At 35.1% G+C, this 120,558-nt stretch overlaps 18 protein-coding genes and 1 long non-coding RNA gene across 28 annotated transcripts; 10 read left to right on the top strand and 9 right to left on the bottom strand.

The window, feature by feature from the left end:
- LOC18607534 (aspartic proteinase CDR1) lies at positions 12,009–13,235 on the top strand. The gene is made up of 4 exons (XM_018114835.1): positions 12,009–12,028; positions 12,456–12,755; positions 12,863–13,020; positions 13,087–13,235. Exons 1-4 carry the CDS (start codon positions 12,009–12,011, stop codon positions 13,233–13,235), a joined length of 627 nt encoding a protein of 208 aa, XP_017970324.1.
- Positions 14,485–17,344, bottom strand: LOC18607535. Its single transcript, XM_018116568.1, has 2 exons — positions 16,860–17,344; positions 14,485–15,475 (listed from the first exon to the last, which is right to left on the bottom strand). Exons 1-2 carry the CDS (start codon positions 17,172–17,174, stop codon positions 14,636–14,638), a joined length of 1,155 nt encoding a protein of 384 aa, XP_017972057.1. The 5' UTR covers positions 17,175–17,344; the 3' UTR covers positions 14,485–14,635.
- LOC18607536 (glycerate dehydrogenase) lies at positions 19,704–22,866 on the top strand. The gene is made up of 13 exons (XM_007041748.2): positions 19,704–19,912; positions 20,007–20,090; positions 20,198–20,338; positions 20,608–20,729; positions 20,859–20,940; positions 21,337–21,409; positions 21,490–21,581; positions 21,674–21,748; positions 21,839–21,946; positions 22,042–22,119; positions 22,199–22,243; positions 22,374–22,488; positions 22,590–22,866. The coding sequence occupies exons 1-13, from the start codon at positions 19,790–19,792 to the stop codon at positions 22,610–22,612; spliced, it is 1,161 nt and encodes a 386-aa protein (XP_007041810.1). The 5' UTR covers positions 19,704–19,789; the 3' UTR covers positions 22,613–22,866.
- Positions 24,575–25,807, top strand: LOC18607537 (SKP1-like protein 1A). The gene is made up of 2 exons (XM_007041751.2): positions 24,575–24,999; positions 25,414–25,807. Exons 1-2 carry the CDS (start codon positions 24,703–24,705, stop codon positions 25,585–25,587), a joined length of 471 nt encoding a protein of 156 aa, XP_007041813.1. The 5' UTR covers positions 24,575–24,702; the 3' UTR covers positions 25,588–25,807.
- LOC18607540 lies at positions 30,836–32,542 on the top strand. The gene is made up of 5 exons (XM_018114836.1): positions 30,836–30,856; positions 31,083–31,149; positions 31,260–31,417; positions 31,794–32,032; positions 32,299–32,542. The coding sequence occupies exons 1-5, from the start codon at positions 30,836–30,838 to the stop codon at positions 32,300–32,302; spliced, it is 489 nt and encodes a 162-aa protein (XP_017970325.1). The 3' UTR covers positions 32,303–32,542.
- LOC18607541 lies at positions 33,484–36,271 on the top strand. The gene is made up of 3 exons (XM_007041755.2): positions 33,484–33,564; positions 34,283–34,604; positions 34,695–36,271. The coding sequence occupies exons 1-3, from the start codon at positions 33,484–33,486 to the stop codon at positions 35,546–35,548; spliced, it is 1,257 nt and encodes a 418-aa protein (XP_007041817.2). The 3' UTR covers positions 35,549–36,271.
- Positions 36,481–39,531, bottom strand: LOC18607542 (CDP-diacylglycerol--inositol 3-phosphatidyltransferase 1). Of its 2 annotated transcripts, none has more exons than XM_007041756.2 (11): positions 39,301–39,531; positions 38,949–39,039; positions 38,724–38,808; positions 38,585–38,634; positions 38,310–38,349; positions 38,117–38,161; positions 37,962–38,027; positions 37,750–37,864; positions 37,608–37,664; positions 37,394–37,492; positions 36,481–36,895 (listed from the first exon to the last, which is right to left on the bottom strand). In XM_007041756.2, the coding sequence occupies exons 2-11, from the start codon at positions 39,013–39,015 to the stop codon at positions 36,836–36,838; spliced, it is 684 nt and encodes a 227-aa protein (XP_007041818.1). In that variant the 5' UTR covers positions 39,016–39,039; positions 39,301–39,531; the 3' UTR covers positions 36,481–36,835. The 2 variants fall into 2 exon arrangements, with proteins under 2 accessions (XP_007041818.1, XP_017972090.1); XM_018116601.1 differs by having other exon boundaries at positions 39,194–39,531.
- On the bottom strand, positions 40,967–42,635 carry LOC18607543 (probable BOI-related E3 ubiquitin-protein ligase 2). Its single transcript, XM_007041759.2, has 2 exons — positions 42,015–42,635; positions 40,967–41,913 (listed from the first exon to the last, which is right to left on the bottom strand). Exons 1-2 carry the CDS (start codon positions 42,369–42,371, stop codon positions 41,347–41,349), a joined length of 924 nt encoding a protein of 307 aa, XP_007041821.1. The 5' UTR covers positions 42,372–42,635; the 3' UTR covers positions 40,967–41,346.
- On the top strand, positions 51,272–52,951 carry LOC18607545 (heavy metal-associated isoprenylated plant protein 26). The gene is made up of 2 exons (XM_007041761.2): positions 51,272–51,577; positions 52,356–52,951. Exons 1-2 carry the CDS (start codon positions 51,497–51,499, stop codon positions 52,737–52,739), a joined length of 465 nt encoding a protein of 154 aa, XP_007041823.1. The 5' UTR covers positions 51,272–51,496; the 3' UTR covers positions 52,740–52,951.
- Positions 54,972–57,892, top strand: LOC18607546 (WD-40 repeat-containing protein MSI2). Its single transcript, XM_007041763.2, has 6 exons — positions 54,972–55,389; positions 55,792–56,115; positions 56,202–56,345; positions 56,454–56,578; positions 57,076–57,171; positions 57,490–57,892. The coding sequence occupies exons 1-6, from the start codon at positions 55,078–55,080 to the stop codon at positions 57,713–57,715; spliced, it is 1,227 nt and encodes a 408-aa protein (XP_007041825.2). The 5' UTR covers positions 54,972–55,077; the 3' UTR covers positions 57,716–57,892.
- Positions 58,484–61,625, bottom strand: LOC18607547 (basic leucine zipper 23). Of its 3 annotated transcripts, XR_001926733.1 has the most exons (4): positions 61,198–61,493; positions 60,087–60,984; positions 59,414–59,531; positions 58,484–58,966 (listed from the first exon to the last, which is right to left on the bottom strand). XR_001926733.1 is itself a non-coding variant. In XM_018115911.1 (3 exons), exons 2-3 carry the CDS (start codon positions 60,859–60,861, stop codon positions 59,506–59,508), a joined length of 801 nt encoding a protein of 266 aa, XP_017971400.1. In that variant the 5' UTR covers positions 60,862–60,984; positions 61,524–61,625; the 3' UTR covers positions 59,113–59,505. The 3 variants fall into 3 exon arrangements, 2 of the variants coding, with proteins under 2 accessions (XP_017971400.1, XP_007041832.2); XM_018115911.1 differs by lacking the exons at positions 58,484–58,966; positions 61,198–61,493 and adding an exon at positions 61,524–61,625 and having other exon boundaries at positions 59,113–59,531; XM_007041770.2 differs by lacking the exon at positions 58,484–58,966 and having other exon boundaries at positions 59,113–59,531.
- LOC18607548 lies at positions 66,566–69,244 on the top strand. Of its 2 annotated transcripts, none has more exons than XM_018115908.1 (3): positions 66,566–66,909; positions 67,627–67,957; positions 68,047–69,244. In XM_018115908.1, exons 1-3 carry the CDS (start codon positions 66,829–66,831, stop codon positions 68,898–68,900), a joined length of 1,266 nt encoding a protein of 421 aa, XP_017971397.1. In that variant the 5' UTR covers positions 66,566–66,828; the 3' UTR covers positions 68,901–69,244. The 2 variants fall into 2 exon arrangements, with proteins under 2 accessions (XP_017971397.1, XP_017971398.1); XM_018115909.1 differs by lacking the exon at positions 66,566–66,909 and adding an exon at positions 67,402–67,517.
- On the bottom strand, positions 69,510–73,345 carry LOC18607549 (probable receptor-like serine/threonine-protein kinase At5g57670). Of its 3 annotated transcripts, none has more exons than XM_007041774.2 (11): positions 72,963–73,345; positions 72,416–72,692; positions 72,248–72,321; positions 72,031–72,149; positions 71,824–71,939; positions 71,163–71,729; positions 70,826–71,074; positions 70,577–70,740; positions 70,268–70,495; positions 70,039–70,188; positions 69,510–69,957 (listed from the first exon to the last, which is right to left on the bottom strand). In XM_007041774.2, exons 2-11 carry the CDS (start codon positions 72,549–72,551, stop codon positions 69,709–69,711), a joined length of 2,052 nt encoding a protein of 683 aa, XP_007041836.2. In that variant the 5' UTR covers positions 72,552–72,692; positions 72,963–73,345; the 3' UTR covers positions 69,510–69,708. The 3 variants fall into 3 exon arrangements, with proteins under 3 accessions (XP_007041836.2, XP_017971037.1, XP_007041834.2); XM_018115548.1 differs by having other exon boundaries at positions 72,416–72,822; positions 72,963–73,094; XM_007041772.2 differs by having other exon boundaries at positions 72,416–73,099.
- Positions 78,028–79,691, bottom strand: LOC18607551 (ubiquitin-conjugating enzyme E2 10). The gene is made up of 5 exons (XM_018115549.1): positions 79,323–79,691; positions 79,106–79,233; positions 78,847–78,951; positions 78,542–78,690; positions 78,028–78,433 (listed from the first exon to the last, which is right to left on the bottom strand). Exons 1-4 carry the CDS (start codon positions 79,390–79,392, stop codon positions 78,547–78,549), a joined length of 447 nt encoding a protein of 148 aa, XP_017971038.1. The 5' UTR covers positions 79,393–79,691; the 3' UTR covers positions 78,028–78,433; positions 78,542–78,546.
- On the bottom strand, positions 80,486–84,757 carry LOC18607552 (rac-like GTP-binding protein 5). Its single transcript, XM_007041782.2, has 7 exons — positions 84,307–84,757; positions 83,313–83,400; positions 83,115–83,224; positions 82,949–83,012; positions 81,293–81,357; positions 81,062–81,127; positions 80,486–80,968 (listed from the first exon to the last, which is right to left on the bottom strand). Exons 1-7 carry the CDS (start codon positions 84,403–84,405, stop codon positions 80,864–80,866), a joined length of 597 nt encoding a protein of 198 aa, XP_007041844.1. The 5' UTR covers positions 84,406–84,757; the 3' UTR covers positions 80,486–80,863.
- LOC18607553 (protein MCM10 homolog) lies at positions 88,032–91,630 on the bottom strand. Of its 2 annotated transcripts, none has more exons than XM_007041783.2 (11): positions 91,418–91,630; positions 90,933–91,110; positions 90,679–90,753; positions 90,238–90,475; positions 90,034–90,158; positions 89,220–89,253; positions 89,070–89,116; positions 88,837–88,977; positions 88,666–88,730; positions 88,513–88,585; positions 88,032–88,430 (listed from the first exon to the last, which is right to left on the bottom strand). In XM_007041783.2, the coding sequence occupies exons 1-11, from the start codon at positions 91,518–91,520 to the stop codon at positions 88,316–88,318; spliced, it is 1,194 nt and encodes a 397-aa protein (XP_007041845.2). In that variant the 5' UTR covers positions 91,521–91,630; the 3' UTR covers positions 88,032–88,315. The 2 variants fall into 2 exon arrangements, with proteins under 2 accessions (XP_007041845.2, XP_017970260.1); XM_018114771.1 differs by having other exon boundaries at positions 90,679–90,777.
- Positions 92,475–97,090, top strand: LOC18607554 (beta-galactosidase 13). Its single transcript, XM_007041785.2, has 18 exons — positions 92,475–92,857; positions 92,961–93,169; positions 93,270–93,336; positions 93,416–93,508; positions 93,610–93,753; positions 93,927–94,021; positions 94,121–94,226; positions 94,321–94,405; positions 94,496–94,614; positions 94,708–94,875; positions 94,966–95,141; positions 95,274–95,383; positions 95,499–95,608; positions 95,696–95,803; positions 95,892–95,993; positions 96,117–96,262; positions 96,371–96,716; positions 96,804–97,090. Exons 1-18 carry the CDS (start codon positions 92,636–92,638, stop codon positions 96,927–96,929), a joined length of 2,532 nt encoding a protein of 843 aa, XP_007041847.2. The 5' UTR covers positions 92,475–92,635; the 3' UTR covers positions 96,930–97,090.
- Positions 98,671–108,051, bottom strand: LOC18607555 (E3 ubiquitin-protein ligase UPL3). Of its 3 annotated transcripts, none has more exons than XM_018115570.1 (19): positions 108,022–108,051; positions 106,843–107,849; positions 106,296–106,406; positions 106,068–106,184; positions 105,814–105,984; positions 105,569–105,730; positions 104,987–105,235; positions 104,782–104,903; positions 103,265–104,696; positions 102,823–102,918; positions 101,164–102,723; positions 100,799–101,023; positions 100,607–100,711; positions 100,383–100,463; positions 100,214–100,282; positions 99,982–100,110; positions 99,363–99,485; positions 98,964–99,252; positions 98,671–98,870 (listed from the first exon to the last, which is right to left on the bottom strand). In XM_018115570.1, the coding sequence occupies exons 2-18, from the start codon at positions 107,743–107,745 to the stop codon at positions 99,187–99,189; spliced, it is 5,721 nt and encodes a 1,906-aa protein (XP_017971059.1). In that variant the 5' UTR covers positions 107,746–107,849; positions 108,022–108,051; the 3' UTR covers positions 98,671–98,870; positions 98,964–99,186. The 3 variants fall into 3 exon arrangements, with proteins under 3 accessions (XP_017971059.1, XP_017971061.1, XP_017971060.1); XM_018115572.1 differs by having other exon boundaries at positions 98,964–99,035; positions 99,158–99,252; positions 106,843–108,049; XM_018115571.1 differs by having other exon boundaries at positions 98,964–99,035; positions 99,132–99,252; positions 106,843–108,049.
- LOC108660880 lies at positions 114,338–116,004 on the top strand. The gene is made up of 3 exons (XR_001926579.1): positions 114,338–114,376; positions 115,047–115,129; positions 115,964–116,004. It is a non-coding gene; the product is annotated as an uncharacterized LOC108660880 (long non-coding RNA).

Below are 120,558 nucleotides of genomic sequence, written 5' to 3' on the forward strand. Positions count from 1 at the left end.
TCGCAACAACAACTTCTGAACTGGAGCGTAGATATCTTCGGCCTCATTTTCTATGGGTATAGGAGTTTTGACGGAATGTGGACGGAAAAGGGAAGAGAGTTTTGAGAGGGAAAAGGTTTATGACGTATGAAAGCTATATGGAAGAAGCTGAAAAATTATATTTATTTAGCAAAGTGTTTATAAGAGAAAGTCCATTGCCACAACTAATATTTATATTGAATGTAGTATTTTTTTACGTTTTCTGTTGACTAGTTACCTTAGTTACTTTCATTTACTAAGGATAGTTAAAAGTTAGTTGCTACTTGTTAGAGCTGTTTTCTTATTGGTCATTAGATTGATTATAAATATGGATGTAATAACTACTTATTAGTCATTAGGTATTCCCTATCCATTCCTATTTTTTTTGTTTCCTTGTTTGCCCCCTAATTCATTATGGGTCCATGGTTGGGACAAATGGGTAGAGAAAGTCTAGAAGAATTCCACTTATGTGACTGTTCTTAACAATGCCGAAGTCCTTGACATGAACATCAGAGTTTGGGAAGAGAAATAGATGGTAATGTTATACAAAGAGGTCTGATAGATATGATCGATTTCCTACCTTCCACTATACAAAGTGTTGGTGGAGATAAGGTGAATGACATTACGGGAGTCAGTGATGGTGATGTGGATCCTGCTACTAGAGTTGGTGGTGATGATGTGAATGTTGCTACTGGAGTTGGTGATGACAATGTGGGTGCTACTACTGGATTTGGTGATGATGATGTGAATGCCATTAACCAAAATGATCAGAGTGTTCTTGGGTTTGGCTTTGAACATTTCAACATAACAATGCAAATATCATTGCCAGGGGAACCTTTGGAGTTACTCGCAATATTTAGAACAACTTTGGAATCTATGCTACTCTTAGTGCTACTCACAACATTTTTTCTTTCGAGGGTGTTCCGAATGTTAGTCACGATGCTTCTTCTCCTAAGGGTGTTCTAAATACTATTTGCAATGGTTCTTCTTTTGGGGGTGTTTCGGATTCTACTCACAATTCTTCCTCTTCTCTTAAAGGTATTTAGAATAACTCAAATATAATTTGTTTGAATATTGTTATGCCTTTTTCTTACTGCTTACTATATGCCATTCTTTTTTTTCAATGGTAGAATGTAGAAATGATGCTTTTAACACTCATTTAGAAGACTTTCGTGGCATTATAGTCATGCCACAACACTTGCAGCTATTCGAGCATGTCTATAAAGTAGAAGGTGAATTTTGGCATTTTAAACACGAATTCTTGAATAAAGGCATCATGGATAGCTTGGGTACTGCTTTAGAAATTGCTTCTTTCCCATAGGCAAATATTTCTCTCGAAGAATTACAAAAGATTGTGGGTCTTATGGAAGATGTTCTTCTATCTGGTTGTCACATTAAATGCCTTGACTCTTACATGGCTAACGCCAAAGGATACATTATGACAAAGGTTGACAGACTTAACATAGAGGCTGAGATAAAATAGCTTGACGCAAGGAATATTAGATAGCCTCTCCAGTTTTGAGAATGATAAATCCTCTTGCCTTTTGAATTTCATACTTAACTAGCTTTTACTTGTTCTTCTTTTTCTAATATTGTAAACTTGTTCTCTAAAGTGAACATTTACTTTGCTTTCTTCATGGTTTTATTGAGCTGTTTCGTTCCGTATTTCATTCTTTGTGATCATATGAGTGTTTCACAAGTATTATTGTGTGCAGCCAAAAGGGATTCTCAACTTCATATTAGGGAGAGTAATCCTCAACCTAAAAAGAAGGAGAATGACATATTACATGAACGTTTAATGCTGCGGCGTTTTTTGTGAATAGCAAACCATGACCAAGAAGTGAGAGATAAAACTTGAGGCCAATTTGTGAATAACAAACTATGGCCAAGAAGTGAGTGATAAAGCTTGCGGCTAATATGTGAACAGCAAACTATGGTCAAGAAGTGAGCAATAAAGCTTGCAGCCAATGTGTAAATAGCAAACTATGGCCAAGAAGTGAGTAGTAAAGCTTGCAACCAATAACATAATATTATTACAGTCAGATTATGAGCGTTAAAGCTTGCGGCTGAAATATGAATTATATGGTGAAAGATTTGAGCATAACATTCTCGACCAAGTGAAATAAGAACATTACAACCAAAATAAGAGTGATAAAGCTTGCGATTGAAAATGAATTTACTTTAACATATCATAAGACAACCAAAATGAAAGCGATAAAGCTACAGTTGATAATGCATTAAAAGTAAAAGAAATACCAGGCAATTGGAGCATTTTCATGAGCTCTTGGACATAGGTGGGAATTGTAATTTCTTGATTGTTGGGAGAACTCTCCATATCTTCAGATAGAAAACTTTAGCTAATATTCACTTACTGCAATCATGATAATTCTATTTTATAGAATTATTTTATTTCAATTTTGTTATTAAATATTAGCCAAGTCCACAATTTTCATTTATAATTTATTTATTTTTAGTTGTTTTTATAATTAGTTTATTTTTAAGTGAGTTATTTTAATTTTATGTTATTCTTTTTAATTTGGTTATTATTTATTAGTTTTTATATTTTTTGTAGGAACTAAAAGAAATTAAGTTTAATTTTGAAAAGTGAGATGTTGAAAGACTCGAAAGTCTACTTGCATATGCTTCAGTATTTTGGCCATAACTCATGCTACAGAACTCCAAATGACACGATTCTTAGGCTATTGTAAAGCTAAGAGATAGAGCTACAAATTTCATTGATCACTTTGCCTAGTTCTACATTGAAGATAAAGAAAATCACATTGAAAAATGACTGGATGTACTGCGCCGAGAATGAAAATTTGTAAAAATTCACAATTGATTTTTGGACCTCTCATTACACTTTTAAGCCCAATTAAACCCTAAGTCAACTTAAGGAAGTATAGGTTAAGTTATTATTATAAATAGGATAGTTTGAAGAACATTAGGGAAGACAACTTTTGGGAGATTCAAGAAGCTAGAAGTTGAGGCTGAACTTGAAGATCAAGGCGGCAAATATTGTTTTGTTTTCTTCCTTGGCTTTTATTGTTCTTGTTACTCTTAATGGTTGAATTATATACAATGTTATTTATTTTTGCAATCATGAGTAGCTAATTTTCTTTTTCTAGGATTGTACTTGAACTCACATGTAATCTAAAATTTTAATCTCTTTCTTGTTTATCTTTAATGAGATTTGAATTGTTTATTCCAATTTGTTCTTAATGCTTTTAATTGTCTGATCACTAATTAAATTGATTTAAAAACCTAAACAAATTTGGGAAAGGGAGTTTAGAGTAGATTAAAATTGGGATAGCATATGATCATATTAATTGATTTGTGTATAGGATAGAGATATACCTATAGGCCATATATAGCCAGATTAGAATCTGAACTTAATGAGTTTGTTTTAATTTCAATTCACAAAGGGATATAGTATTGTGGTTAAAATAGATATTTTTATAAGATGAGTCGGGAGACCCTTATAAATAATTTAGGACTCTAGGTTAACAATTCAACCCATTGAAATAAGTGAAGGAAGAGAGGTAAGATTTAGATAAAATGTAAGAGATATTGCAATTCTAGGCTTGTTTGATTGGATATTTTCTCAAGTTATTATTATTTTGATTTTTCTTGTTGGTTTAAATTTTAGTTAATTAGTTTTAGTTAATCAATTAATTTTGAGTGTTTGGATAAGATTAATTTATTCTAATTTTAGTACTTAGTAAAATTTTAGATTAATTCCTTGTGAGATTGATACTCTGCTTGTTTATATACTATCTATTCGATACGTATACTTGTGTAGTGGGATTTTAATTGACAAATCACTCTTCTCCAATAGAGTCGCCAAAATGTAAAGGGTTCTTTTGGTTAGGGAGAGAGGACGTGTTGCAATGAGTGAATTGGGATGCGTTAAAGGCGACAAAGAGGAAGACTAGAGTAGTCCTTGAAGCGTAAGTGCTTTGGGTGGTAGGTGGTGAGGAATGAGAAAAAGTGGAAGAGGCGACGGATAACAACGAATGAGAAAGGCAGAATGGAAAGAATGCTTGGAAGAGTTTTGAAAGAGTTTTTTAGTATAATCTCTATTGGCCTTCTAATGGTTTTTTCCCTTTCTTTCGAATCTCTAAGGCTCTCATATTTATATTAATAAGGAGCACATTCTTAGGAGAAGTTGAGAGAACACGTTCAATTATGGGAGAACATGCTTGTCATGGAAAAGTAGTTAAAGAACAGTTTATGAGATATTAAGAAAATGGCAATGTAGTTGATTAGTGGGCATAAGTTTTGGGTAATGAAATAGTGACATTTGATAATGCATCACGTGTACTTTTAAAAAAGAAAGAAAAATGGGTAAAGCACATATACTTCAATGAAAGGTTAAGCGAAAGTCCTCTTAACTATATCCATATCTAAGCCACCAAGCCAAGCTCTCTAGAACATCTCAATTGTGAAGGTAACTCATGAACTCTCCCATTTGTTCTGAGTTACTTTCACTTCCCTGTACAAATAGTCGTTCCATTCTTGTTTTGGGGTGTTTTTGTGCTTGTAACGCTCCTTCGGTGCTTCTAAGCTTAGAACACCCCTGAGCACTTTTGTGCTTGGAACGCCCCTAGGTGCTTTTATGCTTGGAATGCCCTTGGCGCTTTCACGCTTGGAACATTCTGATGTAATTTTCCTGTAAACAGTATTTTAAAAATAATAGTTAACCAAAATTGGACATCTACAGCTATTCCTCCAAAATAGTTAAAATTCAAACTTAACTAAACCCAAGTCTCCCTATAGTATTTGCTATACCTTGATTGGGGAAATAGTTTTCAAATTTAATAAGATTAAAATATCCCTTTTAAATATTAAAAATTACAATCCTAAAACATATAAATAATTTCTTTCTCTTCTCACATTTTTGCTTCTCTTTCTCTCTCTAACCTCCACTCACCATCGTAGGCGATGATGATGTGGACAGGTGATTTTTTATCCAAAAAAAATTATTTTTATACTATTATAAATAAATGTAAAAACTAAGTTAAATAAATTTAAAATTTTGGCTTCTTATATTATTTTATTTTAACATAATGCAAGTTATTTATCTAAATTTAACTTTAGTATGATTTTTTTTTAAATTTTATTTATAGAAGAAAAATTCAAACTTAATTTTTGGAAAGAAAATGAATTAATATACATATTCTATAATCAAATAATCAAGTAAAAAAATATTTATATATATTTTTAACACCATAAATATTTTACACTTAAATATTTGATTTATTAATAAGTATATCTATCATCTGCTTAAATATTTGTATTCTTAAATATTTTTTTAATTTAATCTCTTAACATCTCAATTTTATTCAATTAATCCCTATACTATATATTTTTGTTCATTTTAATTCTTATGACATGACACAAATTTTTTTTGAATATTTTTTTATCTGTCACGTGGCACTGATACATCAGCATGTTAATACCACCTCAGCCTGAATCGACCATCGTACCCCTTAAATATTCAATTTCTTTCATGATTTAAATATCATTTGTCATATATTTCTACATGAATCAGGACACAGCAGGAAGCTCTTTGGAGAGCTTGTCATAAGCAGGTAGTGGCTTTGAAGCAATCTGGCAGCAACCACTTAGGAGACTAACCAAAGATCTTGCGATATGTATGTGAAGTTCAATCTTCCACTAGGCCAATGTAATTGCATTTCATGTGCACTAAGTATGGGGCTTTTCTAATGGGGCAGTGATTAGTAAATTCAGCCATGTTAAATGAGACAAAAGGTAGTATGAGGCATACATTACACAGTGGGAGATGTACAAGTGCAACGTCGGGGAGAGGGGGGTTTGGTTTGATCAAATTTCAGTGAAAACTAAGATAGACTTCGCTCTCATTGAAGACAAACTTGTTGAATCGGGCTCATATGTCTCTTGTTAGTCTAAGAGAACGTGAACTTGACAGACATCCATGGCTAACATGTTCTTGATTAAAACACATTATCACCCAAACAGTAGGGCAAATCAACTATTATTCTTTGATAACATTTTCTTAAATGCCTGTCTGATGTCAACAAATATGGGTGGGTAAAATATGAAACATGAAAACATTTTCCTTCCCACAAGAATTTCTCTCGAGCTTCACTGGTTTTCCGCAGGGCTCTACCATTCCCTCTCCCAAAATGTCAACCTCTGAACAATCTATATATTTGCAAAGCTGAAATACATGTATAGAGCTCATGCATAAGGCCCTCCATAAATATTTGCAGGAACCAAATGCATAATTATTCGGGCCTTCCCTATTTTATAAATTTTGTTCCCAATTGAAAACAAAATATTTAATAAATAACGACGTTCAATTTTAGGATTTCTCCTTAGAGTCCAGTCCTGTACTGATATAGTAATTTTTCAATTTTTTTAATTTTTATTATAAAGATCTGAAGAATGAAAATTAAATTTTTTGACCTTAGCTCTTTCAGAATACAGGATATTAATTAAACTCTAAGAGGATATAAATTTTTTGACCTAATTTTTTGTCCTCTCCAATTAAACGATGTTTAAGAGCTCAAAATAAATATTTCGCAAAACTAATTTTAATTTGACATATATAAAATATTTAGCAAAATTAATTTTTTTCTTTTATAATTGGGGAAGGGAGATTTGAATTTTACTCTTTAAATAAGAAATCATGCACCAATCAATAAGCCAAATACTTGAATGCTTAGCAACATTAATTTGAGATAGTTTTTCCTTTGGATGTAGGGTTTGTTAATTTGTTTGTTTCATTCCCTTGTTTACTATTTAAAAAATTGAAAAACTATTATTTAAATTTATCGAAGAATTAACATAAACCACAATTTTATGTTTCTAGTGAAATTTGTGAAGCTAGCAAATATCTTGAGAATAAAGAGATTGGTAGTTTGAATTAAACATTAGCGAAAAGAGTAATATTGTTCTTTTTTTTTTTTATGGATTGATGACATTAATTACTGCATGGTTTTACAAATTAGGTAAAAATAATTGTGAAGCATAATAAATTTGAAATCTCCATGCATACCAGTATCAATTGCATTGAATTTCATATTTATGAAGTATTAAGGTATATCATATAATTGTCATATCTTAATTATGAATAAGTCAAAAAATTAAAGACCCCTCATCCAATTCAATTTTATAAGGGGAGAAGTAGGTCTCTAAACAAATGTTAAAATATAAATAATTAATTATGATAAAAATAATGAAACCTACAAAATCTAAGTGACAATAGAATTATTATATAAATAATAATAACACAAACAAATATAAAATGCAAACAAATTGTTGGAAAAACATTGTTCTTGTTTTATCTTTATTATAAGTATGGCTCACCAACACATTGGCATTTTATCTTTTCAGGATTTGAGGTATAGTAGAATTGATCTTCTCTTGATTTTGGGGTCAGTGCTTTTTCAGCAAGCCAAGGGCTGTTAAAGTGATTGGATTATGATTTGCGTGGATCTTTCCTTTCCTATTGGATAACGACTTTTGATTTCAGTGTTATACTTTTACTCTAATACCCTAAACCCTCTAATAAACACTGAGAAAGAGGAAACAACCCTAAGCTATTCTCCCAGTTTCTTGTTGGAGGGTGTGAAACAATGGCGAATCAGGAGAGCAGCGTAATGCAAATCGAAGAAATTCATGGGATTGAGAGGTACATGTTCTGGTTCGAGCGGCTAGCCATTATACCACTGGTTCTTATATTTCCCTATTCCAAACTAGTTCTTATATTTCCCTATTCCAATCTTCCATGGTCTGCCACGGTGCTCAAACTTCCATTGTTTTGTGCTGCCGTGCTGCTTCTCATCACCAATGTGGTTTACTTAGCGCTCTCCATCGAACGGCAATTCATCCGTCGTTTCTTTTTCGTAAGAATTAATATTGTAAAATTTTCTTTATTTTTTTATTATAAAGATTCTAGGAATGAAAATTAATTAGATTTACGTACAAGCAATGTAAAAGTATCGATTAAACAGAATTGAATAACTTCATATATTTATTTTTATATCTCTTTTTAATATATTGTTTCGGGTGTGTTTGAATTTGTTCCAGGAACCTGATATAATGTTTTATATCGAGCGACCGGCGATTTTTGCAATCATTCTGCCTTATGTTCTTCCTGATGGACCTATCATGCTTGCACTCATTCCGGCACTCATAGGTTTGTGTGTCTTGATACTGACAAACCATACGATGATTCATTCTTACCTCGAAAGGACAGAAGAAGAACAGCAATCGAGCATGAATAGCAGCCTTTCGTCTAAAACCAACACCCCTAATGCAAAAGTAAGTACTTGAAACATATATTGTGTCTTTGATTGGAGGATACATATTCAAAGGAAAGATTCTTAAATTTGACTACTGTTTTCTAGCAAACTAGCAAAATCGAAACATTCTTAAAAGTACTTCTAATGTAAAGAAAATTAATGTTTTCTAGGAAACTAGCCAGAATATTGATCAGGAAGTGGAGGCTAGCTTTGCACGGGATTCTATTACCAGTGACAGTGACTTTGAATGCTTACCGAGATTGGTAACTGAAAATGGAGATGAGAAAGCTTTACGAATGAATAGCAGTCCTATTTTCCGAACCAACAGCCCCAGTGTGGTGAGTGCTTAAATATTCTTTTTTTTTTTTTGTTTTCATGTTTGAGTTTCCTTTATTTGCTTCTTGTTTTCCATGCATAATGTGTGGTTAATAGAATGACATCCTACTCAAAAGAAGCTTCAATTTGGTTTCCTATATTATGTTGGCATAATTCAAAGATTATTGTTCATGAATTTTGAAAATTTTAGGCTTTGCATAAACTTAATCATGGTCTAATTTCTTCTTTTGGAAAGTAACGAAATTGCTATCCCCTGTCAATTTCTAATGCCAAAGGTAATGTTGTGTAGGAAGCTAGTAAGAATGGGAAAATACTGAAGAAAAAGGAAGCTATGGTCGAATATGAGAGCCTGAAAGAGATATCTTCTATAACCAGAAACTTTAAGCAACGTCCTACAGGGTTACATAAATGGTTCATTGATGGCTTATCAGAATGGGACACTATGTTAAGTTCACATATAGACTTCAAAAAGGAAGATGCAGGCCATGGACAGAAGCTTAAGATAACAGAAGATAGAAATAACAAAAACAATAGTAGTGAGGATTCAGAGGCAGCGGAGGATGTTCAAGACTTCGAGAAGATTGAGGATGATCATCTGAAGGAAGAGAAAGTTGCATGCAATGAAGGACTGAAAGAAATTAGGAAGATAGAGGATGATGATCAAAATGACGTAAACGATAAAGCTGGAATTGCAAACGACTGTAATGGTGTTAACCACAGTTGGGAAAACGTATTCAGAGAAACGTTTTTTGATGAAACTGAACCTTATTTCAATCAAAAGATAACAGATGAAGTTATAGGCAACTATAAAAGTGATGGTGAGAGCAGTTGGGAAGAGGTGCACAGCATTCTTGATGGAAAGTTTTGTGCTGAAATTGCATCTCTAGAAGGAGCAGAAGATCAAGACGCTACAAGTAACTATGACAGTGATAAAAGAAGTTGGGAAGAAGAACAAAGCAACCAGTCTTGTGCTTCCGATTCAATGTCAGAGTTAATGTCTGACTATGAAGGAAAGTCAATTTCATCGTCCGATTCAATGCCAGAGTTAGTGCCTGACTACGAGCCAGAGAAACAATCATCCGATTCAATACCAGAGTTGGCGTCACTTTCATCGTCCGATTCAATGTCAAATTCAATGCCAGAGTTAGTGCCTGACTACGAGCGAGAGGAAAAATCGTCCGATTTAACGCCAGCGTTAGTGTCTGATTATGAAAGAAAGTCAATTGCATCGTCCGATTCAATGCCAGAGTTAGTGGCTAACTACGAGCGAGAGAAAAAAGACTTGACCAAAAAACTTGAGGTTGCAACTAAACTTTGTAAGCTCTTATCAGAGAATGAACTTGAAAGGGAGTGGGATGCAAAACTTGATGTCGTTTCTAAGAACTTGGAGCATTACCAAGTCATCGAAGAAGAACCCCTCAACTGGAATGAGGAAAAGGAATATCTCCGTACAAGGTTGGATGCCGCAGTTGAGTCTTTGGAAGAAGAGCGTGTCAAGTGGGAAGATGAGAAAGGTGAACTTTGTGAAAAGCTTGATGTTGCTACGCAGTCTCTTCAATACTACAAAGCCATTGAAAAAGGTTTTGCTGAAGAGCGTCAGAAATGGGATGAGGAAAAAAATGCTCTGAATGCAATCATTATTCATGCTGATGAAAATGTTCAGTATTGCCAGACTCTCGTAAATACTTATGCTGAGCGTTACCGTCTGCTCGAGTTGCAGGTAATTGAGTACCATTCCCAGTGTCAGAGCTTCATCGACAAGTGGATAGCAGACACAAATGATATACATTCTAAGCTGAATGCTGCAATCCCATCTATTGAATCTTACAAAGCCTGGTGCAGTCGATCTGATCAGTTTTACAAAGCCTGTTTTGAAGAATATGAAGAAAAATGTCGCAAGTTAATGCAGGAGAATCTTGATCTCTCTACAAAGCTTTCCACCGAATCTTCATTTGCGGAACGTTACATTAGGCTTGTTTACGAGCTTGAAGAAAAATGCCACAGGTTGGAGGAAGAGAAATCTGATCTTACTGGCAAACTCTCTGTGGCAAAGGCAGCATCTGAGCTTTATCGAACTTGCTTGCATGACTTGGTTTCTTAGGCTTGCTTGCATGACTTAGTTTCTTAGGCTTGGCTTATCTTTCTATATTTCTTGGTTTTTTTTTTAGGACTATTTCTCTTTAATAGCATTAGACTTTATATCCCTTCATTTTTTTAAGACTGTTACTTTAACAGCATTAGATTATTTTTTTCCATTTGGTACTATGGTGGGTTTAGAAAATTATTATCTTGCTGCCATGATTGCTATGGTTAATTTACATGTTGAAGAAATTACAAGCAGGGGCAGCAGAAATAATTGGACTGTCAATCTCAGCCTGAAAATTACTTGATAAATTTCAAAATAATTCACATTACAGATATTTACAACATATGCAATCAAATGTCAATTTTTATGGGAAACAATGTACATGAAGAGGGATAAACATTAGATCCATCCATCCAGCATTGAGAGCCTTTGCTTTTCCAACATTTACTCTGGAATTTGAGAGCCAACCGCTAAAACCTCTGGAATTTGAGAGCTAACCACTAAAACCCCATCTTCCACCCAAGCTGGATCTCTAAATTCTAGTTTTGATGAATAGATAGGATGCAAAAATTAATTAAAATCCACCTCTTTGTTCTGTACCTTAAATGCTGCATTAAAGAATCAAAGTAAATTTACCAAAGTCAATTCAGCAAATCATAATGGTCTAAGAACTTGTAAATGTCATATTAATATAATGTTTATATCTATATAAACATATTATATCATGAAAATTATATCCATACATAATTTAAGATAAATTTGACCTTTTAATTTTAAATTAATTTGAATGTTAATTAAACAATGGCAGGCTTAATTAAAGATCCGTATACCGAAAGATTGACTCTGGCATAACTGAAATAAGCTTAGGCAAGTTGACAAAAACAAACAGCAAGGGTGGCAAAGACTGCAATTCTTCAATTGAATTGTTAATCAGGCTTAGTAAGATAATGAAGATAAACATGTATAAAAAATATTGGCATACGGCTCATGAACCAATACAAGATCAATATCAACAAAGATAAGTTCCTAAAACTAAGAGTTGATGATTTGAATTCCACTTGTCATCATTATGATCATCATGCTTTTGACAATTGTCACCACAAGATGTTCATCATCATGTTTATGCCACTTCTAAGGTTATTCATCCAAATTTGAGTGCAAGACAAAAGGGATTAATATGGACCTAGATTGGTTAATATGTAGTGTATAATTCAACTATATATCCCACTTAACTTTGAGAAACAAGCCATGATGATCGTGGTTTTGTTGCTGTAGGTATGGAGAAAAGACAAGACAGGTGACAAATGACGGACGCGTTTCTGTTCATATAAATAAATGCTAAATGCATGGTGACAACAAAGTGCTATTCATGTACTTTGTTCGCAATTCTGGTAGTTCCCAAAGCTTGCGAAGTCCTCCATATCTTCTGCATCACAGTAACTGTGCCATTAAGCAACTTTCACATGATTAACCTGAACAATGGCATTGAAAAATGGCATAATCATGGCTCATCAGACACCTCTGACGATCTGCCAGTCCTCATCTGAGGACCCTTTTGTATGCAAGCCTTAAAGGCTCTGCTTTTTGTAGTCTCTATGCGAGACTTATCAATAAATTCAATGCCTTTAAAAAAAAAAAAGCATGGCCATCACAGTTGTCATCCAGAGCTTGCAAAGTCCTCCATATCTTCTGCACTGAGATTCCATTCATTCCCCTTATAACAGGAGTGAAGATTTCACAACCGATATTCATGCTTACCTTGATCCTAACCATAACCTTTTTCTAGTAAATTTTTTTATAGGCCAACCACCTATTCCTCAATTAGCAGTAATGGATACCGGAAGCAGCCTTCTATGGGTTCAATGTCTCCTTTGCCTCCCCAATGCTCCAAGCGGTATGGTGCCATATATAATTCTACAAACTCCTCAACATATACTAGATTGCCACGCAATTCTTAGTGTTGTATCTTTCCCCAACGTGTTAAGTCCTTGTGCATCTCGTCCGATCCATGTTTATACCACCAGGCATATGTTTACGGTGTTGATTCAATAGGAAACCTGGTCACAGAGAAACTTAGTTAGAATATCAAATGATGGCTTCACTGTCGTGGCTGATGTGATATTTGGTGCAGTTTCTTGAATGGAGACCTCCAGCCAGATAAGCTCATCAGCGGAGGATTTGGACTTGGCTGCGGACGCACATCATTGGCAACTCGACTGGGTAAGTTCTCATATTGTATTGGCAATGTTTTAGATCCTAACTATAATCCTAACAAATTGGTTATGGGATGTTTTAGATCCTAACTATAATCATAACAAAATGGTTAGGGGTGATGGAGCTTGGGTTGATGGAGAGTAACACCTTTGGAAGTGATCGATGGCAACTATCATGTTCTTCTTGAAGGCATTAGTGTTGGAGAGAAAAAGCTTCCAATAGATCCTAATATATTTAGAAGGAAAGGGGAGAACAGATCACTGATTCTTGTTCGGTTTCTACTTGGCTAGTAAAGCAAGGGTATAATGCACTTCTCAACAAAGTCCAAAGTCTACTAAATACGATGACACAAAGTGTTAAGAAAGAAGGTATTGTGTGCTAAAGAGAGCAATAAATCTAGACCTCAAGGGATTTCCAACAGTGAATTTTCACTTCGTTGGAGAAGCTGATTTGGTGCCAGATGGGCTTAATAGCCAAAATTTAGTGTTATTACTTCTGCGAGTTCATGAGCACAAAACTTACAGGTCGACAATGATGATACCAACATTGAGACCGAGTGGCCTGGGACTTAAGATCTTGCGATATGTAATGTGAAGTTCAATCCTTCACATGTTTGAAGGAGCAGAACTGGCATCGACTAACCATAGATTTCCGGAGATCTTTTTGTTTATAGACACAGGGTTCCCTAGTATGCGAGTTGCTGGACTTAACGCAGGCTTTTTGTTATTTTATATAATGGGAATAATATTTTGTGCCTAGCTCATTTCCGCCTCTTCCATTAAGCCAATGTAATTGTATATTGTAAATCCAACAGGCATCGGAAGTACAAGTGCAATGTCATCGGAAGTTCATGGTTAAGTATATAGTGACAACAGGGAACCTATAATAGTTAGCTACTGCGGCTGAGATGGCTCGTTGCATATGGGGGCAGGGTTTGGTTGATCAAATTGCAGTGAAAACTAAGATAAAGAATTCGCCCCCAATCAAGGGAAAAATGGGAGACAAACTTTTAGAATCGGGTCCATGGGCTCAATTGCTTGATCAAATTACTTGATGTCTCTTGTTAGTGTAAGAGAACGTGAACTTGACACAGACATCCAGCTAACCAGGCTGGTGGAGGTGCATTAGAATCATTTGTCATGATTTTCAGCTTAAGAGGATTACTCCTTACTCCTTATAAGAGTAGAAACGTAAAATTTGGATTGTACAATCGTCCAGAGTATATATGCACAGCCCGAGTACAGCAGTCTGTACACTTTTTTTTTTATTTTCCAAAAATAATGGCACTAGAGTGTACTTAAGCTGAGCCAGTTTGCGCAGCCACAGCTGATACATGACCATAAGAAATGCATCATAATTGATGGGAAGCAAGTATTTAATGCTGGCTTTAAACTCAATTTCTCCAGCATGCTTAGTATGTGCCCTTAATGCTGTGCTGCAAATTAGTTTGATGTAAACTTGCGTCAAGCAATTCAAGCAAAAATAGCCAGCTTATGGCTTAACAAACATGAAATTCTTTAAGGTTTTACTAGTAAAATAAACAAAATAAGGTAAAGATAATGAATTCTCATTGAGACAAAGATACTGCGCAGATGAAATTTTGCTGTAAACAAATCTGAATATCCTTTCTAACATCATCACTAATGATAAAGGAAGCTCGAGTGCATATCTTGATGCTGGGTCAGATGGATCAATAGAGACTATATCCAAAAAATTGGCTTACGAGAATGGCAATTCCAAGAGCAATTGCTACAAGGGAAGAAGCCCAAGTAAGTTTTTCAGTAATTCTGGGCACCCTATCCTTTAATGCTTGACTGCATGAGCCTATAAATACTGTATAGCATCCCATTGCAACTACAGTTCCAAGCAAGAACATAATAAGGAATGCAGCACCAGCCAAGCGAGATGGCAAAGCAAGTGCTGGCAAAACCATCATTAGTGCATCTGGCTGCAACCCATGAATGATCCCTGTGGCAAAAGTAGCAAAGCCAAGCTTCTTTTTCCCGACCGCTGGGTTTTCAAGTGTCTCATACACGCTAACATCACACTCAACATTTTCCAAGGCAACACAAGGGGCAGGAACTTCTGAAGCTTCCCTTATACCCATAGCCCCAATAGCAAGTAATGTTAAGCCCACCACTCTTGTACCCCAAGTTCGGATAACTTCAATGTGGAGGCGGTCCTTTAGTAGCAGGAATAGTAAGCCAAAGATAACCTGACCAGCATCATGGCCACAGCCCCAAAGAGCTCCAACAACAGCACTTTCCATTCGAGTACGACCAATTGATAGTGGAGCCAAAGCAGCAAGGTGGTCAGGCCCTGACAAGGTGTGTAAGCAACCAGCAAAGAAACCAGTCCATGCGCTACTTAGTAATTCCCCACGCATTACTCTGCCACCAACTGCAGCAGCTGCAGTTCCACTGGTTTTAGCAGCAGTTTGTAAGGTTGCAAAAGCTGCTGGTGCAAAAATTGGTTGGATTAAGAACATGACAATGGCAGAGAGAGCTATAAATGTCCCAGCTGTAATTGCCTGAAACGTGTGTCAAATACAAAAATATTTTTAGGCTTTGTCAATAAAGAGGACTACACTACCTTCAATTTCCAAAGAGAATTTTATTCCTAATAAACTGTAAACACTATGTTGACTGCAATACAATGCATAACAAAGCATATCACTACAGCACTGCCATGGGATGCCTGATATTACAGGGATGTCCACAGCAAATGACATCTATTCAGAATTTATCCCAGACTTCCTTTATCTATCCAGATCTCAGAATCACCACTAATCAGCAATAATGGAGAATTAAAAAATTCCAAATGCATGAGTTCTTTCGGTTCTACTTATGTTAAAAGGTTTTGCTTTCAACCTCTAACAATATCAGTAATTGCAACACTAACAACAATAAAATGTTAATCAGAGAGTCACCCAAGAGTCTTTAGTGTGGAAGAAGATGGTGGAAGTGTTTCCATGACAAATATAATTAGGTCATAGTATGATAAGCCTTGAGACAAATAACATAGATGTACTCTTTTTTTATCTCCCATATGCAAGTATATGCATGCAAAGCATGAATTATACTTTCACTCATACAAAGTTTGGCGAGACATCACTTATATAGCAGAAAAGTGTGAAAAGAGTAGACTCTTCATTAAAGCTAGTTTCACTCCAATTTCCTATTCTATTTAACTGATTGGACCTAAATTGCAAATGTGTACATAAATAGTCATGTCAAATTTGGAATTCATGTCTGCACCAACAAAAACCAAAAATGAACTAATAGAATCTCCATATCCAGTTCCCCCTGATAATTTTAGATTCTTCACATTGTACATTGCTTAGTTAAGCATGCAAATGAAATGATACACCAAAAAGTGCAATAACACATTAAAATTCAGATGGAATGACGATTGATAAGTAACTCTGCTAAATTGCCTTTTACCCCTTGCTCCCTTGCTGCTAGGTATCCCTCTCAACCATTCTTCAAAAGAGAGCTACAAAAAGAATGGGAAACAACGAAGTCCTACAAGTATTGGAGACAAAATTCCATTTACCCATAGTTTAATTTATTGGATACAATATTTCTTCACCCTCTAACCAGAAATCCTTAATTAAATACTGACCAAGTCAACCCTTTAACGTTTAAGTATAAAGCTTTATAAATTAAAATTAAACACCAAGGAAATTCCAATTTACCACAATTAAGCTCAAATTATCAAATCAATCTTTTCTTAGAAACAAATTAGGAGACAATTATAGTCAACTTTAAACGGAAAAAAAAAAACCCTGAAAAGCCTCAAATGTTTCTTTTCTTTCCCTCCTTTTTTTTCCCACATCAATACTGCTAAGGAAAGAAATCAATTACAATGAAATTTAAAAAAAAAAGTAGTAAAAAATTGTATAAACATCATACCTTTCTTTGTGCAGAAGCTCCAATTGCAATAAGCTTGAGAAAATTGAAACTGGGTGTTGACCCATTTGCAGAGTCGAGTCGGGGAGAAAGGAGTGAAGGCAATTCATTGCTTGGATTCGATTGAGGAGAAGAAAACTGAGATGGGTTATCGGTCTTGCATGAAATTGAGATGACTCGCCTGAGCTGCGGTTGAGTGAGCGAAGGAAGGAAGTTGACTTTAGGAGAGTCGAATCGGCCAAGTCGAGAGAGAAAAGGAGAGGGCCTTGGAGAGATTTTCAAAGCGGTTGGAGAAGACGAATATAGAAGCCTTTCCATGGCTTCCTTTATCTCTCTCCGAAAGAAATAGTTTCAAAAGGTTGAGACAGTAGCAGAGAGAGAGAGAGGTGAGTTTTGTTGAAGATAAAGTTTTGGCAGAGAGGAACAAAATGGGTTAACAGAAAATTGAAAATGGGGATTATATTATTTGCTTAAAATTTTTTTCGGGATTCTCGAACTAATTTTTGACTAAACCCTTGCTTTATGCACTCAAGAGTAAATCCTTTGGTCCGTTGCTGTAACTCTGTAAGAGTCAATATTGGTGAAATTGGAAATGGTTTTGGTAAGAAAGAAAATGGTGTTTGCTTATAGTTGAAAGTAATAAGTTAAGGATTATTATTATTATTATTTTATATGCCTATGGTAAAATCTTTAATCATACGGAAGGATTTTTTAATTAGAAAAAGAAAATTTTGATTTCAATTTTTATTAAAAATAATGTATCAAATATTAAATCAAACATCTAAAATAATTTAAAGGTGTTAAAATTTGTCAAATTATTTCCCTACATGGTTGTTATAGTGTTCCAACACGTAAATAAATAAAATCTTATTGCAGTGTTCGAACTTAATCAAATAAAAAATTTCATAAATATGTAAAATTTAAAATCACGAATATTATTTTTAAAAATTTTTTAATAAAATGATCATATTTGATTTAATAATATATATTAATAATATTAAATATAAATTTAATTAGTGAATATTACTGCTTACTTATCCGTAACCATTTTAAAATATAATACTGTTGCTATGCCTGACTACTTATCCCTAGTTTTAGTGCCCACTCAGCATTGTGCAGTTTGTGGCGTTGTCCATGGTTTGACTGCTCCCCATCAACATATGGCCTCATTATCTCCAGAACAGCTGCTTAAGCTAACGAGTGAGTGGTCTTCAAGTCTTCCGTCCACTCCACTCCACTCAACTTTTCCTAGGCCTTTCCTTTTGAGTTCTAGGAAGCAACTATTTCCAAGGAAATTGAAGGGATTAAGGTATGAACCATAAAAGAGAGCAAATCTGAAATCTCCTACAGGGGGAGGAAATGTTGAAAAGAGAGTAATCATGTGCGGTGGTTGAGGGATTAAGCCGGCTGAGGGAACAAAGTTGGTGAAGTTGGCAGCATATGGGGGACTGGGAGTTGGAGTTGGAGTTGGCTTGGATTTTGAAATTTGGACTTATTCAAACTATTGGACAATATCATTATCATTAGATAAAGCTATCCTTCAATTTTAATGAAAGAAAAGTGCTTGTTTCCAATTTTTGAATGAAGTCCACAACTTGACACTTCAAAGGCCACGTGTAGAGCCAACCACGGCTCCACCCCACCCTGACACATACGCTCCCCGCGCTAGCCTCTGCCCGGCACACTCGATCACCTGCGCCCGTTGTTGCGGGCCGCTCGTCATTTGGGTCTTGAATCAAAGTGGCTTCAGCTGGTTGAGGCAGAGGGACCTTGGATTTTAGCCAACTCAGCCTCTGGGCTCATGGCTAGAGACCCTCTCGAATTTCCCTCACAACCTCATCGGACCGCCTCGGCCCAGTCCTTAGTCCTTACCTTAGACATCAATGAATCGGGCTTCGATTCTCATGGTCCAAACCCAACTTGCAGTTAGTCCACGATTCAGTCTTTCTTGTTCTTATTTTTTTCCTTAAAGATGTCCATTCATAAGATATTATTATTTTTAAAGTAACTTAACTCAAATTTTATTATTTAATAAGATATTCGAATTTTATAAATATTTGATTAAATTTTTTATTTTTTATATAAATTTTTATCAAAATATCTTAGACATTGTTGAATATGGAACAAAAATAAATTTAAAATTAATTTTTTATATACTATTAATGAAAATAAAATTAACAAATTAAAATTAATTCATAAAATCAAATTAAAATTTAAGCTCATATTTAGTGTAATTAATAAATTTATATAAGTATTATATTAATTATAAATAATTTATTCATAAAAAATAATATATAAAACTAAAATTTAATGTTAAAAAATATTATTTATAATTATGTAATGAGTGTCTTAAAATCACTACTTGAACTTGTGACCTATAATAATATTTTTTATCAAATTTTACCTGAATCCGATTTTAGGACAATTAAATAATATAAAATACTCTATTATAAGGTATCAAATCACGTCCTTGTTTTCTCACTCTCGCAGACAACTTAGGGTCTCATTTTGTCCACTTAAAGAAAGGGTATATCCGTCATTGAAAAAAAGGATAAAGGTTCCCCTTACGTGTCATCCATAAAAGAAGGCCATGTCATCATTTATCTTATACCACAAAACCGAAGCTCTACCCCAAATTCACCTCAGCCCTTGACCAGACCACCCTCTATCCTAAAGGATCATAATCACCTGTTCAACCAAACGGTCGTGTTATCTTGCACCACTAGATTATCACCAAAAGTCAATGATTTAGAGTCAACGATCCTCTGGCTTTGGCAATCTATAAAGTGAAGACCATTTTAAAGTAGTGTTCCATACCACACCATACCATTGCTATAAAAACCAGAAGCCAAGTAACTGCAATTTAAAAAGCTCCGTTTTTGCTCTGCTTTTGTTCAGCTTAGAAAAATATACTCTGTTCTTCAGTAGTTTCAATGGCAAAGCCAGTGTCAATTGAAGTGTGGAACCCAAGTGGGAAATACCGAGTTGTTAGCACTAAATCCATGCCTGGAACTCGCTGGATTAACCTCTTAATCGAGCAAGATTGCCGCCTCGAAGTAATCATATTTTTTCTCTTCTCTAAACCCTTTGTCTTCTTTTTTTTTTGGGTGAAATCTTTTATATCGAGTTTTTGTTCATTTCCATATTCAGATATGTACGGAGAAGAAAACAATTTTGTCTGTTGAGGATATCGTTGCTTTGATTGGCGATAAGTGCGATGGCGTGATTGGACAGGTATTCCCTTCATGAGTTTTAGTTTTTTAGTTAAAAATATGGGCTCGTTTTTCTTTTTTATTTTTTACCCTTATCTTGGATTCTGAAGTTTGGGATTTGTGTTATAGTTAACTGAAGACTGGGGGGAGACTTTGTTTGCGGCCTTAAGCAGAGCAGGAGGCACAGCCTTTAGCAACATGGCTGTTGGTTACAACAATGTTGATGTTAATGCTGCCAACAAGTATGGTGTTGCAGTTGGTAATACTCCTGTAAGTTCACTCTTCCACTAGTTGGCCTTAAGCAAAATTTGTTTCTAAAAGTTTTGATTTCCAAGTCTTCTTATTGATGGACAGACTACATGAGTCTCTCCTTGTTGTTAACCGCACCGCGCATGCACCAGTTTATCTATATGCAAGTATCTTCCATGTAATGGATGTGAATGTTTGTTCAGTGTGAAGAAAATGGTTACAAATTAAGCTGGTTCGGTATATATTTTGAGATAGAAATGCTGAGCTAATTGCAGTGCTAATTTGGTTAGGGCGTACTCACAGAAACGACAGCAGAGCTAGCCGCTTCTCTTTCTTTAGCAGCTGCTCGAAGAATTGTCGAAGCGGATGAGTTCATGAGGGCAGGCTTATATGATGGATGGCTCCCTCATCTGTATGTCCACCAAATATACCAGATCTTTCCTCTTATATTTGTTTGTCCTTATTTTTTTGCTGTGCATAGATGATAAACCCCAATTAACATACATTACAATTGTGCCATTCCACTTTTCTTCTCTTGCAGGTTTGTGGGAAACTTGCTTAAAGGGCAGACAGTTGGTGTAATTGGAGCTGGTCGTATTGGATCTGCATATGCCAGAATGATGGTAATCTCTTACAAACTAAATTGCACATCGGATTCATAAACCTAGGCTAGAATTTTTAGGTTATTCATTTGATATTGTTGGACAATAATGTGCTAGGTTTTTATGAGGATACTAACGAGATTAGCTTGAAAAATGTTTGCAACACATTGAACTTAGTGGCTTTACATGTAAAGAAGAAATGATTGTTTGGATTTGTGAGGTGAGGTTTCTGTTGCTTTATATGAAACTGAAGCATATATTGATGTTATGCAAAATCCTAACTCCTAAGATATGCAACATACGACACAATATTGCTATGAAAACCATCTTTATTTTATGTTATTTGAAGCATCCTCTACTCCCAGGTCTATGTTGCTGCGTTAATGAGAGTGATTTTGTTTGCCTATCTTATAACAGGTTGAAGGGTTCAAAATGAACTTAATTTACTATGACCTCTACCAAGCTACACGGCTAGAGAAGTTTGTCACAGGTATGTCTTGAAACATTCAGTTCAAGTTGCTTAGCAGTTGAATCTTCTTTTTTTTAGGCTTATATGTTTCCCCATTGCAGCTTATGGTGAGTTCTTGAAAGCCAATGGAGAGAAACCTGTTTATTGGAAAAGAGCATCAACAATGGATGAGGTGCTCCGGGAGGCAGATGTGGTAGGAACTTCTTTGCTGAGAACTTTTAATATGGTATTTAAAGCCAATTTTCAATTATGTTGGCAAATAAAAGGAACTGATGCTTTTTGTAGATAAGTCTTCACCCGATCTTGGATAAAACAACCTACCATCTGGTTAACAAGGAAAGACTTGCAATGATGAAGAAGGTGACTAAGAACTTCTCTGTTGTCCTTAACGAGTAACTTTTGAAAGTAGGCCTTGCTTAAGGAAATATCATTTGCATTTTGTGTTTGCAGGAAGCAATCCTTGTAAACTGTAGCAGGGGACCTGTGATAGATGAAGTAGCTGTCGTTGAACATCTGAAGCAAAATCCTATGTTCCGAGTTGGTCTTGATGTCTTTGAGGTGACTTGACAAATTTTTACTTTCAAATTCAATCAACCACATGAAAACTACCCTCAAGTTAGTACATGATTGTTCATTAATGGTGATTGAAATAGGATGAACCTTACATGAAACCTGGGCTTGCTGATATGAAGAATGCTGTCATCGTACCACACATTGCTTCTGCTTCCAAGGTAATATCATTTACTAGTATTCACCCATCAGGTTGGAGTCACCTATCAGATTCTAACTGTTTTCCTCATTCTTATGCAGTGGACTCGTGAGGGAATGGCAACATTAGCTGCTCTCAATGTCTTGGTACTAAATTGCTTCACGACTTTCTCTAGGGAAAGGATAAAACAAATGAAAAAATTTATTTATTCTGTTTTGGGGTTTGTGATAGCCAACCGTTCTAAGCACTGCCACCCTTTCTCCATCCATATTACAGGGCAAGATCAAGCGATACCCAGTATGGGGCGATCCAAATCGAGTAGGACCCTTCTTGAATGAGAACGTTCCACCTCCTGCTGCATGTCCAAGCATCGTCAATTCAAAAGCATTAGGTAATATTCATATATTTCAACTATTATCACACTTGTTCTTACATTTGCTTTGAAGTATGACTTAATGACTTCGATAAATCTGTGTGTTTTTTTTCCCTCAGGTTTACCCGTTTCCAAGCTATAAGAACAGATGGCTGGTCCTATTCGCAGTTGGAGTAGTGTGTCTTAGTGGATGTGAGAGAACATGGGGCTCTTAGTTAGCTTGGCAATGGCAGCCGTGTATATTTTGCCTATGAAGAGTACTCTTTGTATGCACTGCATATTGCTGTCTTGTAAGAACAGCTTTATCATTTCATCAAATATATATATATCACTTTGAAGTTTGAACGCATGGATTTGATCAGTTTTTATCATACAATTTAAACTCATATTCATAAACTAGAACTTGCGTTGATCATCCTAATAGTTTCTCTAGCTTACCATTTGTTCATTTTTCACTCCAAAATGGCGCATATATAAAAGCTTAAATCTTCAACCGTAAATCTTAATACAAGAAATTTACGTGTTACTGCACGTAACACAAAGGCTTTGTTTCACCTAACAAGGAGGGTTGAAATGAGGGTAAAAGAATTTTAGAATTTTGTTCCAATCTGTGCCCTAAGACCTTACATTAAGTTGAAACAATTGAAAAACCTTTGAAATGTTTATTTATCTGAAAATTTCGAAATAATTGAAAATTTTTTGAAATGTTTATTTATTTGAAGATTTCGTCGTAAAATTATTTTTTATGTTATATTTTAAATTAAAAGAAAATGAGGATAACGCTTAGCTTTATTATATATCAAACCCCATTTAAGTATTAAAACAAGAATTTAAGATAATTAATGATGTTTAATACTTTAATTTCATAAAAAAGAAGAAGAAGAAGAAGAAGATTTCACAAAGCCATGTGGTAATCAGTAGTAAATGCCAAATTAATTCAGGATTAAAATTACATTAAAATGATTAAATGTTAGAGGATCAAAGGCATTATTAAATTATTGCCTTAAATGTCTTATGATATCAAATTTTCACGCCAAGGTAGAACTACTGGCTGAAGGGAAATGTAAAAAGTGAAACACGGATTCTAATAGTAAAATTAAAAAAGTGAAGGAAAAAAAATAAAAATCTAGAACCCTGGTCCATTTATTAATTAAAAAAATGACTTGTTGAGAAAAAATTGCTCTATAAAATATTTTATAAAAAAATTTAATATTTTTTATTATTTGAATAAAATGTTGAAATCAATTTCAATTATTTAGATCATCTTATGAAAAATATTTTTTATCATTGATGGAGTTATCTGAATGTTAAAAGATGATCAATATGAGTTAATTGCAAAAAAATGATAACATTTAGTTTTCACTAATTTGAGATTAAAATTAAAAATGAAAATAAAAATAAGTAAATTAAATAATAATATTTTTCAAAGCAATATTAAGCATTAATTTTCAAAAAAAAATTTCATGTCATCATTTTTTTAGTTTAAAGCTATAAACATATCAATATTTTTATCCATTGTGAGAGACATCCAAAACTTATACTTATAAATATGTATTCATTAAATAACAATGTTAAAATATTTTTTATTATAATTATTAATAAGCGATATTCAATTTATAAATAAAAATTTAATTAAATTAAATGATTTTATTAAAAATTGTTTTTATTTTAATAATATTAAATAATTTAAATATTAATATTTTAAGTTAAATTTTTTAAAAGTTAAATGTTAATAATATTTTTTAATTTTTTAACATTTTAACTTAAATAGTAACATTTATTCAAACCAATATTTTTTCTTTCTGTTTTTTGAAAAACATCTTACGTCCTTAAAATGTTTTATATCTAAAATATATATTTTTATCTTTCTAATAAGCATAAATTCTAAAACAATTATTTCAAAAAATATTTTACTTAAAACAAATTAAAACAAACTGGACTTCTTGTTTTACTAGATTTTCATGTATATACTCTCATTAGGATTTTCTGACCACTACTACTATTTGGTACCAAAAATCCAAATCTCACTAAAAGTAGGTTTGAAACGACGACGTTGAATTGTACCTTAAATCCTTCTATAAATACCCAGGTATTAGTGCCCACTTTTCCCCATTCAATCAGAGCAATTTAATAATGTTTTATTGAGAATTTCTCTCTCTCTCGCTCGCTCTTTTCTCTCTCGCTTTATCGATTAGGGTTTGTGTTGCCGGTTAGAGAATCTTAGAAATCACAATGGCGTCGACTTCGAAGAAGATAATGTTAAGGAGCTCCGACGGAGAGGCGTTCGAGGTGGAGGAAGCGGTGGCGGTTGAGTCGCAGACGATCAAGCACATGATCGAAGACGATTGCGCCGACAACGAGATCCCTGTCCCCAACGTCACCAGCAAGATCTTGGCCAAGGTCCTCGAGTACTGCAAGAAGCACGTCGATGCAGCCGCCGACAAGGAAAAGATCCCCGAGGATGATCTCAAGGTGTGGGATGCTGATTTTGTCAAGGTTGACCAAAATACCCTCTTTGACCTGATCTTGGTTAGTTCTTCCTTCCTTTGCCCTTCTTTTCTTTCCATATTTACGCTTTTTTCTTGATTTTCTCATAATGTATTTGCTTTTCACAATGCTGTTATTTTCCTGGCTGGGGTTTTCGTTTCAATAAAAGTTTTTGTTTTTTTTAATGATTTAATCTCTTGTTTCTGTTGGGTTTAATTTAAATACTCTGTTTATCTGTTGATGTATCTTATTAATGTGTTAATAAAACGATTTAATCTAGTAAATTTTCTGACTTAGTTTCCCAAGAAAAGGGAAAGGGAGAAATTATGGTTTTCGTTTTCTGGGAAGATTTATTGTATTCTAAAAAGGGTTATATGGTTTACAGTAGCTTACTCTATTTTGGCTTACCTTCGATGCTAATACTAAACTTCTTAATGTTTTGAAATTTGTTTGCAGGCTGCGAACTATTTGAACATCAAGAGTTTGTTGGACTTGACTTGCCAAACTGTTGCTGAAATGATCAAGGGGAAGACACCCGAGGAGATTCGCAAGACCTTCAACATTAAGAATGATTTTACCCCAGAGGAAGAAGAGGAGGTTAGGAGGGAGAACCAGTGGGCATTTGAGTGATTGGGAAGCGTCAAATCAAGTGTTCATATTATGATAGCAATGTCGATATTATCATAGGTTCTGCTGTTCTTGGGTTTTACCGGTAGGTTGTTAAGATGGGGAAAGTTTAAACATTGGATTTTTCTTTTAGTTATTTTGTTTTATGTTTTAGTTCTTGGTTCTAGAGGATTTTATATAAACCTCCATTATCATAATATATGAAAAGTTTCATATTTCCATGTCTTTGCCCACTGCCTTTTTACTTTTCCATTACATGAATGCCTTGGTTATTCTTTAGTTGTTTTGCTTGATGGTTGTGATTGTTTGTTAATGTCATGATTAATGTGTAGTTACTTGTATATGGGATTGGTGACAGAGGCTCTTCACTGTGATAAATGGTCTATTTTCTACACGTATCAATGACCATACTAGGGTGATGGTGAATCCATCTTTTGACTTTGGCCCTTTCTCACGTCTCTTTGTTATTTCGAATTCCAATCCTTGTTGAAATCTCTATATCTGCCCTGTTGCATCTTTGCCACCCATTCATTTTGTCTCTATTGCTCTCTGTAGATATTGAGCACTGTTGCTGCTTCTTCACCGACCCATCTTATTGCCTATTTGCTCTCAGTTGATATTGATGTTGTATTGGTTCATGAGTCGGATGCCAATATTTTTTATACATGTTTATCTTCATTATCGTGCTAAGCCTGATTAACAATTCAATTGAAGAATTGCAGTCTCTGCCACCCTTGCTGTCTTTCGGTATAAGGATCTCTAATGAAGCCTACCACAATTATCTTTGTTTTGCTTCTATGTTTAGGATAATTAACAGTCTAATTAATTTAAAATCAAAGGGTCCAATTTATGTTAAATTATGTATAAATATAATTTTCATGATATAATATAAACATTGTATCAATATAACATTTACAAGTTCTTGGACCATTATGATTTGTTGAATCGACTTTCGTAATTGTACTTTCGATTCTTCAATGCAGTGTTTAAGTTACAGAACAAAGAGGTGGATTTTAATTTATTTTTGCATCCTATCTATGCATCAAAACTAGAGATAGAATTTAGAGATCTCAGCTTGGGTGGAAGATGGGGTTTCGTGGTTAGCTCTCGAATTCCAGAGTAAATGTCGGAAAAGCAAAGGCTCTCAATGCTGGATGGATCTAATGGTTATCCCTCTTTCTTTTTCAGCAACACATCCTTCATTACGGAGCTCTCTTTCTTCCTTTCCTGATTAATTTTCTTGCTTATATCCTAGAAAACGTCAATTTTCTCTCGTAAAGATAAACCAACTCAAATTCAAGAATCTTTTTCAAATACTTATTTTTGCAATCTTTTTCGAGCACTTACTTTTGCATTAAGGGTATTGGTTTTGGAGGAAAGAATGCTATTTATGTATAATTTTGATAATTTTGAATATAATACGAGGAGATATAAAGGTAAACAGATTTAAATTTAATTTTATTGTGTTTCGTGTCTTAATCGTGTCTATACGGTTAATACATTTAATTAATTGTGTTATCGTGTTTAAATTTATATAAATGTTTAATGTTAATGATGGGTTTTATTTATATGATAATAAATTTTATGTATGTTATTTATGTTAAATTTTATTATATTTGATATTATTATTATTTTATTATAATTATTAATTTTAAATTTAAATAATAAAGTTATATTTAATTATAAATATTTTAAGTTAATTGTGTTAAAAAAATTATTTAATCCTTAAATAGTATGATATAAAAAATTCTGACATAGTTAATAAATGTATTAATCATGTCATAGTACAAGATTATTAAATATATTTATTTACATATTTCACATTTTAACACGAATAATTATTCGTTATTCTATTCATGCATTCTCTCCTTACGAGATAGGATCAATCATCGCATAGTTTGTTAGTGTCATGTCAAGACAATACAAATCAACGGAAGTTTGAGCAGCATGGCAGCCCAAAACAATCGAAGTTTGAGGCTTTGAGCAGCATGACAGACCCATTGACAATAGAAGTTTGGAAAAGGGGAATATAAGAATTAGTAGTAAAATGGGTAGCCGCTCGAACCAGAAGTACCTCTCAATCCCATGAATTTCTTCGATTGCTATGTCTTCGATTTGCATTGTGCTGCTTTCCTCCTGATTCGTCATTGTTTCACACCCTCTAACAAGAAACTGAGAAAACAACTTAAACTTTTAGTAGGTTTTTCGTTAGGGTATTAATTAGAGTGAAAGCATCGCACTGGAATCAAAAGGTTTTTTTGTAAGAAGAGAATCAAAAGCTGTTATCCAATAGGAAAGGAAGGATCCTCGCAAATCATAATCCAATCACTGGCTTGGTGAAAAAGTAACCCTACAATCAAGAGAAGATCAACTCTATCATACTTCGAATCATGAAAAAGATAAATGCCGATGATGATTATGTAAAAATATTGAAATAATGTTTTTCCAACAAATGTTTGTTTGTGTTATTGTTTTATATAATTATTCTATCATTGTTCTTTTATCATGATTTTTGTATCTTCACTGTTTCATCTTTCATGTCAAGTGTGATATCATTTACTATGAAATTAATTAAAGCATTCCTTTTTTGTGGATTATAAGTGTTGTGTGTTCTTCAAGTAAGTTATTAAGTATAATAATCTCATAATTTATTAGCTAGAAAGCCAAATTTATACGTGGTTACTATATTTCTGCATTTCAATTAGACAAGAAGAAACAGGACCAATCGCACATTATATGTCACACAACAAAAGGGATATAATATTTTCAGCACCAATCAATCAGCAAAATTTAGCTGCATGGGTTGAACTTCTCCAGGTGTGGGACTTTTCCGGTAGCATTAATCATACCGTTGCTCAGAATGTCGAGCTCTGTGTCATTCTGCCAAGCACTAACAACCTCGTAATGGAGACAGCCCGCCCAGAATCCTAGTGTATACCCGCAACATAAGCCAGTGTATTCATGTTTCAAAGCCAAATTTATGTCCCTGAATTTACATTGTGTTTGACGGCATCAAATTTGAAGAGCATATGTAATACCAAAGTTGGTGTTACCTATTCTTAGGGTCAAATCTTGCAGCGGCAAAGAGCAAATGGCTGGCATTCTTTGAGGGAGAGGGAGGGACATCCTTGTGTGGGATATATCCATCACCGACTCCAATTCTACACACAACTCGACAAGATGTTGAACTCCTACATTAGCCTTCAAGCCAATTTCATGGCAAGTCACGAAAAAATGATCAGCACCTAAAGTCCTATTCCAGGAGGGGACGGTTCCTGTCATGTTCTCATAACAGACTCTCTACAAATCAGCAACGCTGTGAGGCCCAAGGAAACGGAATCTTGGAAGAAATCCAGTATAAATAAACTGACAGACATAATGTCGAAGCAAGGCATGACATCAAATCTTAAAATCGGAAGTAACAGTGTTACCTTGCCTCTCAACAGATTAGTTATTTCAGGACCGGAAAAACTCAGCTTCCAACGTCTCTCCATACAGATCCACTGAACCGTCGGAATATTCCCCTCCAAATCCAGCGGCATATTCCCCCCGAAAACCAGCGGAGGGTAAACAATAGAATCATTTCCAAAGATCTGATTTGACTTTGACTTGAACCTCTCAAAGTTCACCAACAAAATTGAAAAAAAAAATGCAAATAAAGTAGAAGAAAGTGACGAGAGAGAAGATGATTACTTGATGAAAGGTCTCAAAATTCCCCTCGAAGACCATCGGAGGGTAAACGATAGAATCATTTGGAAAGATCTGCTTCGACTTTAGAAGCGAAGCAAAGTTAGTCAAAAAACTTGAAAGAAAATATGCCAAGTCGACATTAGGATTGCACCAACGAGTTAACCGGTAAGGAGTCCCACAATAAAGACTCGAAGAGCCAAACACATCCTTTTCTTGGAAAAAATGAGTTTTCTTCGGCAGAAGAGGTAAAGCGTTTCTAACAGATTTTAGACGAGAGAATGGTTTTCTTTGGCGGAGGAGGTAAAGGGTTTCTAACAGGTTTTAGAGGTTTTCTTTGGCAGAGATAAAGGGTTTCTAATAGGTTTTAGACGAGAGAATGTGAGCTATTTACTGCTTTTAATTTTGAGTTATAAAGTAGTAGAATTCACCCAAAAACAAGGTTTTGAATTTTGAATTTTTTTTGGCATAATATTTTTAAAAGTTTTTAAATTGATCAAAAATATTAAAATAAATTCCTATAATTTTATTAAGTTCAATTAAACACTTATAATTTTATTTTAAATCAAATAAATTTTATTTTGAGTTAAATTAATCTTTATATAAATGACTGATGACGATAATATAATTATGTAATATATTAATATAAAATAATAAATGATATTTGAATTAAAAAAATATAAAAAAAAAGGTAGAGAGAGAAAAGAAGGAAAAAATGAAAAAAAATACTTTTATAGTTAATTTTTTAGAATGTAAGGAGAGATGTAGTTTTGGGTGGAAAAAAAAAGATAAGAAACAAAAGCAAGAAATAATTAAAATCAAGAGTTTAGGAGTGGTGGTAAGGACTTCACATTTTGGAGAAAGAAGAAAGCAACATGGCAGCCTCTTGACATGCCATGTCAACTTCTCAAACCTTCCTCACAGGTCACATTAGCATTTAATGTCACATAAACGTTGACATCAAAATCATAATAGTTAATTTTGATGAAAAATATTAAAAAGATTAAATTGAAATAATTTTTAAAATTAAGAGATTAAATTATAGCGATTTTGAGTAGATGGATTAAATTTAAAAAAATGTATAAATATAGGGACTAAAGGGATACTTTGATTATTAATTTATCTTTTTACAAAAATTAAATTTGACTTCCTCTTTTATAAAAAAAAATCAATATGTGATAAAGTTATTTTTATAAATATAATACTGATGAAATATTTCTTTCCTTCTAAGTATTTAACTTAAATTTAATTATAACGTAAACAAAATATTCAATATGACAAAGATGAGTCTGACTTGGCATTTCTATGACACATGACGGATTAGCATTGGCCCTTTAGCCAATCTGCTTTACCCAATAGAGGTTGGAGTACCTAAGTGTAATTTTCTTTTCTTCAAATACCAAATGAACAATTTCATAGAAGTTTTGGTGCTAAATTTATAATTAACCCAAACAAACATGTTGTTGGTGATATATGAACAATAGAGAAGGAATATCGTGATCAGTACTAAAACAATTTAGCAATAGGAATAATCAAATTGGACTTCTCGTAGAATTCTAAAGAAATGAAGGTGCAAATGTTGCAGGTAAAATATTCAAATAGTCCCAGTACTCGTACATTTTCATTAATTTAATCTTGATACTCAAAATCTAGTCAATTTTTTTTTTGTTTTGCTAATTACAATTCCCTGCTTTTTAATTGAATACTAGACTGATTATTTTTATCTGTGCTCGGGTTGTACCTGGACATTATATGTAAACTTTTCTGGCAATCTTTCTTTGTTTTCTATCTATTTCCTGTCATCAACCCAGCTGCTCCTTCTTTTCGCAGTAATTGACTTTGACAACACTGATGTTGCCTGGAAAAAATATGATTCAAGTAAGGATTTACAGTAGTAGAATCCAGCATTGAATAATTAGGTGTTACTTCTATTAAATGAATCAAAGATGAACTTTTTCAAGTACCTTATTCAGAGGCTTAACTGGTAGTTACTGCAAGGGAGCCGTTTAAACAGTTTGGATGCTCGGAGAGGCTCTATCAGGGTGTTTTTGGTCCATTACTTCGAGTGGGTTTGTTTGCTCCAGAGGAGCTATGTAGTGCTGCAGCTTCTCAAGGGGTGCTATATTATTTAATTCTTGCCCACCAGGTTTGATTGTTTAAATTCTTCTCTAGAAATATTTTGACCTCTGCGAAGGAATTTAATAACTATATCAATGTGTGTTTAATCAAGGAAATCTATAAAAAACAGTGACAGATGAGGCTTACTGGACCCTTAAGCTACATAGTATTTTCACCAAAACTCCCGTTCCTGTCACACGTAGTTGAAAATATTTCCTGATCTTTGCTGAGATTCATATTTTCGTGTTCTAATTTATGTCAAATTCTCGGCCCTGATTCATATCTTCTGTCCCTCACTTAACCCTCTGAAAATATCTCCCTTCCCTTTGCATTGTCATTCTGATATTTTATCTGCTATTTACTCAAATTGACTCTGTAAAGTTTTATTTCATGGATGGTTACAGAAACATTTCGATGTAGTATTTTGTCGTGGGACCGCTAGAGAGAAGATTTTTGAGCCATGGGTGGAGTCTCCGAAGGCTAAAGGTTGTGAGATGCTGGAGGATAAGAAGGTGACTGATATCATCTTCAATGACGAAACAGGCTGCATAACTGAAGTAGTTTGTGGTAAGGAGACTGACAGTGCTGATACAGTTATCTTGGCTGTTGGGATTGCCACACTTCAAGAAATTATCAAGAAAAGGTTTGCTGTTCTGGACTTTCATTACATAGGTATTATTTTCCACTAATATATGCTCCAAATATGAAACTGAAACTCCTAGTTTGAGTTTAATTTAGCTTTTAAATTAAGTTGAAAGAAAGCTCAGTGTCCTAATTTTTTAGTTTTTACGTTAACCAGATGGTCATCTAGGCTTTTGAATTAACTAGACTAGGTTCTGCTCTAAACCTTTAGTAGAGTTTTAGAGCTTCAGTTGACCTTTGTTTTCTGCGATCCTGTTTAACTGGCAGTTGAGTACTGTTTAGTGCAGCATTATGTACGCGGGGAGAGTTTCTGAAAGTTTTAAACTTGGCTGGCATAGATGTGGTTACTGTCAAGCTGCAGCTGGATAAGAAGGTGCGGTGCATGCACAGATCTTGTTGTCCTTATTCTTTTGTCTTTATTCCCTTATCTTTCTTTCCCACATTTGTTCATCATCCAATTGCCTAAAATTCTTTGTGAAAGAGAATGAAACTGAGTTTTATAACAGCTATATCGGTGCATTTTCTTTAGTGAATTTCCTTTTTTTGGTCTGATTATTTTCACTTAAAACTGTTTGTCTGCTAAGATTGTATATCCATCTATGCACTTATCTGATATGTGCTTGCAATATGTTATCATAGATTCGATAAATTGAAACCCCAGAACATAAGAGGCGCTTTTTTTATTAAAAAAGAAAAATTAAAGACTAATGACAGAGAAGAGTAGTAATAAGAGAGTGAATATTGCTGAAAAGGTCAATGAAAATGGTAAATTTTATGGCATTTTGAAGATTCCCAAAATGGACGTACCAGAAGCAAAGAAAGAAAAGGAGTGGCCGCTTTGGCTTTGCAGAGAGATTCCTGTTTCTCCCTTTTCCTCTACAGTTACAATCCACAAACAAAGGAAGCCCTCATTTCTTTCAATTTATAGGTATTTGAGGGGCTTGGCTGTAAATTAAAAAATATTATTACATTCCTCCTCTTGAGATGCTACGGTGTATTGTTGCGCATGAGAATAGTAAGATGGTAAATATTGAGAAGAAGAGGATTAAAGAGGTAAAATAAAAACGACACGCGGGAAATTCATGAGCTATGGAAGTATCACGCTAGGACTCTTCACTGGTTCTTGGAAGCTGCCCTTTCACCCTTCTCCTCAAGTATTAATATCATAGTGCGCCAGAATTTTCTGTTAATCCCTATCACATTCAAACTGTCGCTCTTTAGAGTTTAATATATGCTTAGTCTCTTTTAATTACTAATAACTAAGAAAGATTTAAATATCAATTAATCAAAAGCTCTCCAGGATCAAGATAAACTTCGAAAGACACGCAGATAACTGCTATTAGAAACGATCTCTCTGTTCTATCGTTTTCATTTTTTTTTTCCGGCGAAACTTTGTTTTCTGCATTTAAATCACTTACCTCGTTATTGGGTATTTGGGTTTTTGTTCCGAGAATGTCACGGTGCTTACCGTTTCCCCCGCCGGGGTACGTGCGGAATGGAGTGAGTGGGGAGGCTCTTTTGGAGCAGATTAAGGTTCGTTTTGAGCAAGCTTTTCTGCTCCCTTTGGATCTTGATCAGAAGTTTCTAATTCTAGAGTGCATTTAAGTTTATGAGTACCTCTTTTCTTTCATTTAATGATTCTGAAGTTCGATTTCCCTCTCTTTTGAGGATTAGACCGACATTGATCAAAAATAGAAAACACATAATCAGTGGAAATCTCAACAAGGCTTTGATAGACTGTAGAGTGGTTTTTAGTCTTCATGCTTTCGAGTGAAGAAATCATAGGGAAAAAATATTAAGTTAATTAATGAACTACTGAGTCAAGAAATGGCTATTAGCATTTAATTTGCTTCAGAATACTTGATTAATTATTGAATTTTAGTATTCATTTCCCTGGCTTTCTTGAATTGTCCACCACCTCTGCATTAATAGCACTTAGTCGGTTGTCTTCTATATTGTGGGGCTTTTAAAGAATTTCTTCATAACTTGAATACTTGGTATCAATCATGCTACTGATCTGTCAAGCCTAGAGGGGATGTGACTGGTTTAAGACATTAGCAAGCTTGGTGAATAAAGAGGAATACCGTTAGTTAAAAGATTTTCAGGATAAACTGGACGGTGATTGAATGTGTCTCCACAAAGTAAAACATTGATTCATCTTAAGTTTATACAAATTAATTTTATAAACTTACATCCCATTTTGTGAAATTTTATTACATAGTGTGTGTTACATTTTTCTCTGGCCGTGCAGGTTCAAAGAGAAAGAGTGATGGCTGAAAGGGAAAAGAAGAAGGAGAAATGGATGAGCAAGAAAGAGAAGAGGAAAGAAAGGGAGCAAGGAGAGATTTGCGACCAAAAACCAGGTCATCATGAAAGGCATAAGCGTTTGAGGAGCAATGAAGGTGGAGGAAGAAGTGAAAATCAAGATAAAACTGAATATGGAACCCAGGAGATGGGGTCGAGCGGCCTCACTGAAGAGCTTAAGCAGCCTATTTCTGACAGCTTTTATGAGTCTTCAGACAACAGCCAAAGCATTCATAAGAAAAGAAACAGCGGATCCCGCAATGAATGTGGTTAGTGAATATTTGTTCTTTATTATCTAGTTGTCCAGTTATCTTCTGAATTTTTGACATTTTTATTCTCTCTTCGTGATTTGACTGTAGGAAATATTGTTCAGATTGATGTCCAGCTGCAAAAGCACAAGACTCCTGAAGCCCTATCCCGCAAACCAGACTGCTCTACCATAATGATGGATTCTGTAGTGCAGAATAAGCTTGAATTACCTGTTGAGGAGCACTTTTCTTCGGCCTCTGGTGTGCCAGCTACTGATGTCCAAGAGTTTGTTCCACCACCTCTAAGAGAGCTCTCACATTCCACTCAGACAGCTAGGATCTATAAGGATGAGAAATCCAAAATGACTCTGAAAGAAAAATTCAGAGAGTTGGAGGAGAAGAAGTGGCTTCTCCGTCCCCTGCAGATTGAGCAATTTGATGTTGGTGATCAAGAGGGGCTCTTGGGGAGGAAGCCACCCAGAGGCGACATTTGCGAGACATCCAATGCTAGCAGTGTTGTCCTGTATCATGGTTACTCTACTGCATGTCCCTATGATCAGCATTTACTCCACTCACTTTTAATGCTGGATTCTGGAGTCCAAAAGAAGCTTGAATTGGATCCTACACCTGTCCAAGAGCAACTTTCATCTGATTGTGTGCCTGCTACTGATGAGAAGTGTGAAATGGCTCCAACATCCAGCTGCTCTGAAATTAGCTTGCTGCAGATAGAATCACAATTCAGAGAGTTAGTCGCGAACTGGCTTCCCCCTTCCTTGCAGTCTGAGCACTTCGACATTGGAGACCAAGACTGGCTCTTCGAGACGAAGCAACCCAGGAGCGACATAAGAGACGCATCTAAAGCTAGTTATGATGTTTTACATCAAGGAGACTTCACTCGGTATCCACGTGCCCAATACTTGCCCCAGGCTAACATACATGCCTTGCCATATGCAGTACCATACTAAAACTGTTAAGAGGAAAACGACTGTGGTGTAAGATTTTTTTTTAATCTATTGGTTGTCGTCTGCCCTTTTTTGTCTATAAACAGTTTGAGAATAGACATACATGGTCATGTATCAGCCGCGGCTGTGCCGTCATGTTACCAAGTACTGAATGACTTACTAGAAGATTTGAAGAAACTGGCTCAGCTTAGTATACTCTAGTGCCTTTATTTTTAGAAAAGAAAAAAACGTGTTCAAACGCCTGCAGCACTCTAGATGATTATACAATCCAAATTTTACATTTCTAGCTTTGATGTTCTCGTTATAAGGAGTAAGGAGTTATCCTCTTAAGCTGAAAAATCATGACAAATTATTCTAATGCACCTCCACCAGCCTGTTTAGCTGGATGTCCATGTCAAGTTCACGTGCTCTTGTAGTAATTTGATTCAACAAGTTTGTCTTCCATTCATGCAACGAACCACCTCAGCCGCAAGTACTTAACCATCATAGGTTCCCTGTGGTCACTATGTACGTTAACGGTGGTGGCGTTAGGGAACGGATAATAAAGTTAGACTAATTGGCTCCCATTTACAGCACGACAGAATGTCATCAGTATAGCGACGCATCGTCAACATATATACCCTCCAATGAGAGAGCTCAGAAGCTTGTGGGATTACATGCTTGTGGTAGGATTGTGGGTAACGGAGCCATTGTCTATTTCTAGCTTGATAAATGGATTCCAGAGAATGAGACGGTTTGCTCCAAATTTCCTCAACTTTTCTCATTAGCAGTTGACGAGGAAACACGGGTGCTTGACATTTGGAACACAATTGCAATTGGTTTATTTCATTTAGGCTAAAATAGGACCTCATTTCTCCCTTTGCTTACAAAATTTCCAGGAAATTATCAATCAGTATCATCATTGCTTAGGTTTACAACGCTGTAGGAAATTCAAGTTGAGCAAAACAGTATTCATACACCCGCAGTCAGTAGACAAAACACATTTAAGCCCCAGAGCCACATGTTAAAAACATCATCATCATCGTCAACACCAAGCTGTTGATCAGGCAAAAGCACACAAGCCATGTGATCAGTTGCATGATTGCATCCATGTTTTGAAAAACAGAAAATGTCAAGATACTGTGTCACCCCAAACAATTTCTATTATTGCAATTGCACCTTCCACTCTCCATATGGACATCAGAGAAGTGATTCGAGTTACCAGTCTCAACATCTATACCTTACTGTCAAATATTAAGCACTCGAGGCCAGAAACAAAACTCTGCTCTTGACATAAAAAATTGAAATCAATCAGGGCTTCTGTTTTTTTTCAGTGTCGTAAAGCACACACGCATCTGCTGCTGTCTTCATCTGGAACCACCAAATAAACTCCATTAACATCCAAATCATGCAACAGTTTAATTGGCGTGATGCTTAAGCAAAATAAATAAACCACTCAACCATTTCATTGATTAACTAGGATTAACCAATATAATTTTAGAACCTTTTCTGTTTCAATCAGAATGGTACATCTACCAGAAGAACTTGTGTTTTATTTTTATAGCTGATCTATGAAGTTCAGCACAAGATCATACCCAAGTACAATTCAAAATGCCAGCATCTCATTACAGCACATTTTTTATTTCACACTGAATATTAAGTATTCATACATCCATCTAAAGTATAGCATCAGTTAAATTCACTATTTTATATAATAAGTTAGACCATCTGAAGAAACAAACAATTACTAACCTTCACACATCGAAATTGCCATTACATCGATTTAACAGGAAAATGAGATTTAATAATTAAATTTCTTGAAAAAAAATAGATGCAACTTTGATCATGTTATAAGGCACACGTGCCTACCTGTATAAAATTGATGACCTGCTTGATTGAGCACCCAAGTAAACTTAAAGCAACTAGAAAAGAAAGAGGCGAGCCCTGTTTCAGGGTAGTCACTATAACCTGAAAAAAAAAATAACAAAAGAAAATAGAGAAAGAATACAATTTAGAAATCAAGGTGCAAAGGAATCGGCTAATTAAATTGGAAAGGCAACAGAATACAAGAAACCGGACTTACAGCCATCAAATTCTCAGTATGGTTCTTTGCGATAAGAAATAAGGTTATGTAAAGAACCTACAAAGTCAAGATGGTTTAATAGAAAAGTGCCGAAAACATAGCAAAGTAAAAAGATGGAACAGAGTTATCAACATATAATTACCTCACAAGCCACACAACAAAAACCCATAAACATCCGATTTCCATAGTAGAGCTTGAAAAGCCAACTGGAGCTGTCTTTCACATCTTTATGACTAGCCTTACCCACTAGGAATGTACTGCAATCCAATTATTCAGAGTTAACAAGAAAAGACAGATCCTAGAAAAGAAACAATACTATGGCATGAAATATGTATTTCAAGGAAAAAGAGCTACCTGTACATCTGCAGCCAATGGCTAGCAATATCTAAGGCTAGCAATGACAAGAAAACCAAGCTAGGCCTGCATAAAAATGTGAGTGATATAGCAGGACACAAGCATGTCAATTTTGGCAACATAAATAAACATGAAAGACTGAAAGAAAAACTTACCTATACACTTGAGAAAGTATAACCAGTAGACAAGCAGTGCTAATCCTGAATTGCAGAATCAAGCAAACTCAATATGGAGACCACAGCGTAATTCAAATTTACTATTGATATCTTTAAATAAAGATCATACTAAAAGATGTATTAAGACAGCCTTAAAAGTTAATGTCTGTCTCAAATCGAAAGGATAGTTTACCTATCCGTTACCATGTCCAAAACAGCTCCAAATGTTGAAGCTGAAGCAAGGAGAAAAAAAAAATGAATCAGATTCTGCATCTTACGTAAGCCGCTTTTGTATGACACGCATTCCTTTCAAACTTCAACATCCCGCAATTTAAGGATTAAATTTCTCAATTTACTATACTTGATCCTAAATTCATGCATTCTGCCCATATGCACACATTCCACCTTTCCATCAATGCTCTTAACAACTTCTATAACTTTGAAGATAAATAAGAGTACTAATCATACCCTGGTTGAATTTGCGAGCACACCAACCATCCAAAGCATCACAAACAAAGCTGCACGTCCAAATTTAATCACATTTAAGTCTATCAAGTAAATCAATCTCAAAGCAGAGAAAGCATAATATTTTAGCCAAAATTCTCACCTTAGGAAATAAAGAACAGCAAAAAGTCTTTTGCTGGAAAAGCATCGAGCAAAAGCATAGCAATTCAAGAGAATTCTTATATAACCTACAATCACAAAAATTGAAAGACGTAAACTCAAAGAACCCAAGATGGAGATGTTCATGCATAACTGCAAAGAGCTTATCTATAAAATTTCAACTGAAAAAAAAAATAAGAATTCAAACAAAAAAAAAGGAGGAACCAACCAATAATATTTGGAATGTAAAGGTAAACAGACAGTTGCCGTGATCTTGGTTTAGGCTTGTTGGCCATCGAAACTTACTTGTAAACTCAAACCTGCAAGAAAACAAATGGGGTTTAAAGGAATTCAAAAAAACAAGCTGATGCTACATAAACAAGATAGAAATTAGAAGAAAAAAAATAGAATTAGTTCTTCGAGGAAATGAAGAAAATTGGGTCAAAGGGTAAGTAATTGGATACGGGATACGACCTGGAGGAGCCAATAGTCGAAGTGCTGGTGGGTAGAGTGTGGGTTTTCTAAGAAGAACCAAACGGATTGAACCGAAAGAGAAATGCGAGAATTGGTAAAGGCTTTACCTTCGCAGCTTTGCTTTGCATAAGCTCTTTTCCACCGGCTTTGAACTGATTCCTTGGGTACAGCTAAAGATTTTGTTTAATCACAATTTGGGGAAAACAATAATAATATTAATTAACAATTAATACGAATGATAGTAATCGATAAAGCTTAAACTCAAAAAAAGAGGTTCTTCGATCTTATCTGGCTCACTTGCGGAAGATTATTCTTTGAGTAAATTGCCCAAATAGTCCTTCATTCATACTACTATAATTATTCAATTTTATTATTTCTTTTTTCAATAAGATAATGGAGGATTCTAACAGTTGTAACATTTAATTGTGGAAAAGTCCACTTGAATTTTGTACCAATCCCCACGTAAATCTTGTATTCATTAAATAATACTCTTTCTATTCCATTTTGCTATTTTTAATTTGATTTAAAAAAATCAATGTATTATATATTAAAATTTTAAATTTTTTAATAAAATAAATAAAAATACAGAAGAATTTACCGTTAAAAAATATAATTTTGAGACATTTAAAAAATAAAAAAACAAGGCAACAAATAATTCTAATTCACTAAAAAAATCCTTTTTCAACTACTTTTCGTAAAAAAAAATAAGATTTCGTCAATAATGTGATTTACGGGTGGAATTGTAACTTAATAGTGGAAAATTATTGACAAAGTTTATAGAAAATTCATACGAATTTCATTGAAAATTCAAAACGATTTCATTAGAAATGGCAATCAATTTTTTATTAAAAAACTTTATATTTCATCAGAAAAACTCTAATTAAAAATCATGTACCGCTAATTCAAAAGTTAAACTCAAATATTCTCTAATCATCAATTATGAATTCTATTTATAGAACACTAATGACAAAATATTATCAAAAAATAATTGATCGAAACTGATCCTAATTTCTTAAAATGGGAGACAATTCACCTTATTTTTTTCCTTCAAAATCTCATCTTACATGTCACATGCTTAATTGTTGAACCCCAAGTCCATCAATGTACGGAATTGGAAATGGCTAGAACCGCAGCGATAGGAATCGGGGGAGATATCTTTGGGCGGAAGTGACGTGGGAAGACCCAATAATAGTCAACGTACACGTCAGATGCAACCTCTCCGAACCCCCCCACCCCCCCCCCCCCCCCCCCTCCCTGCCCCCATAAAAATTTAAAGAAAAAAAGGTAAAAGATTTGATCAGAGTCAGTCACCCCACTCTCCCAAAGGGCAAAAACCCGTACGGATAGTAAAATATGGCGGGTAATAAGGAGGGCCCACAGTGCAATAAGTGTTCCATAATCACAAAATTCCCCCTCTTTTTTTTTGTCCACTTTCTAAAGCATGATTTTGATTTAAATGGAAAGGGACCTAATTGCAAATCTGGCTTTTCTCCTAATTAAAGAAGCTGTTTCAATTTGCAAATTTGCTTTTATTTTCCTGGGTTCTGAGTATGGCAGGATTGCTTTTCATTTCCTTTTCAAACAGAAAATGGAGAATCAAGAAAGTCCAATTAAGACTTGAATGAATGATGGGGGGGAGCGTACTGGTATGGAAAATAATGGAATTAGCTTTCCAATTTAGTGAGGTGAGAAAGCAGGGGCTGAGGGTGGGTTAGGTTGGAAATCTGACATAGCTTTCAATCTCTCTCTCCTGTCACTGCCAAAGCCAAAAAATAATTGCCATCATATCTGATATGAATAATCAAATCAATCTGCCAGAATATATGTGCTTACTACTACCTAAAATAGGGTCAGGCACTAACTTCAGGAACGGCAAAAAAGATGCTCTGTCCTATTCCTGCGGTAATTTCTGTTCAATTGATTCATTTTTTTTTTTTGGTTGCTTAAGTACAAGTTTAATCTAAAGCCCAGAGTACCTAAAAAGGGGAAAAAACCAAAAAAATTAAGCAAAAATAAAAGACCTAGTGAGAATTCAATCCTAGAAGCCACATGGGTTATATTCAGCCATCATCATCTGTTTTTCTGTCTTTATCTTCTTTTTCTTTTTCTGGGGTTTTTTCCGTTCACATTTCCCCTGAAATTTTTGGTCCTGCCTAAGGAATCAGGGCCTCTATGCTAGCTTTCTTTGCCGTTCTACAAACGGGGCAAGAATCAAGAAAAGCTGCACAATCCTTGCATGAAGAAAGGTGTCTGCAAGGGAGGAACAAAACGCACGAATTTCGAGAATTGCAGCATTTGCAAACCATAATCGTCGGGGTTCTTGTTCTTTCTTCTTCGGCTTCTTCTTGTCCACGATCCACAACAAGTCCTGCGAAACCTCTGTTTTCCGCTGCTTCTATTCCTTCTCCGTTCACTTCACAGCATGACTCTGCATCGTCTACCCCATTAAAACAACAAGACGCTTGTTCTCGTAGTTGTTCGAGACTGTTGTTTAGCGCCGCCACCATTACTTCATTTTCCTGTGCCACTCTTTGCCATGCTTGGCTCTCCATCTCTAGTTTCTTCAACAAATTTTGTAACTCCATTGTTTTACTTGTTGCTTTTGCTATCTCTTCATCCTTTTGTCTAAGCAAAAGGAAAGCTTTTGATTCTATTCTTTTTACCAAAGCTGCAACTTGTTGTTTCCTTTGCTCTTGCAGTAACAATATCAATCGCTCATTCTAAATAAAAGGAATAGAACAAAAATTATCAGGAAACCAATTAAGAAAAGAGAAAGAACTTAAAAGAGAAAACCCAATAAATATTGCTTTTTCGTTCTAACCTGTGATCTGATAAACTGATCAATCTCATGTCTTTGCTTCTCAACCTGAGAATCCATGCTTTGGCAATACATCATTGATTCACGATTGTTGTTGTTGGTGGTGGTGGTATTGATGTTCTTGATAGAGGAGGCAAGAAGACTGTTGTCAAAATAAAGACTTTGATTCCTTCGCTGCTGACTCTGAAGCTGCTGCAACTGTTGCTGCTGTTGTTGTAGTTGTTGTTGTTGCAGCTGTGATTTCTGTAGAAGACCGAAACAGAATTGATTAACCCCGCCACAACCATTATCAATCCAATCCTGGGAGCCGCACAATGGAAACCCAATATTATCCGAATACAGCTGCGCTTGAATTGCCATTCTTTTCTTGTTTTTTTCTTTCAAAGCAGCCAACAACCCTCAAAAGAACCAAAACAAAAAGAAGAAAGAAAGCAACACCCTTTTCCTTCAAATATTTTCCTTTTCCCACAAGATCAGATCAAAAACTAAAATGGGTTTTTCTCCTTTGGATCATAGAAAGCCTAAAGAACTCTCTACCACCCCTTCTTCTTTGATATTCAAGGAACATATAGAAAACAAAAGGGGGTGGAGGGTGGTGGTGTATATTTATAAGAGAGAGAGAGAGAGAGAGAGAGGAGGGTGAGGATGTGAATTAAGTAACTGAAAAAACTTGAAAAGGAAAGAGAGAGAGAGAGAGAGCCTAGGATACTATTTTCTGCTTTTTGTTTTCTCTAATAATAATAATATAAACCCAATCGTCCGAAGCATTANTTGTCTTCTTTTTTTATTTTTATAATAATAATAATAATATAAACCCAATCGTCCGAAGCATTAAAGAGAGGGAGAGAGAGAGAGAGCTGTATAGGACGAGCCGACGGGGTAAGCAACAACGTATACATGCAGATTTTGTGACTAAACCATCGGGTCAGAGATTTCAGAGGCGTTTGTTTTCCCCTTGGAATAAAAAGAAAATTCAATTCCAAAGTGGATTCACTCATTTATTGGGTAAAGACTTTAGAGAAAGAAAGAGACTCTGAATTGGTCAGTTTTTATTTTTGGGGGAGAGAGAGATGAAGGATCAGAGATGTGTCAGTTTAGTCATTTGGAAAAGCCTGAAGAATAGGATTCTTATAATAATTTTGCTCTCGTTTCTTTCTCGGATTTCTACATTTCTCTTAATTTTTTGGGAATACAAATTTCTAGTATTTTATCTTATTTTTGGGAACATAAATTTATTAATTCTTTTAATTAATTTTTTGTCCATTGATATGGTCTACCTTAATTAAGCACTCCAATATGGTATATGTGTGGTTAACCTCTTAAATTTGCCAAGTCAGCGTTAAGCAATTTAACACTCACAAAAAATAGAAAGACTATCTGGAATTCAGTGGAAAATCACAGAGTGATTTAATTAAATTGCCAAAATAACCGAGAAATTATCTGGCTGGTTTGGTTTGGATTTTCTTTCCTTGTCTGCCTGTAATCCCCTCCTACAAGTTAGATTTGGAATTTGTATTGTAATCTGGTATATAATTTTGCTGGATAATCTACACCAGTTTGCTTCAGGATAAACTCATAGAAATTGTACAAGATTTCTTGAAACAATAGAAAAGCAAATTTGTAGGGCTTACAGCAAAAGCATACCTACAAAGTTTGAATTTTCTTCCAATGGTCTTCTTTTAATTAAAGAATAAGTTTAAGAGTATTTAATAATGCTGAAAAGTTATCTCAATGAAACTATACTATTAACGTATTTATTAAATTATTAAACTATACCTACGAATTACGCAAATTCATTTTCGCTATTTAAATTCGAAATCCTTGAAAGACAAAAAAAAAAAAAACCCCCTTTGCACATGTTTATAAATTCGAACTGATCTTAACTGGGGTAACCCTTTTTCCTATATTTATCTAAACTTTTTCATCGGTTTCTTGCTGGCTGGAATTTAAAATTCACATGAATGCATTTTGAACTTGAGCACGTTATTGTTGTTTAAAGAGCAGCCAAGCTTTAAAGAAAGAAAATTACTAATGTTATTAATTTGGAAGTAACTGAAAGTCTTATCGAACTTGGCTGGTACAGCCAACAAGCTAAAGGATGAATTTCCTTTGAGAAAAATGAGGCAGAATTGGGAGAAATTCAAAGCCGGTGGGAGGTTGCCCGAAACCCACAAGAAGCCATGGAGATAAGAGTCACTAGGCACTCCGAAAACAACTGCCCTTCCACCCATGGGTGTCTTATCTGACATTGGTTTTTTCCAAGCCAAAAACCAGGACTTCTATATTTAAATTCTTCCCCCATGTGTCACACCCAAGGTTAAAGATAATGATGTCTTTGTGTCTCTCATAATTGAGTCCCAATTGGAATAATCCAAAATTTTCCCTTTTCCATACTGTACGTAACACCTTTGTACACTTCAATTATTTGCTATATGTGAAACTCTTTTTTACTAAGCGGTATCAGTTCATGTATCTTCTCAACTGGATGCTCCTTACTTTCATGGAAAGAATCCAATTAATTACTGTTAGAAATTAAATTAAACTACTTTTTCGAGAACCCAAAATGTATTTGGGTTTGGGTTTGGATTGTGAGTCTAATCGATCAAAGGATCATAGATATAATTTCAAAGTATAACTCAATTATCTAACCAAACTAAATTGAACTTTCTCTTTGAAAAAGAAAGTTGTGATCAATATCATCTGTTGTGTTTAGTCGGGGCTTGTACTCATCAGTGTATTGACAAAGATAGAATGGTCTAATCTCATGCAGAACTCTTATCAAATTCCCACTAGGCATTGAGAATCCAGAACTCTTATCTGGGAAGATGATCTGTCTCTCTGGTACTCCACATGCACGAACTTGCCAATGCATAATCAACACCTCCATGACTAGGAAAGACCCCACATATTTGAACTGGTTATTGCTAAGTTACAATGGATCCTAAATCACGGAAAATTTGTCCAATGTCAGCAAGATTCTAGAGGTCCAACATGCAGAGATAAAAAGTCCATGGAAAAATCCTGGTTACAATGGAAACACAGTTCCCTAGACCTTTTTATTTTTCTCAAATACTGTTATATTTACATGATATATATCGAATGCGGGGAAAAAAGGGTGGCTATCTTTATTTTGAAAGCGTTGTTTCCGTTCGCATTCGAGAAGGAAGCAGAGAGGAAACATGGTGAGAGCTAGCCATGGCACAATATGGGAAAGGGTGGCCCCCATGTGCTGCCCACCATGAGTCCTATTCCCCTCTACATGTTCATGATCCTTTTGCTGCCCGGCTCCTTCTGCATCGACGGTGCAGACCATGTGAAATTGTGAAAACACCAAGATCAACCCCAGGACCCTGGCTAGCACACTCCACTTCACTTCATTGACCAGCTGTAATTAAAAAAAAAAAAGGAATGAAAGAAAAAGTTGGAATTTTGTTTATTTATTTGGGTTTTTTCGGTGTCTGCAAAAATCCAAAGCCCATTCTCGTATTTGGTGCGAAGTGTAGCTGCAGCTTCCCAACTACTTACTTCTGTTTGTTTTCTTTTGCTTTTGGCAAAGTGATTCTGAAGTCGACCCAATCTTGGGGTTTTTACTCCTCACTTCCCATAATAGAGGCCCGTCCCCACTTCAAAAGTACAGTGTGTGAAATGTGAATGATGATGGATCTTTGGCCAAAACTATGAGGCATGGAAAAAGAGCCACAGCCATTCCAGTTTCTCCATCATGTTTTCAAAATGATAATAATGATTTGACCCTTTTCTTTTTGCGTGTTGGAAACACGGTGATTGCTTAATCAATGGTGGAGATATAGACATAGACAAACAACCTAATGGAAAAAGAGTGGTGATTGTAGTACTGATCCATTAACGCGGAGGTGAAACTTCGACGATGCATGTCAAGCATGTACTTGTTAAGCATTTTGTTTTCTACGTGGCTTAGTAAGCATGCATTGACACAAGGACCCTGAATTAAGGGCCTTTGATTTCCATCATTAGCTAAAAACATGAATTGGTGAATGATTAGAATCTGTCATTTTCCTTGCTCATTTCAAACACCATCTCAAATTCTCAACGTAATTGTTCAAAACAAATTCGACCGCTGACCAAACCCAAATTTTTGAACTTACTATAACACACGGGAACCGAAGATCTTGACAATTCAAGATCATATTCATATATGTAGGTCAAGATAAGCTTTCTTTACTAAGGAATATGCCAGTTTTTTCTTTCTATCTTTCTTTCTTTCTCTTTTTTTTTTTTTTTGATGGAAGAAAAATGGGACTATCAAAGCTTTTGCCAATTGATCAGTTGCTTTATTAATGGGCATAGACTTTGAAAGAGACGAGACGGTGACTCGAGGAGTTGTTGTTAGACCACCGAGGCTGCACCTAGCCGAGGGGTAAGGTCCCATCCTCATGCATGTGACCCACCAATACAAATATTTAAAGTCGTATCTTTGTGATGAGTGAGACTTTCTATGCCCACAATTTCAGACTTGCCAATGGCCAAGACCCTTCGCTGCAAACGGTCTTTAAAGGACCACCCCTCAATGCCTCTCTCATGACATTTTGGAAAAAGAAAACAAAAAAGTTTTTAAATACAATCATAACTGCTGGAATTGTTCAAATGACACAAGCATGATCCAGGCATGAAAACTGAATGACTGTAAACATTTTAGCAATACACGGCGCAGAAGCACCGAATGAAGGTTCAGGTTATCTGTATGCCTTTTTGACTATGTAAAAAATTGGATTATTGGGGTGTTAAATTACAGTAAGAAAATTAATATTCAAATCCAATAACCGTAAGTAACGTTCGAGTCTCGAGAGACAAATTATGGTGGGGGGGCAGGCAAAGGTTTGATTGTCGATCAGCATCTTGACTGGGACTGTTGAGTATTGAAGGTGATATGGTCTGGTGTCCACAGCAAACCTGCTTTATTTGTCTGTGTTTGTGCAGCAGCCATACATGCATGCTTGGAACAATTAACCATTAGTATAATACAAAAAAAAAAAGCCACTGTTACATGTGGAAGTGGATGGAATTGGTGGACTGGAAACATTTGGAGAGATACATTCAATCATCCATATCAAAGTCTGCATGATAAATAATAATTGCCAAGACTAGATCCACTGTATATGCAGTCTGCAGCCAGGGATGCTTTGCACACAAAAATTATTATTGGAAGGTTATGATTAAATATTTGACTCCCCTACCATTCTTTAGTCTCACTCAAATCCAATTTATCAAACCAGAAAATGTCATTCGAGATGTACAATACTATACAAGTTTCAAGAGTGGCATTGAAGCTGCAGAATTGATGTAAATTAAGGGTGAGAAAAAGAGGTAGTGATTAATTTCTTTTTGAAAGTTGAATTAACTAAAGATTCTCTTCTGGGCTATGACAATTGAGAACTGAGTAGCATTACTCCTTGTAAACTTAACAACCCATGGCAGCTGAACTTGCGCCTTGCATTGCGAGTCTTGGTTGTATAAACATGGAGATCTGATATCACAAGTAAAAACCAGTAAATGGAGATGCCCAGTACAATTAAAGCAATGACTTGTTCAAAACGAAAAGGAAAGCAGGTACATGCGACAGGAAAAAACCCTTGAAAACATTTAATAGTATGTTTAGACTTCTCCATTCCAACAGGTATCTACAGGGAATATAGAATATATCAGCATGAAAGCATGATGAAAGAAGCCAATGACTTGTAATCATTACTTATGTTAAGTTAAAATCAGAAGCTGGAAGAACCGTTTTGATTATTTTGTAAAACAGAGGATTATAAAGGCTGAACAATTTGGGATAAAATATATTTCTCCATTCCTACAAAAGGAAATTGCAGTTGGCAAATCCGAAGTAGTGATCAACTTCATCCTTTTCTTTCTGGTTTTTAGGTTCTTGGGCCCATATTGCACATCTCATGAGGGCAATTAAAATAGTACCCAGTACTACAAATACAAGGGTTCTTCCCATTTTGCTCCATGTTTGCTCTCTTGGGATGTTCATAGCAGAAAAAAAATAAATAAATAAATAAAAAGAAAGAGTTGGTTAATGTGACCCATGCAATATGTCAGGTGATTTCACATTTCTACATTGGAGACCGACACACGCAAGTCATGTGCAGTGTGGTGCCTTTGGTGGAGTCCCATGCCTTTCTTTAATTCTGGTCTTTTTTTCAATGCTGCTCTCACAAAAGGTAAACAAGAAAAAAAAAAAGAAAAGGAAGAAAACTTGCTTTAAGTGCTTCCCGTGCAACCTTGACTGCATATTTTTGTTCTTTGCTGCCATCACCAATCTGTACGTGGATGACTTGAAGTGGCACTCTCTCTCTCTCTCTCTCTCTCTCAGTGTAGAAACATTGAACCATTACTCGTATCCTTTTTGTTTGAATCTCGGTATGGTTCGTAACGTTTCTTTAAAGCAAGCAAAATCAACGGGATCTTCTTTTTCTAAATTTGACTTACTCTGTTTTCCAAGAAACTCACTCCCACCATAACTAGCCACGAACACAGCATTGACCCTGACCCTTTTTCTTTTTCCAGTCCTGAGAAACAGGGGGTCTGTCTTGTTCCTCTTTTTGACGTCTGAAAACCAAACTCGAAAATCATATATATAGCTACAATAAAGTCGTGCATATCCATATCTGCCTATGTAGCTTTGTTCTTTAACTTTTAAAAGGATTGTAAGTTTCCATTAACAAAAAGCACTAACTAAGCTTCACCCTTCTTGGCCTTTTCTCTGTAACCTTATATTGAAAGGAAGGGCTTATTAAGGGAAAACAAGCTCAAGCGGGATTGTTGTAATATTGAATCTTTGGGGCTTAAATCTTGGTTTAATTATTGACTTTGTGGTCACAGCAAGAAAAGAAGCACAGATGAAAGTGCTTCCTAATTAACTGGTTGCGTGGTCTTTTTTTAAAAAAATTTTGGGTGGAAAAGAAAAAACAGTCTACAATGTGAATCAACAGTCAAAATTTGAAACGAATTCCAACATCTTGACTTGGAAATGATGCGTTTATTCTATTCTAGAAAGATGAAGAAAATAATTAATCTGTTCTTCTTCTTTTGGGATGCCAAGGCCATGGTCTACTTATATGAAAATTAATCCGCGGAACAACTTTGTTCAGTCAATCTACCAAACTTCAATGAAAGTAGAGACCAATGTGAATCTTGGGGAGCCAGTCTTGTTTCTTTTTCTGTCAAAAATAATTCATCTCTACTAGAATGTCTTTCCCCAAGAGCCACAGTACTACTGGATAAAATCTGTGTAAAGATATCAATAACTTCATGGCTTGCATCTAAGTTTTACCGCTAATAGTAAATATGTGTAGCCCAAAAAAAAAAAGATATTGCAACTTAAAGAACTTTTAAGCAAGTTTAAACAACAATTAAAGAAAGGAATGGTGCTTCCCATGAGGGTACTCAAGTGGGCTTGAACTTTTGTCATTTCTACAGAAATGGGGCCTGCAAATGCTACTCCAACACTTATCGCAATCTCAGTTTTTGGCATTGAATTTTGATCACGGGACCCAACGTATTCCACCGCTCCATTCAAGGAAAAGGAACTCACCTCAAAACATGATTAGGCCCATGAGGCCATGACCAATCTATTCCATGGCAGATTAACAATTGGCAGTCACACCTCTCACGCCTGGCTTGTGCAACCAATATCAATAACACCCTCTCACCTTGCGCCCCATGGTTAAGGCGATGATAGATGAAACCATGCCTACAATTTTTGCTTACAAATCCATGGAGGGATAACGTATTTATCAAGGCCATTAGCAAATTTCTGAATCCAACAGCCCCTTGGGAATTGGGTCAAGTGGACTTAGATTCAAACTGGTATGTTTTCGAAATTAGGCTCTTTGGTTGAGCATGCAAAGCTGCTTCCTAAAGGACCCAAGCTCCTTCCCCCACCTTTTCAACAACAATCACTACATGATATTGCCTTGCTTACTTTTAATGTAAAACACTTGATCATTAATAAAAACAATTAAGAATTATTGAATTACGATTGGATTTTAATTTCCTGGTTGATGAAAGGTATGATTTCATTGCTATATAAAACTATTACCAATTTACTATTGAATAATTATAACATTGTAATTCTCTCCAAAAAAAAAGAATTATAACATTGTAATCATTTTTTTTATTTTTTATTTTTAATTATTTATCTTTATAACATATTTTTGATAAAGGGTTTGATTAACGTGTACCTGTAAGTACTTGTTTAAAATAGTTAAAATATCATTTTAAAAAAGCTTTTTTGCATTTAATACATTATTTTTAACAAATTCAATTGGAAATAATACATTGTTGATTTTTTTTATTATTTTAATATCAACTTAGCCGGTGCTGGTTAACATCTCACTTTAATAAATTAAGTTAAAAAAAACAAAAAAATGTTACAATCAAACAAATTATTGAGTGAAATATTGAGATGACTATCTAAAGGACCTAAAGTTGATTTGATTGAGGATAAAGAAATGAATGAAAAGGGTATATCTTGTTGTGCCATTCCCATTTGACAAGGATAAAGTAGAAGACAACTACAACAACTATGATCTAAATTGCAGACGAATATCATTCAAACAACATTATTATGTAGCTGAACATATAATTCAATGATATTTAAGGGATTTTGTTTGAATCTCTTTTCCAATCAAACAAGAAGAAAGAAACATAAGGTTACTGTGTTTCTTGATGAACTGATCTAAATTTAGATATGGTACCAATTAAACTATTGGGCTTTTCTTGTATTTTATGGGCTTGGATTGAAATATTATTCTCTAAATAAAAAAGGCAGAACTCATGGGGCCCATTGTACCAAAAATTCAAAAGGACCCACCCACCATTTATTCTTACAGCACCCAACTCATGGTCATGGGGACCCAACATAAGAGCCAAGGTTCCCAACCTCAACATCATTCATAACAACACTAACTATGGCTGGATGCTGAGGGGTCCACAGTTGGACCACAGCCAGCGCCAACCCTAAGAGCGTGGATTCATCCTCTGATCCCGCGCCAAACAAGGAAATAAGTGGACCCCCCAAAACACATACACACATACTGTCAGGAGTCGGTGTTACCTACATGGATAGCCTCGTCCAAAAACTCATCGATTCTCTACAATTACTATCGAGTACAACCGAGACACGTGGCGCAAAACTGGCTGAACACAAGAATCCAATGACATAGATTTCTATGAAGGCAGACACCAGAGCAAAAAACTTCTCCTATATAAAGTGGAGGAATGCCTAGCTGTGTGACTATCATACTATCATTATCACTCTTTGGTCGGGGAACGCTTCCGGAAGGATATTTTGGTGGCCCGCATTCTTATCTTGTATATACTGAGAAATTCTTCTACTGTTACTTTAAGCAGCTTCTCCTTTTTCTTTTTGGTACTCTAATTATCAAAAGAGAGAAAAAAACAGGGAAGGAAAAAAAAACAGAGAGAGAAATAAACAAAAAATGGGTGCTCTGGATCATGTTTCTGATCTGTTTGACTGTTCTCGTAGCAGTTCCAAGCTCAAGAAACGTAAGCAGTTGCAGGTACATCTCTTAAAGCAAAATCCTTTTAATTTCTGGGTATTTAGTTTTAAGGCTTTAAGCTTGTAGAAAAACTCTTAATCCTTTTAATAGTAGATCAACTAGTTAAGGAAGCTATTTTCTTTCTTTAAAAAAAATAGAAAATTGGGTTTTCTCTTTTGGTTCTTGGATCATTAGATTTTTCTGGTTTAGTGTTCGGATCTGCTAATCAGCATGTTCAATTTTTTCTGTGTGATGGTTTTTCCTTTGTTAATCTAGACAAATCTGAAGTTTAACTTGAGTGGTAAAGAGAAGAAATATAATTTTACTTGAAGAAAAAGAAAATTATAGATGTCAATTTCTTGGTTTGTTTTAATGCCAATTGACTCTATCTATTAAAATAGAAGTCAGAAATTGCTTTACAGATTGTATTCTGCTTCATACATTCTTGTTTCTGTTTCTTACCAATCAATCAGTATCCGTTTCCTCTTTGGAGAGTCTCTGTTCTTTCATTTATTAGTGTTAGTAAGACTACTTTTACCATAAACACAGAATTCCAGAATTCAATCTTACTAAATAAAGAAAAATGAGGCAATTAGATAAAGCAAAAGCGGAAAATTTAGTGTAAAAAGCAGCCAAACCATTGGAAGGTTATTTTGGTAAATTCACTTTAAATATCAGCCAAAACGACAGGATGATCTTTTCCTTCCGGGGAGATACCTCTATGGTTAGCCGTTTTGGTCAGTGCCCCGGACATGGGGTCTGTTGTCTGCATTCTAAAGCTGTTTTTACCTGCTCACAGACGGTGGAGATCAAGGTGAAAATGGACTGCGAAGGATGCGAACGCAAAGTGAAAAAATCAGTGGAAGGAATGAAGGGTGTAACCCAAGTGGACGTGGAACGCAAGGCCAACAAGCTAACCGTCGTTGGATACGTTGACCCAGCAAAGGTCGTCGCACGCGTGGCACATCGGACGGGGAAGAAGGTCGAGCTGTGGCCCTACGTGCCTTACGACGTGGTTGCCCACCCTTACGCTCCTGGGGTGTACGACAAGAAGGCCCCAGCTGGGTACGTGCGCAATGCCGAGGACCCACAGGTGTCGCAACTGGCTCGTGCTAGCTCCACCGAAGTTCGATACACCACAGCTTTTAGCGACGAGAACCCTGCAGCTTGTTCTGTTATGTGATTTTATTCCAGATTAAAAAGAAGAAAGAAAACAGTTAGTGGTATCAAATGTTTATGGTGGTAGTGAATTAATTTTGTGTGTTCGAAATTTGTGTTAGTTTGATGATTTGGTTGTAAATTCGTGCTGTTGGATCTTTTCTATCAGTGTATTAATATTTGGTCTGTTGTATCAAATTTAGTTAATGAGTATTAAATGGATAAATATTGGTATAATATTTTAAAAAATAATAATAACGATGATGATGATGAATTCCATCGTACTCTTGTTTCAGACATTTGAAGGGGTGGGAAGGTAGGAGGATGGGAAGAAAGGGAACAGTGATGCCAAAGGACAGTTTTAAGTGATGATGGTTCCCAAGTCATTTTCATGTTCAGTAGGATGTGAAGTGGGAACATTCGGATCATCGAAAGAATGGTAGAATCTTAATGCTTGGGGGGGTCCACACTCCACAGCTTTTACCACCACAATGAAGCCTGCAGGGGCAGGGAGGGGGAGGGTTTCCAGGCTTATTTCTCATCTGCTAAACATCCAGTAAGATCGTAGAGCGAAAGCAGACCATTTGAGTTTACATTCATTGAATTTACACTCCCTGCTCCAAAGTTTCAACGCAACTCCCAACAATGGATAAAATTCAAGAAAGTGATGGTTTCTAAATGATTTTGTGGACGAAATTGGTGATAAAAAAAAACAAAGATGATAAGACATTAACAGTCAATGCAACGGTTTCACATTTGAAGCGTTGTGTAGTAAACGACAAAGATGAATCAAAATGGCATTGAAATCGTCTGGTGAAACGGATAGAGAATAGTTTTATCTTTTCCACCGCCCAACAAATCTAGAACAGCAAAAGGGTGTTTCTGGGAAACTCGCAACTGCCAGCAGTGCAGGCAGATGTGGTCCGAGACTCTTTGTCTCAAGTAACGGCTGCACGGATTTTCCTTGATCCGAAATCTGTTTGTTTTGCGGTTGAGACGAGATTCCCAAGTTTCAAATATTCCTGGGTAGACACCTGTACCAATTACAAACACTGTATTGGTCAACCAGGCAAGTTACGATGGCTTCCATTTTTGCTTTGGATTGCCAGTGCTTTAGTTGGTGGAAGTTGAATACACTATTTGAAATTCATAAAGGTGACGTTGTAATACGATATTTGTTTATCAAGCTAGGAAAAGATACTCCTAAATAAATATCTTCTTTTTATATAGTTTCATTCATTTCAATACAACCACAAAAGGTTAAAAACTTATTATTAATATATCTTGCAATAAGGTAATGCCAGTGCGTTGACACCTAATTGATTTAACTTTTAAAGAGATATATTAATGTCATTCTCATTTGAATTTATGATATGATTGGTTGGAGGTAATGAGTATTTCATTTCTCTTTATATTTATGAATCGGTTCACGGAATGATTATTTCAAGAGAAGTTAGAAAAATTATTATCTATGTTCTCCATAATAATTATTCTATATGTCATGAAATGGGTTAAAAAAATTCTAACAAAAATATCATTAATTATTTTACAAAATCATTGCTCTTCATATAATAAAACCTTTTTTATTTTCTTTTTCATTCTCTCTTTGCCTCATCTACGCATCTCTCCTCTCGCTACATTTTTCCCATGATCGGAGGAGTAGTGAAAGGAGGTGACGGCCAACCGGCACCTCCACGGCCAGATTTATATTTGACATCTTAAAGCTCCAAAACTCATTTTAATTTTCAATTATATCACTTTAACTTCCTTTTTTTTTTTTATTTGAAGAGTTTAAACTATACTTAACTTTTTTTAAAAAAAAGAAAGATTTATATTCCAATCAATCACGATAAAAAAACACTTAATACATTAGATAAAAGTAAGTTTGTAAACTCCAAAAGTGGATTATTATAAATTAAACAAGAATATTCAACTTTTTTTAATGTAAACTCCATTCAAATGTTAATATTAATAAAAAAATTGCATTCTTATTCAAATTTAATTAAAAAAATCAAAACATTAAAATTTCTTACAAGAATATATTAATTATTAAAAAAATTAATCAGCCCATTCAATAATAAAAAGGCCATGCCACTGAGGGCAGGATTTCACCCCATCGAAGCCTCTGGTCAGGGTATTAGGGCTGTCATGTTCTCTTGGGCCTCAGGCCCTTAGCACAGCCCAAACCCTTGTTTAACTGAATTTTTTTTTGAGAAATATTTAACTGACCTTTAATTTCCCAAAAATATGCAAATAAAAGAAACCGAAAACCCTCGCTCGGCTCCCTTACATTGCATTCATTTTGGCGGGAAGCTAGAAAAGGCTGCGAAGAATCCAATCCAATCCCCCCGAGGCGAGAGGCCATGGCAGACGATTCGGAGATGAACCCTGACCAGGTAGAGGAAGAGTTCACCGTATGGAAGAAGAACACCCCGTTCCTATACGATCTCGTCATTTCTCACCCTCTGGAGTGGCCTTCTTTGACTGTCCACTGGGTCCCGTCTTCGCCGAGCCCATATGGAGCGGACCCGTCTTTTTCCGTCCACAAACTCGTCCTCGGGACGCACACCAGCGGTGGCGCCTCGGACTTTCTCATGATTGCCGACGCAGTCCTCCCGACCCTCGCTGCAGAATCCGATTTTGGCGCCAAAAATGATGACCCGGTTTTCCCTAAGGTTTGTTGAGTTTTTAGTTTTTGACACGCTTTGTTTTGTGGGTACCAAGTGTTCGATGAAATTACTGGATGGAAGCGTTGAAATTATTGATCCCATTATTAGTATTTGTATTTTCGTTTTCCATTTTGACCACGAGGACTGTGATTTGGGTACTAAAATGCTTGATGAAATTACTGATTTTTAAAAATGCTAGATTAAGGTTTTTTTTTTTTTAGAATATTTGTTCGTCAAGAAAGATATAAGCTAGAATATTGCTCAAATAGTTGCCGGATGAAAATATTACCTTCATTTGTTTTTTTTTTTTGATGAATTTAACAACTATAAAACTGGTCTTGCTTTTGATGTTAAACTGATTGAGTTATTCCGTTGAACTACTTGCTGAAGTTGTGTGGTTGTTGATAGGTGGAGATAACACAGAGGATGCTTGTTGATGGGGAAGTGAACAGGGCAAGGTGTATGCCACAGAATCCGGTTATTATTGGTGCAAAGACCAGTGGCTCTGAGGTTTTCGTGTTTGATTACACCAAGCAGGCAGAGAAGGATAAGGGAGGTGAATGTGATCCTGATTTGAGGCTGAGGGGTCATGACAAGGAAGGGTATGGATTATCTTGGAGTCCACTTAAGGAGGGTTATCTTGTGAGTGGTTCACAAGACCATAAGATATGCCTGTGGGACTTGTCTGCTTGGCCTCAAGCGAAGGTTCTTAATGCAATGCATGTTTATGAGGTATTTATTGGACTTCTAGGAATTGCTAGGATTTTAAACCTTAGTGATTTGTTATTTGATTATGAGATCTGTGAATGTCCTTGTAGGCTCATGAAAGTGTGGTTGAAGATGTGTCATGGCATTTGAAGAATGAGAATATATTTGGTTCTTCAGGTGATGATTGTCAGTTGATGATCTGGGACTTGCGCACCAACCAAACTCAACATCACGTTAAAGCCCATGATAGAGAGGTGAATTAAGCTTCTTATTATAGTCTTTTTTGGTTTTATGATTCTTTGTCCTGATATATTTTCATGTCCTTTTGATAATCTGATAGGAAAAATTATTTTTTCTCTCAGATCAATTATTTGTCTTTCAATCCTTATAATGAGTGGATTCTGGCTACAGCATCTTCTGACTCTACTGTTGGTTTGTTTGATATGCGGAAGCTGAATGTACCTTTGCATGTTTTAAGCAGTCACACGTAAGTCTGCCATCTTTCAGATTGGTTCTGGGAATTTAGTAGCTAAAGCAAATTACATGTTGACTCTACCTTTCAGTACATGTGGTACTTTAATTTTAAACCTAATTGATCTCTGGTTCTAGCTACACCTAACTCCATGCTGTTCATTGACTTCATTTTGGCCCTAAAAATTACCAAGAGTTCCATTAGTAAGTAATTTTAGCATTATATAAAGGAGTACTTGACTTTTCTTGCAATGAAAGTAATTAGAAATATTTCATATTAATTGATAAACTTTTGTTAAGGAATTTTGGATTCTACTTTCTGTCTGCCTCAAGGCTCAAGGTGTACATAAGCATTTGCATACTATTAAATTTTCATTCTTTTCGATTTCCTGAACCTTGTTTTCTAGTTAGGTTAACAATTTTGTGTCAGCTACTCTACAAACCATTTACTACCCAAAATGGTGCATGAAATCATTGAAATAGGACTTCTCACCTTGGATTTGTCTTTTTCAGTGGAGAGGTCTTCCAGGTAGAATGGGATCCTAATCATGAGACGGTGCTGGCATCTTCTGGTGATGATAGAAGATTGATGGTTTGGGACCTTAACAGGTAGTTCACATTTGGATGATACTAGGAATGTGTTCAATATTATTTGTTCTACCTATCATGATATCAAATACTATGCTTTGCCTTTTCTTTTTGGTTTCAAGTTTTATTTGACCATCCTAATATTAGCAATAAAATCTTTTCCTCCAATTTGAACCTCCTGAAGTTAGGAGCAATATCAGCAATGAGCATTGCACAAATTATATTGCTGTTTTATTCTTATGGAATTTCTCACCACTTTTAACATTGTTTCGTTCAGAAATTATTTATCTCTCTTGTCCTTTTTCATGACCCAACCACTGGTGTATTGTTGATCTGCAGAATTGGGGAAGAGCAATTAGAAATTGAGCTAGATGCTGATGATGGTCCTCCCGAGCTGCTTTTTTCTCATGGAGGGCATAAAGCCAAGATATCAGATTTCTCATGGAACAAAAATGAGCCATGGGTGATTTCAAGTGTAGCTGAGGATAACACTCTTCAGGTCTGGCAATTGGCAGAGAGTATATATCGCGATGATGACACCCAAACAGCTGAGGACTATCCATAGATATTCGGGTTAAAGTTTAAGGATGCTTTTTCTTATGAATTAAAATCATGTTTTCTGTGTGAACAACTTGAGTAGTCCTTAACATGTCTTGATTTATATCCAAACCTTTTGTCTCTTGTTGGTGTTTTTGAGGATGGTTTACTGTTGAATTAAATATGCTGTAAAGCCTGGAAGGTATGGAGTACGGACTAGAGGGGACATTGGTTACACTGAACCTGGTGTGTGGGGCTAATCGTTTGTGACTCAAAGAACAAGAGCATCGAGTAATTAGTGGTTAGTTTGCTGAGTCTTATTTTTTTAAATACACGAACCAAACATCAAAACCATTTTAATACCGAAGCCTAGAGGCGAAGAGGCTTTAAAAGATCGTATGCCTATGAGATTAATGGGGGAAACAAAGTAAAATGTTTAACCGTTTAAGGCATTTCTTTTGATCCAATGACAGAAATCCTTTGCCCGCAAGTCATTTCCTTTTAAAAAAAAAAAATATAGTTTGCTTCGCCTTCCAGGATCACACCAAGCTCTTACACGGCCCCTAATACGGTTTTACCGCATATAACTTGATCAAGAGTATGAAACTGTTGCAGAGAAGGCATTTGTAAAATTTCCCATTGCTAATCCTCATTCCTTAATACTCCCCGTCTCCCAAAAGTGCATATGGCTCCTATGATTTTCAATATATTTTCTTCTACAACAAAAGTACCAAAAATTGAGTAAAGAAAAGGCCCCTCTATCTAAAGAAATAAATGAGAACTGCAATGAACAAGATTTCTAAAGGAAAGTGAAGATTATTTGCCATCCTCAAAATTCAACGTTTTTTTTCCAAATTTCAAAGGCACATTTCTCTTTCCATTTTGTTTCAATTGTAGGCTTGTAGCAAGCCAGACTGCAGCTAATACTCTCAGGGACAATTATCAGTTACATAAAAAATTGTAATGTTTGACTACCCCATCTTTGACAACTATGAGTTTCCATCACACGACCGTTGATCAAAACCTCAGTTTGAACAACAGCTTCCCGCTTGAGTAGGCATCTTGCAACCTTCCCAAACAGAATGCTATGGCAAAAGCAAACTTCATGTGCCTAGTTGATGTCATGCAAAACCGGAATAGGAATTGCTGAAAGCTATGCAAGCTAATTTGTAGCTTCCAAGTGAATCACAAGCTACGACTGCGGGGAGTGAAACTTGTAACTCACCTACAAAGGGTTCACAGTATTGAAACATCAAAGATATTCCACCTTCCCTAAAATCTGTAATTCAGCAATAAAAAGAACTCATATAGCTTAGAAAGAGAGAACTAGAACTCAACCCAGGAGGCAAAAGGTAAAAAGAAAAAACACTACTCCACACAAGCACATAAATTTTCAAGAAAATCAGCAAAGCATCGCATCACTGATAGTAATAACTGATGGATCTATACATTGTTGTAAGCAGTACAAAGATGGGATAAGGCATTTTATTAAGTTGAGTTTAGCTTGGTAACAAAACAGACTGTCTGCCGATGCTCATAAATGCTACAAGCTACAAATCCATAAGTTTCAGCTTTACAAGTTGTAGGCTTTAAACCACAAACTAAGAAGACCACTAATAGCATCAAATCCAAGCCACGCCACCCCTAAAAACCCATTAAGTAGGGTAAAAATAGAAAACACAAAGAACTGAAAATGACAAAAAAAAAAAAAAAGAAGCAATGCAACCTGAGGGATGGCAATGCAGCCCAAGAAAACTGCTTGTTGGAAGACAAATATGTACCCTGCAGAATATGGATAATGCTGACCTCAAAAGTTCTTCAACCTGCTGTAGCTGCATGAGCACCTTCAAAGAAAATAACTATCAGTATCAAAGCCATCCTCTCTAATTTTCCCAAAAAAAAAATCCAAGCCACCTTAAAAATTTTAATGATTTATGTGATTATCAAACATCTAAATATTCAAATAACATCCAACCACCCATGATCCTTATTTCACATGTAAGTCTTCTGTTATTCCTCTAATAATCATTCTGAACATAGTTAATGTTGTTATCAACCAGAATTACAGAATGGTTGATATGTTTAGAACAATAATAAACTCTGTAGCTGCAGCAAGTCAAAAACTGTAATACTTTCTCCATAGACACACAAAAGAAAACCACTTCGGAAGTCCTGACAGAAGACAAGAAGCATAACCTGACCAAAACACTTTCTCTAAAAAATTAAAATCTTGGATTGGAAGTTTCAAGCCTTTTAGTTAAGCAAAAATCTACAACCAACACACCAGTTACAGATGGTGATAAAATAAAGTTTTCAAATAAATCATATCAGAAATTCACTTTCTAATATCCATCATAAATTAAATGAAGAAATTAAGAGAAAGAATTCCCAAATTTTACCTTTCCTCCTTTTTGTGCCAGAAGAATTGCCATTGGACCCTGCACTTCCAACCCCATATGTAGAAAGCTCCTTTTCTCCTGAGTTCTGATTTGCCAAACACGGAAGATTGTCAAACTCACACCCATTAAATCCTTGTCCATTCAGCTCTGCTGCTTCTCCTGTTTTACCTTCGGCCCCAGGGTGAAGGCAATACATTTGATCATTGCATTGCACGTTGCAGGGATTCATCACATAAGCACCAGGCAAATTCATCATGTTAACATTAGTTGTTGATTTCTGATAAGGAAACGATCCAATCTCCCCTTCAATTCTTCCTCGAATATCCACAAGCAAACATTTGAGCCTTGCAATCTCAGCTTCCAATGCAGCCTGACCTTGCAATCTCTTCAACAGCTGCTGGTTCAGTGCCCTCAATCTCACAACCTCATCCTCCAACGAGGCTGCTCGTGCCTTAACCTTTTCCCGATACTTCCTAACAGCTTCCCGATTACCCAATGGACGTTTCTTTGATTTCTTCTCCCTAGACTCCGCAGTGTCATCAATAGCAGCCTTATCTTCAGTTGGGGCAGGCACAATTTTGGTATGAACATGGAAACAGGTGTGTGTATGAGAGTTATCGGGGCCGGGTGGATTGCAAGTGTGTGTATGGGTACAAGCATGAGAATCGTTGAGTAATTCATCGAAAAAACTGTCCATGGAGCAACTGCTTGGAATATCAGCCATGTTGCCCGAAAACACTTCTTGGTTCGAAAAATCAAGCTCCCCGTCGTCCATTTACAATTAGCAAACCCCAGGAGAATCAAAGAGAAACAGTAGACTCCACTGACGGAGAGATAAATTTACGATTTGACCCTGACCCAGATTACAAATCGTGCCCAATTAGCGGTCTTGATAGATCTTAACAACACCAAGAAGAAAAAGTCAGAATATGTAGCAATGCTAATAATTCCATTCCTTTCTTTTATTAAAAAAACCTAATTAAAGCAATACATTTACACTCCAGAATTTATTCAAAGCAACCATTACGATATTAAAAAAAAAAAAAAGATTTTCAACTGAAATCGAATCACACAAGTATCATCAACAAAAAGAAGACAAAAAGAGCCTTACTCCGAAAAAAAAAATAACACGCAGCAAGTTGAATAACCTCGGATGAGCCGAACAATTCGGTACAATAAAGGTTCAACAGGAAACCAAAAGAACAAAGAATCGATGAAGGAGCATCGTTATCCTAGATTCGACAAACTGAAACCCTAGAAAATAAGCGGCGCCCTTTTTTATTAAAAATAAAAAGGAAAAAAAAAAAAGCTTAAAGACTAATGACAGAGAAGAAGTGTAAAAGGAAGCAAAATTATAATTTACTAGTGATATTGCTGATAGGGTCAATGAAAATGGTAAATTTTATGGCATTTTGAAGATTCCCAAAATGGACGTACCAGAAACAAAGAAAGAACAAGAGTGGCCGCTTGGGATTTGCAGAGAGATTCCTATGTCTTTCTTTCCTCTACAGTCAGAATTCAGACACAAAGGAGCCCTCATTTCTTTCAATTTATAGGTACTCGAGGGCCTTAGCTGTAAATTAAGAAAAAATTATTGCATTCCTCTTCTTGAGATGCTATGGTGTATTGTTATTTACGAACTAAAAGGTGTATCCCATAAGGCTTTGCCGTTGGATGTGAAGAGTGGTAGCCACCAGGATGATGGGTCAAGATCATGGGTCTGATGTGGATGAGTCCTATTGGAAGGTTTATAGATTTGAGAAGAGTGAAGCAGAGTGAAAGCACGAAGATTCAAAAGAGGTTTTTGGGTCAAATTTGTTCGGTAAGAGAAATCAAATTCAAGTTTGTGGAAAGTTCGTGGATTTTGGGTCAATATGGAAATGAAAGGATGGGTTGGGCCCTAACTAGGAAGAAAATTACGTCATTGGGCCCACATTACAAGTTAGAATTAAAATTCAAAGTCCAACCACTTGACGTTGATTTCTTTATTGCTTTTACTACTTATTTTTATTTTTGTTTCGTAACGGCATTTGATAGAAAATTATAATAAACATAATACTTATAAAAAGCTTTTTGAATTATTTAAAAAAATTAAATTAATTTAATCACTTTGGATCAATTTTTTATATTTTAATTAAAATTAAATAAATATTATTAATTAGAATGTTACGTATTATTGACTTGATATATTGAAATGTTAATAATGATATAACATGTAAAATAAAAATAGAAAAACTTAATTATACATAATACAAGATTAATGACTTATTTATTTCTTTTAAATAATTTAAATACTTTTTCAAACATTATCTCATTATTGTATAAACTTTCAAGTCTTAGGTTTTCCATTTGCTTGGCCAAAAAGAAAACCAATAGATAGCTTTCACTGATTACATCAATACAGTGCCACTTGGCCCAGTTGAGCTTCTTGGATTAGTTTTTTGTGTGTATAAGAACTTGATTCTGCTTAAAATATGTTTCATGATTAAAATCATACATTAACACCGTTTTGCAATATCATTTTATTTATTGTGGGTTAGAGAAATATATAATAATGAGTTTTTATTTAATATATTATCAGTGTATAAATTTTATATAGTTTCATTGAAATAAAACGCTGACATTTTGTTAATAAGTAAATTTAAAAGTTAGAAATTTAAAAATTATTTTATTTTGAAATATTTTTTTAATTTTTATTTTTGTATGTGGATGATCTTACATTTTACAATTAAATGATAGTATATAAATACTATTATATTAATAATGCATCAAATAATAAGCCTAAGAACAATTGTTATTTTGCAAAGACATTCAAATGTTTCCATGGAATTAGGAATATGGCAAAATATAGTGAGTAAGGGCTCATTTGGTAACCAAAAAATAACTTACTGGAGAAAATTTTTTCAATATAAAATATTTTATATAAAAATTTAATTTTTTGGTTGTGAGAATAAACTGTCAAATATATTTTCTATCGTTTAAATCGTGGAAAATATTTTCTTCCATCACTAGTTAAGTTGTTTTGGTGTTAGAATGATAAATAGGAGTTAATTACAAAGCAATAATGTTATTTGATTTTTACTAATTTGATATCAAAATAAAAAATGTACATGAAAATGAGTAAAATTAATAATAATAATTTTCAAAATATTTAACTACATATCTATAGCTATATAAAAGAAAGTCAATCTCTTATCTTTGCGTCACGTGGAATGATAGTTTTGCACTTAGGGATAGTAAAGGGTACCTTGTGATAGAGTTTCTGTGGATACCTGATCCAATTATATAGGTTATGGTACTCTATAATCGGATTCAGGTAATAAATTTACTATTTATACCAGGTTGGGGTAGAATTCGGGTACTACCCTAGAGTACCCAATACCTGAATCTAGGAGCGGAGCCTCCTTATGTGATGGGCTCCCAAAACTTTTAAAATTTTTTTATAACATATATATTTTTTATATTTTTATATATTTTTTAATGACCCCTTCAAAATAAATTTTTATATTAATAATTAAAATAAATAAAAAATAATAAAATGATTTCACTTATCTCTCTCAATTTTAAATTTTTTAATTTATATTTGTTTATTTTTTTCATTTCTATTATATTCATTCATATGTTGTAAATTTTTATAAATTTTTTTCTCAAATTTCTACAAATAATTAACCATATTCTTTTTTTTTATTATGTAATATATGGTATTTACCTTTTACTTATCATGTTTTTCTTTTTTATGTTACGTAGATTTTATTTTTTATAATTTTAATCTTTAAAAATTAATAAATTTATTATATAGTGCTCAAATATAAGTTGTAGTATTACATTATTATTTAAAATTTCATCAATGTATCATTTTTTTATTAATCCTGATTATGCTAAAGGAAATTAACTTAAGTATATTGTTTTTATACGTTTTACGTTTTATATTTAGTTGAAATAAAGCTATTTTGAATATATAGTATTTAAATAATTTTGGTTATATAAAAAGAAATTATTAATCTTATATATGGTTTTTAACTATTTATATGTTACAAATTATAGTTTTATATTTAGTTTCTTATTTTTATTATCAATATTTTTAATGTTGATTGAATTTAACATATTAGTTTTTTAAAATTTTTAATTCTTATTTTTCTGTGTTTGGCCCCCTAACAAAATTTGACTAGCTCCATCCTTGCTCGAACCTCATTATGTTTTTTTTTAATTTTATGTAATTAAAGAAAAACTTATATTGTTAATCAAATTAATTTATGAAATTATGATTATTAATTAACTTGTAATATTTTTTAATACATATACTCTATAAATTGTGTTAATTTATAAAAAATATAATTACTATTATATATATACTTTAAATATATAAATATATTTATTTTCTATTTTAACATTACAAAAATTATGACTTATAATATATATACCTTTATTTATATAAATTTATAAAATATATACTTAAAAAGAAGTTATAAGATTAGAATAGTTTTGAAATATAACTATTTTTTTAATTTCATGCAATTAATAACAAATTTATATAGTTAATTAAACTTGTAATGTTGTTTAAGTTGTTGTTTGGATATTTGTTTTTAGTTATTTAAATTATATTTGAGATATTTATTTTTGATTATTTAAATTTAAATTTAATTATTAGTAAATTATATAGAATATGGATAAAAATATTATTGTATATAAATACGGGTCTAGATTCAGGTTTAAGTAATTAGGTACCCATTAAAAACATTTTAATAATTTTTTTTACATAATTGAGTTTTTAAACAAATATCGGATAATTATTGAGTAATGGATATGTATTAAGGTTCTGGTTAGAGTAGTAAATTTTAAAAATATTTAGGTAATTATAAGGTTTTGGTATCCCATTTACTAATCAGGTTCGGGTTTGGGTTTGAACACCTCAAAATTAACAGATACCCTACCTGTTTACATCTTTATTTGTGCTGTGTGGATCTCCAGTTGATTGAATTTGGAGGCTTTCAGGTATGGGTTTTTGGACTTTTAGGAATTTCGCTCTAAATGTGTGGGCTTGAATTTTCCCACATTTGTATTTTTCATTTTTTGAATTATTCTATTTCTTAGTATGATCTCCTTTATCAATTCTTCTATCTCATTTAGGTTTATAAATTTTTTTATCAATTCTATTACATTATGAGGTTTTATAGATTTTTGCTTTTTGCCTTGGTTAGACTTTTTGTAACTTGTTAAATCATATTTGCTAGGTTATAAGTTTTAAGGTATGGGCTATCCATTGTTGTTGACCCGATTGAAATAGTGGAAGCTAAATGGATGCATGGTTTGTCAACTTGATAGTAAATCTTGCTAATTGGCTTACACTTTTTTTGCATCCATGTGGATGTGGACCGTTTTTGCTCCTCTGTTGCTAGTAATACTTTCATCATTTGCTCTGAATAGCACCTAATACTTTCCTTGAGGAAAGTATATTCCTTTGCATGAAAAATAGTTTAAAGCAATTAACGGGTTTGGATTCGGTTAACGGTGTTTATAGATACTAGTTAAATATGTTCGTATTTAAGTATTTTATTTAATAATTAATGCACTATAATTATTCATGTCATCCTTAACTTTTATATAATGTTACTTTATAATTAAAGTCTAACTTTCAAAAAAAATTTATTTTATCACTTTTTCCCATGATAAAAATATCAATATTTATTAATTGTGTAAGACATTCAAAACCTATGTTTATATGTACTCACTACAAAAATATTAATATTTATCAATTATGTAAGATATCAAAAACTTATATTCATGTGTATTTATTATAAAAATATTAATATTTATCAATTATGTAAAACATTCAAAACCTATAATTATATATATTCATCAAATAGCGAGCATTGAAATATTTTTTACTATAATTATTAGTAAGATTTATTCAATTTATAAATAAAAAATTTAATTATATTGAATTTTGTCATTAAAATATATTTTTTAATTTTAATAATATTAAATAATTTAAAATATTAATAATTTAAATTAATAAAATGAAGTTAATTATTAATGTATTTTTAATTTTTTTTAATATTTCAAGTTAAATATTAATATTTATTATATCAATATTCCTAAACTTAGTATAAAAATTATTTTTTTCTCTAGAAATTGTCTTCCGTCCCTCAGACATTTTTCAGTATTAGTGACTTTTTTTTCATTGACTGATAAAATATTTTACATTTGAAATAAATTTTTTATCTTTTAAAGAAGCATAAATCATGAAAACATTTTCTGAAAATTTTTTTAATAAAAACAAACGGATCCTAGAAAAGAAAAAGAATACTAAGATGGTTAAAATTAAAAAGAAGAGGGTTAAAAAGGTAAAATAAAAACGACATGCGGGAAATCCACGAGCTACGGAAGTATCAGGCGAGGACTCTTCACTGGTTCTTGGAAGCTGCCCGTACACGGTTCTCTTCAAGGATTAATATCAAAATCCATCAGATTTTTCTGTTAATCCCTATCACATTCAAACTCTTGCTTTTTGGAGTTTAATTTATTCTTAGTCTCTTTTAATTACTAATAACTAAGAAAGATTTAAATATCAATTAATCAAAAGCTCTCCAGGATCAAGACAAACTTCGAAAGACACCCAGATAACTGCTATTAGAAGCAATCTCTCTGTTCTATCGATTTGATTTTTTTTTCCCGCGAAACTTTGTTCTCTGCATTTAAATCACTTACCTCGTGATTGGGTATTTGGGTTTTTGTTCCGAAAATGTCACGGTGCTTACCGTTTCCCCCGCCGGAGTACGTGCGGAATGGAGTGAGTGGGGAGGCTCTTTTGGAGCTTATTAAGGTTCGTTTTGAGCAAGATTTTCTGCTTCCTTTGGATCTTGATCAGAAGTTTCTAATACTAGAGTGCATTTAAGTTTACTAGTACCTCTTTTTCTTCATTTAATGATTCTGAAGTTTGATTTCCCTCTCTTTTGAGGATTAGACCGACATTGATAAAAAATGGAAAACAAATAATCAGTGGAAATCTCAACAAGGGTTTGATCGACTGTAGAGTGGTTTTTAGTCTTCATGCTTTTGAGTGAAGAAATCACAGGGAAAAAATATTAAGTTAATTAATGAACTACTGAGTCAAGAAATGGCTATTAGAATTAAATTTGCTTCAGAATACTTGATGAACTATTGAATTTTACTATTCATTTCCCTGGCTTTCTTGCATGTTCCACCGCCTCTGCATCGATAGCACTTAGTCGGTTGTCTTCTATATTGTGGGGCTTTTAAAGAATTTCTTCATAACATGAATAATTGGTATCAATCATGCTACTGATCTGTCAAGCCTAGAGGGGATGTGACTGGTTTAAGACATTTGCCAGCTTGGTGAATAAAGAGGAATACTGTTAGTTAAAAGATTTTCAGGATAAACCGGACGGTGATTGAATGTGTCTCCACAAAGTAAAACATTGATTCATCTTAAGTTTATACAAATTAATTTTATAAAATTACATCCCATTTGTGAAATTTTATTACATAGCGTGTGTTACATTTTTCTCTGGCCGTACAGGTTCAGAGAGAAAGAGTGAAGGCTGAAGGGGAAAAGAAGAAGGAGAAAAGGAGGCGCAAGAAAGAGAAGAGGAAAGAAAGGGAGCAAGGAGAGATTTGCCAGAAAAAACCAGGTCATCATGAAAGGCATAAGCGTTTGAAGAGCAATGAAGGTGGAGGAAGAAGTGAAAATCAGGGTAAAACTGCATATGGAACCCAGGAGATGGAGTTGAGCAGCCTCACTGAAGAGCTTATGCAGCCTATATCTGACAGCTTTTACGAGTCTTCAGACAACAGCCAAAGCATTCATAAGAAAAGAAACAGCAGATCCCGCAATGAATGCCATAATGATGGTTAGTGAATATTTGTTCTTTATTTTCTAGTTGTTCAGCCATCTCTGAATTTTTGACATTGATATTCTCTCTTCATGTTTTTACTGTAGGAAATATTGTTCAGATGGATATCCAGCAGCAAAAGCACAAGACTCCTGAAGCCCTATCCCGCAAACCAGACTGCTCTACCATAATGATGGATTCTGTAGTCCAGAAAAAGCTTGAATTACCTGTTGACGAACAGTTTTCTTCAGCTTCTGGTGTGCCAGCTACTGATGTCCACGTGTTTGTTCCACCACCTCTAAGAAAGCTCTATCATTCCTCTCAGACAACTAGGATCTATATGGATGAGGAATCCAAAATGACTCTGACAGAACAATTCAGAGAGTTAGTGGAGAGCTGGCTTCCCTGTCCCCTGCAGATTGAGCAATTTGATGTTGGTGATCAAGAGGGGCTCTTTGAGAGGAAGTCCCCCAGAGGCGACATTTGCGAGACATCCAATGCTAGCAATGATGTCCTGTATCATGGATACTCTAATTCATGTCCCTATGGTCAGTGTTTGCTCCACTCCCTTTTAATACTGGATTCTGGAGTCCAAAAGAAGCTTGAATTGGATCCTACACCTGTCAAAGTGCAACTTTCATCTGATTGTGGTGTGCCTGCTACTGATGAGAAGTCTGAAATGGCTCCAACATCCAGCTGCTCTGAAATTAGCTTGCTGCAGATAGAATCACAATTCAGAGAGTTAGTCGCAAACTGGCTTCCCCCTTCCTTGCAGGCTGAGCACTTTGACATTGGAGATCAAGACTGGCTCTTCGAGACGAAGCAACCCAGGAGCGACATAAATGACACATCTAATGCTAGTTATGATGTTTTACATCAAGGAGACTTCACTCAGTACCCATGTGCCCAAATCTTGCCCCAGGCTAACATATATGCCTTGCCATATACGGTACCATACTAAAAATGTTAAGAGGAAAATGACTGTGGTGTAAGATTTTTTTTTTTAATCTATTAGATTGTCTGCTGCCCTTTTTTGTCTATAAACAGTTTGAGAATAGACATATACCTGAAGTAGAATTGTTGGTTGTGTAACCTGTAGCATGGTAAAGAATCTGGCAAGATGAAGCCATCTTTCTTGTACTCCTGGTGTTACTGTTTATCAATACATGTAAAAGTGCTGATATTCTGCATGCGATTGTCACTTATTATTTGATATTTCCAGTTACAAATTAGAACATAGTTGCTGTCGGCTCCATGTGTACAATCTCTTGCCATATTTTGTTTATGTATTTATTGTACCTTGGCTTAGTGATGACCACATAGATGGTTTTAAGTACTTTTGTTATTCATGTCTTCCAAATCTTGCACATATCAAGGCTGTTATCTAGTTAAAAGATTTTGAGGTTCAAGACCATTTTTTGTTCTTAAATCAATCTCTGTTTCTTTTCTTTTCGAGATTCATTTTATCTCTTAGAGCAGATTTCATTTAACAACTAATGTCTATCGAGTGCCCCTTTTATTCCATTTTGCATAACATTCTTCTACTTTGTCCATGCTTCACTGCAAAATCTTTTGACAAATTTAAGAAGGTTCAATCATATATATCATTATTTGCAAGAATCTACATCTGCAAATCACACCTCAACAATGGGTGCTGCTTCTCTCTCTTTTTCTCTCGACTGTACAGGTACAAACATAATCGAAAATGGGGTCTGAAGCAAACTTTGCTGTAAAACACCTTGAGTATGCCAAAAAGAGTAAAAGGGAATCTAATTGAAGCTTGATGATCGGCTCCATCTTTCTTTTAAATATTCCTCCATAGAAAGATTACTGCTTTGCTCCATGCTACTAAAAGATGTCGAGTCATCATCAATATCAAGCATTGCGAGACTTAAATGTAACTCTGCACTTGAATTTGGATAAACTTCATCATCATTATGATCTTGGCTTTCTGTGTTGTCATGTCGTGTCTCTGCCCATTTTTCAACACCTTCGTCCCCTTTTAAGAGCTCCAGTATCTGGAAAGAGGAGGGCAAAATGTAAACGAAATTTCACCCTGTTCTTAAACGTTTTAGCAAGATACTAGAAAACTTTATTACCTCGCTCATCTTAGGACGCAGTCTAGCTGACCGTGTGATGCAGAGGGTTGCTGCTAGAACCATTCTCTTCATCTGAGTCTCGTTGATATTTCCATTCAAATTAGGATCCAGTATGCCTTTCACATCCCCATTCTCTACTATTGGCTTGGCCTGAAATTGAAGTACTTAAAAGGATAATTGATGCACAGTTACAACAAGTGGAAGAACTTATGTTTCAGAAAAGACTTACCCACATGACCAAGCTCTGCTGGCCCCTGGGAGTCTCAAAGCCTATTGGCCTTTTTCCTGATAAAAGTTCAAGTAGAACAACACCAAAAGCGTAGACATCAATCTTGTCGCTAAGTTTCCCATACATGAAATATTCAGGAGCTAAATACCCAAATGTTCCAACAACATCAGCTTGAGTCAGAAATGATGAATCAGTTGGTCCCCATATTGCTAGCCCAAAGTCAGATAACTGTCACATTGAAAAAACAAAGGCCATGTGATCGATTTGATGACATATTTCATTTTCAACTAACATTCTTTCAGTAATTACCTTTGGCTCAAACCCATCTGAAAGAAGAATATTTGAAGACTTGACATCTCTATGAATAACAGGTCGAGGATGCTCATTATGTAGGTAATTTAGGCCTTCCGCAATCCCAACAGCCACGTTATATCTCACTTCCCATGACAAGGCATGTTTTTCTTTGTTCTTACCTGCAAAATTTGTTACCTTGCATCAGTAAGTTTATGACATCTTTTACCAAGCAAAGAAAAAACACAGATCCCATTGAAGCCATACCATGCAGAATTTCTTCCAAGCTTCCCTTAGAAGAAAAATCATAGACAGATACTAGATCATTATCTTTAATGCAGACACCAATTAGAGGCATGATGTGTTTATGATTCAGTGAGGAGATAATTTCAATTTCGTTTGCAAAATCCTTGCATGCCTCTTTTGATGACTTCAGAATCTTGACAGCAACTGCCTTGCCATCTGGAAGGATCCCTTTATAAACACGGTTGCTCCCTCCTTTTCCAATTAGATTCTCTGCCATAAAACAGAGTTTTAGCAAGAAAACAAGCATAAAAAGCAAAAAAAACACACAGTGGTTGCAAGGCACGTTAGGGATAAGAACCTGAGGTGAACTGAGCAGTTGAAGCTTTTAGATCTTTGTAACTGAACCATTGACAAGCAGATGAATTTGTTTTTAGGAGTGCCTCCAAGCATTTTTGCAACTCACATTGCATAGATGAATTGGTCCTATTAATCTCAACTTCACTGCCACTTTCAATTTCCAATGGGTTTTCTTTAATGGTTGAGCATCGAGGAGTATGATGCGGGGAACGACTTGGTAAGTTCATTACCCATTTGACTACTGACATACTCCTGGCGTGCTTTGCTTGTGGTGTTGCTGAACTAGCCCTCAGGAGGAGGGGCCAACCGGGCTTATAGTCCATAACGTCTCCCGCAAAAAGAGAAATTGACCGCGAAGAAATTTTCTTGCCTTCATAAATCACACTCAATATCTCACTCTTTGAATCTTCACTACTGGTTCTTGAATCATCTTTGGAGCTTTGGATCCCTTCCAAACTGGATATCTCAGACCCTACTTCAGAATCACCATATTCTGATTGGCATTCCCTTGCAGCAGGGTTTTCAATCAGATAAACACTTGGTCTTGGATCACCTTTAACTGTAAGACCTGACATAATCAAAAGTAGATCTATTACTTTTGAAGTCTGCAGTAGAAACTAGAATTCATCTCATTCTTATTCATAGGACAGGAAAAATCAAACCTGGTAGTTGATTTTTGTTGGACCTTCTGAAAATAATTTTCCCATTGCTGATGGCCAGAACATTGGTAGTAGTTGGCAACCGCTTTGCACAATATCTAGCCGTGGAAGTCCAACCCCTGAAAACGATATCTGTTTTTAGAGTAATCAGAAAAAGAATCACAAAAAGTTAACAACCAACAGAGATTTGAGTCTTTAGCTGCTCCTTACCCAAGAGCACTATGCTTGCTTATACCCACAACTAGAGCTACAGCTTCATAGTTCCTTGCTTCTCTAATCAAAACCTTTCTCGTTGAACTTCCTTTAAAAATCTGGCCTTTAAGATCAACCTGAAACCCAAACATGAAAAATCTAGCAATGATCAATCATCTTTTCATTCTTTGAAGTGAACATATCTAAGTGCCGAGTTTGCTGATAATAAACCCACCTGCTTTACAGAACACAGGCCTTCGTATACGTCTAAATAACCTTCTAACAACAACTTCTCCCTTAAAGCATGATCTTCATTGAAAATTTCAAATTAGAACATGAAATTGTTATCAGGAAACCTTGCACAATATAAAAACTTCTGTGGAAAGTAATGGAAAGGCCTTACCAGAACTCCGGGAAACATGAACTGCAACAACACAATCACCAGGTTCTGCAACTTTTACAAGAGCCCAGCTAAGCAAATCCCTACTTTGGCTATCTATTCGAATCCCAACCAACACATATTTCTTCTCAGTAGGCATTTTCTTTCTCTTCTTTGCTCAGTTACTACCTCAAATTCAAAGCATATAAGAATTCTTCTATCTTCCAATGAATTTGCAGAGTCTCTGCATATCTATCCCTTCTAAGAACCTTATCAGCTTCTTAACTTTTCATTTCAAACTCTGCATTAAAAAAGAAACCACCATCGCCATGGCCACTCAAGTTAAAGAATAACAATAACCCCACAACACTAGGTACTTTACAAGCCAACACTCTGTAATCATAAATGATAACCCATTAACACATTTCCATCTGAAAATCCAAAAAAAAAAAAAAACCCAGATAGGAAGTGATAGAGTTAGCCATAAGCTATTCTTTATAGGTGACAAAAATCTACCAAAATCTTTGAATCAAAGAGTAAAGATAAACAAAAGAAGACAATTGAATTGTACCTAAATTATGTACCAATACATTCTTTGTATCCAAAATGTTTTTAAAATTACATTGCCGCCAAATAACATCACCCCTCCACCTGCTGCAACCAATTTCAATACTCTTTATATATAAATATCAAAAAAAGAAATTATAAGAAGAACTAAAAATTAAAAGAAAAAGTTGGGGTGATGATAAAGATATTCAAGCTACTGTTTTTTTTTTCTTTTTTTTATTTTTAAAATGTAATTTTAAATTACAAAAAAGGGTGATAAGTGAGGGAATCCTTGAGATAAAAGTGTCGGCAAAGCAAGAAATAAAAAACGGAAAGAAAGAAAGAAGGAATTCCCGCGAAGAGTGGGCAACGAATTTCAGTGTTGAATCAAAAGAGAGCAAAAATAGGGAATTATTTTATTTTTATTTTATTTTAAGTTCGTTAAAAGAACCGGCAAATTTCGCGCAAAACCCATGGCGTCAGGTCGTTTTAAGGACCATTGAAGTGACACAAGCGAAACTTTTACCGGCTACCGCGGGTTGACAAGCACTTCCCTGTGGACTCCGCTTTGGCTGTTGACTGTTGTTTTTTTCTACATTCCAGTGCCAAAGGTAATTTCCATTTTATTTTTTTAGTTTTTAGTCCATTTTTTGATGAAAATAAATAACATTTTTCTTAAAGTAAAATTCTTGTCTAATTAAAAAGTTTGTTCTTTGTTTCATGAAATCAAAAAGTGAAAAATTATAGCATTATTTTAAAGATTTAAAGGACTAATTTAACCATTTGTAAATGACCAAAAAGTCCTTTATCAGTATTATGCAATTTTTTTACAAAAAAATAAAATATTATTCTATTTCTTAATTAAATTATAAGTGTGTGAGTACACGTGATTTCTCAACTACTAATTTCATAGAATATTTTTTCATCAAATAAACGTGGTTATACAAACTTAAGATTTGGAAAATCTCTAAGATTAGATTGGTTAATTAATTTACGAAATACTTTATTTAATTTTTTTTGGGTGAGATATAAGTTTGCCATATTCTTATTCAAATTGGTAGAACATTTAATAGTGTTAGACGGACCTAACATGATATTGAAATTAATGAATTATGAGATACAGTCTATTTTTCTAATGAAATAATTAGAATTTATGTATTATTTTATTAAATTTGAAATCATAAGCCGAAAATTTGTTTCATAAAAAGAGGTTTTGATTAAGTCACAATTTAAAAACATCAGTTACTATAAAAAAAATAAAAATAAAAAAATCAAACAAGTTCTTTCATTTTTCATGTATTTTCAAGGATGGCATCATTTTTTGGTAATGTAGCAATATTAGAGATATACATACATCAATCACAATAAAAAGAAAAACATGGTCCAATTTATTTTCTCCTTATGAATTCTGTCTGAGAATGGTCCCATTCAAGGCCCCAATCTATAATTTTCTAGCTTAAAAATAAAGGGAGCCACAAGTTAGCTGTTGGGACAGTATCAACAATCACACACAAATTTAAAATACCAATAAAATTCATAAAATAATAATAATAATAAAACCCAAGAGAGTTATCAAGGTCTTTAAACTTTTACGGGAGAATTATTCAATCCTACCCCTTTAAATTCTAATTTTTACTAAACTTAGATTCTTAATATATCCCTTGTGATTTTAATTTTTTTTCTACTAAACATCTTATGTTTTCATTTTTCTTACTTAAACCTTTGTGGTTAAGTTTTTTTCTCAAAAGAGATTACACTATTAATTTTTTTAATAAAAATATAAAAATATCTTTAAATGTTAATAAATAGATTAACTTTTAAATTGATATTTTGATAATTTTATTGAATGAATTTAATGGTATAATATTTTTTAAAATAAAATTTATCCACGAGAAGATAAACGGGAAAGAAGAAATCATAAAATGTTATGTAAAAAAAATTTAAAATCATAAAAAACGTAAATAAAATTTTTGTGAATTATATATTATGAATTCATCAATCTTATAATCGAATCAATTTCAATCTATTCTAGGTATAACTTACAATAGTGGAGGTATAGTTTTTTACTATTTTGATGATTGAATCTAATGCACTTAGCTGATTTGCATTAGAGCCATCATGATCGACCGAAATGACAAATTTTTTTCCCTTAATAATTCAATTAATTCAAAGTAGTGAAAAGGAGTTGCTAGGGTGCTTTGTTTATTGTCAATGTAATCGTGATTCCCATGTTTACAAGCAGGTTCCATCTTCTAGCCAAAAATTGATGATCACTTGGCCTGCTCGATGACAACAAATTATCAAGTGCTTTCAAGTGTTCACAACCCTTTTTTTTTTCCAGTCCGTACGCCATGGAAATCATTCCTTATCTAGAAAAGAAAAGCAATAGTGATTATAATTAATAAAAAAAGATGACCCTTTCTTTTGGTGGGTCAATTTGTTCATGATCAAAATTTCCTTTATCGTGGAACATGCCATGCAAATCCCGAGTCTAGTTGCTATTAATCTCTCATAAAAGCAAATGGTCTCCCCTAATGCTATTGCTGTTTTCTTGATTCCTAATTTTCCTGGCATGCATGGTCCCAACAAAAAGGAAAGGCATGACCAATCTTTTTTCGAGCCGAAAGGTCCTAACCTTGGAGCTCAATCAATTGTCACGAGTCTGAATTTTAATAGAATTGAATCCACGTGTCGTAAAACAATGACGTAACGAACTAGCTAACCAATTGATTAATTAAGTTGACAATGGTAAAGGCAAGAAATAAAACTGTTTTAAGCATGTGGCAAACCTAACCTAAGTAAAGCATTTAATTAGTTTTTGGGTACACCTAAGTATATGTACGACCTACAAAAGAATTTAATTTCTTGCGAAGCTTTAAATGGTGTAATAAATAGTATTAAAATTAATTAAATGCGAAGAAAGAAAGAGAAAAACAAAAGATGACCAACAATTGAAAGGGTAGTGCCAACCGCTTTGTACGTAAGCATATTTTTGGTCTAAATTCCCATTCACTTACTTTATTAATTTCCGAAAGAAAGTATGATTGGACAGTAATACCATTTGGCATTTCCCACCTTAATTAATAGTTCAGATGTCTAATCACACGTGTATTCTGTGTCAGCACATCCACCGACGAAAACCCTACAATATGCCACCTGTACATTATGATACCAGTCAATGCTTGAGAAGTCTGCTCATGCACCAGTCAATGCTTGGGATATGCCAAAAAAAAAATTCCAAAGCAGCCGCCATGACAGCAGTAGTTATAATTAATTATCAGTGATTATTAATTCAATTGGTTACTCTTACAAATGAATCCCAAATCAATGATAATTGGGGTTAGTTTGTGTGGATTAGCACTAATGATAATTAATTATAGAAGAAATATTCTTGTAAATATTTAACTATATCTAAATCATATTGAGAAGGAAAGATTGATGTTGCTAGCGTCCATGGTATTTTCTCAATGCTTGATCTCATTTTTTTGTGATGAAAAACAGAATGGAAAGTGCCTTCACAACAATGCTATTGTAGCCATGGTGGTCAAAAGCAACGACCATGGTTCTCAAAGAAATAGCTTGTGGATTACATGAAATCTTTGATATGATTACATATAATAATCATGCCAGTAATTCTTAAATGCATAAAGAGAAAAGTCATGGCCGACCATGGTGGATGCAAAGAAGGAAACGAAAGGAATGTGACTACTTTTCCCATGTTAACAAAAATGATCGGGCATCATGATATTCTTTTCATAATTATACGATGAATATTTATTAAATTTTTCACATTAAAATTTAAAATTTTAAAGTTTTTGATTGATAATATAAAACTTATAATCTAAAATTATAACAAGAGATCGAGGATTTTTATTTGTTTATTAAATGTGCATATGATTTAAATTTAAATTAAAATTTAAAAAAATTAGTAAATTTTCGGAATCAATAATGAATAAATTTTTACCTATTTTATATTTTATATTCTGAGTACCGTAATTAACAAATTTTGTACCAATCCCATGTTGCTTAACCATAATTATATCCAGGTAGATGTTTAATATGAATGCTATTTGGTAGTTCCCACATTCCTGTAAAGTAGAACATAAATTGCATTAATTTAATCAACAAGTTGCTGATAGAATTGAAATAAGATTCAACCAATCATCTTGTACAATTATAGCATCTACCATATATATGATATGAGTTTTTGGTTTATGTATTTGAACTTGATGGACCAACTACTACGATATGGTAGGTACCTGATTAGGCAAAAGTATCCAGAATTAGGAGGGAAATGATTCTCATTTTCTGAGACTGACAAAGACGGCAAAAATGGTGGTGGTGTTAAAGTTCATTAAGGGGGGACAACGACAGACAAAAGCCTGTAATAATATTGAGTGGTCGTTTGCATTCAAAGAGTAAGAAACAATCATAATGCAAACAAGAGAAAAGAGGTACACTTCTCACCGGTTTCTGATTGATGGGAAACTCCCACCCCTTGTAACTTGGTCCCTAGACTTACAAAAATGGCTGCAGAGTCTAATTCCAAGACCCATCTACAAGCTTTACAACGATGTAATTAAGACCATGAATTTTGTTTCCCAGAGCTATATACGGTACGTGCAACATTTTACTTTAGGAAGTAGATGGTTCTGAACATGGAAAACATTCTTCAAAACCTTGGGGTCTGAGTCTAACACGTTCACAAAACGACATGCTTGTCTCGATCAAGATCTGGATTACAAGTATAGGATTGGAATTGACTCGTGGCAGCTAGACAACGTGGAGGCAAGTGAGAAAAAAAGAACTGGGTTAGGGCAGGCAGTTGTTCATTACCTAAGATTCATAGTAAGTCAACAATTAGAACGTTCTGAAAATGATGTTTGGAAAGAGTCAAATTAGGAGGCGGATATGACATTTCTTTTCTGCGCAAATCCTTCACAGCTCGAGGTTCAGTAAATGGGAGCCGTGTTTTGAATGATTACCTACTACTTTCGTTCATGTTGATTACGTTAATAGCTTGCAGGATCATAGCATGATGGTATGTGCATGTGTTATTTTGGCAGCAAACATCACAAAAAATCTAAGAATTAACTGTTGAAATATGATTTTGTTGATTAAGTTTATGCATAATTTAAAGTTAATCAACAGAACTAAACCTGTACCAAAGGCAACGTGAGTTTATATGGTTCTTGTCATACCAGTCTTTCTAGGCAAAGCAGAAACTTAACTGATCTATTCATTTAGAGGTTTGCCTCGGAATTTGACCTTACCCCATTGTTTTGAATGAGCAGAAAGTTGAAATTAGTTCATCTCATCTCTTTCAATCATTCAATTATTTATAAGCTGAGCTTAATAAACAAGACCTTGCAAGTTGCGACCAAGGAGCCAGATAAGAGAACCGCATTAGGAACTTAAGCAAAGAGGCACTTATATCAGAACTTACAGCCTCAGAACTTTCTTTATTAATAAACTTCATTTGGTTTGATAGTATACCTGGAATAATGAAACTTAAGTAAGCTACCTTCGACAAAGTAGTAAAATGATGGAAAACTTTACTAAATATAGAGCAGGTGAAAGAGGAAGGATGTGCAGGTATGGCACCTAGTTCAGCCCATGGCATACTTCTGGGTCCAGCTCCGAGCTGTGGATTCGTACTTGAATTTGTCGGCTTTGCACATATGAGCAATCTCGGGAACAAGAGGATCCTCAGGGTTTGGGTCCGTTAGCAGTGAACATATGGAGAGTAAAACCTGCAGGTAGACCAGATAGCATGAGTTCATTTTCAGATTTTCAAGATTCGTTGTTGTTCTTTCGTTTTTTTTTCCCCCTAGTCTTTTATCAATAATTCTTCTGTTACGATGGATCGATCCTTACATGAAGTCCTCAGATATGGTAGTAGTCACTACCTTAGATATGGTGAGGGCGGGACTCCATTGTTCTTTGAGTATGTCCAAGCAGATATTGCCATTGCTATTTATGTTTGGATGGAAAACCCTGGTCCTGAAGGCAACCTGAAAATGATTTTCCATTGGTAAGATTGGGCTGATTCTATGTACATGTTTTCATTGCACACAGAGAATGAATTTAGTTAGGCTAGAGATTAGCCTCAGATGTGGAAATTAAAATTGATGTGAAAGAGAGTTTTGATTTTCTTTGCTTTAAAACCTTGGGGGGTTTAAATGGATAATCAGGTGGGAAATGAATAGTCACAAGGAAAACACCACCAGCGTAGGGACTATCATTTGGACCCATGATGGTTGCTTGCCAGTGGAACATGTCCTCAGCCACAGGACCTAAAGTGCAGCATAAGTAGTCAGTTCCCTTACAAACAAGAATGAATTAGCCGTTATGGCTAGGCTCAGGGAGACTTTGATCACTCTACCTGCACTGCATGAAGTTGGGGGATCTCTCTGCAAGTCCTTGAGCTCCTTCAATATTCTTTTCGACGCCATTGAGAAAATTTCAGACGCAGAAGAAGGTTTATATAGTTCAGAAATGGGGATTCAGACTATAGGGGAAGAATGAAAGATGTGAATGATGGAAAGCTACTTTATGGACGACCTCCCAAGGGAAGATAGAGTATTTAACAGAGGAATTTCAGGCGTTGGGAAAGAAAGTGTGTGACGGACAGAGGTCCACCAATTCTTTTCATACTGATGAAAGTGGGCGCAGTATAAATTCCAGAGATAAAGTTAGCAAGTGCAGCATCAAGAGATTTAGAAAATGAGAAAAACTTTGGAGATATTGTGCCATAGGATTGATATTTTTGGCCCATTGAAACGAAGTAATTATCACTTGATTAAACATATTTCTGTTTACAATTTGACATTCTGTTACTGCAGGAAGATGCACCTCGAATTCATCTTTCTCAGTAACCAATAAGGTCAATAAGACATGTTTGTTTCCAAGTTCGTTTAAACTTTCTTAGTCAACCATTATATTCCACAGAATTCTCTTTTCCATAGATAAATTTAGGAAGCCTGTATAGAAAATTAATCATGGTTGACAGTGATCTTATTCGCATAAAGCACCACATGACAGCAACAAGAAAACCAACGGTTACAGTTCCTGGGGATGGCTTAAATATCAAACAATGGAACCCGAGCATAAAAATCCATGGGGTATCTTGAAAACTGCTGCTATATTGCCACTAGACTCCATCCACGTCCCAACAGGAAAAAGATTCGTTCTTAGCTAATTGATTTCTTCGGTTGAGAATCTGTGAAAGCAATGAAGCAGACAGGTCTAGGACGCACCACAGAATTCGATCAACAAATGCCTTCCAAGAGAATATAGATGCAATATTGACTGACCAATGAATAGGTCCAAGAACATGATATTCTGCCTTTTCTCTTCTATTCTCACTGTCTTTCGGTCTCATTTCCCCCCCCCCCCCACCCCCCCCACTTTTCTTCCCTCCCTCCCTCTTGTTCCAGATCATGTAATTCAATGCCCCTGACAATCTTACATACAATGGATCACAGAAGTGGCAAGATCAAGTAAGGGAACAAACAATATTCATTCAGGTAAGTTAAAAATAGTTAGTAAATAACTTCAAAACCACAAATATATATTAGAGGTTCCTTTAAATGTACTTGATCAGATTACATCACAAGATACAATTTGGTTGTTCTTACAGAGGGGTTCACCGTACATCACGCATATCTAAGCTCAAAGAAACTGAAGGGATAGTGTGCTTGACATAAAGGGCCATTAATATACAAATTCAAAATACAATCCAGGAGAAAAAAGCACATATTTTGATGCTTATAGGAGTTCCCTAGTTCTGTCAGTTCAGACTACAGACCAAAAGGAGCTATTTCCTCAGGTGAGAGGAGTAATAGATATGGTGAGAGACTAACAGATTAAGTGGCTAATTGGTCATGGTATCCACCCTGGCGCCCATAACTCTTCTTTCCATGCTCACAATATGGAGCATACCTTTTGTGCCTTTCTCTTCTTTTTCTTCTTCTGTTTTGGTGGCTGGAGAACCACTTTGATGGCAGCATCAAAGACAGCTTTCACATTCTGTATTTCCAGCAGTAATTAACACAAATCTCTACCAGGAACCCAAGATAAATTTCCCCAAGATTTATGTTGACATGAAAAATATTTATGTACCTGCTGTGTCTTTGAACTACATTCGATGTAAACAGGTGCTCCAATTAGCTTTCTCAATTCCTCCCCCTTTCGGCATAAAATGAAGAAAAGATTAGAAAATCAAAATTAGGATTTTATGCTCTAAAGTCTCAACTAGAATGACACTCTGGTCATGAACTAGAAACAGCAGCATGATGAGACAACGTGAATAACTCATCAGATGTTATTACTATGAAAAGCAGCTGTGAGTACCTGAGCTGTGGTAATGGGTACTGCACCAGGGTGATCTATGAAGAACTGCTTATCATCCCGAAGATCTGCAGTGAGAAAATTTAGCAGCCGTTAATAAATATATACTGACAGCTTTAAAGATAAATGTAGCAGGTGTTGATGCCATATCTATTTGGAAAATGTTCCAGAAGATATTTCCCGGAATATTTGTTAAGAACATTAGGAAACATTGGGACAAGACTTGAAAGTTACAGGTTTAGAAATGAATGCATCCATTAGCTTTAGAAAAGTTAACCTTCCATCAGGTAGTTGCTTCATTGGTTTCCTTGTTATTCCTCTGCCACAGGGGACATGTTTTCTCTTTTGAAACTTATAATGCACTGCTCTCCTCCATGATTAATGTACTCATGCCATAGGGAACTTAACTATTCAACTAGCTCAAGATAAAGGGATGACCTGATAATGAAGTAAACCTAAGAACACAATTTTTAATGAAAGAATATATAGTAGGCCCCAGTTTAGAAATTTTGGGCTTTATTTTCTTTCTTTCCCATTTTCTTCAAATGGCTTCCTCTTAGATGAGGAACATTTTATTGGCTTCCTATTCTACTTCAGCATCTCAAAGGATTAGTTCACATCAATAACTTTCATATAATTCCCAAAGATTTCCTTAAAATCAGTAAATAGTTGTCCCAAAAGGAACAGCTTTTTGGAACTTTAGTTTCACTTTAGCTTGGTCCCCCAGCTGGTAGGTAGTGGGCCTGGGTGGACATAAGAGCATCTAGATTACCGATGAAGATTTCAAAATTATTCCACAAGCTTCTAATATCCAAAAAGATTACTTTGGATGACTCATTAGGAGAGACAATTCACCGGCAAATAACAAACGTAACCAATTGTAACAGGATCTCTAAGTTCTGCAGGAATAATCTAGAATAAGTTTCCCAAACCTTTCCAGTTAAAGCATTCTTTCAAATACATTAGAACACATAGTAAGCGAAGGCAAAGTCAGATTGAACTTGTTTCAGGTCTCTGCCACTATGGAATTTTTGCCTAACTCCAATCAAATTAACGACTCATGTAGAAGAAGAGACAAACCTCAACTATTTAGATCCCGAATGGAGGAAGGTATGGGCAAGGATAGAGGTAATTGAACCATAAAAATTCTAATTGTTCTTTTTTTAACCTAAAAAAAAACACTTAAAAGAAAATGTCAATAGTTTGTAATGGTAAGGGTAGTTTTATCAAGAAAAGTCTTGCAATTGAAACATTCCTATAGAGAACAAACCTCCACTTAGAATTTTAGGTGGTTAACGGACTAATCATGTGAGGCAAGAGTAAATGCCCAAGAAAAGGATGAACACTATTCATCTCAAGGCACTACACTACTTCACCCACCAACAGGACCTTCTCCCCTTCACTCAAGGGCAATGAACTCCACTCCCACCCCTCTCCTTCCTGGGGCAAGGAAAATGAGAAGAAAAAGGTGGTGTGAATAGTATAAATATAACAGGGTTTATTAGCCTTAACCACGATATATTACCCATAACAGTGAGCAAGCAAAGCCAGTCTAAGAGGAATTTTCTATGAGAAAAATGCAAACTATTGCATTAAGAGCTGATTGAAAGGAACAGATAATTGATAAATGTTAAAATAAAAATGGGAGTAGAATCTAACCAAGCTTAGTCCCAACAAGAATAATTGGAACACCAGGTGCATAATGCCTCAATTCAGGAATCCACTGAGAATTTGAAACAAAGAATTTATTAGCAAATCATGTAATCAGAAAGTATCTCATTATAAAGGTGGTGAAAATCTCTATAAATAATAGTCATAATCTCACTTTTTTAGCAACATTTTCATAGCTGGCTTTGCTAATGAGAGAGAATGCCAGCAGGAAGACATCTGCTCCACGATAGCTCAAAGGTCTTAATCTATTGTAATCTTCCTGGCCTGTTCCATGATAGAAAAACAAAATCAAATCTACCACAATAAACATTCTAAGACATGAATAAGGAAAAATTATTAAACTGAAACTTACCAGCAGTATCCCACAATCCCAGATTAACAGTGTTCCCATCCACAACCACATTTGCACTGAAGTTGTCAAAGACAGTTGGCACATAATCCTGTTTCCCAAAACATTGCAGAGGATGTAGGGAAAAGGTTAATCACCCTCTCCAAAAGTTATCTTAAAATAATCGTAAAAATGAAGCAAGAACTAGACAATCATGATTACAAAATTCACATCAATCAACTCTATATGGAGTAAGGTTTACCAAAAGGAGATAAATTCTAGCACAAGCTTTTTAATTTTTTTTATGCCAATGAAAAGGACAAAAAAAAAAAAATCAATCCCATGACCATCAACCGAGATTCACCATCATGCAAGCACCTATCATGAAAAATCTCGAAATGGAGATTTCTACCACCAATAGTTTCAGTTATAGCAAATTGTTCTCTTTTCTCCCTTTCTAGCAGCAAACAGGGGAGTAGAGAGAGAGAGAGTTATTTTCCAGTTGTAATCTTAAAAGTAAGCGTCCTTTCCCTAAGATGGTGCATCAAAAAACAAACAGACCAAGTAATGATAAGTTACAGACTAGAAAAAGTAATAAAATTACTGCAAGTTTTAGAAACAAAAATCCCCAAGAAAATTGCTCAGTTGAACAAAATTTATGAAGGATGATTCAGATATTAAGACTAACATTCGATACCAAATTCGAGATTCCAAAGATAAGTGTAACCAAAGAGAAAAAGAAACAAAACCCCAATAAATAAAGCATCTTTGTGAAAAAAGTCACATTGACCACCAGAAACCAGCATAGTTTTCGTTTGGTTGCCAAGAAAATAGGGAAAACAAAAAGGAAAAAAAAAAACCCATGACAATCCAAGTCAAAAACATTCCTTTGTCCTTTCTTCAGTACCAAGAAGGGTTGACTTTCTTTCCCTTTCCCACATTTTCTCAGGAGCCAAACAGAAAACAAAAAACCCTAAGAAACAAAAAAAGGGCGGCTTTTTATTTTCTTTCTACTTACAGTAGGGAAAGTATTGCTGGTGTAGGAGATGAGCATGCAAGTCTTGCCGACCGCACCGTCACCTACTGTGACACATTTTATGAACCTGGAAGCACTCATTTTGCGCCACGTGTGACCGGGAAAAGTAAAGTACGGTTAGAGTCGTTCTTCTCCGGCTATTTCTTCGTTTGTTTGTTGTCCAAACAGTGGAAAAGCAAAGCAAACTCTAGTTGTTGTTGTGGTTACGGTACGACATTGTAAACTTATGTTGAGTTGCGAGAAAGAAATGAAGTAGTCGTAAGTAAACTGAAAGGCATTGTCCGAAGGAAAGAAAGGAAGACAAATGAATTTGGGGAGACGAAAGACAGCTCTTGGACAGCTATAACGAGGAACTGCTCAAACCCGGCCCCAAATTTCTACTCCTAACATGCACCCACCTCTCACTTTCCCTTCCATTTTTTCTTTTTTATTTTTTATTTTTTTAGTTTTGAATTTTTTATGCTTATATAAATCAATATATTTCCAATTAATAAATTACTTATTATGGGCTTTTCTTTTCTTACAATTTTCTCTCTTTTTTTTTGTGTTGTATAAGGTAAATTGCAAATAAAAATGAGAATATTAATGATATTTAAACTCTGATTTTATTTTTATTAAAATAATTTCTTAAACACTATCCAATTATTGTGATGTTCGAAAATCATTATAAATTTGTTAAAATGAAAAAAGAAAACTAAAAAAATTATAAAAAAAAAAAAGAAGAAGAAGAAGGGAGGGTGGCTTGCTTGATTGTAAGAATGTATAGAAAGAATTTTATGGGTATTTTATGTTATGAAATGATATGATTTGATTTGCAATTAACCAAAGTGTGAGGAAAGAGAATAGCATTGGGACATTTCATGTCTTACTTGAAGAACTTTCGTGCTGATTAAGACATAAAATAATAAATAGCAAGAAAAATGGAGCAACATGCGTAATTTGCATGTGAACCATAAAGTTAATTTGTTTTTATTCTGATTTTAAGTTTTTTTTTTGGGGGGGGGGAGGGTTTTTAATAAAATAAAATGAAAAAAAAAACGTACCATTGATTTTCATTGCCCAAATAAAAGTGCAAAGTCAAAAGAAATTAAGTGTAAATAATATTAATATAATCCAAACCATTTTGCCTTCATCCCAATGTCCTCCTAACACGTCGAGACACTCCCAGCCAATTCTTTGTTTTTTTTTTCTTTTTGGTACCAAAACGTTTTGGAGAAGACGGATCCGTGACATAATAAAATAGTTAATTAATGTATAAGCGTATACTATAACATTAACAAAATATTAATTAGCTTAGAATCGAATTAATTATAAATATATAATCTCAATTCTCAAAGCACATGCTATTTTCATAAAGTGAAATTTTATGTTGGATTTGGTGCCGTGCAACATCAATCTGGGAGGAAAAATGCAATATTGCCAAATTGTCAATTTGTAATATTATTTTTTTATTTTTTATTTTTTAATATTAAAAATATTAACTAATTGAAACTTAATTAGATTTACGTTGTCTGCATTTGATATTATGGTAAATGAAGTAACACTGGTCTAACGATAAATTAGAGTTGAAGGAAACATCGTAATCGTGGAGAGGAAGAAGATTGGGCATCATCCTTCCCTCTCGTATTAAGCAAAACACAAAGGTCCACCGAGCAGTTGTGCAAAAGAAAATGATGAGCAATAAGAGATCAAAGCTATGACTTTAATATAAGATTTTAAATTTTCATTGATTATGATGTTTGAATATAGAATATATACATATATATATATTAATAATAAATATAAATACTTTTAATTTAAAAAATATAATTTAATTTTTTTCAAAAATATATATATATATATATATATATATATATATATATATATATGTATCCACTGATGGATGGTGACAAGTGGACCAGAAGCATAAATTATGGTAGTAGTAGAATTATGGGACATTTTGATGTGTATAGTCAAATCAAACTCGATCGGTTGGGCCACATGAAGAATGTTAACAACCGCGGGCAAGTTGTGAGATTTCGTCGATGTTAAACCATGCAAGTTCACTCCCACAATCACCAAATACAGGTAGGCAAAGAGCTTCCCTTCTTCTTCACGTAAAGCTCAAGAAAGATCAAAACGTGGGGGGGAGAATAGAGAGATCCAGAGTCTTGGCTTGCAAGATGAGTCTCTCTATTAGTAATAATACACCTAAAATGAGCAATAAAAATATTTTATAGCACGTATATAATTTTATATTATTTTTAAATTTTAAATAATAAAAATAAATAACTTAATCATAAAAATAACGAGAATATAAAAAAATTTACTGATTACGTAACGTAAAATTATAAAAAAAAATATTATGCAGGACATCAGACAAAAGCAAAGATTTTATATTGTTTTTAAAAAATAGAACATAATATGATAAACTAAAATTCAATTTTATCTAGTACATTATAATTATAATAATTATTATTATTATTATGGCCCTTGTTTCAATCTCCTGACACATCACATTGAATCTGATATTGAAAGCAGGCTAAATCGTTAATGGTAGTTGTTAAGTGGTTAAAGGCTAGCATTGACCCACAACCTAATCAAGCATGTAAACATTGCTGAGTTTTTATGTCATCAAACTGAGACATCCCAACAGAGCTGAATCATCATTCAATGTTAGATATGGCCAGTGCATTTAAGGTCCCGTCGGGCAAGCAATTAGTGAAGGACCCATACTTTCATTTCTTGATATTCCTCTTTATTTCATTTTCACTAATGTCCAAGCATACACCTAAAGCATAAAAGCGGCTACCAAACCCTCCCCCTTAAGCTGGTCAATTAGTTTTACATGCACAGCTGCTTTCACAAGTCATAAAACAATTTACCACCCGTCACCTAACAGTTTGTCTTAACTTCAATATTGTATTCTGTCTAGTAAGTCATAGCGTAGTGACAACGTACCCCTATTTGGGTTTTTGCAGCCCGACGGGTCTGTTTCCCCTTATTTTTTTCTGCCCCCATTTATAATGGGCCAAACTTAGGTTGTTGGTTTTATAAATTAATTGAAAAGATCTTGATGGCAATACATAAGCATTACACACATATTTTGTTTCCTGTTTTTGTTATATATTTATTTTGGGGTTGAGGAGCTTGTTGAAATAGGGATAGGAGTAGGATACGTAGTGGACAAAGTGTTGTTGCTAATGATTCCAAATCGTCTTTAAAATAATGTAATTAGGCCAACTAACAATGTGCTTTAAAAGTAAACATTAAATCTCTCAAAGCACATGGGCCGGCTACTACCAACTCCATGTGCATGGATAACCAACTTCCTACTACTCTCGCCTCAATTCAACAATCATTGTACCTGGCACTGTCCTTAATCCTCAGATACCGTGTCCCCTACTTGTTTGTTCCTACCAATAAGCCCTGCAATCAATTTCATACAGGTAATCATACTTCCCTTAGTGCCTAATTTGGTTAGACAACCTCAATCACATTTATTTTCCCTGAGACCCTGGACTCTTTCCTTCCTTATTTATGGATCATATTTTGATTTTAATACCCTTAATTTTATGCTGAAATGACTGTCTACCTGTGCACATGGACTTGGGATCCCATAATTATTATGTGCCATTCTGAGTTTTATGATCAACTTCAAGTGAGAACAACTATTTAGTTTCAACAAAAGTCACTCCTATAATCATCAATATTGACCTCCCATGAAATACTAGAACAAACATTAACTTAACTAATGGCTGTGTCTAGAGTAGATACCCTCAGCTTCAAAACTATAGGTTAAAGAGTGGTTGTTGAACTCAGAAAACAAGAATTGGAAACTCAATTGTTTACATCCCTGTATAGCCAACTTTGCAACTTACTATGCAGATATGGTATACCCGGGCCCAAGGTTTTTTTACATCAATGCACCCTAGCGCAGAATACTGCCATGGAATACTCAAGCCTCTTGATCTGAATTCACAATATCTAGTTCAATTATTTTTCCAGTGCCCTACTTCCATTTGTCTTCCCACCAAGCTTGCTCCTGCTCTATTTTCTTTCTTTTTGGATCCAGTGGTTTGTTTCTTTGTAGTAGAGATGTATCTTGTTCTACAGTAGACAGTTTCCTGAGGAGTGATGGACGAATGTTTAAAGTAAATGGAAAGAAAAATTATAAATCTGACAGTGAGTGGAAAATGTATGATTTACCTCTTCTCTGAGCCAATCATTTGTTGAGCAGACATTCCAGATGCTCCATTTGCAAATTTTGAAGACATTTTCTCTGTAATTACAAAGTAATCAGTGACAGGATATTGCATAGATTTGTAACCAGCACAAGCAGAGAGGTTTCTAATCTAATACCTGTAACTGCATTAAGAAATCTTATCCCTTGGGAGTGTCTATTTGTTGTCACCTTATCTCCATTTCTGCTCATTCAAGTACAGTTCAACTAATCAGTTGTTTCTCTATTTTGTTCTACTTTTAAGTGGACTTGTAGTTGCAGACATACAATCTACACAATCAATTACATACCTTAATGCCTTTTTAAGTCCATCCACCGACAATATTTTAACTGGCTGCGTGGGCTTTTTCAAGTTTGTCCTATCAGTTAGAGGATCAACCATATATATTCCTTCTGATCTAAGAGGATTTCTAAATGCTGTTCTCAAGTTCCTGTAAGATTAGAAAAAAAAAAATTGTCACTTATGAGAATAGAAAAGAATGAAGTGAGCAATTTAATTTGACATGGATCATTGATCACCTACCCTCCCATTAGCTCAGTTCGCTTTGTGGAAAATCTTTCTGATGCTTTCTACAGAACACAACAGAAAAGAGTTATCTAGAGTTGATTTCCTTCCAACTCTTAAGATATTGGCTAAACAAAATAAAGATAAATTAATCTCATGCATGCCTACCGATTTGTGATATTGGCAGTACACACCTTGACGTCTGAAATAACAGAATGGGTCAGAAGTTAAAATATATAGGAATAAATTACATAGACAAGCACGCAAAGCAAATTGGATAATGCAGAGCCTCATTCAGTTGATTAGGAAGTTGTTTAACTAGCTGCTTGACAAAACATAAAAGACTTTGCATCTGATGGAAAAAACAAAAGAATGCTATGAAATACCTTTAAAAACATACTAAAGAAAGAAGTAAGTCATGAATTCACACCAAATTTGTATCCAAGATTTACTCAATAAGAATTCACTTTCTTTACTTCTTGATTAACCAATAATTCATCAATCCACACTGCCAACATCTAGCACAAACCAGACTCCTCTGACTTGAACCTACCAACTAGAATTTTACAAGTGTCAAGCATTTCCTGTTCTTCTAACATGGCAGTTAGACACTATGCACTACAAGCAAACTGCAAACAAGTTAATAACTGATATTGCAGTGAAGTTTAAAACATAGATTGTTGATGACGCAAGCATAAGTGGAGAGATCATACTCATTTGCTAGGAAAGACTAATAGCATCATTCTAATCATTTTCCTTTTCAGCTTATTTACCAGTAATAAAGTGCCTGCAATGCCTGAACTAGATGCAGTGGAAGCTTGTGACTCTTATATAACTAAAAGTTAATCATTTAATATATACCAGTTTGTACAAAATAGATGTTTCTCTCAATCCCATTTCTTAATTAGTTGGAGTACATGAGAGCCATTGTGAAAAAACAGTTAATAAAACCAAAGAACCTTAGGGAAGACAAGTAGCATACTTATTTATGACTAGTGTGCAAGCCATTCCATCTTTTCTTTTTCCCTTGCAAACTCCATAGTCAGCTGAAGTACCAATCTTTAGAATTTGGTTAGGTGCACCTACACTCAAGGAAAACCCTGATCCCTACAAAATGATACAGAAGGTATTAGTTTCCTTAGAACACTACCCAACATGGGCCAATTAACATGCGACAAGTTGATACCTTGGCATCTTTGCGTACTGAGCAACTGAACAATGCAAAAACTGTTCCAGCCTGCTCCTTGCAGTACTGGCTATAAGCGTCACCAAACAAGAAAAGAGAAACAGCATTTTCATCTAAACACCCAATTTTCCATATGCTATAGTTCTGCCCAATTGAACTAGTCTTTGGATTACCCTTTTCCGTCAACACTCCCACAGTTGCCCAACATCCATAAAGAGTGTCTCCCACCAACAAATTCCTATAAAAAGCCAAAATATCCTGTCACCTACCACATTGCAGTTTATATCCAACTAGGCTACATTCAGAGCTTTGCAAGTAATATTCTAGATAAGAACAAACTTGAAGGGAACTTTATGTCCAAAAGCAAGAAAACATCTTCCAAATTTTAATCATGTAGCAACAAAAACATACAGTATAAGGAGAAGAAGCACAATAACATACTTTATAGCCGTTAGCCGAATGAAACGAATATCAGACAAGCGCTCACTTAACTCTGCAGGGCTGACCAATTGATTCCTTAAAACAGAAGAAAAACTTAAGCTACACATGAAAAAAGAAGTACGAACAGAAAACTGTCAAGGCCATTTCCATTTAGTACACTTAGTTTGTTCGCAGAGAAAATAGGCATCAAAAAATGGCTCAGGTTTTAGCATTGTTAGATTATTGTGAAGAATTGGAGTTGAACTTGGTTTTACCTTATACGCAAACCTGAAAACTTCTCAACTTGAAGATCATTTGAGCTATTTGACTTTGACTTGACAGGTTTATCAACTTGCTTGGGTTCATAATCAAGGTAATGTTCAACAACATTCTTAAAGACAGATAAGTCTGTTTTCCCTCTTTGCCTTGGGGATCCATCGTCTGATAGGTAGCCTGCAAATTTAGGCCAACTAAAATGTAAAAACTTGAACATTTCAAGATAAACAAGAAACAAAACAAAAAAGAAGAAACCGAGAGGTACCCATTATCCATTTTTAAAGCAAGAAAAATAAATAAGCAAAACCCAGACATAAAACTTCAAGTTAAAGGAAATTGGAAAATGCCGAGGCACAAACCCAGATGCGTTAAGAGGAAAATAAAAGATGCCCGGAAGGGTTTTTCAATGAGCAAACCCAAAGCCAACACGGCCATTAGAAAATATGAAAATTTTTCAGTGATGAGAAGGCGTGCATGGGCTTACCAGGAGAATGGGAGTGGGGACTTGAAGGGGAAGCTGGAGGCGTTTCTAAAACCCTGTCTTGGAGAGAGAGAAGGAGGCCCAGATCGTCTTCGTGGCTTGCCATCGGTAAGATCTTGTATAACTAACAGAAACTTTCCAAGTAAAAGAAACGATTTCGAAGCTTGCTTGTATCAGATGAAAATGAAATGATTGGGAAAAAAGGGTAGGAAAAAGAAAAACGGAGGGATGTTTTGGTATTGTGGAGGGAGTCTTGAAAGACGTTTTGGAGGGAAATAAAAGAAGATACGCGGGTCGCCCCCACTCCTTTCATCCGAACCCAAAACGCAGAGTTTTAGTTCGTAACCACAACTCTACAATTTTTTTTTTTTTTATAAATATTTCCTCCCCAAATTTCATAATTCCAATCTAAATTTCCTCCTCAACTTTTTCTTTTACAACTTCATTTTTTATAATAATTTAATATACATACAAATTAATAAAATTACTTTTGTATCTGATTATACTTTCAAAAAGAAAGAGAAAACAAATTATATTCTTTTTATGTAATTATAAATTAAAAAATTTTTGATAATTATTTTCAAGATCTTACAAAATTTTATTTTTACTTCTTGACAAGGTGTGATGCTTTGTGGTAGATTAATGGTCTATGCACAGCCAAACTATCAAATATAAATCCAAAACATTATTACTCTTTTTAAAAAATATATATATAAATCCTATTTTTTTTCAAGCCACGTGCGTTATTGAAATACTGCATGTGGCAAAAAACAAATTTCACGTGCAAAAAAATGAGATGGTAACCGGAAAATCGCAACAGATTAATGGTGTCTGGTTACCAAGTCTTATTGACTTTGCCCGGTTCTCTCCCTCCAAATTCAAATTGTTCCAAGAATAGCAAATTTGCTCAAGAAAAATCGGGAAATCTGTAGCATGCAAAGGTTAAAAATAGCAATAGGACACAACCCGAATCCGCAATTTCATCCAATACCTTACGTTCACCATGTCTTTCTCCTATATCATTGTCTTTCCAAGTACTTGTCATTTGAGCTACCCGGGCACCTCTCCTTTAAGGTAGAGGCTCCCAAAGTCCGGCTCGATTATTTCTGGTTTCTGCAATTCTTTTGTTCCTTTGGTCCAAGAATCCATTTCTGACGTTCAACCAAAAGAAAAAAAAAGGGAAAAGAAAAGAAAAAACATAGGTTTTCTACTGAAATAGCAATGGCGGTGTCAGGCCGTATACTTTTAAGAATAACCCTTTTCACCTTGCTGGTTGCTTCCAGCATTGCGCATGACAAGAAGGATCATGACGATGGGGATGACCATAAGGCTGAGAACAAGGTCAACCAGGGCGTGACCTATGATGGAAGGTCTGTGATCATCAATGGCAAAAGAGAGCTGCTTTTCTCGGGCTCCATTCATTACCCTCGCAGCACCCCAGATGTATGGTTTTTTTGTGTATATATAGTCTCGTGTTTGATTAATTTCTCATGGACCTTTGATTTTATGTATGTAGAACTAATTTGTTTTGTTGAATTGGGTTCAGACCTGGCCCGACCTCCTCACAAAAGCTAAATATGGAGGTCTGAACGTGATCCAGACGTATGTTTTCTGGAACATTCATGAGCCGATTGAGGGTCAGTACAATTTTGAAGGGCAATATGACTTGGTGAAGTTCATCAAGTTGATTGGGGAGCATAAAATGTATGCGACCCTCCGGGTTGGCCCGTTTATTCAGGCTGAATGGAACCATGGGTAAAAAATTCAAACTTCTTATTTTCATTTTCTTCAGACTCTCTCTCTCTCTCTCATCTATCTGCGCCTAACGATGGAGTTTTTCCATTGTGAAATTCAGAGGATTACCATATTGGCTAAGAGAGGTCCGCAACATCACATTCCGCTCTGACAATGAACCATTCAAGGTAATGTGTAATTCGACTTGGTGAAAGCTCTTCACAAATGATTCGAGATTTCAATTGAGTAAACTTTTATCCCGTGCAGCATTACATGAAAAAATTCGTTACGATGATTATTGATATGATGAAGAAGGAGAAGTTGTTTGCTTCACAAGGAGGCCCTATCGTTTTATCACAGGTTTGGTTGCTAATAACTCTTGTTCTCCTAAAAGCTTAAATCGACGATATCATTTACTCTTAAGTTTGATATCTTATAAATTTCGATACTTCTTGTTGCAGATCGAGAATGAGTACAACACCATTCAACTAGCATTCAGAGAACTTGGAGACAGTTATGTTCAGTGGGCAGGAAAGATGGCCGTTGGCTTAAACACCGAAGTCCCATGGATCATGTGCAAGCAGAGGGATGCCCCAGATCCAATTGTAAGTTTACCTGATGATAACTATTTTGATTTTTAAGTTTCTTTTGCTTTCAAGAGACCCAACATCATCATTTTGTATGGAAAATCTTTCAAAAATATCTCCATCCCGGATAAAAAGATGGAAAACTTGTTTATTTTGCACAACAAAGTAGTAATATAGACTTCATCGTTCAGATTAATACATGCAATGGAAGACACTGCGGAGATACTTTCACAGGTCCAAATAGGCGTAACAAGCCTTCATTGTGGACTGAGAACTGGACTGCACAGTAAGTATGCCGTTACTGAAGATATTCACTCAAGAATTCTGAGTATATTGTGTATATAGGCTAATGCTGTGGCTGTTTCAATGCGTTTTAACAATTCAGGTATAGAGTATTCGGAGATCCACCATCTCAAAGGTCAGCTGAAGATTTGGCGTACTCGGTGGCTCGCTTCTTCTCCAAAAATGGATCTCTGGTCAACTACTACATGGTAGGAAGATACCCGGCTGTCTTCTCCGAGTTCAATTTTTATCTAAATGACACTCTTTTGAGAGGTAGCTCACTGTTCTTTTTGGTGTTCGCAGTACCATGGTGGCACAAATTATGGCAGAACAAGCGCTGCTTTTACAACAACTCGCTACTATGACGAAGCCCCTCTTGATGAATATGGTAAGATTAAGAATACTGTAATCTGATGATATTCTATGGATTCAGGTCCTGATCTAGACAGCTAATATCACTTGGTTCTGAATGCTGTAGGTTTACAAAGGGACCCAAAATGGGGCCACCTCAAGGATCTTCACAAGGCCCTAAATTTGTGCAAAAAGGCTCTGCTTTGGGGATCTCCTACCGTCCAAAAGCTGGGTCCAGACCAAGAGGTAAGCATTTATTTATAGACTAATCAAGTGGATGATGAAGTTAGAGAAGTTTTATATGGTTACTAAGAGTTAAGCTATTGTGCTGCAATGCAGGTCCGAACCTACAAGCAACCTGGAACTTCTCTCTGTGCAGCTTTCTTGGCCAACAATGACACCCAGAACGCGCAAACATTCCATTTCAGGGGTAAGCAATATCGCCTACCAGCTCGCTCCATCAGTATCCTCCCTGACTGCAAGACCGTGGTTTACAACACTCAGATGGTAAATTGCTGGTCTTTCTCCTCATTGCATGCTCCCAAACTGCCTTGACTTTTCTTGCTGCTTTAGAACTAAATAACTTATCTTTCACAGATTACGGCACAACATAACACGAGAAATTTTGTAAGATCAGCAACTGCAAACAAGAACTTTAACTGGCAGATGTACAAGGAATATGTTCCAACCCAACTTGGATCTATGACCAAGGAACCAATGGAGCTTTATGAGTTGACCAAAGATACAACGGATTATGCTTGGTATACAACTAGGTAAGTACAAAACATATAACTCTTTGTAAAGAAAACAAAAGATAAGAACATTCAATTGATTTCATCCGTCGGACAAGGATTTTAAACGAGGGGATTATTAGAAAAGTTAACTGGCGTTTCTGCTTACTGCAGCATTGAATTGGGTCCACGTGACTTGCCAATGAAAAAAGAAATCTTCCCAGTTTTACGGGTTGCAAGTCTTGGCCATGGACTCCTTGCTTTTGTAAATGGCGAATATATAGGTAAGTGTGCAGCATCATGCATACAATTGAATTCTCAGTGACAGATTTATGTAGCTTCGATCGAGAACTTCTTTTTCACAGTCATATATTACCTAATCTTGATTTTGTTTCTTAGGTTTTGCACATGGGAGCAAAGTTGAGAAGAGCTTTGTCTTCCAGAAACCTGTAAAGTTGAAGGCAGGGGTTAACCAAATTACACTCTTGGGGACTTTAGTGGGACTTCCAGTAAGGCATTTGCAACTTAAGCACTTTTTAGGCTTGAACGAAACTTAGTTAGAACAGCTACTGATTAGATTTTCTTTATTAATTAAGGATAGCGGAGCCTACATGGAGCATAGGTTTGCTGGGCCTCGTTCTATCACCATATTAGGTTTGAACACCGGAACACTTGACCTGTCAGTAAATGGCTGGGGACATCAGGTATCAGTAGGCCTTCACTTTCTATAGTTAATTTTCATACAAATTACAGAATGATGGGTAATTAAACAGGGTTGGTCCCTATTTTCAGGTTGGACTGAATGGAGAAAAGAAGAAAATATATACCGAGAAAGGCTCAACGAAGGTAGAGTGGAGGAAGCTTAGTGAATCACCAGCTTTAACATGGTACAAGGTAATTCCTAGGGAATTTTTATGTTAGGAATTGAAGGTGCTCTTTGAGAGTGAAATAAGGTTTAAGCAAGCTGATCATCTGTCAAGTATGTTTTGCAACAACTGAAATATTCTTGTTGCACAGGGATACTTTGACACCCCAGAAGGAAACAACCCAGTTGCCATCCGGATGACTGGTATGGGGAAAGGTATGGTCTGGATCAATGGTCAGAACATTGGCCGATATTGGATGTCTTACCTTTCTCCTCTAAAGCAGCCTTCTCAATCCGAGTACGTAAACCATCAGCACTGAACCATACCATATACTAGAAAGAAATCTTCATCGGTAAAAACCAAACTAAAAGTCTTTTTCTTTTTCATTTTCTGTATCTAATTCAGGTACCAAATCCCAAGATCGTTCCTCAAGCCGACGCAGAATCTCATTGTTATATTGGAGGAGCAGGAAGGCAATCCGAAAGATGTTGAGATCCTGCTAGTTAATAGAGATACAATCTGCAGTTACGTAACCGAATATCATCCGCCATCGGTGAGGTTATTCGAAAGCAAAGGTGGCAGCTTGCGAGCCAAGGTGGATGATTTGAAACCAAAGGCTGAACTGACTTGTCCGAACCAGAAAAAGATCGTTACCGTAGAGTTTGCGAGCTTTGGTGATCCTTTTGGTGCCTGCGGAAGCTACTCCCTTGGAAATTGCACGTTCCCCGTATCCAAGAAAGTTGCGGAAAAGGTAAGTAGAGTTACGATTGGTGGTTATGGTTTACAAGGTTGAGCAGTTCTGACAAGAGATTCGGTGCTGTGTTTTGTGTGTGAACAGTTTTGTCTGGGAAAAACCAGCTGCCAAATTCCATTGGACGCTGAGGATTTCGACAAGCAAAACGATGCCTGCCCACATATGAAAAAGGCTCTTGCCGTCCAAGTCAAGTGTGCTTACAAGAAGTAAGCTTGAGCTAGCGTTGGAGGCCAAGGGTGTAGCAGTTGGACCAGTTATCACTGCCATACAACTTAGCTTGATTTATCATTTGTATTTTCTGAGCCATAAATTTGCAACGGGATGACTCTGCAATTTCCAAGTTAGAAATTTAATTTAATCTTTCAACCATCTTTCTCTCTCTACCCTTATTTTTCATTTAAGCAAACAAAAAGGCAAAATAATAATTATTTGAAAGAGGAAAGAAACCTGAATATATTACCCTAATCTGCATCTCAGAAATCAATTAGAATCAATGAGAGTAACAGTTGGCAAATATTGTTACAATTTTAGTAAAAGAAGAACCTAAAATAAATAATAATAATAATAATAATGTTAAATTTTTGCCTTTGATTTTGATGATGACTTAAAATGTTGAGGTGGATTAATTTTTTGGCTACAGATATATATTCTCAATCTAAAAACTATCAAATATTAATTTTAAATAAATGATAATTAATATTTTTATTAAAAATAAAGTTTTCTTATACTAATGTGTACTGCATGGTAAAAGAGGTTTAAGTTGGAATGCCCAGTCGTCACTGAAAGCACGACAAAATAAAATTTACTTACAAAATTTTAATATATCAATTGCATTTAAATCGACTTTTAATAAATGTACAGGGATTCAACCTATAGAAATTGAGATAAAAAAAAATTAAATGGCATAATTAAGACAATAGGTGGATTAAATTCAATTTCAAATTTAGACATATATCTAATTTGTTTAAAACATAATATATTAAAAAAAATCTCTGAACTATTTAGAAAAATTCAAATAAATCTTTATATTTTTATTACGTTCAATTAAACCCTTATATTTTTATTTTGAACTAAATAAACTCTTGTATTTGTATTTTGAATTAAATAAGCTTTTAAAATTAATAATTAACTTAGTCAAAATATCATTTGTTATTTTACGCCGCGTGATGATAGTGTGATATATTAACTTATTATAATTGATAATGAAGTAACAATTTAATTTAGTATAATAACATGATCATATGACATTTTTTACTTTTTATATTAACACATTAGTATAACGTATGTCAATACTATGTGAATATATAATGATAAATTATATTTTAATTAATGACAATTAATCGACTATTAATCATTTCAAAATAAAAAATATAAAATTTTAATTGAATGTAATAAAAAAATAAAAATTTATTTAAATTTTCTTAAATAGTTTAAAAGCTTATTTGAGTATTATACTTTTATTTAAAAAAAAAAAATTCAAAAATTTTGCCTACTAGTAATTTTGGTAATAAAAACAAATTATATTTATTGAAAAGGTTTGAGATCAAAAGAGGCAGTAAGGTAATGCGATCTGCCAAAGCGTCAATGGCTGCATGGTGGTATGGTAAGAAACAGAAGCCCCCACCGCTACACGACATGGGTTACCGCAGTAGGTATATCGAGGTAAAACAACGAAAAGGAGAGTGGCGATATCCACATTATTTTCATAAGTAGCCTATCCTTTTATCTTCACCTGATTTGGTTTAATGTTTTATAAACTGAATTTGACAAGCCCCATATTATAAGTCTGATAGGAGCACGATGTTGGACAAAATGTAACCCTTTTCTTATTCCGAAACAACAAAAAATAAAAAATTATAGTCGAACATTTAATTCATTAAGTGATGCATGATCTCTAATTTTAAAATAAAATTCAAATCTTTTTTCTCAAATTATGCAAAGAAATAAGAAATTTAACAGGCATAACAATTTCATCATTCATTATTTATTCATTTTCCTTCCACCATCTACGCCATATATGTATATATCTTGCCAGCCAATAATTGTCAAACCAGAAAAAAAAAATATAAAATTCCTATTTATATACAAAAGCTATATAGCAGCAGCTGCAACACAAAATCCTCCTTGCAAATTCATTTGTTCCCGATTCACCTGATCACAAGTTAAACCAAAAATATACATGACCCAAAATGCACACAAATGAAATAAGTTAGGAGGAAAAAAAAATTGAGCAAAGTCATATACCCAGAATCAAGAGGGCTACGCGCGCAATGGTCCACTTTTGTAGTAGAAACGACCTTGCCAATGCCAATGCCACTAGTATGGAAGAGCAGTGAAGACAAGCCATTATTTGAGCAAAAATAATACGCCACTTTGGAAACATCAAAAATAATCGCAGGTGAGAAAATTGACCCAGATTGCGTTGTTCAAGAATATACACAGGTCTTTTTTGGTTAGTATTCCCAACTCATGATAAGTCGAAAGATCCTTGCCCTTCGCTGATTGCATATACTAACTTCTTATACATAATTTCCTGTTCAGGCACCAGCCGTCATCAGTGAGAAAAGGATGCTGATAATAGAAGGATAACAATGAAATAATATAACATCACAATCATGAAAAATTATTGTAACTAAACCATACCTTGGTAGAATATGGAGGAAGCTTCAAGTAATTAGCACAAGTCATGACACTGGGCAAGTCATCATCTGCTGATTCTGAGGGTCCAGTTCCATTGGAAGCAGCAGCGCTTGCAGAAGATGAATGCTGCTTTCAGACAGATAAGCAACAACCATGAACATTAACATACAGAGAGAGGATACGTCTAGACAGAGTTGAATGAAACATTTATTGTAAAGCTAATAATAGTAATAGTTATAATGAGTAGACATCATTAACAAAGCGCAACTTCACATTCCTGCCCTAGCAATACACCATGAAGAGAATAACAGGATTATTCTCAGAGATAAATAAAATACAAAGATGCTTTGGCCTAAATCAGATCCTTGCCAATAGCATCCAAAGTACAATTCTCTCTATAGTAGTGATTTTCAAAACATTGGAGCCAGTGCATGTAAAGAGGACACAGTCATTGTATGCACTTTAAAAAACAGACATAAATAAATCAATTTGTAAACCCCATTTCCAACATACTTTCAAAATCATTCTTAAAAAATTCCTCAGCTGCAGGATGTAATATCTCTACGTCAACATGTAAAAGAGAAGAAACCTTATAGGAACTTTTTCAATCTAACTCTGTTACCTTTCTCACAATGGTCAGCTTTGGATTCAGCACTGCCAGACCGCCAGGTGGAAGTCTGGGTGCACCAGTGACAAATTGGCAGAAAGCCCGCTGCTGCTCTGGTGTAAATTCTCCCATAATTTCGAGTAACTAGGAAATCACAAAACCATAACATCAATGTGGATCAAATAAGAATTATCCCAGTAGTTAGATTTCAGAATACTTAAATAGAAGTGTTATGAAAGAAACATACATTCACAATTGCAGGGCTCTTTGCAGTATATCCATGATCAAATTTTATGTGATCAGGAAGTGTCTCAGCCTGCAAATTAGAAGTTAAATTGTCAAAATCACAAAGGTGCACAACCAATTCTAATTAAAGAAGCTAGCAAGATTATCACGCAATTCAAGTATCACATTACCTCCCACAACTCTCTGCGACCACACAGCAAATAGTCCAACTCTTGGGAAGTAAATATTTGTAATGAGGCAATATCAAAAACCTGCTTGTTAAGTAACGGATATATTATTATTGCAATGAATCCCGAAAAGGCTCCTTACAAGAATAAAAAAAAAAAAAAATCCACGATGAACATCAACTTGTCATGTTCAACAAGAAAACTCAGGATTAGGAAAACAATTTGACCTGATTAAATCCTGCCCTAAATGCCTCCATCTGCCGCATAATTCCAGTCTTGACAGTAGCATCAACCACCAAAGAGATGTATTCCTCTAAGTTATTGATATCCACCTAATGTATTAAACAGAATGTCAGAATGATCTATTGACCAAAAATAATGAGGGGGAAAAAGGAATAGAACGAAAGTTGAAGATATACATTTTCATCCCCTGGCTTCAAGATGTAATCTTGATAGCCTGGAAGTGTAAATTCCAGACAGAGATCTTCTATGGGGGCCCCACGGAAGCGTAAATCAGCAATCACATCACTATTGTCACCACCCATTGATTCTAAATACTGCTTTCGACAAACAAGAAGATGCAATTCTTGCAAGGTTTTCCCAAACTCAGTATCAAAAGACAGAATATCATGCAAATCAAGCTCCTGCAATGGATTATAAAATGCATCTTTAGCCAGAAAAGTAAAAGATCAATTGCGGCAATAGTAGGTATTTTATAGGTATTTAATCTAAGCTTAAAGAAGATTTAAGATGTTCCACAAGTTAAACAATGCAATCAGCTTACTTGACCAAGCACAAGTTTATAAAATGGTGTTGACAGAGGCAGGTCTAAAAGCCGTCCATCTTGAAGAGCTTTAGCCATCACACGTCCAACCAGCCGGAAATATTCAATTACTGTACAAAACTGGCTACCTTCAGAAGCATCAACATTTGGTGGCCAAGGTCGAGGGAACAACCCCAGAGGAGCTTGTATTATATCTCCCTCAATAGTAGCAGAACCAGCAGCTTTTCCATTTTTCTCTTCATCTCCATCAATTTCCATTACTGACTTATCCCACGTAGAATTTGACCTCCACATTCCAAGTCCAACCTTTTGCAAGTCATGACTCAAAAGTGTATAGAACTCCAATGTTGGACCCAATCCAGTGCCAACTTCTCCAAAATATTCAACTTCAAGCACAGCTTTTTGGCTAGAATACATCTCCATTACTTTTGCAGCAGAATCCAAGATGCGGTTTCGGGAGACACGAACTTTCTGCCGCTGTAGCCTCCCAACCCTCACCTCTCTTTCATTAGTTGATCCATGGCCGTCAGCACCCTGCTGCTGCTGAAGACGATATAATGCACGAGACAACCCAAAGGCAGTTGAATAAAAGTACTGCCTTCGTGTCTCAAAAGGAAACAAAAAGGGGCATGCCTTTGTCAACTGGTAACACCAGGAAGGCAGGCTTCCACTGCAGAGAGCAAGGGCATCCTGTATTTGCCGAGCCAGTTTTGGAGTGAGCTTACCATTAATAAATTCCTCATAAGGAACTTTAGAACCAGTGGTACTCAACTCATCCAGATTTGAAATTTTTCCCTCAGCAAAATTGTCAGAAACTATCTGAGCTCTTAAACGAGGTGCAAGCTGATTCAAACCCTCTAACACACGCAACAGTGCCAATATATTATAAGTAGGATTAGATCTTTCCAGATCACAAGGAAGTTCCCCTTGCAAGATGCTATCTAAAAGTGACATTCTATGAGTTTGGGGATCGGAATTGGAGTTGGAAGAACCAGATTTAGTAGATTTAGATGCTGCAGCAGAACCTGATCCCCCTACAGATGTTCGGTCAGCTTGGCTGTCTGCCCTTTGATATGTTATTGTGTAGATATCACTCCAGAGCCGGCTTCCGTCGCTAGATATAAAATCACTACCAGCATATCTCTCATCATCGTCCTCATCCAACACAAGCTGTCTTTGAATGGCCTGATAGATTGTCAAATGCCTGTTGAGCTGCTTACCACCAGCGGTAAATATCAATTTTGGAGGCTCATTAGAACTGCCAAATGGAGGTCGTCCTTGTCGATCTCTACCTCCCCTAATACCTCTACCATTGGCAGATCCAAGCCCAGCCATGGCAGCAGCAGCAAATGACATTGCACCCCTTGCGCCATAAGCACTCCTAAAATCAGCAGAGTCCGAACCTCTAACAGCAGCAGCTTTACTGCTAGATCCTGAAGCTGCATGAGTTTGGCTATCACTTGTGGCAGGGGCAGGTGTGCCATCTTCAGCTGAATCACCCAATTTAACATCATGTACCTTGTCTGGCATGCAAACAGGAAGAGAATCATCTCTGAGCACCTGGAAAAGAACAATAAATCCATCAAGGAATAGTAACATTAAATAAAGCTTATGACCAACAAGAAGGGCTTTGCATTTATAAAGGCACAAGTAACTTACATCTTCATGATCATCATCTTCATCATCAGAAATGTCGTCATCTTCAATCACCAAAGCATCATCAATCTCCACAGGAGACATATCCAATTCTTCATCCTACCAAAAAACCGAGGGGCAAAATGATCATTATCAACCAGTAAATAGAAAAAACAGGCACAGTTCCATGCAAGCAATAGAGAAGGAAAGCACAAGCTAAAAATAGGGGAGTCTAATATTGTATAGGACCAGCTTATATGACCATCAATTTAACTAAAGTCAGCATGTGAGCTTGTTGAATACAAAAAACTCAGCCATATGAAACCATCATATGTAAGGATCATATTGTATAGGACCACCTTACAAACAAATGACAATCAATTTAACTAATGTCAGCATGTGAGCTCGTAGAATACAAAAAACTCAGCCATATGAAACCATCATATCTAAGGATCAAAAAGCATACCTCAGAGGTAGAGTCACCATTTACAGGTTTCATTGGTGCATCTTTATCCAAAGCAGCTCTTCTACGAGCAGCATTTCTTGTTTGAGGTCCTCTTGACTCCTCTTGAGCAGGCTTCAAAACAGCCTTACCTTTGCCCTTTGATGAACTTGTGCTTTTCTCCTGTGATGGCACCTTCCTGGCCACATCTCCTATATTAACAGATGATCTGGACCTTGAAGAATGACGACGAGTAGTCAAAGCAGGAGTCGAGGTAGATGGAGAAGAAGCACCAGCTCCACTTGGTGTGTTCCCAGACTCAGAATTTCCTACAGACACAATGGGTTTCTGAGAAGTGTCACTTCGTTGAACTCGCGGCCAAAGAAATTCTTCAACAGCTGCTAGACTTGCTAATGGATCAATCAACACAACATTTGAAGAATAATCACGAAGAGACTTCTCTCCTTGGGCTCGACAAAGACGCAACTTAAATGGCTGAGATAATGCACTTAATCCAGAAGAGAGGCGTGCACTCCCACCAGATGACCTAGATGAATGGCTAAGAACTACAGGGAAACGCTCTAGTGATGATAAAGCATTTTGAAGCTTCTGAACCAGGACAGTCATAGGAGCAATACTTCCATCATCTACACCGGAAGAAAGTGCAACGCTGATAAACGATTTGAATCTTTTAAGAGCTTGGTGACGAAGCTTGGGCAGGTTTACATCTGAAATTCTCTCCTTGGAGAAGTACCCGCAAGAAAAATAGTTTAACAAGGCTGCAACAACTCCACTACCAATAAACTCAAAAGTGGATACACCGTCCCCCTTGCTTAGTTCTGCTAGCATCTCAGAAATCACCCCAATCAAATACTCTTCCTTGCCAGCAGAAAAATCAGCCAATCGAGACCCTGAAGCTTTAGATTTTCCTTTTGCCTTAGTTTTTTGATCGTCAACACCAGCATTTAACTTCATGCAAAGATTCTTTAAGTGTAAAAGATCATCTGTTACTCCAACTTCAACAGCCCCAGGATCAGAGGGGAAATACTTATCTTTAAATGCTTTAGCAGATGCACTTACTGCTGTACGAAGATTGGAATTGGCTGTAGGAATTTCAACTGAACTCGGAGGTGAACCAATATTTACAGATGCTGGATTCTTGGACTCCTCCACTGAACTTCCTTCAGGATTAGAGTTACCATTGCGTCGTCTGTAACGTCTGGAACGCGATGACGTTCCAGATACAGATTCATTCTCCTTCTCAACCGAAGATGCTTGAGCAGGAGTGGTACTTTGATTACCAATTAATACAAGCTGATCCACAGCATGGACCACACCCTCTCTGACAAACATTTTGGAGAAGGTTCCAGGAAGCTTTTCCATAAGAATCTCAGCAATTTGAAGAGAAGGAACCAAGACATGTGGATCTTTCCATGCTAAAACACCAGCCAGGAAGCTACAAGATCAAACAAAATAGTAAGCTCCTATCACCAACCATTGCATGAATATGTGAACTGCACTGTTTTGCTTAATGCACATACCTTGATATGTTCGTCACACTCAAAAGATTCTGGATCATCTCTGCACTGCTGAAGTACATCAATTTTCCAATAACCGAGAGGCATTTGTGGCGAACAGGGCTACTGACGCTGGAACCATAGATCTGCTTGACAAAAAGATTGGAGACCATAAGTACAACAAAACCAAGAAAGAGTAAAGAATCTACCATCTGCAAAGAAAACTTGCCTGTATGAGAACAGGAAGGAGATCCATTCCAAACTGCTGAAGAAGTTCAGGTTGATCACTCAACAATTTCTCTCGGGCTGAAACCTCAGGAGCATTTCCATTGGTGTCTTCCTGCTTCCCAGAGGTGCTAGCAGGAGACTTCTTCACAATAGATCCCTTCACAAATATGTTAGAGCTGGCAGGGAGGGAGATGGTTCCTTGTGGCAGTGGAGGAAGAAGCTCATTTGCCAGATTTACAATCTCAAAAATCTACACAGTAAGAAGACAACCAAACGGTAGGGTAATATTGCATACGCCATTACCATGTCCATTCTAAATAAAAAAAATTGCAAGAAATAAACACATAAATTCAAACAAGTAACTTTTAACCACAATAAAAAAGCAATGATATGCAATGTATACTTTAGATGATTCTAAAACTAAGAGTTGATACTTTCCGTCTTAGGGATCTACCATTATCCTCAGCACTGCTTGTAATAAAATAACATTGTACACATTACACATATCAAATGTTCACAGAGGTATATATAAACCACAAGCAAAGACAACTACCATCTCTTCAGCTTAAAATAAAAGTGTTACCTGCTCTGCTGGTCTGCTTAATGCTGGTGGAACAGATGAGTTAGCAGAAACACCAGAACCTGATAGTATATCTTTAAGTATGCCACTGATCCCAAGCAGAAGTAAGGTTTTTGCTCCCAGAGGAGACCCACTTGCACACGTTGAAAGCAGTCGAATCAAGCCCTTAATTCAAGAACCCAAATGTTATGATGATACACATAAATTGCATTGGTATATACAAAAACAAAAGAGTAACATCTATTCACCGTATATGTCGGTGTGCTTAAAGATGCCTGTCCACCTCCAGAACTACTTGTGGAAATGAGAGATGCTGCTTGAGTAACCAATCCATGATTGCATAGCTCATCTAATTTATCTGGAGAAGAAGCAAAGGCTTCTGCAATACGAGTCAAACAAACAGAAGCATGCTCCAACACCTACAAACATAACAAAATGTAGACGATGAAGAAGGAAAGCAATTTACCATGAATTTATCATCATCAATATGACATTCAAGTACCTTCGAATCATGATACTGCAAAAGATTTGTTAATAGTGGTACAGCTTCCATGACATAATCAGCTGCATCTGAAGGGAGTTTTTTGCACATATTTGCAGCAGTAGATAGTGCCACTCGCTGAAATATGGAATGAAATAGAATAAAAAACTCAATAAGAATCTAAATGGTAAGAAGGTTTCTTCACTCTATACATCATTTAGAACTCAAAATTTTTCACAAACTAATTACCTGAACTCCAGTGGAGAAGAAATCCAGGTATGAAAGCACTGCCATAAGAGCACCAGCTCGCAAACAGGCAGTTGGGTGCTCCTGAGATATCTTCTTCAAAGCTTGCAGAGACTGTTTCCAGTATTTCAACCAGAAAGATAAGAATCCGAACTAGAGGAAATCTCCAATTTTGAACTTTCTAATTGAAGTCTAAGCTATGAAATATGAAGTACACTATTTGACATGAGCAAATCACAGAACAGTGAATCTATTGTTAACTAGAAACAAACGAATATGTAAACACAGGCTGTCAGGAAAATGCTTAATCAACAATCTCAAATTGATCTCCATTCGTGCCAATTGGATCCAATTTCAAGTACAATTAATTAGTCGCACTCCAGTTTACAATAAATGCAAGATGCCATTTCCTACAAGCAAAACAACAAAGAAACACAAAATGCTACCTAACATTGAATAAACTCAAGGAAGTTCATTTTTAATCCTAAAATAAATGACTTTCATTTTCTAATAGTCAATTATCTCGAATATAACCAAACTGAAAACTAACCTGTTCAGCCAAGTCCATATACTCTATAGTGAGCAACCTGGCACAAAAACACGAAACTGCACGATAATGCACCACAGCAGCACAAGAAGAAGGCAACACATCACACAAATGTGTAAGCGCCCTAGCCGCAAGAAGCATAATATCAGGATTACTCTCATGATTAAGCAATCCAACGAGCACGGGAACAAACGAATCCACAGAAAAGGTGCTCAAGGACTCCTCAGTCCCAATTGAAAGCATCTCACAAAGCTGCGTCAATGCCTCCACCTGCCTCCCTTCCTCTCCATCAGCACGCAATCCAGACAGAATCTTCTTCAACCTCCCGCTTTGATGAGATGAAGACGCGGAACCCATAGCCGTTGAGGGCAGCAAATCGTCCAGCCCGGCACCAAGCTTCCTCAACAAGCCTTGTAAGGCGCTGCTCGCTGACGTCAGATTCTGGTGCAAAATCCCTACACCGCCTTCACTATCGTTATCATCCTCATCACCTCCAGAGGTATCCATATTTAACCCTAAGCTTCTCTCAGGATGATTAGAATTGTTGTTGTTATTATCTCTATTATCCCTATCCCTATCACGAATCCTGAGATCATGTTCCTTTTCTTTGCCTTTATCGGAGGCGAGATTCGGACTGTCACTTGTTGTGGTTTGATTAGCTTTGCTGGAACGGCGATCGCGGCGTGAACCAGAAGAAGATTCGGTGGTGGTGGGTTCCATTAAGGCAGCGGCAGTGCGGGAACTGCGAGAGCGAGTCGTGGTGGTATTGGTGGCGGCGGAGGCGGCAGAGGAGGAAGAAGTGAGACGAGCGCGTTTGTTAGAGCGAGTGGTGGGACCGGAGGGAGAAGATGAAGATGAAGGGGCAGTTGAGGAGGCCTCCGCCCGCTTCCGGCTCCGAGTTTCCATACAAAGGGGACCACCGCCCCTGATTATCGGACGGTCACCACGACAAGATCAGACGGTTCCTGATCCAATTATTCCTAGCATCTCAACAACACCTGATCGAAACCCTAGAAAATAAAAGAGATAAAATCACGCTTTGGATAAAAAAAAAAGAAAAGAAACCCTCAAATTAACAATAAGGAGAAACAAGGGCCTGTGTCTTGATTTTGACGAAATTGAAATTCGATGATTAATTGGGGAAATTTGAGAGGGAGAGGGGTAGAAGTTAAAGACATAAACCTGAAACCCTAAAGTGAAGAAGGAATAAAGAAAAGGAGGAGGCTTTCTAGATTTTTATATATATAGTTGTGAGTAAAGATTTTCAGAGAGAAATTTTTTTTTTAGTCTTTTAGTAATTAAAATATAAAAAAATAAAGCAACACTAGGAGTATATTATAATAAAGTAAAATAATAAAAAAATAGTAATTTTTCGTCAGAAAAAGAGAGAGAAAATATTTAAGAGTGAGCTTCCATGGCAATGAATACTTCTAAGCTTGGACCGTCTCTGTCGGCCATTGTTGCTGTTGTTCATATTTTTTACTTCTTTCTTTTTTGTATTAAAATCTGGTATTTATATTTATTTTGTTTATAAGTAATAATATTTCTTTGTTTTAATTTTTTTTACTTTTTTTATATAACAAAAGCTGAAGTTTGAATTTTTTATCTTATAACCCACATTTAATAATTAAATAAAAAATAAAATAATCTCTTACAACACTTTAATCGATATCATTTTTGTCACGATCCGATACTCTCCTCGAGCCTGTGACAACCATCGCAGTTGTCACGGGCTCGAAGGGAGTACCGAGTCATGACAATTAAAATGGTATCAGAGCTTTTAGTTTTAAAGTTGTTTTAAAAATTTACAGTATCAATATGGCCCCGGGCTAAGGTAGGTTAGGTTGAATAAAATGCATGCATCTGCATATAGAGCCTGAGGTTACCTAAACTTGCTTGTTTCCTCTTATAGATTATCATGCCTCATTTACGCGAACACCCACCTCTCACTAGATTGGCTGGGAGGGGAAAAAGTAATTCCCAACGACTTCAGTTAGATACGGTAAAAGGGGAATCGGCTGCGTCCACCATTCGAGCAGCACCTGCTACTGAGCGGGCCGAGACTCCTCCACATCCTCCACATTCTTCACATCCTCTGCCACCTACTGATATTCCTGCCATGTCTCTTGAGATAGTTCAAGCATTAGCAGCCTTTTTACCACTATTGCTGACCAGGCTCAGGCTGGTCAGGCTCCCCCTATAGTACCACCACCCCCACCTCCAGTTCCACCACTAGTATAAGATGTATCTATTTCTAAGAAGCTGAATGAGGCTAGACAATTGGGTTGTGTTTCTTTTACGGGCGAGTTGGACACAACCGTAGCCAAAGATTGGATTAATCAGGTTTCGGAAACACTCTCTAATATGAGGTTGGATGATGACCTGAAGTTGATAGTGGTCACAAGATTACTAGAGAAGAGAGCCCGTACATGATAGAATTCAGTAAAATTTCATTCTACTACTCCTCCGACCTGGTCAGACTTTTTAAGAGAATTTGATGGTCGTATTACACTTATTTTCATCAGAAAGAAAAGAAAAGAGAATTTATGAATTTGAAACAAGAGAATTTAACTGTAGAGGAGTACGAAGCTCGTTTTAACGAGTTGATGTTATATGTGCCGGATCTGGTGAAATCTGAGTAGAATCAGGCCAGTTATTTCAAGGAAGGGCTCTGCAATGAGATTAAAGAGCAGATGACAGTGACTGGTAGGGAGCCACATAAAAAGGTGGTACAAATAGCTTTAAGGGCCGAGAAGCTTGCAAATGAAAATATGAGAATGCGAGCTGAGTTTGCAAAAAGGAGAAATACGAGTGTATCTTTTAGTCAGCTACCAAAAAGGGGCAAAAACTCATCTGCTTCAGGGAGTACTATCTCTGTTTCAGTGACATTTCCTCGACCTCCATTTTCACAGACACATCGGAGGCCTCCGAGATTCAGCAGATCTGCGATGACTACTTCTGAAAATAGTTTCGGAGGTTCTGATAGATGTAGGAAGTGTGGGAATAATCATTTTAGGCCGTGTAGGGGATCAGTGCAATGTTTTCATTGTGGTCAATCGGGCCACATTAGGAGTGATTGCCCACAGCTAGAACGGGTTACTGCAACTGCTCCATCTCCACCAGCTCGTACGGATAACCAGAGGAGATATCCTTCTGGGTTACCATCGAGGTAGGGAGTAGCTATACAATCTAGTGTAGAGAGTAACACCTCGACATATCCACCTTCAAGACCACAGACTCGTACTTTGACAAGAGTTTTCGCTGTAACGAAAGATGAGGTACGGGTTTGACTTGGAGCAGTGATAGGTACTTTGTCTTTATTTGATAAAGATGCTTATGTTTTGATAGATTCTGGCTCAGATAGGTCTTATGTGAGTATGGCATTTGCATTAATTGCTGATAAAAACCTGTCACCATTAGAGAAAAAAATTGTAGTTCACACCCCTTTAAGAGAAAAGCTAATTCGAAACAGTTGTTATAGAGATTGTGGAGTAATGGTAGGTGAGGAAGAATTTAGGGGTGACTTGATTCCTCTAGAGATCCAAGATTTCGATTTGATATTGGGTATGGACTAGTTAACTGCACATCGGGGCAAATGTGGATTGTTTCAGGAAAGAAGTTGTTCTTCAAAATTCAGAGGGAGCAGAGATTGTATTTGCAGGAGAACGTCGAGTATTATCATCTTGTGTAATCTAGGCCATCAAAGCTTTGAAACTGGTATAGAAAGGGTATCCGGCATATATAGCACGTGTGATCGATACTTCAAAAAGGGAACCTAAATTAGAGAATGTCTCAATAGTTAGTGAGTTTTCTGATGTATTTCCTAACGAATTACTAGGACTACCTTTTGAACGAGAGCTTGAGTTCCTTATTGATTTACTTTCGGGTATCGCACATATTTCTATCCCTCCATATCGAATGGCTCCAGCAGAGTTGAAGGAACTAAAAGTCCAACTGTAAGATTTGGTGGATAAGGATTTTATTCGCCCTAGCACTTCTCCTTGGAGAGCACCAGTCCTATTTGTAAAGAAGAAGAATGACACTCTTCGATTGTGTATCGATTACTGTCAGCTGAACCGAGTGACCATCAAGAATAAATACCCTCTACCCCAGATCGATGATCTTTTTGATCAATTTGCGTTGTGTTGTGATGTTTTCTAAGATTGATTTGAGGTTTGGGTATTATCAGTTGAAGATTAAAGAGCAGGATGTACCCAAAACTGCTTTTAAGACGCGTTATTGGCATTATGAGTTTCTGGTGATGCCGTTTGGTTTAACTAATGCCCCTACAGCTTTTATGGATCTTACGAACAGGGTGTTCCATCCATACTTGAATAAGTTCATGATAGTATTCATAGATGACATCTTAGTTTATTAGAAGAATGATGATAAACATGCTGCCCATTTGCGCATTGTGTTGCAAACCTTCCATGAAAAACAACTTTATGCTAAGTTCTCTAAATGTGAGTTATGGTTAAAGGAAATGATTTTCTTGGGACATGTGGTGTCCAGAGTTGAAATTTATGTCAATCCCAAAAAGATTAAGGCAATCTTACAATTGGAGCAACCGAGAACGGTAACTGAGATTCGTAATTTTTTTGGCTTAGCTAGTTATTATCGAAGATTTGTTCAGGGATTTTCATTAATAGCTGCTCCTTTGACTTGTCTGACTCGTAAATGAGTTAAGTTTGAGTGAGATGGTGTTTGTGAGAGTCGATTTCAGGAGCTAAAGAACCAGTTAACCTCTGTTCCCGTTCTAACACTTTCGGTTGGTGGGAAAGAATTTATGGTATACAGTTATGCCTCTAAGTTGGGATTAGGGTGTGTATTAATGTAGGATGAGAAAGTAATAGCTTATGTTTCCCGACAATTGAAGAAGCATGAGACGAATTACCTTACCCATGATTTGGAGTTAGCAGCAGTAGTCTTTGCATTGAAGATTTTGAGGCATTATTTATATGGTGAGCGTTGTCGGATTTTTACTGATCATAAAAGTTTGAAATATTTGATCACCCAAAAAGAACTTAATTTGAGACAAAGACGGTGGCTAGAGTTGATCAAGGATTACGACTTAGTGATTAATTATCACCTTGGAAAGGCAAACTTTGTAGCGGATGCCTTAAGTCGTAAATCCTTATTGTCGTTAGCAACGCTTCGGAGTTCTTATTTTTCGATGTTACTTGAGATGAAGTCTATAGGGATTCAGTTGAATAATGGTGAGCATGGAACCCTACTTGCTAGCTTCGTTATGAGACATTCATTGTTGAATCAAATTAGAGAATTGCAGAAATCTGATGATTGGTTGAAACAGGAAGTTCAAAAGCTGCAAGATGGAGAAACTAGTGAGTTTAGACTTAGTGATAATGGTAATTTGATGTTTGGAGACCAGATTTATGTTCCTAAAGATGACCAGTTGAGACGAGCTATTTTAGAGGAAGCTCATTCTTCCGCTTACGCTTTACATCCCAAAAGCACCAAGATGTATCGGACTATTAAAGAAAGTTATTGGTGGTCGGGTATGAAACGAGACATAGTAGAGTTTGTAGCAAAATGTCTCACATGCCAACAAATTAAAGCGGAACATCAGAAACCATCAGGTACTCTTCAGCCTTTACCTATTCCGGAATTGAAGTGGGAACATGTGACTATGGACTTTGTATTGGGTTTGCGATGGACACAAAGTGGAAATGATGCTATTTGGGTGATTGTGGATAAATTGACTAAGTCCGCCCATTTTTTAGCTATCCATAGCACGTATTCTATTGAGAAACTGGCGAAACTTTATATAAATGAGATTGTGAGATTACACGGAGTTTCAGTTTTTATTGTGTCAGATCGAGACCCCCAGTTTACTTCTCTATTTTGGTCGAAATTTCAAGAAGCTCTCAAAACTAATTTGAGATTTAGCACTACTTTTCATCCGCAGACTGATGGTCAATCTAAAAGGACTATTTAGACTATAAAAGATATGCTACGAGTTTGTGTCATTGACTTCATTGGGAGTTGGGACAAGCACTTGCCTTTGGTGGAGTTCGCGTATAATAACAGTTTTCGATCTAATATTAAGATGGCACCATACGAGGCTCTGTATGGAAGGAAGTGCTGAACTTCACTCTGTTGGGATGAAGTGGGTGAGAGGAAATTGTTTAATGTGAAATTGATTAATTTGACAAATGACAAGGTCAAGGTTATTCGAGAGCGATTAAAGACAGCTCAAGATAGGTAGAAAAGTTACTCTAATAGACGGAGAAAAAATTTGAAATTTGAAATGGATGATAAAGTTTTTCTTAAGGTTTCTCCTTGGAAAGGTAATAATTTGAACATTCCAAGTATTAAATCTTATTTGATTACACTATTGTGATAATTTGTGGTATTTATTAGATAATGAAAGGTGTGATTCGATTCACGAAGTGAGGAAAGCTCAATCCGAGACACATTGGACCCTTTCGTATCATTGAAAGGATTAGGCCAGTGGCTTATAAACTTGAATTACCCCCGGAGTTAGATCAAATTCACAATGTTTTTCACGTCTTGATATTGAAAAAGTATGTTCCCGATCCCTCCCACATTATAGAGACACCACCAATTGAGTTGCATGAAGATTTGAAGTTTGAGGCGCAGCCTGTACGTATTTTAGATCGAAATGATCGAGTGCTAAGGAACAAGAGCATTCCAATGGTGAAAGTATTGTGGAAGAATGCTCGAATGGAGGAGATGACGTGGGAAGTTGAACACCAGATGATAAACTAATATCCACATTTTTTCTTCGAATCCGGTAAGTGAAATTTTGAGGTTAAAATTTTATTTGAAAGGGGGTAGTGCTGTCAAGGCCGACTTTATAAAATATTAGCCATGTCATTCATGTGATTGACAAAATGCTTGCATACTTGGAAAACCTCGAAAAATCGTCAAAAGTCGATAGTGTACCTAGTGGTGCAACTAAATTGAATTAAGCCTCGAATTAGTCCAAATAGAGATTTTAAGATGAAATTGAGAATTTTAAAATCCCATAATGACTTAAAATGGTGATTTAGAGTCAAACTGGAATTTTCATGACTTAGGAGTAAAATGATCATTTTGCCATCCGAGGTTAAGATGTGAGTGTTGGATGAAATTTTTAACTACGATTGATCATTTGGAGTATAATTTGAGTTTGATAAGTGAAGAATTTTAATTTCGACGTTTTTCCAAGGATAAGGGTAAAATAGTCATTTTGCCACCTCATGAGCAAAATTGTAATTTTACACCACCCAACACTTGTCCAGCACATGAATTTTACCAATTATTATTATGGATAATTGAAGGATTTTATGTGGTGGAGAAAGAAAGCTTAATAGTTAAGAATTTAAAAAAGGACCAATGGTAAGGTGACAAGTGTCAAGCTTTTATTTCTTTATTATTTTCCTTATAAATTAGCACAAAATCAGCCCATTTCTCTTCATATGACCGGCCAAAGCAAGAACAAAGGAAGAACAAAAACCCTAGAGTGAAATTTTAAAAGAAAATTAGTGGATTTCAAGTAATCAAGCAATTAAAGGTAAAATTTCTTGATTTTGACTTGTGATCTACCTTTCCCATACATTCTTTTGCATTTTTCATGGTTGAATCACATGATTTCATGATGGGTCTCTTGCTGGCCGAACACTTAGAGAGAGGTTTTGATATTTGATTTGGTTAGATTTCAATGTATTTTAGTGTTTTTAGTTGGTTAGTGATGTGTAGCATGAAAAGCCAACAAAAAAAATTCATTTTCTCCCATCACCCATCATTGGCCGAATCTTCCATGTAGAGTGTGGATGGTGGATTTGATTTTATTTCAAGTGAATTGGTTAGGAAAATGATGAATTATTGTGAGAAAATCAAGTAGGAAAAATCATAGTATTGATGCACCCATCATGGCCGAAATTCCCAAGAGAAAATGTGAAGATGATTTTGCTAAATTTTATGCTATTTGACAAGTGTTTGATGGTTTGGAGAATTAGAAGAAAATGGAGTTAATTGGAGTTGAATTGGACATATTGGCCAATTAATCGAGTGATAAATCGAATTATGCCAATACCGTTTTATTTAGATACACATTTGAATTTGTGTAGAACACCATGTTTAGACGATAATTCGAACAATTTGCATTCCATTTCATGCATCATATAGTTTTATAACGGTTTAGCACCAATGTGGTAAATTGCTTGATTGTGCATTATGTTTAGGTGGTGAATCCTCCGATAAAGGTAAAGAAATTGTACCCGATGATCGATAGTCGGAGTACTCTAAAAATTTAACTCTCGAAATAGTGAGTAACCTTATCATCATTTTAATTATCTAAAGTGGTCTTTTTATTCGATTTTGTGAATTTTATGGAAAATGAGTTTAAATGGTTAATTTTTAGGTTTTATAAACAAAATGTGTTTAAATAAAATGATTTTATAAATTGTCTTGAAATTGAATGATGGCTTTGAAAATAGAGTAATTGGAGACCATTTGATGTATTATGAATTGATGGTTCTAATTGATTAGCTTATGACAATATTGGCATGAATGGCTGAATTGGTAAATGTGCTGAAAATGTTTGAACTGTTGATTTGCCTTCAGAGGCTGTAAAATAAAATAATTGCCATGTCATGCTATCGCAAAATTTATTGTATAGTGGGTTTAGCTTGTTGCAGTGGGCGGGTTCTGTGGACCAACCTATTAGAGGGGCACAGAATCCGGTTATATATTTACCTCGGTCGGAAAGGTGCGTAGGGTATCTCTTGAGGTATAGTTAGAGTTCACGTCACGCTAAACCACCTCGTGATTATGAACTCTGCTAACGCCAAGGAACGACTGTATTTTTCAAACTAAAAATATGTTTATGTGTATACGAAACTTTTTAACAGCCTTGGTGGACTCGGTTAAATGCCTCGGCCAAAATATTCCCGAGAATGATTTTGGCAAGAGCCAAGCTTTTAAGATTCTCATAAGCCATGTTGATTATTTAAATGAAATGAATATTTATGTTATGAAATACATGTTGAGATGGAATATTTTAATCGTCTCCATTTACTCGACTTTAGATATTTTGGATGATGTTTGTTTACTCACGGGGATTATATAATTTTACCACCCTATTTTCTACCCATTTCAGGCTCAGAATAGGTTGTAGATAGCTGATTTCATCGAGGGCTACTATTGGATTTGCATCCTCAAAACTGTAGGTTCACAGTCTTCCTTATTTTTGGTTATTCGAGGGCCCACTGGTTATTATAAATTAAATTAAATATTCTGGCTCACTGTATTGCAGTATGTATGAATTTATTTTGCTTTTACGTTGTAAAAAAAATTTATTTACATATAACTCTAAAAATACTGTTTTATAAGAAAATAGAATATTTTATTGAATATTTCTTTTATTTTTTTATATCCAAATAATCATAATTTCATTTTAAATGAAGGTTTTAGACGTTTAAACTTATTTTTGATTATGAATTACGTGTTTTGTACTCGCATACTACATTTTAACGGATTTCAAAATTTTAAAAAAAAGATGACCAAAATGTCCCTGTGAGACAAAAATAATTTTTTTTTATTGTTTTAAGTTGAAAATAACTTAAAATCTATTAGAATATGATATTTGGCAACGGTTACTCACAGGGAAAATGCAAAACTGATATTAAAGCCTTGAGAGGTTTCGATTGGTATTTTGGGTAATGAGTGTCTATTGGGACACCGTAGCGGTTGTCATGGGCTCGAGGGGAGTACCGGGTCGTAACAATTTTATTTTGCTTTGAGTTAAATGGCATGAAATCTTAAAGTGATTTGTATTCATAGACTTGGATAAATATTTTAATATCTCGTTGCATTTATTTAAATAATTACCAGGTCATACTATATTAAAAATCGACCAATTCCATAAGTTTTAGCCATTGAACCAATTATCTCAAATCATTTAACATTAACACCATGTAATTAATTAATACACAGTATTTGACTCATTGGTTGATGCATTATCTCTGTTTAAATAGTATGGTTCAACTCCTCTTACTTCGATAATATAAAAAAATTAATTAATTAATTATATTAAGTATTTCTATGACTAACTGTAACAATTTTGAATCCAATAATTTTTTGAACCTAAATCACTAACTCCACAAAACTTAATCTCAAGTTATAAGTAGTGATCACTTAAAATCTTATATAAATCTTAACCTTACATTTATGTGGTATTAAATATCGAAATAACGCAATATACTTATCAATAAGTAGTGCTCCATATCATGCAAATTGTAATAGAAGTGTTATACAACATGTTGTAATTAATGTGTACAATCATTTTAGATAAAATTGTGAGGAATGACCTTTCTTAATAAAGGCATTTTAAAAATAAACATCAAAATAAATTTAACTGTTTTTAACTATATTTAGCTATGACTTTACAAAAATACATTTTAAATTATTTTAAATAAATTAAATCATTCATCACAATTTCTTTCAAATTGTGCTTCGAATTTCTCTCCCTCACCATCCCATATTCTCAAATTTTATCGATTTATCTCTTCAGTATTCGTCTGCTATGCTTCTGATTTCTCTTTCCTGCGTTTTTAGATTTCTCTTTCTTGAGCTTTTAAGACACCAAGCAATGCTTTTGACGTGCTTAGGTGGGCGGCTATTTGGAAAATTCAATTTTTAGTTATTTTTGATAAAACTAAAATGGTAAAAATAATCACAAATGTATAAAATAGCTTTTAATTGAATCAATTCGTGACCTAGACACCAATAAACTCAAAATTTTAAAATTTATAAATCTTGGTTTTCAAATGAATTTTTTTTTTTTTTGTCAAAGTAGGTGTTTTAGATACAAAAAATTTATATTTTGATTTATGAAAACATGCTGAAACACTTTAATCGATGTTAAATTGTAAAAAATACAAAAAAAAGTGAAAAGAGTTTATAGGATTCAAAGTTTTGGTTTGTAAGTAACAACAACATTTTAGACATTAAAGTGTAACAAAATGTTTTTGAATATGTAATGTAACAACAATATTTTTTCAACATGACGTGTGAAAACAATATTTTTTTATTTCAACACGGTGTGTAACAACATTTTTTAACCATGGCGTGTAACAATAGTATTTTTTTTCAACATGACGTGTAACAACTTAACCATGACGTGTAATAACAGTATTTTTTTTTAACATGATGTGTACCAACCTAATAATGGCTTGTCACATGTTTTTGTACATGGCATGTAACAACCTAATTATGGCGTGTAACAACCTAACTATGACTTGTTACATATTTTTGTACATGACGTGTAATAACCTAACCATGACTTATCACATTTTTTTGTATATGGCGTGTAATAACCTAACCATGACGTGTAACATATTTTTGCACATAACATATAACGTTATAGCGTGTAATTTCATTACGGGTAATTTCATTCAACTTAGCTTAAAATAGTTAAAATTATAAAGAGAACTATTTTTGAAAACATCTTATCTTTAAGAGTTATTTTTTAAAATGTCCATTTTCAAACCCTTTTCAACTATATATATTTTTTGATTTAGTTCAAACCCTTTTCAAAAACATAATTAAAATATTTTAATTTCATATTGAATAGATAAAAAATTTTAAAAAATTTATAAATGTGCGAGTTGTAGATCCCACAAAATTAGTGTTTCTAAACAGAGTACAACTGTTTCGTGACCTAACCTCTAGATAAAGAAAGGCAAGATAGTCTAGAATTAAAGAAGAAGTTCAATAAATTAGATGGAAGAAAATATCGCGCTAATAGAAGTAAACAAAATAATTTAATCCCACATCAAACAAATAAGAAAATTTTAAAAAATTACAATTACGTATAGTCGTCTGTCATAATTAAAGTAATAACAATTAAAATTATATTTGACATAATTTTAAGGAATCTAAATTCATTTAACAACATGATGACTATTAAATCCTGTCACAAATAATTAATCAGAAGTTTCTACTAAACCTTATAGTTGGTGAACTTGTTTATCAAGAAAGGCTATAAAAACGATGGCATGGTTTTGTGGAAGGCAATCACTTTGGAATTGGTTCAAATATAATTTTTGCTCAACAAATGGCCATTATTGGGATAGACAATCAACTGCTCTCGGTGTAATCCATAGGTTATGGCCCTTTTTGATGAAAGTGCTTAATGCAATGAAAGCACGTAATGTTAATGTGGTGAAAATTTAGAAATGTGGGGCGACTATGCTAGCACTTTATAGAGTAAGCACGAGGTACGTTTCTATTTAATTTATCTAAAAGTAAAAAAAAAAATCAAAATTTTGTTATTATATTAATTACATTAATTATTAAATTGAATGCTTGAATATCAATCAGTAATCAGAGTGAAAGATAATTTGATAATTTAATTTTGATTAAACCGTTTCTACACTATGATTTAATTAAAATGATGATGTAGTCAAGCACACTGTGACCATCCCACTCATGACATGGACAGAGAAAGTAAACTTTATCTTAATTTCAATAACACCAAACTATCCTACTGTTAGTGTCACATAGGCCAGCCAATAATGGAATAAAGCATTTTGGGTATCGGGAATTATCAAAATGGTTTTGACTGTGAGTAATTGCTTCACCGACATGCTAAGCTTGTAATTATCCACAAGACAACAATGATGATTCATGGTATGATTAAGCCATCGGCTTTTGTTTATATGAAAAAAGCGGTTTAAGTTTGAGGTCTACCCAATTAATAAACACTTAGTGAATGGAAAACATGGTAAAGCTCTTTTCCTTTCCTGTTTTTTTTTTTTTTTTTCTCAATGACTTTGTTCGTTAAGGGGAAAATGTTGGATCTGAAAGGAAAGAATTCGGATTCCCGGGTAACATTTTTCCTTCACAGGCAAAATTGGGTAACCAAATTTGCTTTCTGTTGTTTGCCATTTTCGTTTCCCCTTTTCCCGCAGATGAGAGTACCATGGAGGCTCTGGAACGAGCATCTGCCTGTTTGTTTTTAGCTTTCACTGGCTGGGACAGATACGTGAAGTATGAGCGACTCGTCGAGTCGTCGTAGTTATACAAACTAGGCCGCGTTTCAAACCCAGTTTGCCTTACAAGTTGGGCTTGGGTTTAAAATTTGCCCTATTTGGAATTCTACAATTTATTTGGGTTTGGAAAATTTATTAAAAGGGAAAAAATTAATTAAAATGATCCTAGTAATAAAGCTTGTATTATTTTTAATTAAAAAATTGCATACAAAAACAATAAGTAGAGTAGTTAAAAACCCAATCAAATATGATAGGTTTGATGTACAATATAATAAATAAAATGTAAAAAAAAATCATCTTATTTTTATATAATATTTAACATTTACTTTAAAAAAAACGACAAAATGATATATTATAAATAAGACGAATTATCCTTTCAATATATAATGACTCAAAGTTGTAGTGTAACCGATAACAACATATTTATATGAATGAGAAAAATACTACGTACCATATAACGGACATCCATCAATTAAAAGAAATAAATGATATACCCTATTTATTGCCCATTTATGAACTTACAAAACGTTTAAATTTTAAAAACAGTATATTATTTACTTATTTAAAATCAATGCTTTCCGAGATTTTATTCACTCAACGTTAATTGCTATTCATTTTCAAACATGCATATGATTTGATAAATTAACTTAGTCACCTTAAACTACTCATAGAAAAAATCATTTGGTATTAGTTCCGTTGA

The sequence above is a fragment of the Theobroma cacao genome, chromosome 2 (assembly GCF_000208745.1).
Source record: "Theobroma cacao cultivar B97-61/B2 chromosome 2, Criollo_cocoa_genome_V2, whole genome shotgun sequence".
In the NCBI taxonomy this organism is placed as follows: domain Eukaryota; kingdom Viridiplantae; phylum Streptophyta; class Magnoliopsida; order Malvales; family Malvaceae; genus Theobroma; species Theobroma cacao.

Bases quoted from the DNA above. Each gene is read 5' to 3' on its own strand.
- LOC18607534 (XM_018114835.1), top strand. From the start codon at position 12,009: ATGGAGAAAAGACAAGACAG. The intron at 12,029-12,455 runs GTGACAAATGAC...CCCTTATAACAG, and splicing joins ATGGAGAAAAGACAAGACAG to GAGTGAAGATTTCACAACCG. The intron at 13,021-13,086 runs GTTTTAGATCCT...GTTGATGGAGAG, and splicing joins TAACAAATTGGTTATGGGAT to TAACACCTTTGGAAGTGATC.
- LOC18607535 (XM_018116568.1), bottom strand. From the start codon at position 17,174: ATGGAAAGGCTTCTATATTCGTCTTCTCCAACCGCTTTGAAAATCTCT. The intron at 15,476-16,859 runs GTATGATGTTTA...CACACGTTTCAG, and splicing joins GAGCTTCTGCACAAAGAAAG to GCAATTACAGCTGGGACATT.
- LOC18607536 (XM_007041748.2), top strand. From the start codon at position 19,790: ATGGCAAAGCCAGTGTCAATTGAAGTGTGGAACCCAAGTGGGAAATAC. The intron at 21,582-21,673 runs GTAGGAACTTCT...TGCTTTTTGTAG, and splicing joins TGCTCCGGGAGGCAGATGTG to ATAAGTCTTCACCCGATCTT. The intron at 22,244-22,373 runs GTACTAAATTGC...TCCATATTACAG, and splicing joins TAGCTGCTCTCAATGTCTTG to GGCAAGATCAAGCGATACCC.
- LOC18607537 (XM_007041751.2), top strand. From the start codon at position 24,703: ATGGCGTCGACTTCGAAGAAGATAATGTTAAGGAGCTCCGACGGAGAG. The intron at 25,000-25,413 runs GTTAGTTCTTCC...ATTTGTTTGCAG, and splicing joins CCCTCTTTGACCTGATCTTG to GCTGCGAACTATTTGAACAT.
- LOC18607540 (XM_018114836.1), top strand. From the start codon at position 30,836: ATGAAGGTGCAAATGTTGCAG. The intron at 30,857-31,082 runs GTAAAATATTCA...TCATCAACCCAG, and splicing joins TGAAGGTGCAAATGTTGCAG to CTGCTCCTTCTTTTCGCAGT. The intron at 31,418-31,793 runs GTTTGATTGTTT...GGATGGTTACAG, and splicing joins ATTTAATTCTTGCCCACCAG to AAACATTTCGATGTAGTATT.
- LOC18607541 (XM_007041755.2), top strand. From the start codon at position 33,484: ATGTCACGGTGCTTACCGTTTCCCCCGCCGGGGTACGTGCGGAATGGA. The intron at 33,565-34,282 runs GTTCGTTTTGAG...CTGGCCGTGCAG, and splicing joins CTCTTTTGGAGCAGATTAAG to GTTCAAAGAGAAAGAGTGAT. The intron at 34,605-34,694 runs GTTAGTGAATAT...ATTTGACTGTAG, and splicing joins CGGATCCCGCAATGAATGTG to GAAATATTGTTCAGATTGAT.
- LOC18607542 (XM_007041756.2), bottom strand. From the start codon at position 39,015: ATGGCCAACAAGCCTAAACCAAGATCACGGCAACTGTCTGTTTACCTT. The intron at 38,635-38,723 runs GTGAGAATTTTG...TTGGACGTGCAG, and splicing joins GCTGTTCTTTATTTCCTAAG to CTTTGTTTGTGATGCTTTGG. The intron at 36,896-37,393 runs GTAGGCACGTGT...TGGTGGTTCCAG, and splicing joins AGGTCATCAATTTTATACAG to ATGAAGACAGCAGCAGATGC.
- LOC18607543 (XM_007041759.2), bottom strand. From the start codon at position 42,371: ATGGCAATTCAAGCGCAGCTGTATTCGGATAATATTGGGTTTCCATTG. The intron at 41,914-42,014 runs GTTAGAACGAAA...CCTTTTATTTAG, and splicing joins ATCAGTTTATCAGATCACAG to AATGAGCGATTGATATTGTT.
- LOC18607545 (XM_007041761.2), top strand. From the start codon at position 51,497: ATGGGTGCTCTGGATCATGTTTCTGATCTGTTTGACTGTTCTCGTAGC. The intron at 51,578-52,355 runs GTACATCTCTTA...ACCTGCTCACAG, and splicing joins AGAAACGTAAGCAGTTGCAG to ACGGTGGAGATCAAGGTGAA.
- LOC18607546 (XM_007041763.2), top strand. From the start codon at position 55,078: ATGGCAGACGATTCGGAGATGAACCCTGACCAGGTAGAGGAAGAGTTC. The intron at 56,346-56,453 runs GTGAATTAAGCT...TTTTTCTCTCAG, and splicing joins TTAAAGCCCATGATAGAGAG to ATCAATTATTTGTCTTTCAA. The intron at 56,579-57,075 runs GTAAGTCTGCCA...TGTCTTTTTCAG, and splicing joins CATGTTTTAAGCAGTCACAC to TGGAGAGGTCTTCCAGGTAG.
- LOC18607547 (XM_018115911.1), bottom strand. From the start codon at position 60,861: ATGGACGACGGGGAGCTTGATTTTTCGAACCAAGAAGTGTTTTCGGGC. The intron at 59,532-60,086 runs GTAAAATTTGGG...TTTTCTTTGAAG, and splicing joins TGGCACAAAAAGGAGGAAAG to GTGCTCATGCAGCTACAGCA.
- LOC18607548 (XM_018115908.1), top strand. From the start codon at position 66,829: ATGTCACGGTGCTTACCGTTTCCCCCGCCGGAGTACGTGCGGAATGGA. The intron at 66,910-67,626 runs GTTCGTTTTGAG...CTGGCCGTACAG, and splicing joins CTCTTTTGGAGCTTATTAAG to GTTCAGAGAGAAAGAGTGAA. The intron at 67,958-68,046 runs GTTAGTGAATAT...TTTTTACTGTAG, and splicing joins CAATGAATGCCATAATGATG to GAAATATTGTTCAGATGGAT.
- LOC18607549 (XM_007041774.2), bottom strand. From the start codon at position 72,551: ATGCCTACTGAGAAGAAATATGTGTTGGTTGGGATTCGAATAGATAGC. The intron at 72,322-72,415 runs GTAAGGCCTTTC...TTTTCAATGAAG, and splicing joins TCATGTTTCCCGGAGTTCTG to ATCATGCTTTAAGGGAGAAG. The intron at 70,189-70,267 runs GTAAGTCTTTTC...CTTCAATTTCAG, and splicing joins AGCAGAGCTTGGTCATGTGG to GCCAAGCCAATAGTAGAGAA.
- LOC18607551 (XM_018115549.1), bottom strand. From the start codon at position 79,392: ATGGCGTCGAAAAGAATATTGAAGGAGCTCAAGGACTTGCAGAGAGAT. The intron at 79,234-79,322 runs GTAGAGTGATCA...GCTGCACTTTAG, and splicing joins CCCAACTTCATGCAGTGCAG to GTCCTGTGGCTGAGGACATG. The intron at 78,691-78,846 runs GTAGTGACTACT...GTCTACCTGCAG, and splicing joins CCGCCCTCACCATATCTAAG to GTTTTACTCTCCATATGTTC.
- LOC18607552 (XM_007041782.2), bottom strand. From the start codon at position 84,405: ATGAGTGCTTCCAGGTTCATAAAATGTGTCACAGTAGGTGACGGTGCG. The intron at 83,225-83,312 runs GTAAGTTTCAGT...ATCATGGAACAG, and splicing joins GGGATTGTGGGATACTGCTG to GCCAGGAAGATTACAATAGA. The intron at 81,128-81,292 runs GTACTCACAGCT...TTATGCCGAAAG, and splicing joins TACCCATTACCACAGCTCAG to GGGGAGGAATTGAGAAAGCT.
- LOC18607553 (XM_018114771.1), bottom strand. From the start codon at position 91,520: ATGGCAAGCCACGAAGACGATCTGGGCCTCCTTCTCTCTCTCCAAGAC. The intron at 90,476-90,678 runs GTATGTTATTGT...GGCTTTTTATAG, and splicing joins ATTCGGCTAACGGCTATAAA to GAATTTGTTGGTGGGAGACA. The intron at 88,586-88,665 runs GTATTAGATTAG...TTGTAATTACAG, and splicing joins ATTTCTTAATGCAGTTACAG to AGAAAATGTCTTCAAAATTT.
- LOC18607554 (XM_007041785.2), top strand. From the start codon at position 92,636: ATGGCGGTGTCAGGCCGTATACTTTTAAGAATAACCCTTTTCACCTTG. The intron at 94,022-94,120 runs GTAAGTATGCCG...TTAACAATTCAG, and splicing joins ACTGAGAACTGGACTGCACA to GTATAGAGTATTCGGAGATC. The intron at 95,609-95,695 runs GTAAGGCATTTG...TTATTAATTAAG, and splicing joins GGACTTTAGTGGGACTTCCA to GATAGCGGAGCCTACATGGA.
- LOC18607555 (XM_018115570.1), bottom strand. From the start codon at position 107,745: ATGGAAACTCGGAGCCGGAAGCGGGCGGAGGCCTCCTCAACTGCCCCT. The intron at 106,407-106,842 runs GTTAGTTTTCAG...TACTGGAAACAG, and splicing joins ATATGGACTTGGCTGAACAG to TCTCTGCAAGCTTTGAAGAA. The intron at 105,236-105,568 runs GTAACACTTTTA...CTTACTGTGTAG, and splicing joins TAAGCAGACCAGCAGAGCAG to ATTTTTGAGATTGTAAATCT.